Source organism: Pinus tabuliformis, chromosome 6 (assembly GCF_031772625.1).
Source record: "Pinus tabuliformis cultivar Carrire ecotype Pingquan chromosome 6, CPIR1, whole genome shotgun sequence".
Lineage (NCBI taxonomy): Eukaryota > Viridiplantae > Streptophyta > Pinopsida > Pinales > Pinaceae > Pinus > Pinus tabuliformis.
In genome coordinates this window covers 1,915,176,527-1,915,320,705 of record NC_142292.1, presented here as the reverse complement: position 1 = coordinate 1,915,320,705, position 144,179 = coordinate 1,915,176,527, and the positions used below count along the sequence as shown (strand labels likewise).

At 38.7% G+C, this 144,179-nt stretch overlaps 1 protein-coding gene across 1 annotated transcript; it reads right to left on the bottom strand.

Annotated features, from left to right (window-relative positions):
• Positions 1-58,876: 58,876 nt before the first annotated feature.
• On the bottom strand, positions 58,877-120,062 carry LOC149266844 (uncharacterized). The gene is made up of 5 exons (XM_089431093.1): positions 119,836-120,062; positions 72,396-72,629; positions 72,147-72,238; positions 71,938-72,019; positions 58,877-59,392 (listed from the first exon to the last, which is right to left on the bottom strand). The coding sequence occupies exons 1-5, from the start codon at positions 119,869-119,871 to the stop codon at positions 59,339-59,341; spliced, it is 498 nt and encodes a 165-aa protein (XP_089287219.1). The 5' UTR covers positions 119,872-120,062; the 3' UTR covers positions 58,877-59,338.
• Between the last annotated feature and the right edge of the window lie 24,117 nt (positions 120,063-144,179).

Here is a 144,179-nt window from a genome sequence, read left to right as displayed (position 1 = left end):
GTATTGTTACATGTTCTCTATCATTATAATATACAGATAGTTGGGGGTTTTCAGCTGCATGCTTTCCCCATTACATACTGTGTTGATACGTGTGATTGATGTTTCAATGTGCGCATGCGATTGTTTTTAATTCCGCAAAATTGATGATCAATGGTAGAGGAGGTTATGTATTATGCATGCATTCCACAAATAGTGTATAATCAGGATAATCTCTGTGAATAAGTGTTATATTATTCAAATTTCTACACAAAATATAGAAAAGATAGATCAACGCCTTAGAAATAAGCCTCTTCGAGGGGGCAACCTCCTTTACATTACACCAATGAAAAATTCTTAGATTATTCGAATGAAAAAACCTCCTTTCTATATATAGGAGTCTAAGGGGTCACAATATAACCAAATTCGACCTAAAAATAATAATATAAAGGCATAAAAATAACAATAGTGGTATTCTATGGGGCACAATAATAACAATATGGGGACAATAGGGGCATAACAATAACAATAAGGGATACAACAACAATAGTATTGCGGGAATCACTAGTATTATAGGGACCTAACATGCCCCTCTCCTTCAAAAACGTGTTGTCCTCAACGCTTTAGTAGTTTTGGATGCTTCTGTATAAATTTTCATCCTCCCATGTGGAATCTTCAACGGGTGAGTTCTTCCACTTGATGAGATACTCTGAAATTAATCGATTGTGTAGTTGTCGAGTTCTTGTTTCTTTGACATCTCAGGTTCCAATATAATTTTTCCTTCCTCGTCAAGTTCTGACAATATTGTTTGAAGTTGGAAGCTTTTCACCTATAAACTTCTTTAAGCATGAAACATGGAAAACTGGGGGCACTCGGGAAGCTGCAGGAAGCTCCAATTTGTATGCCATAGTACCTATCTTTTGCAACACCTTGTATGGACCATAATACTTTGGTGATAATTTATTATCATTCTTAGCTTGCTTGAGAGACATTTGTTTATATGGTTGTAGCCGTAGGAATACCCAATCACCTACATCAAAACTTCTTTCGATGCGATGTTGATCTACCTGTTGTTTCATTCTATTCTGCGCCAAGGTGAGGTTATCCTTTAAGAGTTGGAGAACTTGTTGTTGATGCTCGATGTGATCTTCCACTGCTTCAACCTTGATGGGTGGTGGATGATATCCATAAAGTGCCATAAATAGGGTCATTTTTGTTGCAGTATGGAAGGAAGTGTGATACCACCATTCAGCCAGAGGCAACCATTTGACCCATTGTGTTTGTTTATCAGATATAAAGCAACGAAGATATCCTTCCAAACATTTGTTTACTATCTCAATTTACCTATCAGATTGAGGATGATAAGATGAGCTATGAGCTAACTGAGTACCAAGACAAGAAAATAATTTTGTCCAAAAATTTCTAGTGAAAATGGGATCTCTGTTGCTTACAATAATCTTTGGGTTTCCATGTATCTTTTGAATTGTTTCCATAAATGCAGTAGAAATTGTACTCGCTTTAAATAGATGAGATAATGCACAAAAGTGTGCATACTTGGTAAGTCTGTCAACTACCACCATGATAACACTCTTTCCTTTGGACTTGGGTAAACCTGTGAGAAAATCCATTAAAGCCTCCTCTCAACGTTGGCTTGAAATGGATAAAGGTTGTAATAGTCCTGGGGTACTAATTGTTTCAACTTTATTTTTTTGGAAAACCAAACATTCTGCCACAAACTTTTGAATATACGATTTAAGGTCATCCCAAAAAAAATCCTTCTTAACCCGGTGATAGGTTTTTAGAAATCCTGAGTGCCCTCCTAAGGGAGAGGTGTGTGATTCCCTAAGAATATTTTGTTTGAGTTATGAATTCTTACATAGGAATAACCGATCCTGAGTGCCCACACTTCCTCGTCATTCTTACATTCATCCCTTGCTCCGTTTATCCAATCTAGTTGGATAATAGAAATGGCGCAAAGAAATGCTTCCACATCCTCATCCTTTCTTGAGAGTGCATATGCCACAAAATTTTGCTTCCCTTTTTTGTAGATGCTTTCAAAGTCATAACCCAACATCTTTGTGACCCATTTTTGCTGCTCTTCTGAAGGTAATCTTTGTTCTAAAAATAATTTAAGACTATCAAGATATGATTTTACGTTGAAGTGTCTTCCCATTAGGTAGGGTCGCCATTTCTTAAGTTCATGTAGTATTTCCAACATTTCCTTCTCATAAATAGATTTGTGTAAATACTTTTCTTTGATTGGACAACTTTCGAAAGCAATGGGTCTTTCTTCTTGCATTAAAACAGCAACAATTCCATTTCTTGAGGCATCACATTCCATAATAAAGGTTTTTGTGAAGTCCTATGTAGCTAAGACTGGTGCTTGGCACATTGCCTCTTTAAGATATTCAAAGGCTTTCGTTGCTTCTAGAGTCCATGAAAATGCATCTTTCTTCAATAATGTTGTTAGAGGTGCTACTATTCTCCCATAATTCTTAACAAACTTGTGATAATACCCTGTCAACCCGAGAAATCCTCGTAGTTGCTTTATGGATGTGCAGATTTTTCATTCCTTAATGGTTTTAATTTTGCTAGGGTCTACCTTAACACCTTCATGAGATCCAATATGACCCAGATATTCCACCTCCTGTACTCCAAAGAAACATTTGGAGATTTTTGCATATAATTGCTTCTCCTCCAAAACTTTGAGCACCATGTCAACATGTTGGACATGATCCTTCTAAGACTTGTTGTAGATTAGTATATCATCAAAAAATACTAACACAATTTTTCTAAGGAAGGGTTTGAAAATGGAATTCATCATACCTTGAAATGTAGAAGGTGCATTAGTAAGGCCAAAAGGCATGACCAAAAATTCATAATGACCCTCATGAGTTCTAAATTCTATTTTTGGATTGTCTTCAGTCTTCATTCTGATTTGATGATATCCTGAATGAAGATCCAACTTGGTGAATTAAATTGATCCATGCAATTCATCCAATAATTCATCAATGACAGGAATGGGAAATTTATCTTTGATAGTGAGCTTGTTGAGCTCCCTATGATCTGGACACATGCGCCATGATCCATCCTTCTTGTGAATAAATACTATTGGAGTAGAGAAAGAACTTTGACCAGGTTGAATTATACCAGCCTCTAGCATTTCTGCAACCATACGTTCAATTTTACTCTTTTGGACATAAGGATGTCTATAAGGCCTTATGTTTGGAGGAACACTTCTTGGAATCAAATTAATAGCATGATCATGATCATGAATATGTGGGAGGCCTTTAGGAGTCTCAAATACCTTGGAATGATTGTCCAAGACTTTTTGGAGATCTGGAGAAATGGATGATTTCGATGTGGGAACCTCTAATGAACATAATTGTGCAATTATGCCTCGTTTTTCTTTCTTTAGAAGCTTTGTCATTCTGTTAGAGTTGATTATCTTTACCGATTTCCCTATGATACTCCTTAATTCAACTTCCATTCCTTCTGAAGAGAATTTCATGAAAATTTCTTGAAAATTAAAATCTATTGTACCCATGGATTGTAGCCATTGGACTCCTAGTACAACATCAGCACCACCCATTGGAATGGAAAGTATTGGCTATTCAATACATATTCTCCCATGGATAGCTTGATATTATGGCACTTTCCTGAGAAATTTATGGTTCCTCCACTTATAACCATCACTTGACACTCTGGTGCTGGATATAGGAAGCAATTCAATTCCTTGGTTATCTGACAATGAATAAAATTATGGGTACTTCCCGAATCAATCAACACTATTACCTTTTTCTTCTTGATATGTCCTTCTATCTTGATAGTTTAAGGAGTGGTAATTCCAGCCAATGCATTACAAGATATGGTCGGATTCATTTCTTCTTTTTCTAGGGTTTGTTCCTGGTGTATATCCTCTTCTTTTGATTTTTCTTGTTCCTTTTCTTCCTCCTCTTCACAATATATGTAAAATAATTTATTCTCGACACACTTATGACCTTTAGTGTATTTTCTATCACAGCTATAACAAAGCCCTTTCTCTCTTTTTTCTTCCAATTTTTGTGGTGTCAACCTTGTCAGTTGTGGATGGCTAGGGGCAGCAACACTTCCATCTTTATGATTGTGAGTGGTAGGCTTCCTTGTTGCCATAATTTTTCTTTCCATTTTTCTTGCCAACCTGAATGCCTTCTCCAATGAAACTGGTTCCCAAAGGCGAACCTCATGTTGGATTTTATCTTTTAAATTCCCTGTGAACACATCAATCCTATGCTCCTCTGGAATATGTTTTACCCTTATATTCAATTTTTGGAAGTCCTCAATGTGCTCCATCATTGAACCCTTTTGTTTGAGATTTATAAATTGGCTAAAAAAAGTGTTGTTTTTTGTATCCTCATAATGTGCTATCATTTCATCTGTAAAAATAGCCCAAGTGACAATTCGTTTACGAGAGAAAATCCATGGATACCATGCAAACTGATTTGGTTCCAAATATAAAGTTGCAATGCGTACCTTTTGTGTGTTTTGCACATTATGGAGATCGAAAAATTGCTCCATCTGTAGTATCCATGTTCCAAGATCCTTTCCATCAAACTTCCCCATATCGATCTTTGGAACATGGTGGTTCTTCAATCCAACATTAGAGGCTATGAAATCATGATTAACATTTATTTTGTTCTCAACATGAGTTTCCTTTACTACCCTTTCGCCAATAGTAAGCATTTCTTGCAGAAACTTTGTCAAATATGTCTTCAAATCTTCCATGACTTTCTTTAAATCATCCATACTAGCTTCCACACCATCCATCTTAGCTTCCACGTCATCCATCTTAGCTTCCACATCATTCATCTTAGCTTCTACACCTTTCTTTAAACCATCCATCTTAGCTTCTGTTACTTTTTGTGCGAGTGAAATTTGTTGCACTTGGTCTTGTAATTTTGATATATCATGTTGCATTTCTTCCTCTTCTTCATGAGCCATGCTAGGGATTTCAGGTTTCTTACTAGGTGTTTCCATTTTCTTTCTTGGGGGCATCAATTACCGATAATAATGCTTCACTATGCCCTTTGAATTCCTTCAAACTAATTTTTCAAACCAAGCTTATGCAAAGATTTAAAAATAACTACACACCTTTTTTCACTTTGTAGGAGCTCGATATTGAATCTGATGCATCTCTATAATTTTGGTTCTCCAAGCTCTAAAATTTCTTCCTGAAGTAACCCTATGAGTATTATTTCTAACCCCAGAAGTCTGATCAAGATTGGATTCTCCAATGAAGAGTTATGCCAAATCTCCCACGATGACCTAAGTATAGACTGGTTCAGTAGAGCAAACTTGTACGATGTGCTGCGGGTCACTGTTTCAACCTTAGGTTCTAAAAATGATAACCAAACAAACTACAGTCCATTCTATTTCTGTAACTTCTCACGAAAATTCAATCTGATGCTCAGAGCGAAATTTATGACGATTTTTCCAAGGTCACCTGTTTGGAATGTAATTCAGGGGTCTTCAAAAACCCTAAATTCCTCAGACTATATCTCCTAAAATATAGCGATACAAGATCTGAAATCCAAGCCCTAGGTTCAACGCAATTTCATCTCAAATGGGTTTTTTTTTAGCTTTTGAAACTTCGCAGAAAAAAATTATAGCGAAAATTCCACGATGACCTGTTTGGAGTAGCGAAACCCTAGAATCCAAAGCTCAGATACCAAATGTTATGAAACCGGCTCACAAAAGATAGAAAAGATAGATAAACGCCTTAAAATAAGACTCTCTGAGGGGAAACCTCCTTTACATTACACAAATGAATAATTCTTAGATGATTCAAATGACAAAACCTCCTTTCTATATATAGGAGTCTAAGGGGTCACAATATAACCAAAGCTGACATAACAATAATAATATAAAGGCACAAAAATAACAATAGTGGGATTCTATGGGGCACAATAATAACAATATGGGGATAATAGGGGCATAACAATAACAATAAGGGATACAACGACAATAGTAATTGGGGAATCACTAGTATTATAGGGACCTAACACAACCACTTAATGGGAGGATTGACAAACTTCCTGTCAACAGCCAAGATCTCAGGCATTATTTTCAGTAGGTCGGGTTGCACCCATGCCATGTACATAGTCTACTTGTCACTTGTTTTTTTCATCCCGTTTTCTTTGCTTATTATCTTTGTTTTACTTTTTTTTTTTGCTTACTATTTTTTTTCATGTTCATTTTGTTTGTTTGATATATTACTATTTTTGTTTTTGGAAATAAGTGTTGCCAACTACTACATCCTGGCTTCTGAATAGAGTATGTGGATGAGATCTGAAGAAACTTATGACACTACAGCACTTGGCCAGTCTTGTATATGTCTTCTCTTTTCTTGGTTGTAACCTTCGGTCGATGAAGTCTTGACGAGAAATACAAACCGTCTGCAAGGGAATTTTTGGTCCAACCATGAACCTGTGCCCACATTGGGAAGCCCCATGCCTGTACTCAGCCTTCTTCTCTATATGTTCAAGCTCATCCAACTAGTAGAAATGGAGAAGGGGAAAATCTAAATGAGCAAACCTATGTCAGAGGTCTTACATGCTTCTCTAAAGAAACAACCTCCTCTACTCTCAATAAGTCAGGATCCCTCTTCTGCCCCAAAAAATAAATAAGTTCCTATGCACAGTCTGTTAGCGCTTGAAATTTCACCGAGGCTGAGATAGACAAATCTCAAGGCTACATCAAACCATTACACCTCGTAGCTAGCCCTACGAGGAAGGAGAAGGCTCTCTCCGGTCAGACTCAAGGTATTTTCTCAATGGGGTGAGTAGACCAATTAGGATCAAAGATATTAGGCTAGTAAACTGATGAGGAGGGTTGATTTAAAGTTTTTTGGGGTTTTTGGTGGCAATTGGAGGGAGTGCAATTCAGGGTGTGGGGATTGAGCTCAGTTTTTGCAGGTGGGTCTTTGGGGCAAGGAAGGAGTTTGTGCTGATGCCTTAAGATGAGATGGATGATCAAGGAAGAAAGAGAGGGAGCTAAAGAGGGCAAACAATGACTTTGAATCCTCTTTAGACAGTGGAAAACATAAATATTAAACAAAATTGAAAGCTGAGCATGGCATGCATGAATTCAAACTTTATCACTTCTTTTGTTTAATTAGCAGCAATAGAATAAGAGATGGAACACATAAACACACTTACAATGACAAGTAGGAAACACACCATCAACACAATAATCCACAAGAATCCACAATGATGTCTGCAAAACCCTGGCCTTCCTTTTCCTCAAATTGCAGAGATACAAGTAAAATATACAATAGAGCTTCTCCCTCAAGAGTCCAACCATAAAAATGAGCAAGAGAAGGCATAATATAGATCATCTAACTCCTTTCCCCACCTCTAGGGGTCGAGCTCAGCTTCCTAGGAGCAGTTTGAACTAATTCTAAACTGAGCACTAGATAATAGGCAGTCAAAACAACTTGCCTCTAAAACTTAGGTAACCCATCCATGCATTTAATATTCACTATTTACATCAAGGAAACTTCTAGAAGTGTTAAAGGAGAGTAAATGTATCCATGTGCCATGAAAATTACCCAACAATCCATCATTTACATACATCAAAAGTCAACCAAAGTAAAAACAGTGTTTTGCAGGCCGAAATAGTCAAAATGGTGAAATTTCCCTGAGTGGTCGCGCCCCTCCCTTGAAGTGGTCGCGCACATTGGCAGCTGTGTTTGTGGGCCTTCCTGGTGTCCAAATCAGGTGCAAGATAGCTTGTTGGAAATTTCTATGAGTCTACTTTCCAACCCCACTGGAATTTCTGAATTTGGAGTTGATTTGACCCCTCAAAAGTCATTTCTCCCAAGGCAGCTTTCTGCAACTCAAAAAAGGGGCAGAAAGTCAAAATTTGCATGTATTTTGAGCTTTTGGAAGTCCAAATCTCCATAAAATTTGAAGTCCATCCATAGGCAAGTGTATTTTTGCATGAAAATTCCAAAAATGTAGAGTTTTCCCCGTTCTGAGCTGTCCCCGCGAGTGGTCGCGCGCGGGGTGAGACCACTCCAACGGCCAAAACCTGTAAAATTCTCAAAAATGCCCAAAATGCCTCAAAACTCTCAAAATTTCTTGGGTTTGCTGCTAGGAGGAGGCTAATGAGTATCATGGTGAGTGAGAGAGGCCTTAGCCAAAATACGGAGCGGGTTGGTCTTCTTCCTCCTCTTACGGGCCTCGGACAACCTCCTTTGGAACATCTTCACTTTCGCCTTGCAAACATGACATGTATCGGAAACAATTCACTGCCAAAGGGCAGGCCTGTAATTCTGCTAAAGATGTGGGCTGTTCTCTCTTATGATGACCACCTTTTCCACCCCTACGAGGCCTCTGCTGTGCCTCAACCTCCGTAGAAGAAGACCGGTCATCACCTTGCTCATTAGTTTCAGTGGTTGACATGGTGTTATTGAGCAAGGTGGAGAAAATAGACAAAGTTGACTGCTGCCCTGCCTGCAAAATGCTGAGAAGTATGTTGTTTTCAAGGGGAAAAAATCATGAGGGAAATGTTAGGGGAGGGACTTTTTTCATAAGGAATGGGAAAATATATAAAAACAGGGAAATTTTAAGGAATAATTCACAAAATGTCAAACATGTTATCTCATCTCTCATCATCGGGAAATCATTTGCAAAGAAATATCTTTATTAGGGAAGACATGTAATAAGGTCACCAAGGGAAAGGACAATACATTTTTCAACAGGGGGTAAGGGGTAGCATGTAATACAGGAGATGGGGCAGCATTGATTACTAGCATCAACAGATAGCTCTTGGATTTTGTCCTTTGACTGTACATTATTAGGCATACTCTGTTTTTCCAAGGGATTGATGTACTTTTGATGCTAAGGGGAAATAAGGAATTAATTTACATTTGTCATAAGGGGAGGAGGGCTTTACTTAACAAATTCAGAAGAGAAAGGAGATGCATTGCATCAAGGGTATTAGGGGGATAGAAGGGAAAAGGATGCCTAGGGTTTGGTTTTGGAGACACAGCAACATTCTTTTGCAAACAGTATTTCAGAGCTGCATGTCCTTTAATAAATATGTACAGCTGTATTTGCTTTATTTTTGCTTTGAATAACACAGCCTTCTTTTCACTGTATTTGTGAGGACTATGCACAGCAATAAGTTTCTTTTGTTCTTGCAATGGCTTGGCTACACATAGTAATCTTTTCCTCTGTTTTTTGTCTTTTTTGTTTTATTATTTTTACCATTGCAATTGCTCTTTCCTTTTACACATCACTATTTTGATTCTTGCTGTGTTTATATATATATATATATATATATATTTATAATATTGTTGTGGGGAAGGAATTAGGGTTTAAGGGATGCATATGAGAGGGATTAGGGTTTTAGGTATAGGGAATGGGGAATTGATATTCATTGCAAATGTGATGAGATAGAGACACATTATGACAATTGTAAATCTAATAGGAGTAATGGAGGGAATAAAGAGGAATTAAAAACCTTGAAAGCAAACACCAACCTTAGCAAAATTGCCTACATGAACAAACAATCACTAAACCTATTTCTCTTCATATTTTTGATGGTAAAAATGCATGAACACAAGCTCATCATCCATGTTTCAAACATTCAATACATTAGAGAGGCCTACCTCGAGCAATTAGCAAACCAAAACGCGATTTGAGTGGATTTAGGAAGGTTCTGTGAGTGGGAGCCCGAGTGGTCGCGCGCAGGCTCCGAGTGGTCGCGCACACCCCGAGTGGTCGCGCGCGTTAGAAATTTGAACTGTGGAGGAGGCGTCGAGTGGTTGCGCACCGCCCAGGTGGTCGCGCACACTGCCCGAGTGGTCGCGCACCAGAAATCTCCTTAATTTTTCTGCAATTCGCCCTCTTTCTCTCTTTCCGCCCTCTTGCTCTTCTTTGCTAGCTCATAGAGGCATAATGAAGATGTTTAGAGGGAAATTTACCTCTTGTAGGTTCAATTTGAAAAAATTAATTTACAAAACCCACTCTCTAATGTTCTATTTTGACATTCACTTTTAACACTGCTTTTTGAGTTGCTTTGTCCTGAATTTAGCTTTGGAGGCGCTTTAACTTCATTCTTTTTGCAGGTTGACCATCTGATGGACTCTGGCGAGGAGACCAGGGTTATTGCCGGCATTTTGAAGACTTTTGAAATTTTCCTTATTTTTTACAAATATTACATGACCTTGGGTTTAAAAACAGGGTTTTTAAATCCAAGGTATAAATGAGTTGTACCTGATGAAAAATATCAATGGAACATATGTACATACCTCCTTCTGGCTTGCTGGGCACTCATGGACCTTTGACTCATGACCTTGCAGTGATTTTGACCAAAACCCTAGACCTAAGACTTGGGACTTCAAGACAAAACAAAACAAATATGACACAAGCTTAATACCTGACATGACCTGATCCAGCAAAGCCAAGAAGGGGACAAGGACCAGCTCCTCCATCAGTTTTATGGCATGCCTAACGGGATGCAAAACTGACACTGATGAGACACCTACCTATGCATATGCAAAGAGCTTTTGATCACCGATGGAGGGCTCAAGACCGACACTAACACAGTCCTCTTGAAAAAATACAAAGGAAAAAGAAGAGAAGGGCTTCCTCTGTAGAGAGGTAAAGCATGCAACTCCACCGAGAGTCTGACCAGGCTCACTGGCAGTGGAGCAATGCATGTGTTCCTGCGTGACTCCATCGGGGTACTGTCCAGGCTTGCTAGCAGTGGAGCAACACCAAAGATGAAAACTTCTACTCTGAAAATCTTCAACTCGCGAGCTAAACTACCCTTCCTGAATTTGAAACATTGAGATCAAGTTGAACTTTTGATTGTGTTTGACTGAGTTGTCAAAGGGTGAACCATGTATGTCCATGGGGTAAGTGGGGAAGCCAAAGTAACCCGCACAACGATTCAATACTCCCCGAAAGACCAAGGCCCTATGCTAGCATGAACCAAAACAGAGAAGTTGGAGTTCTACCAGTGTGTCACCAAGTGTTGTAGCGGCTACAACCACCCTCCAAAATTTTGGCTTGCACCCAATTTCGGAGCCTCCCTTGAGAGTTTCACTTGATGACTGCACACACTCGGGTTCACTCCGTGAGCTCGTGTGAGTCCTTGCATCTGCCTTGCTTGTTCATTTCATTCAAGTTTCTGCATGTTGGTGTCTAATTCATGCTTGTGACCATGTTCTGGCTATGCTCGAAGTCTTTGCTTCGTGTGTGCTTGTTGTGTTCATTATGAAGCCATTTGTCACACTCACACACTGGGTCACATTCATTGTCACACAAGCGTCGTCATGGTCGATCAAAGATCAGTCATGAGTGTCGCGCTTGTCACTTGCACCGCCGGTCAGTCATGTTGAGCATGTGTGTTTGGATGGTTTGAGTCGTCTCGTCTTTAAGTCATGAGAGTGTGTGTTTGCATGATCACCTATGCATCTTTTGACCATTCACACACTTGGTCAGTTTTTTTTGAAGTTCTGATGACCAGATTCCCCTCTGACAGTCAGACCATCATCTCGTCATTGGCTCGATCGACTATCACCCAGAGCAGCGCAAAATCACTAAGCAAGTCTTTCCAAGTTGAGATGATCGCAAGCAATTCAATCAGATCTCATGTTGGCCACCCGGACAGTCGAACCTAGAAGTCACCCCAGGACTGAATCCCCTCAAAAATTGTGCACGGGCCACTGACCTTACTTGCTCCAGTGACTGAGGAAATTGTGCAGACAAGTCGAACAGACACCAAGTGCCTGTCCCTGTCTCCCTCAGAAAATTGCGCAGTTTTCCCATTCAGTCATCCTGACAGTCGACTGGCTACTCATCAAAGAAATTGCATAGTTTTCATGAGTAGACCTTTTGTTTCCCACCAGTCCACTCAGCTCAAAAATTGTGCAAAGATGATCAGTAGGCTAGCCTCCTAGCCTTAGTGCAGTTTCCCTCACCAGCATCTCCTAGTAGCAGACTGTCAATTCCCCGCAGGAATTGCGCAGTTTTTGCTGCCAATGACCCAAAATCCAACTGCCAATTCCCTCTAGGAATTGCGCAGTTTTGGCTGCCAGTGACCAAGCAGCCAACTGCCAATTCCCTCTGGGAATTGTGCAGTTTTGTCTATCAGGCTCCCAGTCAGTTCCTTCCAAAAACTGTGTAATCTCTACCTGCTGACCCTCCTTATAGCCCAACCTGTTCCCCAGAAAATTGCACAAATTTGGCCTTCCAGCCCCTGCTGCCTGCTCGTTTCGGAAACTACACAAATCCTGCCTACCTTGCCTTCTTGCAACCCGTACTGTCCCTCCAAAATTTGCGCAATTTTGCCTTCTAGCCAAGCCAGACCTTGCAGATAGTCACTGTAGATTTGGTTTGCCCATCTCCATCACTCAATGACACTTGCGCAGTTTTCATCAGCAGTGCCTGAAGCCCTCATCCTGCTTCAAAACCTTGCTACCTCTCCCGGTCACCTACATCCAAAATGATCATGTGTCATGGTAGACTAGGAGGTTTTAGATTTTATGTCGTCTCGTCATGAGTGACTGCAGGTACAGGTACACTAACAAACATGGTGTGACAACAAAATGGGTGAATGAAGGGAGCACATGCAGAAGGACAGGTTCACCAACAGACGAATGAACGATGCATGCGAAGAGAGGTTCTTGCGAATGGATGATCATGCAACAATGTGTTCACGGAAAAATGGACGAGAAAACATGCAAGATGTGCTCACCAATGGACGAATGGACAAACATGCACCTTCACAAACAGATGAGCCTATAAAGCCTCCCAACATTCCAGCAAGGAACAACATGGAAAAGCTTCATCAAGCGAACCAAAGACCATCAAAAACTCCACACACTTTGCCATGCGAAGGTGAAGCTGTGATACACCATGAAGACATCCATCACCCAGCAGCATTGTAGCTCGACATGCACTCCAACAGCAACACGAATGTACCAGCATTGTCATGTCGAGTCATGTCATGAGTCATGTCGCCCACATCTCTATTATGGGCTATGTTGTCAACCAATGTAATGTAACGTGGAAGTCCAAGAGACCCACTTGTTGTACAAAGAGTCATGTAAAGTCGAAAAGTCATGGAATTCAAACAGTCATGAGGGTAGTCGAACAGCCACAAGGGTCAATTTCACCCTTGGCTATAAATACCCCCTCATTTGTACATGCAAAGGACTTTTCAACTCAACTCCTCCTACATAGCCAAGAGAGTCTATAATATTTTCTTTGATAAGTAAGTAGTGGCTCCAATGCCCCGCACTCGGGGTTAGTGATGTATGGTGTAACGATGTGTCTTGGAACTTTTGCTTAATTCAAAAGCCTGCTAATAGGCTAGTACGTTTTCACACATGTATTGTACTTATTGTAAGACTAATCTTGAACACTTTTAATGCATGTTGCTTTAACATGTGTTGAACACTTGAACTATTTCACTTGTTGTAATACATAATCTGTTAATGGAAATGTGTTGTATATGTTGTTAGCGTTGTCTCGCACATGGTAGCTATCTCCCTAGACACCAGACAGACCTTTCACATAAAACTTGTTGTAACAACCATTGAACTCGTTCAGACTCATCCATTGAGTGTTGTACGTGTTAGCTTACCTTGTGTGTTGTGATTGTCGCATCCGTGTGGACTACTCCTCTAGAAGTTGTGCACGTCCTGTTGTGTTGTGTGTTCCTATCTAAGTTGGGACTTCATCCCAACGAAATTGGGACTCATTCTCACCCTCTCCCCTTACAGTGAAAGAACCATTGACATGAGTACACTAGCACTCACCAGGCACATTAATCTCACTTCTCGAAGGCAAATCATACCACTCTCTTGTGCTAAAAAGCAATAGTTGAGGCAAATCCTTAAGACAATGGAAACTGGGCCATCATACCGGATGGGACTCCCACACCAAAAGGTGTGAGGTATAGTTGGGACTTGATACGGATGTGATCCCCTTTATGTTGGCGGGTCTAGCACCGTCAACGCACTCTTAAATGGCTTCTTGTTGCCCTCTTGGGGAACATTCTTCCCTCTTGCTTCTAAATGAGTTGCTTGTACACAAACTTCATCTAGTTTTGTAGGGCTAAACATGAGAATTGTGTGTCTCAAATAACTCTGTAAACCTCCAATGTATTTTAGTAGAGTGTCTTGAGAGGATAAATATATACCCAAAATCAAATCTCTTTTCCTAAATTCTTGAGTATAGCTTTACACACTTTGACCCTTAGCTTGCCTAAAGTTTTTCCAATCCATTATAGTTTTTTTCATGTATGCCAACGGATAAAACTGTCTTCTTATTGCAACAACAAAATCATTCCAAGAGGATAAAACCTTAACACTTTTCTTCATGTCCTCTTGAGTTTTAGCCTCCCACCAAATGAGTGCTGCACTTTCCAACCTAAGAGAAGCAAGCTAAATTTTGGTTGCATCATCCTTGATTCTTTGCATCCTACAATACACTTCAATCTAACATACCCAATTATTTAATTTCTTAACATTTACCTCTCCATTGTACATAGGAAATTCAAACTTTATGTCAAGCTTTAACAAATGAGTTTTACCATGTCCCTTTAGAGAATGTGGAGGTGTTTGTGAAGGGGTAGAAGTAGAAGAAGATGATGATGAGGATGGAGGTGAAGGTGGTGGCTTGTCACCATCCCCTCCATCCCTTTTGGAGGCTTGTATCCATTTCCTCTATTTCCTTTTGGAGGTTTTGAGCTCTCTCCTTGCAACCTTGAGTTCCTCTCCTCGTAAAAAACTTTCACCATTTTAGACATTTCATATAAAGCTTTTCAGAAAGTTCTCTCATCTTCATACATCCCTTCATGACCTTCTTCATGTGCCATGACTGGTGAAGCTTGAGATATGTGTGTTCTCCTTGAAACAATTTGAGACCTTGGCTCCAAAAGCTCTCATTCTCCTCTTTTGAGCTTCAACCTTGTAAGCATCATAAAACACTTGAAACAAAATCAAACCTTCAAAATAACCTTGAGCTCTAATACCAAACTGATATGTTTTACAAACTTGAAGGTGATAGGAAAAATTGAAAGTAAAATTTCTTGTCTTTTAGGCAATGGATCACTTTGCAAAAGCACAAAAAATAATGGTTTTAAAACTCAATTAACAGCATAAAAACATAGACAAATATACCATATACAGTAACACAAGACAGCAAAATGATAAAGGAGTTCACCCCTCTTGGGCTACATCTCCTGGTCCAACTTCCATTGTTGGGCCTCTTTCAAGAAGTGCTAAAATTTGTGTTTACATTGATTTATAGTGATCAAAATGTAAAAATAATGTCTCCAATGGCTCCAAAACAGTCAAAATCCCTAATTTGTGCTCTTGTTGGACTCAATTTGGCTAAAAATTGAAGAAGTTATGCTCTAGAGAAATTTTGTTGCTAATTGCTCTACAAACTAGACTCCTCTGCTAACTATTCTACGAATTTTTCCATTCCAGGGACCGTTGAGTGCCATTTTCGCCCAGCACTAATGATATTCCCATCGGTTCGGGTGCAATTTGTGGGTTCCTTTAAATGCCCAATGATGCCTTTTGGCATAAAATCTGGGCCACACGGGGCCATGCACTCAGGGGCTGGGGCTAACCGCCCACTCCCGTTGTTATACCTTTCAACATTACCATCAACTTATTTCTTCATTTTGTAGACCCAATTACATCCAACTACCTTTATATCTTTAGGAAGTTCCCCAAGTCATAATTTTTATTTTTCTCCATGGAATTTATTTATTCTTTCATTGCCACCTTCCATTTGGAATTATTAATATCATCTATTTCTTCCCAATAGTAAGAAGGTTCCTCTTTGTTAATAACTAATGCAACTGTTGAAGTAAAATTGTACATTTTAGGAGGATTTATCTCATGTGCAGAGCTTCTTGGTGTTGATAGTGTTATTTCCACGTTTTCCTTAATATCTTATGCATCTATTACTTTTTTATCATCAAAAGCTTCTTCTTGCTTCCTTGTGCATGTAAATTGTTAGGTCTTCGAACTAAATTTGTTCATTTATGTGACATGTTCCTATTTCAAATCAGCTTCTACATTGTTTGATTTAATTATAGAATATTCATCGAATATTGCATCTTTGCTAATGATAATTTTGTGGCTAGTAGGATCTCACAATCTATATCCATTAGCTACATAATCATAACTAACAAATATATATTTCTTCGATCTGGGGTCTAACTTAGAAATTTGATTATTATGAGGAATTGCTTAAGCTTCACAAGAAAAAAATATTAAATTTGAATAATCGCAATCATGACATAACCATACCTCTTTAAGGATTTTACAATTTATTGCAATTGATGGTGATCAATTTATAAGATAACAAGCAATAGTGACTACTTCTTCCCACGCCTCTTGTTTCAAATTGGCATTGTTGAGCATGCTTCTTGCTCTTTCTAGAAGAGTCTCTCATGTGAGTCTAACACTATTTTTCTAGGGATTATATACAATTCTTTTGTGTCTTACGATCTCAGCTTCTTTGCAATATTTTTTGAATTATAAAGAAATGAACTTACCTCCATTATCTGTTCATAAACATTTGATTTTTCTTCCAATTTTGTTTTCTACCATAACTCTAAATTGTTTAAATGTATTAAACACATTAGCTTTTATTTTCAAAACATAAAGCCACACTTTTCTAGAGAAATTATATATAAATGCTAAAAAATATGATACTCCTCCAAAAGAAACTATAGGGGATGGCCCTGAAACAAAAAAATGGACATAATTAAGAACTCCTTCAATAACATTAGTACCTACATTAAACTTTTGTCTGCATGGTTTTCCAAATAGACAGTGTTTGTAGAAATTCAAATTCAAATATTTTAAATATGTGAATACTTTGGGCTTTATCAATATTTGTAGTCCTCTCTCGCTCATATAATCCAATCATTGATTTCATAAATGAGTGGATTCAATAGCCTCCTCAAATACTAATGATACTTCATTCGTTTGAGTACTTCCATCTAGCATGTAAAGGGTTTATGTCTTGGTAGCCTTCATAACCACTAAAGTGCCCTTAGACACCTTTAATGCTCCACCTTGACATGTAATCTTATGGCCTCCAGAATCCAAAGCTTCCAAAGAAATTAGATTATTATTTAATTTAAGCACATGTCTCACATTTGTTAATCTCCTTATAATACCATCAAACATTTTAATTTTGAAACTTCCAACCCCAACACTCTTACAAGAAATGTTATTTCCCATAAGAATAATTTCACCATCAACGGCTTCATATGACGAAAACCAATTTTTGTGTGGATACATATGATAAGAAACATCATAATCTAACAACCATTCTTCATAGTATAGAGGAATATCACTAATATACAATACTTCATTAATCATAATTGAACCTGATTCAATTGTATTTGCCTCATTTTTGGAGTCTTCCTTGTATCCCTACCTCTTCCAACAATTCTTCTTGAGATGTCTTGTCTTATTAAAGTACTAACATTTGAGTTTTCTCTTCTTGCCTTTCAGCTTTGATTTGGATGTGCCTCTCAACTTTTCTCCTTTTTCTTTGGACTGAATAGCCACCATTCCTTTTGGTGTGAAGGTTTCAATACTTAATTTCCTCCTCAATGTTGAAGGAAATGTAACTAGGTTCGGTCTTCATAAATATACTTTTTATATTTGTATTTATTCAAGAAAAGAAATATTATTTTTATAATATATGTCAAATAGTTTCTTTCTCATTGAAATAGGTCTAGCACATGTTAAAGTGTTATAGGTAAGTCAAATACTCAAAAAAAATGTTGAAGACTTTAAGGGCATGTTACTATAGGTATACTTATGTATTAAAGTCAAATAATTCACCTCCAAGCAAAGTCAAGTCTCCTCCAAAGCAAAGACACCTCCAATCATCCATCTGAAGCAAAGATAGCAATTCGGCCTATAAACAGTGTTCAAGTCGGCCTTCTAGTCAGCCTAAAAGGAGGGACAGTCCTCTATATATAGAGGTTTTCCAATCCACTATAACGTCAATCTATCATCGCTGAAATCTGCAAATAAAAGAGGCAAGTAAAGGGTAATGAAGGATGAAGAAGAGGTCTCCACGTGCAGTGAAGAAGAAGGATAAATAACTGAGCCTAAGAGGATTTTTCTAGGGCTAGTTACATCCACATGTGCAAGGAAAGGAAGGTTGTGTATGCAGTTATGAAAGCAACAACAAACAGTCAACTATCTCTCATTGTTTGGGGTTAAATCTAGGCCTACAAGGCCTCCTATTCAAGCATAGAAGAAGGATACTCAAACAAAGTAGATAAGGGTATACAATAGCAAGTAAACCTCCCACATGTGCAATAATATAGGGTTGTTGTACAGTCACTTCATTCTACACCTACAAGGATCTCATCTAAAGGAAGGTGTCCACATAAGTGAAGGATATATCTAAGTATAAAAGAGAAGCATATCATCTAGAGCAAGTGCAACAAGGTTTACCAACAGTTCCAAGAAGAACAAAGTGCCAAAAGGAGGAGGACGAAGTGTCGGGGAACGAAGTGTTGGAAGAAGGAAGTGTTGGGGAACAAAGTGCATAAAGGAGAAAGGACTTTGACATGTGCTTGGAGGAGATTCTAGTCAAGGGTCTAGGTTTTTCATTGATCAATAAGAAGTGTGAAATATGGCAACAAGAATATTCCAATTTAATTTGTCCTTGAATTAAATTGTGAATTAAAATTGAATTTAGTCTTAACAGCTACTTGGAAATAATTAATTTATTTATTTTAAATTAATTAGTTGGAGAAATTCAAGTTAGAAGTCTTTCTGAAGTCATGCAAGAGTTATCCCTAAAATTAATGAGATAAGATTGAGTTATATTTGAGTTGTAATTAGTTAACTCAGTTTACTGAGTTAAGTCCGGTTAAATTAGTTCCAAACTATTTGAGGAACTAATAGTGAGTTAACAGTCAGTTGATGCATTAATGCACTCAACCAGTGCTACTCCAGTTAACTGAATATTCTCATGCATGTCTATTCTAAAAAAGGCCAAGTTGAGATAAATGTTCAAGGATAGTGTACTATCAGTTGCATGTGTTTTCTCATGGAGAAAACTCATGCATACAGTCAAGGATTCATCCTTGAGGATTGCACAGTTTTGAAGGCTTGATCATCCACTTGGTAATAGGCTAATCATCCACAAGGAACAGCGCAAGGAAATAGGAGCTTGGAGGGCAGAGAGGAAGGCTGGAGAGAAGCCAAGATTGTCGGTGAGCATCTGTGAGGATTGTACTGAGAGCTTGCTAGCTGTGAGAGCTAAGGCTTTGTATAATTCCTATGTATTTCTATCATGTATGATAATACAATAGTGTGGGGTTTTTATCTGAGGATTTCCCCAAAAGTATTTTCATGTGTATTGTGCCATTGACTCTTCTTCTTCTTGTTATATTGTTCAGCTCGATCTTTAAGCTTCCACAAATTGATAGTAGAAGTAGGTTATAGTATTCTGCTTTGATTCACAATGCATTATTGGGTTAACCTATCACAGATTTTCTACATGGTATTAGAGGTGTGAACAATATACTGAGAAGAGAATTCTAAGTTTGAAGTTTGGGGTTGCAGGCGCAAATCGAATTCATATCATACTTTAAGGTTGGAAAATTGTGTTCTATGGCTTGAGACTCGAGTATGCCTTGGAAGGTAGCTCGAATTACATAGCATGGAAAGATAGAATGGAGGCTGTATTAGAAGACAATGGCTTGAAGGAATTCATTGATCAAGAAATCTCAAAGCCAACTTCAGCGAATGCACAAGATTTGTCTAAGTGGAAGAAGTGTGTGGTGAAGAAGAGACGGATCATCCTTGAGGGAGTTCGAGACCATATTGTCTCGAGTCTCCATGGGAAGGATACTCCATTTTCAATGTGGAAGACATTGAAGGACCTCTACCAGAACAGTAGTGACCAGAGGAAATTGGCGCTCAAGGATAAGCTTCGAAGAATCAAGATGGAGAAGGGCAATATTATTTCAACATATCTGAACAAGATCACCACCTGCAGAGATGAGATTGGCAGTGTGGGAATAACTACTGCCAATGATGATATGGTGAGCCTCGCTCTCCTTGGCCTTCCAAAGAGTTGGAATAGCTACCAGGACTCTGTGAATGGAAGGGAGAAACTGTCGGATTTGGAACAACTCTGGTCAGATCTTATGCAGGAGGAGATCAAGAGGAGCACACTAGATGGTTCTTCATCCAAGAATGACGATGAAGAAAATTTGGCCTTAGCAAGTAAGGCAAGGAAAGGGGGAAGGCTTCCCATTTCAAATCAAATTTTTCTCATGGAGGGAAGAAGGGTGACATGTCTAAAGTAAGATGCTTTAATTGTCACAAGATGGGACATTATGTGACTAATTGCCCATCAAAGAAGTCCAAGAAGGGATCCTCATATGGATCGGAAGGTGAGGCATTAGCCTCTCAATTCGAAATGGACTTTACCCTCATCACATGCATGGTGTCATCGATGATGGGTTGTGTCTGGTATCTTGACAGTAGAGCCTCATTCCACATGATCGTTGATAAAAATTTATTCAGTGCCTTGAAGGAGAAATACTTCAAGATGCACATAGAGATGGGTGACAATAGAAGGTATATGTTGTGTGTGGAGCATGATTGTTCAGAGGTATTTTGTTTCAGCCGGATGTATGCCCTAGGAAGTTTGTACACCCCTCCACGGGGGGGGTGTGGAGGGGACTTGTCCCCCCCATGGGGGTCCGGGGGGCAATCCCCTCTGACTGGGGGGTCTGGGGGCCAGCAGTCCCCTGGCGGGGGTTTGGGGGCAGCGCCCCCGAAGCCAAAAATATATGTAAAATTGCCTTGTAAAAGTATAGTAATTTCTAGTCAATCTAGGTCGTTCATTAGGTGGATGATCTGACGATAGAAGTTATGTTTAGTTTAGGGTTTTTTGCCCTAGAAGGCAACCCCTCTCTTTGTATCAGGGCATTTTATTTGAGGTTGTGATATAGATATGATTCTCTAAGCGAGAAACAGAGAGGTGAGACTGTGAGAGAAAACAGAGGATATTACAGCGGATTAGCTGTAGGTTGTGTCTCTTCATTTTGCTGGGTAATAGAAAGGAAGGATTGGTTGTTCAGGGTGGACGTAGCCCAAACTGGGTGAACCACGTATATCTGTGTCTCTCTTGTTTTATGCCTTTTCTGTGTTTATATTTCTATAATATTTTATGTGTTCCATTGCTCCGTAATATATAATTTTCTAACAATTGGTATCAGAGCTGAAGGTCTATTTGGTTGATAAACTCGCAGGAAAGAAGGGTTCCTCGTTCAAGTGGGAGCAATGGCGGAAGATGGTAAGTTTAGGGTCGAGAAATTTAACGGCCAAAACTTCTCGCTATGGAAGATGCATATGGAAGATTATCTATATCAGAAAGATCTGTACCTACCATTGAGCGGAAAAACAAAGAAGCCGACGACTATGACAGATGAAGAATGGAACCTTCTCGATAGAAAGGCACTCAGAACAATACGGTTGTGCCTCGCTGCGTCAGTCACCTTCAACATTTCAAAGGAAACAACGACAGAGGGTTTGATTCAGGCGTTGTCGAAACTATATGAAAAACCCTCGGCCTCAAACAAGGTATTTCTTATGAAACGGTTATTTAATATGAAGATGTCGGAAGGTGGATCTGTTGCAGATCATTTAAATGATTTTAATACAGTTACAAGTCAGTTAAGTTCTGTAGGGGTAAACTTTGAAGATGAAGTTAGAGCTCTATTATTCTTGTGCTCATTTCCAGAAAGTTGGAATGGTTTAGTAATGGCCATTAGTAACTATGTCTCTGGATCTAGTACTTTAAAGTTTGATGATGTTGTCGGTGCTATCCTTAGCGAGGAAATGCGACGGAAAAGCTCTAGTGAGACATTAGGTAATGCTTTGAGTGCAGAGTCTAGGGGAAGAAAAATGGAAAGAGGAAAGAGCTCAGGATATCGCAGTAAATCAAGAAAAAGGTAGATACAAGTCCAGATCGGGGATAGAGTGCTAGAAATGTGGAAAGAAAGGACACCTAAAGGAAGACTGTAGATCTCGAAAGGGAAAAGAAGGAGATGAACAGCAAGAAAACAATCATGAAGCAAATGTGACAAGTGAGGTGTTACAAGATGCTTTGATTCTTTCTTTCAAAAATATTACTGATTCCTGGGTGGTAGATTCAGGGGCCTCATTCCATGCCACACCTGATAAGAAATACTTTCATGACTATATTCAAGGAGATTTTGGACAAGTCCGTTTGGGTGATGATAAACCTTGTAAAATTGTTGGAATGGGTAAGGTTCTTGTAAAACAGCATAATGGAAACCAATGGCTACTAAAGGAGGTAAGGCATGTTCCATATCTAAAGAAAAATCTGATTTCAAGAGGGTAGTTAGGCAGTGAAGGTTGTGTGACAACTTTCACAGATAAAGCTTGGAAGGTCACCAAAGGAGCCCTGGTAATAGCAAAAGGCGAAAAGGTTGGTACATTGTATTTATGGAATGGTATTTCTAACTTTGTTAATGCTTTAACTTCCAAATGAGCGGATGCAGCATTATGGCATCATAGGCTCGGACACATGAGTGAAAATGGGATGAAAATTCTTCACTCAAGGAATTTGTTGCCGGGTTTGAAGAATGTTGATTTGGACTTCTGTGAAAATTGCATTTATGGAAAATAGAAGAGAGTCAGATTTCTCAGAGTTGGGAAAGAAAAGAAGAGCAAAAAATTAGAGCTTCTGCATACAGATGTATGGGGACCTGCTCAGGTATCATCTCTCAATGGCTCTCGTTATTATGTTACCTTTATTGATGATGCAACTAGAAAAACTTGGATTTATTGTATTAAGAATAAATCTGATGTATTTGATACTTTCAAGAAATGGAAAGCTTTGGTTGAGATTGAGACAGGAAATAAATTGAAGTGTCTTAGATCAGACAATGGAGGTGAATATTGCAGCAAAGAGTTTGATAGGTACTGTTCAGAGCATGGAATTCGCAGAGAGAAGACAGTTCCAAGAACACCACAAGAAAATGGTGTGTCAGAAAGGATGAACAGAACAATCATGGAGCGTGCAAGGTGCATGAGATTGCATGCAGGATTGCCTTTACAGTTTTGGGTAGATGCTATAGATACTATTTTTTATCTAATAAACAGAGGGCCTTCAAGTTCCTTGGATGGTGGTATTCCGAAGGAAGCATGGACAAGTAAAAAAGTAAACTACTCATTTTTAAAGCCTTTTGGTTGTGAGGCATTTGTCCATATTGATAAAGAAAATAGAACAAAGCTTGAGGCAAAGTCAAAGAAATGTACCTTTATTGGATATGGTGTTAATGATTTTGGTTATCGCTTATATGATTACGAAAATCACAAAATCATTAGGAGCAGAGATGTAATTCAATGAAAAGGTATTGTATAAGAATCAATTGCAGGAAAAGAAGCAAGAAAAAGAAAACAAGGAATATGCAGTTCTTGACAAAATCACTGAAAAAGTAAAGGTGCCTAAAAATAATAATAATCAACAACCACAACAACATCAACCACCACAACAGCAACAGGCACCCCAAACACCTGAAAGTGGTGTTAGAAGATCTACCAGGATAAGTAGACCCCCTGAACGATACTCTCCTTCATTATATTATTTATTGTTGACTGATTCTGGTGAACCCGAATGTTATGAAGAAGCAATGCAGGTTGAAAGTAGGAAGAAGTGGGAGGCAGCCATGGAAGAAGAGATGGACTCCTTAATGCATAACCAGACTTGGGACTTAGTCAGGTTGCCTTCAGGAAAAACTACATTGAATAATAAATGGGTTTGCAGGCTGAAGGAAGAAGATGGAGGAAAGCAGAGGTACAAAGCTAGACTTGTGGTGAAGGGGTTTGCACAGAAGAAAGGTATTGATTTTGATGAAATTTTTTCTCATGTTGTTAAAATGACTTCAATCAGAACTATTTTAAGTCTAGTAGCAGCTGAAGATTTTCATCTTGAGCAGTTAGATGTAAAGACAGCCTTTCTCCATGGGGGTTTGGAGGAAGAGATATATATGCAGCAGCCATAAGGATATGAGGTGAAAGGGAAGGAAAAACTAGTGTGTAGGTTGAAGAAGAGCTTGTATGGCTTAAAACAGGCTCCAAGGCAATGGTATCTAAAATTTGACAAGTTTATGTCTGAACAAGGTTATACTAGATGTCACTCTGATCATTGTTTTTATCTAAAAAAGAAAAATGATGGCAGCTATATTATATTGTTATTATATGTAGATGACATGCTTGTTGCAGGGTCTAACATGCAGGAAATAAATGTGCTCAAAAGAAAATTGGCAAATTCATTTGCAATGAAGGATTTGGGAGCTGCAAAACAAATCCTTGGTATGAGAATCACTAGAGACAGGAAAAATCACAAATTAACTTTGTCTCAGAATGAGTACATACAAAAGGTGTTGAAAAGATTTAATATGCACAATGCAAAACCAGTTACTACACCTTTTGCTAGCCATTTCAAACTTAGTAAGGAAATGTGCCCAAAGACCCGAGAAGACATGGATTATATGTCTAAAGTTCCATATGCATCAGTAGTTGGAAGCTTAATGTATGCAATGGTTTGCACAAGCCCTGATATTGCACATGCAATGGGAGTTGTAAGCAGGTACATGAACAATCCAGGAAAGGAACATTGGATGGCAGTGAAATGGATTCTCAAATATTTGAAAGGTACCACAAATCTAGCATTATTATTTGGTGGCTAAAACATTTCTCTATAGGGATATGTTGATGCAGATATGGCAGGTGACAGAGATAACAGGAGGAGCACTACAGGATATGTATTTACTGTTGGTGGAACAACTGTCAGTTGGGTTTCAAAAATCCAAAGTGTTGTTGCGCTTTCGACAACAGAAGCAAAATATGTTGTTGCTATAGAGGCTAGTAAAGAAATGATTTGGTTACAAAGGTTTATGGGTGAATTAGGTAAGGAGCATGATATGGGCATGTTATACAGTGATAGCCAAAGTGCGATTCATCTTGCAAGGAACTCAGCATTTCATTCCAGGACTAAACACATACAGCTCAAGCACCATTTCATACGATCAGTGTTGGAAGATGGAGAGTTGAAGCTGGAAAAGATACACACTAGCCAGAATCCTACAGACATGCTAACAAAAGTTGTAACCAGGGAGAAACTGAGAACATGCTCAGTTTCAATTGGTCTTCAAAGATGACGATGAAGATGAGAAACAGCCAGGTCCAAAGAGGAGTCATTGTCTAGCAAATGAAACAGCGGTGGAGTTGTTACAATCATTCTCCAAGTGGGATATTGTTGTGTGTGGAGCATGATTGTTCAGAGGTCTTTTGTTTCAGCCAGATGTATACCCCAGGAAGTTTGTACACCCCTCCACGCAGGGGGTGCGGGGGGGACTTGTCGCCCCCCGCGGGGGTCCGGGGGCCAGCGGTCCCCTGGCAAGGGTTCGGGGGCAACGCCCCCGAAGCCAAAAATAGATGTAAAATTGCCTTGTAAAAGTATAGTAATTTCTAGTCAATATGGGCCGTTCATTAGGCGGATGATCTGACGGTAGAACTTATGTTTAGTTTAGGTTTTTTTGCCCTAGAAGGCAACCCCTCTCTTTGTATGAGGGCATTGTATTTGAGGTTGTGATATAGATGTGTATTCTCTGAGCGAGAAACAGAGAGGTGAGACTATGAGAGAAAACAGAGGATATTACACCAGATTAGTTGTAGGTTGTGTCTCTTCATTTTGCTGGATAATAGAAAGGAAGGACTGGCTGTTCGAGGTGGACGTAGCCCAAACTGGGTGAACCACGTATATCTGTGTCTCTCTTGTTTTATGCGTTTTTTGTGTTTATATTTCTGTAATATTTTATGTGTTCCATTGCTCTGTAATATATAATTTTCTAACAGTATAGTGTTTAAGGAGTGGGCACGGTTGCTTTTTCAGAGGGAGCATGGAGCTCCTCTCACTTTGACAAATGTGATGTTTGTGCCTGGACTGAAGAATAACTTGGTATTGGTTGCGATGTTGGAGAAAAAAGGCTATGATGTTGTCTTCAATAAAGGAAAGGCATTCCTAAGATTCATAACCACGGGTCAGACCAAGAGGATAGGGATTCGGGTGAAGAATCTCTATAAATTAGAGGTAGATGATTGTGCAGCATTGAGTACGAAAGCAAAATTGGTGCAAAGACAAGACATTGGCGAGTTGTGGCACAGGTGGTTGGGCCATTTGCATCATGGGGTTTTGAATATAATGTAGCAGATATCTATAGGACTTCCCAAAGGTAAACTTGAGCAAGTTGACACATGCAAAAGTTGTACCTTGGGAAAGTACACCAAGTCTTCCTTTCATGATCGAGACAGTCGAGTAGAGGATATCTTAGAGCGAGTTCATACTGATTTCTGTGGACAATTCTCAATGGCATCCACAGTGAAGCAAAGGTATTATGTGATTTTCATTGATGACTATTCTCGTAAATGTTGGATTTATTTCATGCACAAGAAGGACCAAACCTTCACAAAGTTTTGTGAGTTCAAAGCTTTGGTCGAGAAAGAGTCAGGGAAGAAGATCAAGGCCTTAAGAAGCAACAACGGTGGAGAATATGTCTCTCAAGATATTAAGTACTTCTATGCAGCAGAAGGAATTAAACGAGAGTTGAAGGCACCTCATAGCCCAGAGAAGAATGGGGAGGTCGAGAGGAAGAACAGAACTATTGTAGGGGCAGCACGGGCAATGATACATGACCAAGCCTACCACGTCACTTGTGGGCTGAGGCATGCAATGTAGCAATCTATTTGTAGAATAGAAGCCCACATCGCATACTTGGGATGAAGACACCAGAGGAAGCTTTCTCCAGTAAGAGACCATATGTGGGTTACTCCAGGATGTTTTCCTCATCGGTATATTTCCATGTGACAAAGAATGCATGGAAGAAGATTGAGCTGATAACAGAGTTGGGGATATTTTTGGGGTACACTGATACACCTCACAACTATCGGGTGTACTTTCCTACCAGTCGGAGGACAGTGGTTCACAGAGATCTCAAGTTTGATGAGCAAAAGGCCATGCGATTTTCCCTTGAGAGGGTGCTCCAACTACAGGCTATGAGGAACTGTTGTTTCCTAAGGAGGAGGAGCCTGAGACTGATGCGGAGAAGCTGCATGCAGAGGTTCTAGGAGTGGAGACATCCACTTAAGCAGAGTCTTCCAGAGATGGAAGGAAGCGCACAAGAGAAGCTGACAAATTGTTGCAAGATGCGAGAGAGAATGTGGGAGCAGCATCTTCTCAGTGGAGACAGAGGAGGTCACCTGAGAGGTACACTGGATACATGGCACTTGTTGGGGAATGTGTTGAGACCGAGCCATCTTCCTTTGAGGAAGCAATGCAGCAGCCGATTTGGGTTGATGCTATGGTGGAGGAGTATGATTCCATAGTTCGTAACAGTGTTTGGGACGTGGTTCTGAGACTGAAGAACAAGTCAGTTGTGAGTTCCCATTGGCTTTACAAGGTAAAGCAAGATGTTGATGGTAGTTTGGAGAAGCATAAGGCAAGATTTGTTGCCTATGGCTTTCCACAGGTCAAGGGGATTGACAATGATGAGACTTTTTCTCCTGTCAGAAGGTACTCATCTATCAGATCTATGTTGACACTATCAGCACAGATGGGTTAGAAGATCCATCAGATGGATGTGAAGACTGCATTCCTCAATGGCCAGATTGGAAAAGAGGTGTACATAGAGTAGCTGGAAGGTTTTGAGACCTTCGATCGTGATTCGCATGTATGCCGACTCAAGAGAACGTTGTACGGACCGAAACAAGCACCTCGTGCTTGGTACACTAGGATAGACAAAGAGTGAAGCGGATGCGAACCTATACCACATCGTGGTGAAAGGTAAGTTGTTGATCATCATACTTTATGTTGATGATCTCATATTGACTGGTGATGATCAGTTGATCATGTCTTACAAGGAGGACCTTGCAAGAGAATTCGAGATGAAAGACATGGGTCTCATGCATTACTTCCTTGGCATGGAAGTGTGGCAGAAGGATGGGGAGTTGTTTGTGTCTCAGGGCAAGTATGCCAACGAGATACTCAGGAGATTCCACATGGAGAATTGCAAGACCATGCAGACTCCTCTAGCAGGTAACTGGAGGAAGGAGGTTGCTACTTCAAGAGAAGTGGTAGAGGCTACTGTGTATAGGCAGCTTGTGGGTTCACTGATGTACTTAATGAACACATGACCAGATTTGTGCTATGCGGTGAACCAGCTGGGTCAAGCAATGGTTCAACCTACCAAGGTGTTTTGGAAGGCAGTAAATCATGTATTGAGATACCTCAGAGGCACATGTCAATATGGATTATGTTACAGACGGACAGAGGGCGTGAAGCTATAGGGCTTCACTGATGTAGATTGGGCAGGGAGTCCATCAGATCGAAAGAGCACATCGTGAGGGATTTTCAACCTTGGGTCAGCGGCAGTTCCTTGGTACAACACGAAACAGAGGTCGATTTCACTCAGCTCAGCAGAGGCAAAATACATGGTTGCAAGTCAGGCATCATGTGAGGCCATTTGGATGTGGAAAATCCTAGTTGGTTTGTTTGATCAAAGGATGGATCCAACTGTGATCTATTGTGATAACCATAGTTGTATCAAACTCTCTGAGAATCCAGTATTTCATGATAGGTCCAAGCACATCGACATTCGGTATCATCATCTCAGAGACTGTGTAGCGAGGAGGATCATGTTGCTGCAGTATATTTTGACGAAGGAGAAAGATGCTGACATTTTTACAAAGGCATTGTCAAAGTGTAAATTCGAGTTCCAGAGAGACATGATCGGGGTGGCAGATAATCCCTTTCTTGTTGAGAGGGAGTGTTGAAATATGGCAACAAGAATATTCCAATTTAATTTGTCCTTGAATTAAATTGTGAATTAAAATTGAATTTAGTCTTAACAGCTACTTGGAAATAATTAATTTATTTATTTTAAATTAATTAGTTGGAGAAATTCAAGTTAGAAGTCTTTCTGAAGTCATGCAAGAGTTATCCCTAAAATTAAGGAGATAAGATTGAATTATATTTGAGTTGTAATCAGTTAACTTAGTTTACTGAGTTAAGTCCAGTTAAATTAGTTCCAAACTATTTTAGGAACTAATAGTGAGTTAACAGCCAGTTGATGCATTAATGCACTCAACTAGTGCTACTCCAGTTAACTGAAGATTCCCTCATCAGAAACTCATGCATGTCTATTCTGAGAAATACCAAGTTGAGATAAATGTTCAAGGACAATGTACTATTAGTTGCATGTGTTTTCTCATGGAGAAAACTCATGCATGCAGTCAAATATTCATCCTTGAGGATTGCGCAGTTTCAAAGGCTTAATCATCCACTTGGTAATAGGCTAATCATCCACAAGGAACAGCGCAAGGAAATAGGAGCTTGGAGGGCAGAGAGGAAGGTTGGAGAGAAGCCAAGATTGCTTGTGAGCATCTGTGAGGATTGCACTGAGAGTTGGCTAGCTGTGAGAGCTAATGATTTGTATAATTCCTATGTATTTCCACCATGTATGATAATATAATAGTGTGGGGTTTTTATCTGAGGATTTCCCCAACAGTATTTTCATGTGTATTGTGCCTTTGATTCTTCTTCTTCTGGTTATATTGTTCAGCTCGATCTTTAAGCTTTCATAAATTGATAGTAGAAGTAGGTTATAGTATTCTTCTTTGATTTATATTGCATTATCAAGTTAACCTATCGCAGATTTTCTACAAGAAGCTTCAATAAAAGAAACTTACTAAAGGGTTTTCCTGTCAAGAGAATAGAGGTTTTGGCCCTGGTGAAAGCCAACATCTTGTGTTCTTGTTCTTATTTTTTAGCTAGCAATTTGATGAAGTACACACACATGCATTAATAAGAAGAAGAATAATATTAAGCTAACAAGAAAAGTAAAAATACTCCACAAATTGTTATCAAGTCAAGAAGAATCAAACTACAAAGAATTTCCCTTGATTCTTCAACATGGTATCAGAGCTAAGGTGACACATCAAGGAAAGGGAATCTCAATAACACTCACCAAGGAAGGACATCTACAAAATTTGAAGCATCAATCCAAGAAGCCTCAATCACATCAAATGACAAGAAGGTATACCATATATCGTTCATCAAGGAAGACTAAAAATCAAGAAGAAGAGCCTTACACAAATGCACCTACAAGAAGAGAATATCCAAGCAGGACCTACATCAAGCTACAAGTCATCAAGAAACTCTCATTATCAAGTCAAGTCCACTTGGAGAAAGAAACTTGAAGAACATCAAGATCTAAGGAAGGCAAGCCATCAATTCTTTAACGAGAAAGCAAGTCCACTACATCTCAAAATATATCAAGTAATTATATGTCCCCTTCTGGATATACATCAATGTATTTTTGCAAGGAAAGCAACAAATTGGTAGGTACCAATAACTTTCTTGCATGGAAGAAGAGAACTAATTTACTTCTCAAGGAGAATGAACTCCTAGAACACATCAAAGGGAATATCACTATTTCTGCTAAGGAACAAACTCAAGCCTTAGGCAATATCCCAAAGGATTCTAATATAATCCATCAAAGACTCTCAGTCCTTATGTCTCCAAGTTGGAGACATCCAAAGAAATCTATGACAAACTAGTAGAGGTATTCTCAGTAACCTTGTATTGAATTTGTTGAACGGTTAGGATGTTATTTAGTAAGATATTAACTTCACACTATATGTGACTTGAGTAAATCATAGAACTAATTCCCCTCTGTTATATCACAGTATCAGTTTCATCCCTTCCTCAAATAGAGCAACATACTATAAGGACTAGTGCCTTGAAACATATAATAGAAGTACAAGTCGTTCTTTGAGGATCAATGGATCGTTCCCAAAAATGTCAAATTTTAGGATTAGTATTTGTAGGTTGTTCTTGAGAATCAATTGCTCATTCTCAAAGTTGTCACATCTTTGTTGTGGTAAATAAGTGCTCTTAGTTTACATAGCTTGTAAAGAACATTAACATGAACAAAGAAATAATGACAAGTTTCAGAATAACACACAATATACGAAACTTACATGGTAAAACCATGACAATTTATTAAGGAAACCTTCACAAAACAAGGTAGGGTATTTTATTAGTCAGGAGGATTTTTACAATCAAGCTTACATCCCTTCAAATCTTGGGCTCAAGTGATAAAATGAAGTAGGCACCCTTACACACATTATGAAAACCAACACCACTAGAGTAATCATAAAATTCACTTAGGTAAATTTAGGGTTTTACATTTTCTTTTAACCAATTGTTGTCACACTCTCACAAACTCTATCCTGCCAACAATTTAGCTAACACCTTGCCCAAACACATTCATCACCTCCTCTGTAAACCAAGAGAAGCCAAACACCACCATAATTTCTCTGGCAACACTCTTTCATAAACATGTCTACATAGTTTTCATAAGTGTGAACCATTTAAGATTTACTCCACCTCCATCAATGACCAATATTAAAAAATGGTCCTTAATATCAATATGCTTAGTCTTGCTATGATATGTTGGACATTTATCCAAATGAATAGCACATTGACTATCACATAACGTAGCTACATTGTTGCACTCTTTCAAGCTCACCAGAAGACCCTTCAATCAAATTCTCTGCAAGCATGTGAAACTGATTGGTTTTACAAACTTGAAGGTGATAGAAAATTTGCAAGTAAAATTTTTTGTATTTTAGGAAATGGATCACTTTCAAAAGTACATTAAATAATGGTTTTAAAACTAAGTTAACATCATAAAAACAGATACAAATGTACCATATATAGTAACACAAGACAGCAAAATGGTAAAGGAGTTCACCCCTCCTGAGCTACATCTTCTGGTCCAGCTTCCAATGTTGGGCCTCTTTCATTAAGTGCTCAAATTTGTATTTACATGGATTTACAGTGCTCAAAATGTAAAAATAATGTCTCCAATGGCTCTAGAATAGTCAAAAACCCCAATTTGGGCTCTTGTTGGGCTCAATTTGGCAAAAAACGGAAGAAGTTATGCTCTAGAGAAGTTTTGCTACTAACTACTCTATAAATTGGACTTCTCTGCTAACTATTCTATGAATTTCACCATTCCAAGGACCGTTGTGCGCCATTTTTTCTCAGCGCAAGCTAGATTTCCATTGGTTTGAGTGCAATTTATTGGTTTGTTTAAATGTGCAATGAAGCTTTTGGTATAAAATCTAGGCCACATGGGGTCATGTGCCTAGGGGATGGGGCTAACCACCCACACTTGTCGACATAGCCCCCAGCCGTTCGGGCCATGGTTCTACTACGTCATGAAATCCAGGGTTAGCCCCCAAATCTCTACACCCGTCCACTAAGCTCCACTCTAATCTGCCTTCAGTCATATCTTACATGGTAAGACCTTAGGTTGGGGCTAAGCCTTGAGCCCTTGGCCACTCCTCCCGCGGTCTCATGGGTTGTGTAGTGACCAGGAGCCAGGGGCTTAGCCCCGACCCCTTCCCTTAACACTTAACCGCTGAAGGTTTAAATATAAGTTCGCTGCAATGACTATTAAGAAACACCCCGAAGTATAGTGGTAAGGCGTTGTGCTACCATGCTAGAGGTCCTGCATTCGATCCTCCCCAGTGGTCGTTCACCCTTAACAAAATTTTTCATATTACTAGGGTGCCATGTGGCAACCCATGACTGGGTCACGCGGCACCCATCCATTGGCCCACTCAACAATTCCAATCAACTAATAAAAATCCATAAATCCCTTAGTGAATCGATGAAGCCACTTGGCAGCCTGTCATTGGCCCAAGGTACAATCATCTTGTCCAATCGGCCTACCTACTCAGCATGTTCAGTCATCATACGGACTACCCAGTCAGCAGTCCTGCACCCAACCTGCAAAAATTTTACCTATTTTGGAAAACGATCAGAACACGATATCAGGAGCATACGATATTAGCTTTGATCAATTCATGTTGTGTTGGATTCAGGTCAGCGAGATCTATGTTTTGGAACCGGTTTCAAGCACTTTTAAACACTTTATTGATCCCTTGGATCACTTCTCCCCACTGGGAGATTTTGGACCTCCAAAATACTATTTTCAGTGAACAAAAAGATGAGAGTATAGTTCCCTCACCCTTCCAATCTCAATCCATTGGCTTTACTTAGATTTTACCTTTGAGCCCCACACGAAGGTACTCCATGCTCCCTCTTCTTAAAGTTCTTGTTTTCTGTCAAGCATAGTATCTTGTTGCAATTCTTCAAGAAATTCAGGAGAAAAATATTATATTGAAGGAATTTGAACACTCTCTCCTTCACTTTCAATCAAATGCGGCTCATATAATCTCAAATTCTCAACATTAACAGCTGCATACATTTTCATATATGGAGGCAAATCCAACCAAAAGGCATTATTACCAATCTTTTCTAAAATCTTAAAAGGTCCATACCTGATTGGTTTCAGTTTTTTACCTTCTCCTTGAAGCCTCTCCTTACTAATGTAAAGCCAAACTTCATCTCCAACCTAAAAATTGTGGTCTACACAATTCTTATCATGCCTTGTCTTGTACTTGGCTTGACTCTTTTCCAACTGTTCTTCAACAATCTGATGCACCAAATGAACTTGTTCAATGAATCACTTGGCCTTATCAATGTCACTACGTCCATCAATAGCAACATATTTCCCAAAGATAAAATCTAAAGGAGATTTGGTAAGTATCTAAAGCATCCATCAAATGGAGATGTTTGAGTCGATTAATGTTTGGCTCGGTTGTAAGCATGTTGAATCTAGTGTAAGTGTTCATCACAAAGCTTAGGATGTTTACTGCAATAACCACGAAGAAGATGTAGTATCGTTATGTTCACCACTTTTGTCTGGCCATCAGTTTGTGGATGGAATGTTGTGCTCTTCTTCAACTTGGTGTTCATGAATCCACATACGCTTGACCAAAATTTCCCAACAAATCGAGAATTTCGATCAAAAATAATAAATGTGGGCAACCAAAAATGCACCCATACATTTTTAAAGAACATTTGTATAGTTTGTGCAGTTGTAACCTGCTTCTTACAAGGCATAAAAATACACATTTTGTTGAAATGATCCACCACAACATAAAGATAATCATGATTTTTCCTAGACATAGGTAGCCCTCCTACAAATTCCATAGAAACACTTTCCCAAGGACGGGAAGGAACTGGAAGTGGATTATACAATCCTAACTTTCTATTGCTAGGCTTACTAGTAGCACACAAATAACATCCTCTTACATATCGTGACACACTTTCATTCATACGAGGCCAATAACAATACCTTTGTAATTGTGCCACCATCTTGCCTACACCAAAATGGCCAGCAATAAGAGAAGTATGTGCTTCCCTTATGATGTTGACTCTTTCACCCTATGGAATGCATAGCTTGCCAAGATGATACAAAAATTTATCATGAACATGGTAATCTAATTCCTCTACTTGGTTTCCTTGACACAGAGTTTCATATAGATATTTAAAATATACATGTAAAGTATATTGTTCAACATAGATCTCATGCATGATAGTATTATGCTTAAGAATAAATGATGCATTAACAATTGATCTAGATAGCATATCAACAACTTTGTTATATATACCTTTCTTATACCTTATCACCAAGTGGAATTACTGCAAGAAACCCATCCATCTTAAATGTCTCAATTGTAGCTTGGTTCGTGATTGCAGGTGTTGCAATGGTTGATGATCAATGTGAATTATAGTTTCCTTTCCCATCAAATAGTGTTTCCATTTTTTCACACTTTGCACCAAAGCATACAATTCTTTGTCATATGTAGGATAGTTAACTATTGCACCATTAAAAGTTTCAGAATGGTAACAAATAGGCTTACCATGTTGCATCAAGACCGCTCCCATAGCATAGTCACTTGCATCGATTTGTATCTCAAATGGTTGTCTTAAATCAGGAAGTGCAAGAATTGGTGTTGTATTGATTCTCTCTTTCAATGCATTGAAGGCTTTATGTTGCTTGCCTCCCCACTAAAAAACTTGTTTCACACTTTTCAAGGCATGTAATGGAGCTGCAATTGATGAGAAGTTAGAAATGAACTTTCTCCAATATTGGGCTGCTCCCAAAAAGCTCCTAACCTCTGTTACATTATTGGGTTTAGGCCAATCCACAATGACTTTGAACTTTGAGGGATCTATCTTCAATTCACCCCCTCCAACAATATGACTCATATATACTAACGAGGTTTTTCCAAATTCATATTTATACATTTTTAAAAATAACTTTTCTTTCTTTAAGACATCTAAGACTTGCCTAACATGTTTGACATGCTCTTCACGAGTCTTGTTGAAAATCAGTATGTCATCTAAGTAGACTATCACAAAGTCATCAAGAAAAGGTCTTAATACATCATTCATAACTCTCATGAATGTTGTAGGAGCATTACAAATCCCAAATGGCATAACCAACCATTCAAACAAACCTTTCTTTGTTTTGAAGGTTGTCTTTCGTATGTCTCCTTCAGCAATACTAATATGATGATAGCCACTTCTCAAGTCAAACTTAGTGAAAAAACAGCATATTTCAACTGATCAAGTAAACCATCAATTTGAGGAAGAGGGTAACAATTCTTTACCGTGATCTTGTTCAAGGCTCTGAAATCCACACACATGCGCCATGTATCATCTTTCTTTGGTACTAAAATAATTAGAGACCCTCATGCTCATGTGCTTGGTCTGATGACCCCTTTATCAAGCAACACTTGGATTTGTTTCTTGATTTCTTCATTCTCCATGACTGACATCCTAGACATGCCAATGTTTGGAAGAGGAAAATCTTTTTGTAATTGGATCTCATGTTGGATTCCTCTTTTAGGAGGCAATCCTTCAGGTTCTTGAAACATCTTATCATAGGTGTTAACAACCTCAATCAAATCACATTTGAATCTTTCATCACATCCATGGAAGGCTTCATTTTCAACATTCTCTTTGGGTTTGATCATCAAGAATACGAAATTCTTACTAGCATTAACAAGCCTCTTCATTTGTCCAGCATTCACGAGAGATAAATTCAACTTCTTGCTATGTTCTCTAACAATGTACTCAATCGCAATTTTAAACAAATTATATTTGTTCTCATGGTCATGAAATATGGCTCTCCTATCATATAGATATGGACTTCCCAAAACAATACCAAAAATGTCAAGTGGAATTACACCAAGATCTACCTCATCTATAAAGTTCGTAGTGATGGAAAATTTTAGTTTACATCTTTTTGTCACGTGCAATTTTCCATTGTCACATATCCATCCTAAAGGATAAGGTTTAGGATGAGGAATCGTTTCCAAGTTCAACTTCTTAACAATGTATTATGAAATAAGGTTTGCTTTTGATCCACTATCAAACAAAGTATCTATCTTGGTATGTTTTGAAATGACTCTAATGTGGAAAAGCTCTATTCTTTCTTTTTTGTGTTGAGTTTCATTGAGGTTATTAGAATAACTAGTACTTGCAATAGAGTCCTTACGTTTAAATCCCATGGTTGAAATCTTTGTTTCATGCCCGGAATTGGATCTAAATCATGTTGTGTAGTTGCAGCAGTCTTTTGTTTCTCTTTGTTGTTAAACGTTTTTGTTCTCATCTCAGGATGAAATTTCCAACAGTGGTATTCATCATGGCCTTCATTGAACAGTGTTTACATGTGAGTTTTCTCCTTCCTACTTGATTGAAGCATTCTTCTTCCCTTTGCCTTTGAATTTTCCCTTTCCTTTGTCTCCACTCCTAAATGGCTTCTTGATTCCCTCTTGGGGAACATTCTTCCCTCTTTCTTCTAAATGAGTTGTTTGTACACAAACTTCATCTAGTTTTGTAGGGTTAAACATGAGAATTGTGTGTCTCAAATAACTATGTAAACCTCCAATGTATTTTAGTAGAGTGTCTTGAGAGGATAAATCTATACCCAAAATCAAATCTATTTTCCTAAATTCTTGAGTATAGCTTTGCACACTTTGACCCTTAGCTTGCCTAAAGTTTTGCCAATCCATTATAGATTTTTGCATATATGCTAATGGATAAAATTGTCTTCTTATTGCAACAACAAAATCATTCCAAGAGGATAAAACCTTACCACTTTTATTCATGTCCTCTTGATTTTTGGCCTCCCACCAAATGAGTGTTGCACTTTCCAACTTAAGAGAAGCAAGCTGAATTTTGGTTGCATAATACTTGATTCTTTGTATCCTGAAATACACTTCAATCTGGAAAACCCAATTATCTAATTTCTCATCATTTACCTTTCCATTGTGCATAGTCAATTTAAACTTTATGTCAAGCTTTAACAAATGAGTTTTACCAGTTACCTTTGGAGAATGTGGAGGTGTTTGTGAAGGGGTAGAAGTAGAAGAAGATGAGGATGAGGATGGAGGTGAAGGTGGTGGATTGTCACCGTCCCCTCCATTCCCTTTTGGAGGCTTGTCTCCATTTCCTCCATTTCCTTTTTGAGGTTTTGAGCTCTCTCCTTGCAATATTGAGTTCCTCTCCTCATAAAAAAATTTCACCGTTTCAGACATTTCAAATAAAGATTTTCTGAAAGTTCTCTCATCTTTAGACATCCCTTCATGACCTTCTTCATGTGCCATGACTGGTGAAGCTTGAGAAATGTGTGTTCTCCTTGAAACAATTTGAGACCTTGGCTCCACAAGCGCTCATTCTCCTCTTTTGAGCTTCAACCTTGTAAGCATCATAAAACACTTGAAACAAAATCAAACCTTAAAATAAACCTTGAGCTCTAATACCAAACTGATATGTTTTACAAACTTGAAGGTGATAGGAAAATTTGAAAGTAAAATTTCTTGTCTTTTAGGCAATGGGTCACTTTGAAAAAGCACATAAAATAACGGTTTTAAAATTCAATTAACAGCATAAAAACATAAACAAATATACCATATACAGTAACACAAGACAGCAAAATGATAAAGGAGTTCACCCCTCTTGGGCTACATCTCATGGTCCAACTTCCAATGTTGGGTCTCTTTCAGTAAGTGCTAAAATTTCTGTTTACATTGATTTATAGTGCTCAGAATGTAAAAATAATGTCTCCAATGGCTCCAGAATAGTCAAAAACCCTAAGGTGGGCTCTTGTTGGACTCAATTTGGCTGAAAACTAAAGTTATGCTCTAGAGAAATTTTGTTGCTAATTGCTCTACAAACTAGACTCCTCTGCTAACTGTTCTACGAATTTTTCCATTCTAGGGACCATTGAGTGCAATTTTCGCCAGGCACTAGTGAGATTCCCATCGGTTCGATTGCAATTTTTTGGTTCCTTTAAATTCCCAATGACACCTTTTGGCAGAAAATCTGGGCCACATGGGGCCATGCACTTGTGGGCTAGGGCTAACCGCCCACCCCCGTTGTTATACCTTTCAACATTACCATCAACTTCTTTCTTCATTTTGTAGACCCAATTACATCCAACAACGTTTATATCTTTAGGAAGTTCCACCAAGTATAAGTTTTATTTTTCTCCATGGCATCTATTTATTCTTTCATTGCCACCTTCCATTTGGCGTTATTGATATCATCTATTTCTTCCCAATAACAAGAAGGTTCCTCATCGCTAATATTCATTAATAACCAATGCAACAGTTGAAGTAAAATTGTTCCTTTTAGGAGGATTTCTCTCATGTGTAGATATTCTTGGTGTTGATATTGGTATTCCCATATTTTCCTTAATATCTTATGCATCTATTACTTATTTATCATCAAAATATTCTTCTTGCTTTCCTGTGTTTGTAGATTGTTAGGTCGTCGAACTAAATATGTTGATTTATGTTACATGTTCCTATTTCAAATCAACTTCTACATTGTTTGATTTAATTAGAGAAGATTCACCAAATATCGCATCTTTGCTAATGATGATTTTGTGGCTAGAAGGATCTCACAATCGATATCCATTAGCTACATCTTCATAACTAACAAAGATATGTTTCTTCGATCTGGGATCTAACTTAGAACATTGATTATTATGAGGAAGTGCTTAAGCTTCACAAGAAAAAAGTATTAAATTTTAATAATCACAAGGATGACCTAACCATACCTCTTTAAGTATTTTGCAATTTATTGCAATTGATGGTGATCAGTTTGTAAGATAACAAGCAGTGGTGACTACTTTATTCTTGCGACTCTTGTTGCAAATTGGCATTGTTGTCGTTGAGCATGCTTCTTTCTCTTTCTAGAAGAGTCCTTCTCATGTGAGTCTGTTACGCTATTTTTCTAGGGAGTATATACAATTATTTTGTGTCTTACGATCTTAGCTTTTTTGCAATATTTTTTGAATTATAAAGAAATGAACTCACCTCCATTATATGTTCATAAACATTTGATTTTTCTTCCAATTTTCTTTTCTACCGTAACTCTAAATTGTTTAAATGTATTAAACACATTAGATTTTATTTTCAGAACATAAAGCCACACTTTTCTAGAGAAATTATATATAAATGTTAAAAAATATGATGCTCCTCCAAAAGGAACTATATGGGATGGCCTTGAAACATCATAATGGACATAATCAAGAATTCCTTCACTAACATGACTACCTACATTAGACTTTTGTCTACATTGTTTTCCAAATAGACAATGTTTGTATAAATTCAATTTCATATATTTTAAATTTGCGAATACTTTGGGATTTATCAATATTTGTAGTCCTCTCTCACTCATATGACCCAATCATGGATGTCATAAACAAGTGGATTCAATAGCCTCCTCAAATACTAATGATGGTTCATTGGTTTGAGTACTTCCATCCAGCATGTAAAGGTTTTATGTTTTGGTAGCCTTCATAACCACTAAAGTGCCCTTATACACCTTCAATGTTCCACCTTGACATGTAATCTTATGGCCTCCAAAATGCAAAGCTTCCAAAGAAATTAAATTCTTCGTTAATTTAAGCACATGTCTCACATCTGTTAATGTCCTTATAATACCATCAAACATTTGAATTTTGAAACTTCCAACCCCAAAATCTTACAAGAAATTTTATTCACCATAAGAACAATTTCACCATCAACAGCTTCATATGAAGAAAACCAATTTTTGTGTGGATACATATGATAAGAAACATCATTATCTAACAACCATTATTCATATTATAGAGGAATATCACTAATATACAATATTTCATTAATCATACTTGAACCCGATTCAACCGTATTTGCCTCCTTTTTGGAGTCTTCCTTGGATTCCTACCTCTTCCAACAATTCTTCTTGAGATGTCTTGTCTTGTTGAATTACTAACATTTTAGTTTTCTCTTCTTTCCTTTCAGCTTTGATTTGGATGTGCCTCTCAACTTTTCTCCTCTTTATTTGCATTGAATAGCCACTATTCCTTTTGGTGTGAAGGTTTAAATATTTAATTTCCTCCTCTCCTCCTCAGATAACAATGCTCCAACAACAAAATCAAATTCAAGAGTCTTAGTTGTATTAAAGCTAATGAACTTATGAAATGATCCCATGATTCAGGCAGTGAACAAAACAGTATAAATGTCTTATCTACACCATCAAGTTTAGCATCCATCATAAGGGGAATTTTGAGAGAAAGAATAGGCCTCACAAAAAAAAAATGTACTAATAAAATTAACTTCAAGAGAATGAATAGGATTCAAGATGATAATGTCATCCCTAGGGAAAATATTTTGGAGGGAAAAGAAGAATACTACTTTTTTTTAATTGTATTTTCGGTTTATCTCCTTATAATTTTACTAAAATTTCAAGTGCAGACACTCGGATGTGGAATTAAATTCCACATCCAATTCCTGTTTTGCATACTTCTAAGTAGACCCACATCAAAAAATTGAAAATATTGAATACCTTTTTTCATATATTTTCAATTTTTTTCGATGTGGGTCTACTCAAAAGTATGCATAGTGGGTACTCGTTGGATATGAAATTTATTTTTACATCCAATGGGTGTGTACACTTTCATTTGAGTAAGCCAATGAGGAGATAAGCTGAAAATACAATTAAAAAGAAAAGTAGTTTCTTTTTTTCCTTAAAAAATGCATATATTATTTTATTATTTTATTATTTCCTTAGGAGACCCATTTTAGACTTCAAAATTCCCCTAATGAATACTCGACTGGAAAATAGGAGTATTAAACACATTCAAATGATTTGCAATTTTCGTACTTTCTTTCGTTTTATGACCGTATAGCTTCCTATAAAAGCAGATCTAATCTGTCAAGAACTTTATCATATAAAGGTATTCCATCTTTCTCCATAAGTTTATTGTTGTCATTTCACTAATAATGTTAAATATAATATCATCTATAGGACATAACCAAATAGTGTTAATGGCTCTGGCATACAAATCTTCCCATTCTTTATCGTTCATCATTGTAGTTTTTTTTCTTGTTGCCTAACGCCTTATGCAATCCTAGTTATACTAACAAATCTCACATTTTAAGTTTCCATAATTCAAAATTACATTTATCATTAAATTTTTCAACCTCAAATTTGGTATTTGTTATATTTGCCATTATTCTCTACACATAGACTCTCCCTCTAAATCCATAAAAGAAAAAGAAAAGCGAAAAAAGAGGTGTCAATTCAAAAGACGCATCTAATAAACTCCATTTCTCAAACCCTGTTTCAAACTTGGCTTATTGAATGTTCAAATTTTATTGTCTCCACCCAAAAAAATTAATAAATGTCGCGTGAATATGAATATGAAGGCAAAGAAAACAAGAGGAAATACATTCCAAAAGAAATCAAATCTAGAGTTGAGGATGTTAATGGTTGCATAAGGATGGAGGAAGGAAAAGATGTAAGTGCTAATAGAACACAAGAAAGAGAACACAATGAAAGAAAATATAGGAAAACAAATTTATTATCATAGGAATAAGAGAAGTCTATGTGAAGAAGGAGAGCACTCTTATTTTGACAAGGGACTTTATGAAAGAGAAATTGCATTGGAAAGGGGAAATTTTCCAGGTAAGGAGGGTGGGAAAGATATGTGAAGAGAGACCTCAACCCATAAAAGTCATCATGGCAAGCATGTAAGACAAACACCATCTCTTAAGCAAAATGAAACTCTTGAAAGGCTCACACTTCTTCCTAGATGAAGATTTAACCAGCAAACAACAAGAGGAGAGAAGGTAAGAAGTGGAGAAAATTAGATCAGCAAGAAACGAAGGGGGAAGAGCATGTTTGTACAATGGTAAAGAGGTTATTGTGGTGTTTGGACCTCATGGAAAAACAGGGCAGCAAGCTTGCAGTAAAGAAAAAATAGTTAATTCTATAATAGGGAGGAAAACAACAAGATCAACATGGATGAGAAAGGGAGAAGACTCAAATTTGAGCCTTGTGTACCAAACAACGTGGCAATCAAATCCTACCCAGGTCTACATAAGTCTCATTTGTTGGAACTGTAGAGGTTACCCTTGGAAGAGGGGACCTGGGTTAGGGCATATTGCAGAAGGTAGAGACACAATTTGTCTCACAAAAACTCATTAACATGATGGTTGCAAAACTCCTATGTTTGATGGTTATTTGAAGTTAGCAGTGTAAAACAAAGCAACATAAAATCATGGCAAAGGGTATGGGGGAATACTAGTTTTAGTGTGAGAAAAATAAGGTTGTCACATTCAATTAGTGAAAGAAGTTACAAATAAACAGTATTTATGGTTCAAAATAACAGAGAATGAGAATCACATAAGAATTGTAGCATGTTATTTTTCCCCTCAAGTCTCAAAAACTTACAAAAATAAGGGGCTAGACAGCAACTTAGGATCTGTATGCAGCTTTAAAGCAAGATATTGTTGCGTATTATTAGCAAGGAGAATTATTTTAGTGGGAAATTTCAATGCTAGAATAGAAAATCAACAAGCTAGTATTCTTTGTTGCAAAGAGGATCACAATCCTATTTGGTTCACTAAAGAAGAGAATGCCTAGTGATTAAGATGTTCATAAGATGACAAATTTAGTAACCATTTTGGAGAGGATTTGCTTATGTTGTGTGGTTCTTTCAACTTAATTATTTGCAATGGTCTAGATGGATGGAAAAGGTTTGGGAACTTTACTTGCAATACATACAATGAGGCAAGTGTCATTGGCTATGTGATTTGTTCACAAAGCTAAATAGAAAGGATAGACGAATTTAAGATTGGAGAGCATATTTGGGACTTAAAATCATACCATAACCTAATTTATATAAAGTTATCTTAACTAGCAAAAAGGAAACATAGGAGGAAAACCCAATGTTCTCGATAATCACTCTCAAGGGACAAAATTCTTTTAACACGAGAAAATGGTAATATCTTCAACACAATGGTAGAGAGATCAATTCAGAAGGAGAAAATTTGTTCCCAAAACCTCAACAATCATGAGTTAACAAATATAATTCAATATGCACTTGAGAAGTGCAAAAGAGAAAAAATTAGGAAACTTGAATCAAATTGTTTTCCTATAAATAGTTGGTTTGATGAGGAATCCAAAATGGCAAGGAGAACCTTGAAAAAGGAAAGCAAGGAGAAGATGAATGTAAAGTTATATAGGTGGATTTTAAAAAGGAAAAAATATGAGTTCGTGCAAACAAGGAGAGAATATTTAATGTATCTAGTCAAGAATAACCAAAGATTTTTTGGCAAGAACTTCAACCAAGGAAGAAGAAAACTAAAAATAATATTACAATCAATCAATGGTTTGACTATGCAAGACACTTCTATGAGAAATAATCAAAGGTTGAGCCTCCCCCTAGGATCAACACAACTACGAATGTTTTCACATTACAGGAGGTGGAGATTGGAATTAAGAAGTTGAGAACATGAAAGGAAAAGGAATTGGTTGAACTTCAAGCAGAATATCTGAAGTGGGGAATGAAAACTCTTGCATTGCACATCATGGAAATATTCAAACATCATTCAGCAAGGATTCCCAAGAGACTAGACAACTAGCCTAGCAATACTCCTTTTTTAAACTAGAGACATTAATAATCCTTCCAACTATAAAACCATTATTATCAATCCTTTGTTTGCAAATATTTTTCGCAGCATGGTAGAAAATAGAATCAGTAAGTGGACAGAAGTAAAAGAAAAGATGGAAAAAGGGCAAGTGGGTTTTAGGTTGAAGCATTCTACAGTGGATCATGGTATCACGCTGAGACACATTATTGAAATGGTTTGGGGGGGACAAAGAAGAAGTATTTTGTTTCTTTGTTTACTTCAAAAAGGCGTTTGACATGGTCCCTAAAGATAAGTTGTGGCATATAATGGAATAACTTGAAATTCCTTTGCATTATAGATTCGTTGTCCATAGGTTCTATGAAGAGGTGAAATTCAAAATTAGAACTTCAACAGACGTTTTAGAAAGATTTAAAACTGACGTTGGAGTCAAAAAAGGTTGCCCTTTATCCCCTAATATTTTTGGTTTATGTTGATAAACTATAAGAGTGGTTAAATCTACAAGGTGGAGATGTTGTTCAATTGGGGTAGTTTGTGATAAAGATTATTTTATATGATGATGACCTTGTATTGATTACAAAATCATCCCATGGATTGCAGATGCGCCTATATTCCCTTGAGCATATTTGTAGAGCAGTGGGGATGTAATTCAATACCAAAATAATGATTTTCTCTAATAAAAGGAAGCAGATCCAGCATATATTATTCTTTGAAGGGAACATTCTTGAAGAAGTAAATGAGTACAAGTACCTCAGGATTGATTTCAACCACAATCTTAATTGGGAGGACGGTAGAAAGAAGAGAATTTTAGGAGGGTGGAAAGCATTATATTCTCTTCAAAACATATGTAGAGAGGCAGAGCTATAGGATTGGAAAATGATTAAAGTGTTGTTTTGACTCCTAGTTTGTCCAGTGATGATGTATGGGTGTGAATTGTGGGCTAGCAACACCCTCGTCTCAAAATGGAAACAAATTGAGAAAATCCAAAAACACTTGATCATGAGAAAATTCAAAATAAAAGGTCGGTTCCTTATGAGATAATATTGATTGAAATAGGAGTAGCTCCCATCGAAGCAATTGCTATAGTGTGTCTCATAATATATCTAAAAAGAATTGAGCAAATGGTAGTAGGTAAATGGCCTAAAGTTATCTTCAATGAAGGCATTAGTAAAAGAAAGAAAACATGGATGAGACAAAACAACAAATGGATGCCAAAATGGAATATCTACCTCAATGTCCTTCCCACACATAACAAGTGGTTAAAGAATTCTTTTATGGAGAATTTTTGTAAGCATATATAAGGAAAAGATTTGGGTTGAATGAAGAAGTACTAGGTTGAGGAATTCAATCTCACTTGTGATTTCCAACAAAAAGAGTACATTGGAGCTAACATTTTGTGGAGAGAAAAGATTCATATTGCTCAATTAAGAACTAACTCACATCAACTTTGGTGTGAAACAAGACAGTGGAAAAGACCTAAAGAAGCTTTGGAAGGAAAGGTGTGTACTTTTTTCACTTTTGGGGCAGTGGAATCAGAGAAAACATTTCAACATTTCATTTTGGCATGTGATGCTTTCAAATACATTAGGGACGGTTATGGAAATATGTTAGCATCCGTCTCTTGGCATTGTCTTTTCAGCGAGGGGACTATTAGAAGGATGGGCCAACTCATCATCAATTTGAATAAGAAAAGAATTGAATTGCAAAAGGTGATAGGCAAGGAGATTGGTGGTCTTGTAAACTATTTTTAGTCTCGTGGATGTTAAAATATCATTCATTCATTCATATAAACAATGAACCTGCTATACTTCTCCATGGCAACATCTAGGGTTTATTTTCATGTGGCTCCTCAACTAAACCTAGCTTCCACCATAGTGTGTCAACCTCCACCTCTAGCAGACCGCTTTAACTTTGATGGATTTAACCATAGACTAAGTTACTCCACCTCTAGACTACGACTTATCTACCGCTCTCCTCTATTATCATAGGTTTGTGGGCTCCTATGTCACCATGAGTTGACTCGTCTCCTCTGCATGACTACAATGCAATCACGCTTATCTACATGGATCAAGCCTCCTTACATGGTTTGGTTATGTTCTATGTGGACAAGTACGCACGTGCAAATTTTTGTCTCGCTCTTCTATGGCAATGTGTATTCAAAACCTCTATGACATCCACTGCACAAATTCATCCCAAACACCATGAGATACATTTTTCATTGGTTTGCAAGCTCAATGGCCACCATATCCTCTGTATCCATGGATGGACCACAGTCTCCACTTCAATAATTGCCTTGACCTTCATAACAAAAAACAAGTTGTGTTTCATCTATTCCCTCAACCAACTTTAGCTTCAAGCCTTCATTACAAACTCAAGAATTTTTTTACAAGTTGTGTGACTCCTTCCAGCTTTCTCCATGAACATAATTCAAACAACAAATTTAACTTGACCTAAATTTGTGGCTCTTAGACCACTTGTTGGTTTTCAAAATCTGTAAAGACCATTAACATGAGCAAAGAAACAATGATAAGATTCAAAATAACACACAACACATGAAATTTATGTGGTAAAACGTTGATAACTTAACAAGGAAACCTTCATAATTCAAGGTAAGACATGTTACTAATCAAGGGAATTATTTTTACAATCAAGCTTACATCCCCTTCAACTTTCCAATGTTAAAATGAAGGAGGCACTCCAATGCCATTAGATTAACCATAAAATTTAGTTAGATAAATTTATATTTTTACATTCTTACAAAGTGATAAAAAGATTTTTAAAAAGGATTTACATGAGAATGGTTTTCATCGAGGTTAAAGAAATACCATTGAGCAAAATAAATCCCTTCAGTGTCATCACTCAACATTTAGTGCAAGCAAGGTGTAGTTTAGTTGGCAATAGGGTGCACTATTAAAGCATTGCTTGCAAAGTTGTTGATTCAAATTTGGGTACTCTTTGTGGGCCCATCTATATACATCGTACACCTCAAGGTTATAGTGATAGCACCTAGAATCAACTTGTCACACAAGTACCAGCTTGGATGTCTGCATCAAAAGAAAAACATTCAACCCACACCAATGAAATCAACCCCTTAATTCAAGGACAAGGGATGTTGATCTGGATTGGATCATTATATTGTTTTTCATCGATCTTGATGCTTTCATAGTGGAAAAAAAATGGAACAATTAGCTAATGGGAACTTTTTTACCGGTGGGGCCGAGTTTGGAAAAATAGGGTCTAAAACTTTGAGGGAGTGTTTTGAGGCATCAAACGACTTTTTTTGGGTGTAAACTTTTCCACATTATTGTGGCACCTTTCCATGATATTTTGCACACAAATACCTTTCTAATGACACATGAATCGCATCAATCAGATTCTTTATGTGAAAGTTATGCCACTTAGGAGTTGACCTTCATGTTTTCACCACCATATTTAAAGAGGATGCCACATCAGCCCCCATTGTTCATGTAAAAGGGGCTAGCCACGTGATTATGATGTATAAGACTCCAGAAGATTCTATATTATAACTTTGTTTCAGAGTTGAGGTAGTCAAACCTAACTACTAGGATGTTATCGGGTTGTGTTATAACCAGGCCACTAGGAGGAAAAGGGATTACATTATTCGAGTGCATTTGTCCCATAACTGGGCAAAAATAGCCAAGAGTGATAGGGTGTAGAGCACACACAGAGGATTTGTGCACTATAGCACCCCACATGCTAGAAGACACACTTCTTTGTACTTGCAGTCATATTTCCATTCAGAGAAATAGAGTGGAGTGGCCTCACCTTCCAGCTGGGTTTTTCTCCCAAAATGGTTTCCCATAGCATATCTTATGTCAAATGTGTGTGAGGTTTTATTTTTTCGTTCTCTATTTTCTGCATAATCTTTATTGGCATGCATGCACTATTAAAAGTAAATCTACAGATCCATAAATCTAATAAAATTGTAATAGTGTATAATTTCATATTCTAAATATAAATTTATCAGATTTGTTGTAATAAACTGTGTAGTGGAATATCCGCGAAGGTTTACGAATCATATTGGTATCAAAGCAGGTTTCTTTGGGTGTATTATGGATATTAGCATGGGATCTATATCGGCAAGGCCAAAAGTCTTAAACCCCTAATCATGGTCGATGAATCTGTGAATAACCCTCGTGATCCTGCAAACGAGAGGTTTTTGCAGTTGGAACAACAAGTCGTTGATATAGGCCATAATGTAAATCTCCTCATGGAAGCCCTAAACAATAAGCATGGCATATTTGGAGAAGATGGGGGTTCAAATGAAGGTGATAAATCAGAAGGGGAATCAGGAGATCAAGAAGAAATGGAGAACCAGCCTAAGGAAGAACACGGAAAAGATCAATCCATTTTGAGTGCCATGAATCAATCACAGCCCCTGTTTAAAATGAAAGCAAAGGTCAATATCAAGTCGTACCAAGGCGAGATTGACTCTCTCAAGCTTAATCGTTGTTTGGAGCAACTGGAAGTGTATTTCAGTGACCATCAAATTGAGGAAGAATAGAAGATCTCATTTGCACAGCTGATATGAGAGGGCCATGCCCTAACTTTGTGGGAGAGCCACACGAAGACCCTGAGGTTGGAGGGAAATCCTTTAGTGACTAAGTGGGAGGACTTCAAAACCCTCATTAAGTAACATTTTTACCCTATTGTACATAGAGGGCCAACGGATCTGGTGGAACTACTTCAGGAAAAAGTCAAGGAAAAGTGTGCAGGAGTATACCACAGAGTTTAGAAAGATGGCTATAATGTTGAGTATCTCCCCAAAGAACCCAGATATACTACTCAAGTATTTGGGGGGTCTACACTGCTATATGTTGGAGCAAGGGATGTTTTTCAAGCCCAAATCAGTGGACAAGGCTTGTGTACAGGGACAGTGCCTGGAGAACATAGGCCTGAAGAGAGGGCAATGAAGTGGATCGGAGCATAAGAAGTAACGGAACACTTCTAAGGAAGGGGCGGGGGGGGGGAATAAAAATATGACATCCACCGCACACCAGTGCAAGGATCCCAGCAACCACTGCAACATTAATGGCCATACAGAGGAGATGTGTTGGAAGTTGCATCTAGAGCTAAACCTGAAGAACAAGAAGAAAGACAATAAGAAGAAGAATCGCATGGCCACAAATTCGAGCAACCAAGTTGAAAGTAACTCAGACGTGGATGACAAGATCATATGTACGTTAGTGTAGAAGGAGATGAATTTGAGTAGCCTTCAACAACAAGAGGAGAAAGAAATGACCAAACTCTTCCATATAAAGATACAGGTCAAGAAGACAAATATTGATGCTCTATTTGGCTCAGATCACAAGCAAATCTCATTGCAGCAGAGCTGATCAAGAATTTGGGGCTAGCAGTTCATGATCATCCAAACGCATACCCACGGGGATGGGTAAATAAGGATGCATAGCTTAAGGTAACAAAACAATGAAAAATTAGATTTGTTATCAATGTTGATTTTAATGGTGGAGTAGAACTAGATGTGGTTCCCCTTGATGTATGTCGATTCATGTTTGGGAGTCCCTACATGAACATGCGAAATGAAATATTCATGCAGAGAGCCAACCAGTATCATCTTGTCAAGGATGGAAAATTGTTCATCGTTAATGTGCACGAAGGCAATTCAAGGATTTCGTCGGTAAGTGTCAACCAAGCCAATAAATTAATCAGTTCCAGCAAGAAGTATGTTTTATTGTTTTTAAGAGAAAATCAGTTTGTAGAAGAGTCAATAAGAGGTAAGGCATCCTTGGAGCGGTGTACTAAGAAATAGAAACAACAACTAGATGAGTTACTACAAGCATACATGGATGTGTTCCAAAAGCCTAAAAGGTTACCACCTAAGAGGGAAGTGGAGCACAAGATCCATCTATTTCCAGAATCTCCATTTCCAAACATTGGATTGCACAAGTAGTATGTTATCAATGCAAGTGAGGTGAAGAAACAATTGTAGCAGCTACTGGAACTGGGTGACATTCGCCCGAGTACATCACCATGTGGGTCACCCATCATCATTGTGCCAAAGAAGGATAGGACTTGGCGGATCTGTAGGTTACAGGGCGTTGAACAAAATCATGCACAAGAATAGAGACCCCTTGCCCAGGATAGATGATATGTTGGATCAGTGACAACAAGAAAAATGTTTCACCAAGCTAGACATAAAGTTTAGATATCACCAGGTTCAAATCAAAGAAAAAGATACTGGGAAGACTGCCTTCAAAACCAAACAAGGTTTGTATGAGTTGTTAGTCATGCCATTTAGCCTATGCAATGCACCAGCTACGTTTATGAGATTGATGAATGATGTACTATGTCATTTTATAGATTCATTTATTATTGTCTATTTGGATAATATACTGATATACAGTGCTACCCAGTAGGAGCACATCTCACATTTGATGCAAGTGTTAGAGACATTAAAAAATCACCAGTTGCTAGCAAATCTCAAGAAGCGTGTGTTTGCATAGGTGGAGGAGAGTTGAAGATAGGTCTTTCCAAGATGAAGGCCATCATGAAATGGTCGGTGCCTACTAATGTTTCTAGGGTCTAGAGTTTCATTAGGGCAACACAATAACTGAGGAATTCATAGCCTCATTTTTAGCGGTAGCAGCATCACTCTACGCCATAACAGCAAGTGGAAAGACTCTCCAGTGGGGAAAGGGTCAACAAAGGGATTTTGAGGAGACAAAGAATAAAATCAGTCAAGCACCAATTCTAGCATTACCAAACTTGCAGTACCCCTTTGAAGTGGAGAAAGATGTAGTGGGTATGTTATGGGAACAGTGTTTCATGGGGTGGTTCTTAACTACCCTACCTACAACAAGGAGATTTATGCCCTAGTGAAAGATGCGAAGAAGTGGAAGCATTGTCTGATGGGAAAAGAGACAGTAATCCACACATATCACCAGCCACTACAGTACTTATAAGCCCAGAGTAAGCTACAGTAGACAAAGCCTTACAAGTGGATGGGGTTTCTACAGTTGTTTTATTTGGTGACCAAGTGCAAGAAGGGAAGCACAAACAAGTTGACCGACATGTTTTCAAGGCCACCCACATCAAAGACCAGAGCTTTGAGGACTCTTATGCATAAGGAGGCATTCACTCTTGATGCATACAAAGAGGCATATTTAGAGGATGAGGACTTCAAGGGGGTGTTTCAACAGTTACAAAGTCAGATTCATATGCATGATGGCATATGCACGATGGTAACAGCATCATTGACTACTATCTCCAGGATGGGTTACTCTACAAGTTGGATAAGATATGTGTTCCAAAAGGTGATCTGTCATAGCTGATTAAAGAGGCTCGCACCTCCAAGGTTGCAAGGCATTTTGGTGTAGGGAAGATTGTGGCCAACTTGCAAAGGTATGCGTATTGGCCCAAGATGCAAGAGCAGGTAGCTAGGTTCATAATAGGATGCATGCTTTGTTGTACCAGCAAACCTAGTAACAGGAAACGAGTTCCATATCATCCCTTACCTATACCTACTCGTCCTTGGAAAAGAATTTTCATGGACTTTGTGGGAGGATTACCAACCAAGAAGTAAGTGACTATTTATTCATGGTAGTTGAAAGGTTCATCAAGATGTGTGTTTTGATGCCCTGTAAAATACCATCACTAGGAAAGAAGCAACGAACTTGTTCTTTGGACAAGTCTGGGTGCACTTTGGGATACCAAGGAGTATCATTTCAGACAACGATACAAGATTTATCAATGCATTCTGGACTACATTGTGGGAGAATATGGATACAAAGTTGAAGAGATCTACAGCATTCCATCCACAAACAAATGGATAGACAGTAGTCAATGGGACTTTTGTGCAGCATTTGTGGGGATACAGCCAGAAGCATTTGAAGTCCTAGGATGAAAATCCGATATATATACAACATTCTTACAATAGAGAAGTCCACACTTCTACAAGATAATCCCCATTTGAAACATGTTGTGGATATTTGTCACCTTCACCTTTGTACATTACATATGGGTATCAAGGAGGAGTGAGGGAAGATCTTACAGGAGACACTTTGAGGGGTGAAAAGTTTGTAGAAAATATCAGGCAGATCCATATACAAGAACAAGAGACATTTTAGAAGTCAAGAAAAATATAAGGCTAAGCATGATCAGCATAGGACAAAGAAATCATTCAAGGTGTGAGATAAAGTATGGCTATAGTTAAACAAGGAGAGACTACAGGGGCCTCGTAAGAAAATCAAGGCTCTAAGGTATGGTCCTTTCGAGATACTGGAAAATATGGGTTATAATGCCTATCGACTCAATTGACCGCCATATATGTGCATTTACTCAATTGTAAATGTAGATAATTTGAAACTCTATGAGCCTTCCATGCTAGATTAAGAAGAGGAACATGACCTACCTTCTATGGAGGATTTAGCACTAGATGCTTAAGCAGAGTTGACAGAAGATACAGTTTTGCAGAAGAGGTCAAGATATACACGATAAGGGGGGCAGCGTGACCTTTGGAAAAATGGGTTGACAACTTCCAGGCAAAGCTAAATGGTATACCAAAGAGAAGGTTGAGGAAATTTTCATCACCTCATTCAGCAAAAGATTTTGGGGAACAAAAGCCTCCCAAAATGGGGAGGTGTGATCCTGATTGGATCATTATATTGTTTTTCATCCATCTTGATGCTTTTAGAGTGGAAAAATGGAGGAATTAGCTCACAGGACCGTTTTACCAGTGGGATCTAGTTTGGCAAAACAAGGTCTAAAACCTTCCAGGAGCATTTTGAGCCATCAAATGATGTTTTTTAGGGTTAAAACTTTGTTTCCTTAATGTGTCACCTTTTCATACTATTCTACACACGGAGATATTTCCAACAATGCAAGAATCGCATCAATCGGAGTTTGTATGTGAAATTTATGTTACTCAGAAGTTGATCTTCGTGTTTTCATCACCATAATTCGAGAGGATGCCACGTCAGCCACCATTATTCATGGAAAAGAGACTAGCTACGTGATTATGATGTAGAAGACTCTAGAAGAGTCTATATTGTAACTCGAGTTAAGAGTTGAGGTAGTCAAACCCAACCACTAGTAGACTATCGAGTTGTGTTACATTAGGGGGGAATTTTGAGGCCTAAAATGGGCCTCCTAAAAAAAATGTACAAACAAAATAAACTTCCTAAGAACCAATAGGATTCAAAATGATGATGTCAATCATGGGGGATGATTCACCATTTTTGAAGTAAAAAAATAAAAATATTAAAAAATAATAAAACTAGTTTTTCAACACGTATTTTCAACTTATCTCCCTAAGGTTTTACTCAAATTTCGAGCGGGAGTACTTGTTGGATGCAAAATTTAATCCCTCATCCAAGGAATACCCATGTTGCATATTTTCCATGGACCATGCTACACAAAAAATGTGAAATACATGAAAAAATGTGATTGCAATCACGTTTTTCATGCATTTCTCATTTTTCGTGTAGTAGGGTCCATCGAAAGTATGCAACATGGCTACTCCTTGGATGAGGAATCAACTTTTGCATCCAACGAGTGTTTACGCTCAAAATTTGAGTAAACCAATAAGGAGATAAATTAAAAATACAAGTTGAAAAAATAGTTTTATTTTTTCCCTCTAGAATTTGATGATGCAATCTAATGTTATTTTATTATTTCCACTATGATTTTATAATTTCCTTAGGAGGCCCATTTTAGACCTCAAAATTCCCCTAATGTAACTGGACTACTAGGAAGAAAAGGGGATCCATTCTTTCGAGTGCATTTGCTCCATAGCTGAGCAAAAATAGGGATAGGACGTAGAGCACACACAGAGAATTTGTGCTCTATAACATCCCACTGACCACAGGTCATAATTTTTTATACTCGCAGCCATATTTCCATTCAGATAAAGAGAGCAGAGGGACCTCACCTTCCAACGAGGTTTTTCTCCCAAAAAGGTTTCCCTGAGCATATCTTGTGTGAAATGTGTATGAGCTTTTATTTCATTATTCTTTATTTTCTGCATATTTTCATTCGCATGCATGCACTATTAATTATAAATCTATAGATCCAAAAATCTAATAAAACTGTAAATAATGTAAGAAATTTAGATTTTAAATATAATATTATCATATTTGTTGTGATGAACTATCCAATAGAATATCCATGGAAATTAACGAATCAAATGCAAGCACATTGATGTCATTCTTTCACTTGAAAAACAAAAGTCTTCAAAAGAAATCCAAGGTTATCTTTTCCTAATTTTGAAAGGGAGTTCCCATTTAGATTCATGGCTTGGTGTTTCACAATTTTGTTCTATTGCAAACTCAAATGATAAAGGGAATCCTCGTTATTAATTTGTATACTGATTTTTATTGATGTTGATTGCATCATTGCAGATTTACCATTGATCACACAGTAGAGGTTCTAGGTTCAGTGAATGCAAAGGGCATCCTCTTTCCCCATAGAAACCCATGTTATCTGAAAATTTGGTGACCTATGAGAAGCCGCACCCAAAAGTCTATTGGTTGAATTGTAGAAATCAAATAAGTATAGGGCATTTAAGTAGGGAAAATATTTTGTATTTGTAACAAAATTTATACGTTTTAATGACATTTCTGCAGTGTTGGTTGGAAAACTCAACTTTAGTTTGTATTAACAAAGTATATTAGACACAAAAAAGTGGAACGAAGAGGGTTAAATGAAGGTATTTGGGCATGATAATTATGTAAAGAATGTAAGTAAAGAGAGCGGGTCATCTTTACGACATCCCATCTTTTTGAATACTATTTCAGGAATAAATGCTCAGATCTAGAGTTTTAATCTTCTTGTTACTTTTCAACCTTGAAATCATAATTAGTTTGTAAATGATCCACTTATTTGTTCTCTGCATCCTCATGATTGTATATTGAGTATATAAATAAAGAACAACTGAATGGTTATTTGTAATGATTCCATTACTGATGTATATGTTTTTTGTTTTTTTTGTTTTTTTTTTTTTTTTTTTTTGGAGAGATGAATTGTTACTTCTTCATGCTGAATGTTTCTTGTTAGTCTTATTAGGGACACATTGCAATAACTTTTAGATGTTAAAAAGTTAAATGCATAAAATGTACAATATTATTGTAAATTGTTTTTCATCATTGAGAAGTTACCTTTCTTTACCAAGAAGTTTAAACTTAAAACATAAAAAGAAAAATATTTTAGGCCATGTGCATTTGCATAGCAAGTTATTATCACTTTGATTGGAGCATTGTACAAAATGATTGCTCACTGTGGAGATGCACACTTACTATGGATTAACACCCAAGGAATTTGGGGTGTGAATACTGGTTTGAAATCTGAAGGAAATATTTATAATCTTAGTGAAATAACTGTTACAAGAAGTTTCTACAATAAATTTTGAAGAATGTGTATATCGTGAGATGATATAAGAATACCCAGCAAAAAAATAAAAAAGGTTGGCACGGACTTCATCTGAAGCTAGAACATCAAACTTCACACTAACACTCACATCAAACTTCACACTAACACTTAACAGTAAAACTGCTATGACAAGGACATACATATCACAGCAACATGCAAAACTGCTATGACAAGGACATACATATCACAGCAACATGCAATAGAAAGTTGAAAACCTTTCTATCATGAATGCACAGTTTATTCATTCTCAATGCCTCCTTTAAAGAAATCGAAAAAATTGTATATCTAATCAGTGACATTTAAATTAATGTTTTAGTTTGACATTGCAAAAGAGACCTTGTGTTGGAGAAGGTGCTATTTTAAATATTTTTTGTTAAGATAGAACCATTATGTGCTCTACCATAGGTAAAGTTTTTTAATGTTTTGTATTAGTTTGATTTTGTCAAACATAACATTCAAATCTCATTATTATATAGCAAATGCTTTGAATGGCCGGTATCGAAATTAATTGATGATTTTCAAGACCTTTTAGTTTAATCATCCATATGTTGGGTATTCAAACCTTATGTCTGAAGTCTTTGGAAATGTGGCAATGCACATATATCGTTTTCTTGAAAGTTTTAAACATAGTGTTATATGTCTGAAGTCTTTGGAAACGTGGCAATGCACATATATCGTTTTCTTGAAAGTTTTAAACATAGTGGTAGCTTATTTCAATGTGTAATAAAGCAGTGATTATTGTTTCCAACGTAAGTTCTTGTCCAATTATAAATAACCTAAAATGATCAGTTCACGTGATTGTCTCATCTTTTATCATTTTCTTTTCTCTTAATCATACCAGCTTTTCCTGAGTATCATTTTCCTTTCTCTTAATCATACCAACTTTTCCTGAGAATTATTCAACTGTAAATGTGATTGTGATGGTGTTTCATAGAACCACTGCCCTTTCCTTGGAAACAATAAACATAGACGTAAAACTACTAATTCACGTGATTTTTTCATTTATTTACCATGCTCATGTCTCTTAATCATGCCAACTCAAATGAATATATCTGAGAATTGTTCAAATGTGATTGTGTTTCATGCCCTTTGTTTGGAAATAATCATAGAAGAAAATATTTTAAAACTTTAGAAATGTGACCGAATAGCATTAACGGATGACAAATTCCTTGTTAGGGTTGAACTTTGGAATTCAATTGCCAATGCACTCGTCAATATTTATGAAATGGACCATGCATAATATTCTATAGTTGTATAAATTTTATCCAAATTGCTTGCGAGCAGTCTGCTGGTTGGTGAAGAAGTGGCCAATTACATAATAAGGATTTCAACCCACTATTAACTCATTGTTTAGGCTTGAATGTTCAGTAACTGACAGGAACATTCATTAACACTGTTCAAATGTTGCTGGTACAGAAAATATTATTAACATTGTGCAAAGCAACAAGTGCTCAAACAGAAGACCTCCCAACGTCGCAGTCTAAGGATATCTTATTTAATCTAAACTTCAAGAAATTCAACGCGGTAGCATTGAGAATGCTCCAACCACCCATTAGCAAAACAAAGTACTTTAAAATATGAAATATTTTTATCACTCTTCCAACGTTCAATTATGGGAATAGACCCATGTTTGCAACAGCCAACTTAGTTGCAATTTTCTTTAATCTAAGCTCTAAGAAGTTCAATGCAGCAGCATTGAGAATGCTCCAATCACCCATCTGCAAAACAATGTACTTTATAATATAAACTATTTTAATCACTCTTCGAACAATCAACCTACGTTACAACTTTCAGTTATGGTAACATATCCATATTTGAAACAGCGACCTTAGTTGCAAATAAGTTGCTTTAGGATTTTGTATGGCCCTAATAAGAGGGTAACCAAAGAGATACTATGCATACTATATTGAATAACCCACTTGCAGATATCAATGATGGATCTACTAATAATAGGTCTTAGCTTTTCAATTTAACAAGTTCTTTTAAATCTTTACAGACACTCATTGCCAAACATTTATTGAGAAGATATTGAAGCCAAAACAGAGTTCCAAATATCTACAAATCTACCTATCTTGCAAGCAGTGTTATCAGAATGAGATCACTTTCGAACTGGTCAACCCCAAAAACCTCAACTGAAACCAAAACCAGAGATATTAATCGAACTATAAATAATAAATAAATACCAAAAAAAAAACAGAGAAAACTGGACAAAAAGCCAGTCAACCAAAAATTACATAAAATATTCACATTTTGTTTAAAAACAAAACAAAACAAAACATATAAATTCATGTGCATCCATATGAATCCAAACCATTCTACACAAACATGCAAAGTTTCTCATGTATATAGAAGTAAAGTTGCACATAACCATAATACCACCAATTGCAATCCATCTCTGGAAGATTAGTCCTCTAAATAGCCTCTAGAATCCAAAAACAAATCATGCTACAACATATAATATATATCATCGAAATCATTGCCCATAATTGGATCCTCATTTTCAGTTTCTAAGCATTAAAATAAAGATAGAATACACTTAACATGCCTAATCAATGATTTTGTTCAAGTGAAGGGTACATTTTCACTAGCATCATGACAAAGGAGTTCAACAATCAATGCAACCAACATCAAAGTACATAGAAGGCTTCATGTTCTTCATTTAATGCCAGTTCCATACCCTCGTACATGATAGGATCCACCAGTGCAAACATTGCAATCCTACCAATCCTGAAATCCTAAAGACTGTTAAATCTGCAGAATTTTGTAAGGGATCTCAAAATCTACTTTCTCCATATGAAGTCCAATGAGGTTGGAATCACCGAAAAATCCTACAACAATTAATAGTAATGTTAATAATTTTCATAAAAGGCTTATCTTTCATTTTCTATCCTTTTACTGTAAGAATTTAATCTTACCATTAATTATTAGGGTTAGGTTTTGTGGGACCCTAAGGTTAAGTATTTTCCTTTCCCTTTTAAGTATTTTTTTGCTTTTTGAAAAAAAAGATCAGATTGGGTGGTCTCCAGCTGTGTCATAGGGTACTGTGCCAAACCAGCCAGTACTGTACTGTACTGTATTCAAGAAGATACCCAAACTATGAAGCAACAAAAACAAAAGACAATGGAGCAAGTGAGCAACCATAACATATGGCCCTTCCCAAAGAAATTGGCCACCATCCTAACGATTAACGACAATATTGTAATATATTTTGCCTATAGATTTAGTAAAACCACAATCCATGTGAACATGCAGCTATCAATCTATGTAAAAAAAATTGGATATAATTAAAAATATACCGATTGCTTTACCTTTAACATCTTACACTAAATTATTTCTAGAAATTCGTTACTCATCTCTTATACAAGACTGTTATCTGTTCTTAGGGAGGCGTATTATAAATGACAAGCAGAGCAGATAAATATTGAAGGACAACCATGCAAGCACTGAGAAATGGAGCCACCTATAAAGAGCGCAGAACCCTGAGTCAAAATTAAAGGAATCATTTCATTCAGCAGTATGTGTATCACTTGTGATAGAGGATTTGGCATTCAAGCAGTTATCATGCCTGATGACAAACTCATCCTATTATTCAAATATTTCACAAGCAATAACATATTCGTTCAATTGGGATTGTGTCATTCATTGCCACATACCACCAATATGCTTAAATAGACTGCTTGATGCATACAATATGCAATGGAATTTATTGAAACAATTATTGGAAAAAGAGAATTGGCTCATCTCCTATTCTCTGAGATGTTTTAATGTTATCCCAGAGATCAAATGCAGAGAGACCACCTCTCAAATCAGTCTTAACTTGAGAAGAAAAAAAATTCTGGAGCTCCTATATGACCCTCAAATAAAAGCTTCATTTCCGATGCAAAATTGACGTTGAGGCAGAGAAATTTCATTGTCTAAGACTCTAAATGAACTACAGCTGCATTACAGAGGTCCAGGAAAAGTTCCATTTTCCCTCTGCTCATTCCATCTTTCAATCTGCAAACATGTTAAGAGCAGAATGGTCAGCAAATGAATTGAACTAAAACACAAGATGCCAACAATGTAAGTACTCTCCTCTGAAAACATTAACACAAAACTCACCTAACAAGAAACTCTAGTCAGATTCACTCGAAGTGCAAAGAAAAACCATGGCTATATCCTAAATTTTAAGTTTTCAAAGAACAAACAGAACAATGGAATTAAGTGGGCTATAAACAAAGATAAAAACTGGAAAAGGATTCCATATGAATGCCAATGGCTAATAATCACCAAATGATCAAAACTTTGCCCCTAGCAAATTGCCTAAAACACCAGAATATCAGAGACAAGGGCTACGGCAATTAAAAAGGTATCATCTAATTGTTAAATGTTTGAGTAGCTGTAGGGTGAGAATAAGCACACAGAGCGTGCAAACCCGGAATGATGATTAACATGCAAGTATCAAAGATGCTTCCTCACACTGAAGTATCAAGTATCCACCACATATCAGTTAGTTAAAAAGTGTCGAGTATCCACCACATCTCTGTGATCTTACCTGTTGCTTGGAGATCATTTGACCCTTGCTGTGAGAGGGATGCATCAGTGCCAGAAAATATCACAAGGGTGAATTGTCTCATAACCACTTTTGTCATCTCTTTTTTTAACGTTTGGAGTTACTTAGACATGGAGAGTGCACTTCTTAAGTTGTTGCATAGAAAAATGAGTATTGCATATAAATGTCAGTGGGTGTTTGGTACATGTGAATATGGCACATGTGGGATGCACTACTTGAAGAAACATGTTCGACACAAGTTGACATGTAATCACCTACTATTAGCACAAGGCACATAAGTTGGTTAGTTTTAAAGTGGACCTTGTCAAGGTGGAGCGCTACACTTGTGGACCATTAGTTGGACCTACTCTATGGTTTTTCCTTGTAAACCCTCTCACTTATTCTATATAAGATAATGAGGGCACATTACTTATATGCATGAAAGCTAGACTAAGTGTATGCATGAGAACTAAAGAGATTCTTGATGAGATTTCCAGTGTATTCTAGTCAGAGTGCTTCGTCGTATGAGCTTGTAAGCTGTGTAGAGCTGGTAATATGCTAGGGCTTCTTACTTTGCCTAGAATTTTCAACAGAATTTAACACATTCAGACAACAGCAACTATTCCTCATAAAAATTCACAATTTAGTTCAATAACAATAGTGGACAGTAACTACGAAATTCACAATGAAAGGTTGATGATTCAGCAACCATTATTCAACTGTCCAATGCCAGAACAATCAATTAATTCTAATCTGATTCTGAACTGAGCTAGGCTACTGCTTACTGAACTATGCTAAAATGTTTGGGTGGTCGTGAGCATAGTCAGCTTCAGAAACCCTTCCTGCTAGAGTGATTGTCCGCATATGATACTAGACAGGGGTGAGAGCTGAATGATGTTCGAACTCCCAATTTTGGCTAGAACTTCTCCAATCCTTCTCAAGAGTCAAGATTTCTGTGTATGCTTCAATGACTTCAGCCTGCTTTAGGAGAAACACTGTGCTAAAACAAAACCTGCTGCTACCCTAATTAGCCTCAGAAAGCCAGATTGCAGATACTTGCTGCAGCCAGCTTCGATCCTGCGGCCCGGCCCTGGGGCTTGACCCTGAAGCCCTATCCTGTAACTGCGACCCTGTGGCTCGGCCCTGCTGCTTGGTCCTGTGGTCAGACAATTCGCTACACTCCAGACCTTGACACCTGCTCCAGACGGACCTGACTTTCAGCGCTGAGTTCTTGATAGCTTCTCTGCTAAACCCCAGCTGCTTCAAGAGAAAATCCTTTGCCATAACGAAATAGAAGAGGAAATAAATTATAAAACTAATTAGGGTGGAATCTTTCATTACCGAAATTAGAAGAAAGAGACTAGGTAGGGTGGGATCACCTCCACCAAAACTAGTCAAGAAGAAAAGGGGTCTTAGACCCTCAAAGCCTCAGGCTAAAAGAAGAACAGAGACAAATGATCCAATTCAATGATGCACAAATGAATTCATCCCTCTTGTATTTATAGATTTCCTCGAGGGGATTCTCTCCTTACTTAATTGAGTGAAATTGAGTGACCAAACCCCACCTTTTGGCTTTTCTACCCCAGCTGCCCCAAACTTGCCCAAACATTGTGTATTTTGGGGTTTTCCCCTTTATCGAGGACTACAGCCTACAGGGATTGATAGGCTGCTTCGTCCCTTGGCCTTCGGCCAACTAATCCCTTGGAAACATTACAGTCCCCCCTTCCCAACATTGCTTGTCCTCAAGCAATGGCATGTCTGGGTGCTGCATCAATTACGTACTGTCTGCACTTGGTGGTATCAACCTTTCAGAAATTTGATTCTGCTAGTTTGTCTCTTCCCCAGTGGAGTTTCCACAATTTGGAAAACCCATGAGCAGCAAAACTGATCCTAGAATAATTGATTTTGGTATTTTGGCTGTAGCAGGACCCTTTTCATACACCTTTAGGCTTAAGAATCTTCCAATAGATGCAAAAAGTTGCAAAATACTCTTGTAATGGAGACTGATGAACACTTCAGTAGGTGTCAGACTACCTGATTCAATGCCTCTTCACATTTTGTAATTGCAAATGACAAAATAGGATTCCTAGAAGAAGGAAGAAGAAAATGTCCATTCCTGATTTTGATTCCAAGAGCCATATAACACTGACTATATACCTGAACATACAATACTTCCTCGCCAAGTTCCCCAACATCAGCTTTAGTACTTTCTTGCAAACAGTCTAATATCTTATTCAATGCCATATAGGAATAGTTCTCGTGATGCTTCAAAATAATATCATCCTCAGCTTGGAAAAACTGACTGCCACTCCTGAGCACTCTCTGAACATCCAAAGACGAGTATGTATGTTGCAAGAGATAGCCCTCAGCAATAAATGCTCTGCATCTATACAACTTTGGTCAAGCACAAGCTCATCTTCATTCTCAGTCTTGGGGTCTATCACAAAGGTATTATGAGAACAGATTATATGATGATCTTGTCCTGGTTCAATTTTGAGAAAAGATATGCAACCTGAATCAGCCCCTCCAATCCCTTAAATAGGACCCAGCCAGTACATGATTTTTATAGCAGGAGTTTTCATCCCACTGGTATCAGTTTCTCCATCAGGAGGGACCTGAGTATGACCAATATTTGCTCCTTCTCATCTCCTCCTTTGAAAGCATCAAGGTTTACTATATTTGCAGAATATAAACAATGAGGCCACTTCCTAGTAAATGAAGGGGCTTGCATCCCCGTGGGGACACTAAAGATCATCACAGAATTAGGATCCCAAGTGGAGGACCAGTCCTCCATACCATGACAGCTTGCTAAGTTTCTGCCTCATGCCCTTATCAGTGGAAAGTTCGAGTGTAGGCAAAGATGAACTAGAAAGATCATCAGTTGGGTTTGAGTATTGTTACAGGGAAGAACCATAAGGTTCTCTGCTCCACTTCTGATAGGATAAGCTCCCTTCCCATTGTTCAAACCGCATTCTATAGTCGCCAAGTGTAAATGCCCTTAAAGAGCTGATGGGGCATAACGACAGTAACGACAGAGGGAGGATATGAGATGTCATACATCATCCTGCTACTTTCAGGGAGAAAGACATAGCCCTCCATGACACCTTTTAACTTTCTTTCCCGCTTTCATTAGGTCCTGTCAAACCAGGACAATGACATCATGCCCATGCTGCGAACCAGAACCCTCTCATGTGAGGACAATAATGTTGTTATTCCATTCCTTGGAGAGTGATCCTTGGCTGCTATTGTGATATTCTTAAGTATCAAGGTGGCAGGCAGCAGTGACTCTATGTCAGTCTAACTCGTGGAGTCTAATTTCCATCTTCCTGTTAATCCTTCTTCTTTATGGGAAAATTAATCAAATGGGTATGAATCTTCTTGCTACTAATTCATCGTGGTGGGTTAATTAATCCAATGCGTATGCAGCTTCCTGTTACTATTTCCTCTTGGTGGGTTAATTAATCCAATAGGTATGCCTATAAATGGTTCTTGTTTTTCATGAATACCAGAAGATCAATAAATGAGGAGGCCAGAAAGCAGCTTCCGTTTGCAATATTGTTTTCTGTATCATATCGTGTCAGAACAAGCCAGTAACAAGAAAGGAAAAACATGATGGCACCTACTTGGTATATCCATGCCCCTGTGGATACTTGGAAGCAGTACAAACCAGTCCTAAAGACCAAGGTATTTATAAACACAAGGTTTGTGCTTCATGGCAGGTTGTAATAAGTTGAAAGAATGGTGCAGGCTAAGCCCACTCCCAAATAAGTCACTTCTAATCTCACAGCTTTTAACTCCCACGTGCAGGAATACTTAGAAACAGTTAATTCAATTCTTCACTCTTTTAGAACTAGAGACAAGGATCTCTAGAATCGTATATATAGGAAAATTGTTGGGGTGAATGGATTCATTGGCAGATAGAGTGGAGACTCACTTCAATAGGCTTGAGTACATCATTGAGGCACAGATTGGGGCCCCTGGGCATCAGAAACAAGCAACAACACCCACACTCAAAGTCCCAGTTACTTGGCTTATGAAACATGCAACAACTTTCATTGTAGCAACCTCGGCTACTCTCCTCAAGGAAGGAGCAACAGCTCCCACTCTCCCAGTCCCAGCTATTCTTCAATGCCAGTTTACTCTTATTCCTATCAAAGTATTAGCAACTCTGACCAGATTACAGGAGCACCACCAAAGCAGAACTGCCACTCCAGTGAGTAATGATGTGGCCTCAGTTACTTGGAGCCCCTTTTGATGATTATGCCTATACTCTTCTCCTTCAGCTTGTTAGTAGTTTTAGGTGTTTTTTGAGGTGGTGTCAAATATGGCATTTGGTAAATATGGTCATGGAAATTTGGAGCACAGCCCAATTGTAGGCAAAAGTAAGAGAAATGTTCCATAATTATTGACACCACATGCCAAAATTTTGTAAACTTTGTTATTGTCTGTATTTTGCAAAAATAGTCAAATTTTCTGACAGATGTCAGCCTTCACATATCGCCAGTCTATTATATATTTATAAATATTAATACAAGAATATTTTTTTTCTAGAAAGGAAAGATAATTCCAGACAACTTCTTTAAGAAGAAGTTTGATGCTCAGGGACCTAATTGAAAATATTGAAAATGTTCATATGAGAAGCATGTCATGGATTACAGAACTACGGGCCTTTATTTTCAGATTTGGCCAAATCATCCCTTTACAAATTGACTTAACAATGAATGGACCATTTCAAATAATGAAAAAATATGGCTTAGGAGGTGTCAAGGTATATGGTAGAGCACTTGGATATTTGGTAATCATTAACAGTTTAGCAATTAAGAATAGAGTCCATCACTCCAATCATACAAATGATTAATATCTTATTGTCATAAAACTGAAATGGTTTGTCACACTGTTGATAATATCGGCGATATTCGAAAATATCGCAATATTTTCAGCAAAACGATATATCGCCGAGAAAATATCGCGATATTTTATGTTTTATATTTTCAAAATATCGGCAAATATCAGCAAAATATCGCGATATTTTGAAAATATCGGCAAAATATCAGCTATGTTTCAAAATTTGAAAAAAAATATTTTTTATGCTTGCCGATATTTGCCGATATTTTGCCAATATTTTCGCCGATATTGCCGATAATATGTTTTCTGGACCCTTGCTGATATTTTGCCGATACCGATATTTTCAACACTGGTTTGTCATATTAACCATACAAAAGATTAATACATCGTTGTTAGAACGATGTGGGCATGGAGTTTTGGTTGAATACACCATTCCCTTTATCATATTCCCCTTCATTAGAAAAGGGTCTTTCCAATTGGAAGGCCCAAAATACAAGAAAAGGCATTTGGACCATCATCAAATTGACAAGTAATTCTTTTTATGAAGGTGATGCCCTGCAACCTTTAATGGGGCAACTAATCAGATTCATTTGGAGAAATGACAACTTTTAGATCAGAGTTGGTTGTAGAGATCTTGACCAAGGTTCAAATTTTCTAGAAAGATGAATTCTATTTAAATCAGAGCAAAAAATGGCATGCTCTCTGTTGAAATATGTAACTAGTTTTGGTCTTCATAATGACATGTGTAGCCATGCGTTAATGAAAAGGGAAAAATAAATTTATTATTATTGTTCTTGAGGCATGGGTTTCATGCTCAAGGAAAATTTATTTTTAGGTCAAGCTCCCATTGTGAGCTTCTAGGGCTTGTCATTTAGTCTACAAGTCATTGTCATGTATGAAAGACCCTTCTTGGACATGTTACATATTGTTAAAAGAATTTATTTCAGTCGAAGTTGAGTCAAAGGACCCTCACAAGCATCAAGTCGGCCTAAAGACAGTGACAAGTCGGCCCACAAACAGTGACATGAAGCCTATAAATAAAAAGCTCGACCTCATTTGTTGACACACAATCAAGTTCATTCTGAAGCTCAAGAAGTCCAAGAAAATCCAGTGAAAGGAAGGAAAAGAAGGATTGTTTTTGGGTCATTTATCTCACACGTGCAAGACAGTTAGAGTTTCTTTCTGTAGCTGCAAAGATCAAAGATTACAGTCACTTCAGGAGGCCGAAAAATCAAGTGTCTAAAGATCAGTTTGCCAAGCCGAGTTGTCAAGGAAGGAAGAACAGCCCCAGCGAAGAAGAGAAGCCTTGCAATTCTGCCCTAATGAGTCCACACGTGTGGAATCTCAGAAATTACAGGCAGGCCTGAGATAAGAGGCCGAAGTTTGAAGAGAAGCCGAAATCAGTAGTGTTGCAGTCAATTTGACCAGCATTGACTTGGAAGAAGAAAGGCTCATCAAGGGAAAAAAATTGACTTGGTCTTGGAGGGTTCTTGGTCAAGGGTCTAGGTCTTGGAATTCGTCAATTGAAGGTCTATAAGAAGAGAAGAATTCTTGTGGATTTCCTCTCAGTTGGAGAGGTTTTGGCCCTGACTGATCGGCTTTATCTTGTGTCCTTTGTCTTATTTTTCTTTATGGTTTGGTAGCTGTTTGATGAAGAAAACACTAAAAATAATCAAGAGAAAGAAGAAGCTAATCAAGTTCAGTAAAAATATACCACAAGCAGTTATCAAAGCAAGAGAAATCATCCTATGTTGCTGCCCCTAGGTTTCTCAACACTCTCCTTGCCTGTATAGGAAAGAGGTGACCCCTGAAATCAAGGTTTGGCTTGATGACATATAATCTTGATGAATTCTTTATTATGCAGTAATGAAATATAAGATGCATTTTCCTAAACAAAACAAAACAAAAAGAAACAATTCCAGAGAAAACTCCATTAAGATCTAGAAAGTGGAAATACATATAGTTAAGGTAGCCCATTCAATTCATTTCAATGCAAAAAGCAATCTAGAATGTGAAGACTTTGGTTCAGTGTTGTGAAAATCGCGATAAAATGAAATAATCGCGATTTTTTCGCTGTCCCGATAAAATCGCGATAACTATACGAAATAATCGCCGGAAATTTTTTTTGCCGATTTTTATTGAATTTATCGCGATAAAAAAGGAAATAATCGCCGAGGGTCGCGGCAGCGGGATTTTATAACGATTTTTGGGTTTTTTAATCAGCTCATTTGGACAGTCGCACGAGGAGGGCAAAGGAGAGCTAGGAGACCAAGCTGGAGAGGGTTTTTAGCCAAATCTAAGTGCTTAGAGGAGAAAACCAAGAGGAGACCACTGATTTCTCCATAGAAACGGTATGTGGATTATTATTTTTTTTGTTTTCATTGTCTAAAAACATTGTTTTTTTATGTTTTTCATTGTTTTTGGTTGGGTAACTTGGTATGGGCACCATTTTTCTTTTGTTTTCATTGTTTTTAAAGATTTTTTTGTATTTTTTCATTGTTTTTGGTTGGGTAACTTGGTATGACTATGGGAACCAATTTTTTTTTTGTTTTCATTGTTTTTAAACATTGTTTATGTTTTTTTCATTGTTTTTGTCATTTGGTTGGGTAACTTGGGTTTGGAATGGTTGGGTAATTTGTGTTTGAAACTTTGAACTTTGGAATGGTTGTTTTAGGTTGGGTAACTTGAATTTTCATTTTACAATGTAAAAAATAAAAAATAAAATACTAAATTGTAATTTGTAAATTTGTAACTTGTAATTTTGTAAACGCTAAATTGTAATCTTTATTTTCCCATAGGTTCACAACTGCATCAAAACACCATTCAAGACTTCAAGTTTGCAACTTCAAAGTTCAAAAACAAACATGCCAAGGAAATTGGATCCTTTCTGGGAATATGGTGTACCTGATTCTCCGAATGATAGACTAAACTTGAGTTGCAAGTTGTGTGGCCACCCTATGTCCGGGGGGGTGTACAGGTTGAAGTTTCACCTTGCAAAAATCCATGGAAAAGATGTGGGGCCTTGTAAAAATAAAACTCCTGAACTTATCCAAAGAGCCCTGAGAGCATTGGAAACTTTAGAGCAGACTAGAGAGGCCAAAGAAGAACTCAAAAGGCAACTTAAAAGGTCAGCTGAAGGAAGTGGGCCAAGTGGCACTGGTTCTACTGCAGCATCGCCATCAACCAATCCGATAGCTGCATCATCATTTTTTGTTCCTTGAACCACACCTGGTTCACAGCCATCCATCGGTTCAATGCTAAAAAGAACTGAGAAAGAACAAGCTGACAAGTTGCTGGCAAAATTTCTCCTCTGGAGTGATATTCGTTTCAGCATTGTAAGGAATAATCCATTTTTCCAACCTGCTGTTGATGCTATTGCCAGTGTTGGCCCAGGGTACAAAATCCCTTCTTATCATGATTTCAGAGGCCGGATTCTTCAAAATGAAAAGCGTGACTGCACCCAAAGATTGGAGGATTTTAGGGCATCATGGGCACAAACAAGATGCACTGTTATGTCAGATCGTTGGACTGACCAAAAGGGGAGAACCCTTATAAACTTCTTGGTTAGTTGTCCCAAGGGGACTATGTTTATCAAATCTGTTGATGCATCTACACAAATCAAAGATGCAAAAACTTTATGTGATTTGCTAGATTTGTTTATTTTGGAGGTGGGTGAACAAAATGTTGTCCAAGTCATAACGGACAATGCTACAAATTATGTTGTTGTTGGCAGGATGCTTATGGACAGGCGTCCTACTTTATTTTGGACACCTTGTGCTGCACACTGTATTGATTTGATGTTGGAGGACATAGGGAAAATTCCCTTTGTCAAAGATATTGTTGATTCATCCAAAAGCATTACAAAATTTATATATAACCATACCTCTGTGCTTAGCTTGATGAGAAGATTCACCAACAACAAAGAGTTGGTACGCCCCGCCATTACACGGTTTGCCACCAGTTTCATATCTCTTCAATCCCTCTTGAATTCTATGTGGAATGTGAAGAGAATGTTTTTTTCAAAGGAGTGGCGTGCTTTGCCAATGAGCCACAAACCAGAGGGAGAGGTCGTATGCAGACTGGTTTCATACCAGGAAGACTTTTGGGCAGGAGTGTAGGAGGTGTGCGCCGTTACTGAACCTTTGGTAAAGGTTCTTCGGTTGGTTGATGGTGAGAAGCCCGCAATGGGCTATTTGTATGAAGCCATGGACAGGGCCAAAGAAGCCATTCGGACCTACTATGATGATAAGGGAGATGATGGGTTTTAGAAACAACTCCTCCTATGAGAAGTGATTGATGAGCGATGGAACAACACACTCCATCGTCCCATTCATGTTGCTAGGCTTTTCCTGAACACTGCATTTTCTTATGCATGTGGGTTTGATTTTGATGCTGAGATCATGGATGGATTCTTATTCTGTGTCCAGAAGATGGTGGGATCTCCAGAACAACGTATAGAGATCTCTAAACAAATTGAGACATATAGGATGGCAGGTGGCACATTTGGCTTTGAGATGGTTGTCAACGATAAGATGATTAAAATGCCAGGTATTTTTTAGTTTGTAACTTTGTTTCAAATTTCATTGTCTCTTCAAATTCCATTTTTTTCTTATGTTTATTTAAAATTTTATTTGTAATTTTGTTGTAGATGCATGGTGGAAAATGTATGGTGGCAGAGTACCCCTTCTTCAAAAGCTTGCCATTTGCATCCTCAACCAAACATGTAGCTCCTCAGGATGTGAGCGCAACTGGAGTGTATTTGAAAAAATACACAACAAGAAGCACAACAGGTTAACACTTAAACATTTAAAATATTGCAAATTTCCAAATAAATTTTTGAATTCATTAAACAATATTTTTTTTGTAATTATTAATTATTATTTCATGATCTTTGTACAGGTTGGAGTCCCAGCGACTTAATGACATGGTCTACGTCTACTACAATCTTCGATTGTGGGTGAGGCAACTTGAGAGGACACCTGATGTGGATGCCACATCATTGGATGGGATTGACACCACTACTGCATGGAGAGTTGAGGCCGAGAGGCCTCTCATGGAGTCTGCTGATGATTGGTTAGTGCAGGATGTAGTGGAGGGGGAGGAGGAGCAGGAGCAGGAGGAGGAGGAACAGGAGGAGGTGACACAACCTGCCCGGGCTACCATTGCCACCAGTAGAGGACGTGGTCTACCTCCTATACCTCCTACTTCTAGTTCTTCAGCTTCTAGAGCACATCAGACTCCACTGCCATCTCCACCAGCACGGGCACCAGCATCTACATCTAGAGGGAAAGGGAAAGCTGTGGCATTTTCTCGCAAGAGGGGCACAGGAAATCAATAGGATTAGACTTTCATTTTATTGTATATGACATTATGACATGATGAGATACATTATCATATTTTTTGTTGATATTTCGAGGCTGAGTTGGGACTCAGGAGTCAGGACTTACCATTCAGGACATGATTCATGTTATGTGTGATTTTAGCGCTAGAAATGATATTACACATCTTATATATTAGTTTTTTTATCATATTTATGTGTCAATGTATTTATTTTATGTTGTAGATGGTTTAGATATTAAAAAAATTGAAAAAAAAATGAATATTTTTGTACCAAACAATTATTTCCCGATTATTTCCGATAATTTCCCGATAATTCCAATTTTTTCCTCGCGCCAACATTATCCCGATAACGATTAATGCAACATTGCTTTGGTTGGCTATGTTCAACCTTCAATATACACTAAATGCTGGATTCAATCCATTTTATATTATGTCATTTTGGAGACCTCTTGTATACCTAGTCAGTTGGTGTCTAGATCAACTAACTCCCCCCATTCCAAAAAACTCTCTTGATGCCCTCGCTCAACTCCTACCAAATAAGAAAGAGTTGAAGAATAGGATCATCAGAAAATACATCATCATGCAATTTATTCAAGTTACATGGGTTGATCCTCTGAGTGGGCTAAGACTCAATATGGCCTTCCACACAGTACGCTTTCTAAAGCTGAGAGATGACCTTATTGTTTGGCATCCCTACACACTTCAGCACCGCATGCATGCTCTCTAGATCCCCCCTTGGGCAGTTTTAGGCTGGTTCTCATTGTTCTCAGGTCAAAGCTAACCACCACATCATCTGAGGGGGGCAAAGTCTGCAAGTTTAGCATCTTCATGAAGACAAAGAAGCACTTCGTCTTCTGGTGCCCCATCTATTACAAGATTAAAGGACAGTTTTATTGCCTTTTCACTGTTCAGGGAATCCCGGAACTCTATATCTAGGTTCTTATAATTCCCAGACCAGAGATGCTTGGCCTTGTACATGAGGGAGGTCCTTGGATTCAGATATTGCTGTCTGTGAGCCATGTCCAGATCCAGTCCAGCCAATTACAGATTTCTTGCCAGTGCTTCCAGTGAATAGAGGCACAGACAACAGCACTACATCAAACATCAGATCAAAACCCCAGGATGCCACCAGCATTCGACCACTTAAAACCCTTGTGACCGTGTGGCCTTAGCCCCTGGGACAGATCACACCACGCCAATAGGCAAGAGATATCTCATGAGTCATAACTAATCTCCCAGCTCTACCAGATCAATTAACCATTTATTTGTCAGGAGTTTCTTCCCTTTGACCATGAATATTAGGAGAGAGTATATTAGGGGATTTTGATCTCTCCCCCAAGCAAGACATCCCCATTTGCATCTAGATCATCATAGCTTTGTTTCACTTCCCCATGATGTTAGAACATAGGTTTTGGATTCTTTTCAGGATAGGATAGATTCACTTATATCGTGCTGCTTTAGCGCTTCCACTTTGTATTCTCATGGATGAACTTGGCATTCCCATTGATTTAAGGTCATTTGTCAGACAATAGTTAATATTATCTTATCTGAAACCTGTCAGAGTTAGAACAAACATCATTTAGCAAATAGCAGGAGTTATCCACATAATATAGGAGAAAGAAATGTGTAGTTGTATATATGAGAAATAATTTAATTACGACTCTGAATTTTTCCAAAGATTCCATGTGCCATGAACTTTAGACCAACTGATCTCAATGTATGTTTGAAAATAATAATATTAATTTTCCAATTCAAAAAACAGCTGTTAGAATACCCAAGCCAAGATAAAGCCCTACGACAAAAGAACTGAAGATCATTGGCTTACCCATTCACCAGGACAAAGTGAACGATAATGCCTGGCAAACTTCTCACATTCAGTTGCTCCTTCACCTTTTGCAGCTATGCATCTGCATCCAATATATTTATTAAAGTTTAACCAGGCTTACACAGATAAAGGAATACCTATATAGTATATACTAAGGCTCAAAAGAAAAATACTAAGAAAACAAAACAAAGAAAATTCATTCACCATACTTGTGATACTCAATATAGCGAGTAAAGCAGTGCCTAGTTTGATTAGTTGTGGGAAAACGGAAGTCTGCCGGTGCAGTCTTTAAGTCCTCAATCTGATCTCAACAATTCAAATAGTTAGTTCAATAGTCGGGAGGAAAATTTCTCTTCAGCCAGGTTATTATTCAATCTCCAAAACTGCAGACTACATGAAAAAATACTTAAGAAATTTCTGGCCCCTTTCAAGTGAAGGTCAGAAGTCATTGAACATGCCTTGACTTTTGGCTCCTCTGCAGTTTCCTCTTCTCCAGTTTCTTCTTCTCCAGCTGTTTCTTCCTCTGCGGGAACTTCTGCCTCTGTAGTAGCTTCTACCTTGGCAGTAGTTTCATCCACTTCAGGCACTTCTTTTGTTTCTTCCTCAATAGCACTTACTTCACCAGTAAGCTCTTCTGTCGTCTGTTCAATTTCACCTGCTACTTCTTCCTTCTGTTGTGGCTCCTCTTTCTCCTATCAACCATATAATTATTGACAATTAGCATAAATGCAATGCAAGTGGACTGCCTCAGGATTGAAAATCCTATTAATACAAAGAACTAACAAGATTCAATTTGAGATCGTTCATGAATTTGCCAAAACATAGTTGATTGACATGGATTGCCAATAATGGTCCATGTCAATATGCCCAAATGAAACTTAAGGAGAAAGTGTGAGGATCTATAACAATGGGCATGAAACCACCCAAAGAAATGCACAAATAACTGTTTCCCAATCAAAAGATGTGATTCTAGAGGAAAACAGAACTCCCAGTAAGGACCAGATGAAGCAGGCCACTCAAATCTTTAGGAATTAAAGAAAACTCAATGTCAAGACCGAAAGTTGCATCAGAGATAACATAAATGGGTTGTATAAGAAATTTAAGCCTGACTAACAAAGCTACTAGAAATAATATGTTCAGTTTTTAAGGTTCCACAATTATCAGCGCTATTTCTATCCATTCTTGTTTCTCAAACAGAAGATATGATTCTCAAAGAAAACAGAACTCACGGAAAGGACCAGAAGAGGCAGACCACTCAAAGTCTCAGAAATAAAAGAAAAACATAATGCCAAGACCAAAAGTTGCATCATAGATAAATATAAATGGGTCATTTAAAAATTAAAAATTTTAAACCCGATTAACTAAGATCCAAGATATAATATGTTCAGTTTTTAAGATTCCACAATTACCAGTGTTATTTCTATCCAAGTTGAGGGTTATACATTTGCATTTTACTTCATATGATTGAGCCACCAGCTGAATCACTTGTGTGTAATTATTCTATTATCTTTTCTTAGGTAATGCATTCGTAGTTTCCAAAAACACATTTGATTAATGGATAACAGCTGATAACATAAATATACCATGTTTAAGAAATCCAATTTGGGACACATATAATACAAGAACCTCAACTTACCTAATTTTGACTTTCTTCTTTGTACCAACCCAAAGCAAATGTGCTAAGCTATTTTCAAGGATTATAGTATGTTCAAAATAAAATCTAAACAAGACAATTCAATTTTGCAGAGCATTAGGCTTGGTAAATTGATCAATGAATAAGAATAGTGCCAATTGGGTCTAGCTTGAATAGTTGACAGAAGAAGTTGCTATCCTTCCTACCTGGGTTGAAATCCCACTTCTGACATATTTATTTTTCGTGAGCTGATTGTTGATCAAGCTCGTTGCAAGCTAATTGTTGTTGGGCCTGGCAAGTTACCAGCAATCTCATTCTCGCTCACAAGCTGGAGGTGGGAGCGTGCCCACAAGGGGAAGAAACTGGCAATAAGAATAAATGGCATGTTTTAATTTTATCAGGGACAACTGTATCTATCCATGTTACAAATAATGACCATTTCACTATTAAACACAGATGTTAGTTAAGGTATTAATAAATGCTAATTATGCAGGATGGGAAGCTTACGAAGGACCTGGAACTAGAAACTCTGATCAAATATGTCTGGGGCATAGAGTCAGGACTCAGGACATAAAACTATAAAAGCATTAGTGGTTTACAACGGTCTGCAATAGTATTAACTATGGGCAATAAGACAAATTAATATCTCTGCTGAGTCAAAATTGATTGTTGAGATGATAAAAGAATCACTTTGCACCATCCAATGTCACCATAATTGAAGTAATTACCAGTGGGAAACACATCCGGGGGATGTGTGGAAGCACCCCTCAAGTTCGAGGGAACATCATAAATGGCATCGGGGTCTCCAACAGACCCTGCCCAAAATATTAAAATTAAATTATATGAAAACTGAAACATAAATCATTGAAATCTTATAGATAAGAATGTGACAATAATGTACATCATTACATGTAACATAATAGTCAAAAATGATACATGTAATGATGTAACATAACGTGATAATCACAATTCACAAATTCAGAAGATATAGATAAAGTATTAAGTAAATTGATCTAAGGGCATGGCAAACAAAAAATGAGCATCACTACTCAAGGCAAGGCCCGACTAGTCTCTGCATCCAGCTACTGCACTAAATGCCCATCTAAAGATAAAAAGGACTAAAAAATTAAAAAATTAAATATAAAAGAAGAGGGAAGAAAACGGTGCCAAACTAGCAAAAAATGAATAAAAAAGGCTCCCTCTCAAAGGTTTTTGACAAATAAATGAAAACTCATGTAAAAAAACTATCTGGATTAGAGACAAACCTAGTACATCACTTCACGACATCAAGGGTTATTTCATAAGTTTTCTGTAGGCCCCTTCCAAAAATTACCTCACCGTTACCTATTCATAACCAAGAAACTTAGGAAAATAGCTTATGTCCTACTCTAAAGACACATGTAAAGGAAATAAGGTTGTACCACTAGGGTTCACTTACGCAAGTCGGTAAGATTAGCTTATGTTATCTTTTGCTAAACCAGATTATCTATGTTTTAGTGCCTTGCATATTTTTTGGAGTTTGATTTGTCATGATAGGTAGGGGATTGAGGCACTACACATTGAAGAACCACACATCATACCTCATGATCATTTTACACTACCTTGGGATCCATGACAGCCTGGGACCACATCATCAAGGTGTCCACATAAGCTTACGACACTACCTTGAGTATTTACTACATTGTATTATTCAATCTAGCACATGTGCGGGGCATCCCCCTTTTCGCATTTAACACTTGAGGGCTCTTATTGATGTATTATTGAGGTAGTGTGTCAGATACATGTATGAACATAACTAGACTCTACTTGCTATTTGTCACATGTTTCTAAAGGCTTCTAGATGGATTATCAAGACTTGTTTGACCAAGTCAACACTATTTAATCTAAACCCTTCTAGAAGGGACACACCTCCTTTTCCCATATGTGTGCATAGCTCTGATGTATTTATGAGGATCTTGGTGGTTTGAACCTCTTTGACCCTCATATTATGTCACAAGGTTCGTCGGACCTAAACCATGAGGTTCAAAATTCGGCAAACCTTAAAAAATATGTTGAAAATTCGTTCAAGTTCGTTCAAGTTCAATTTAAGTATTCTCTTCCTGCGACTAAAGCTCACACTCTACGTCAGTGGTTGGAGTTCGCATGTGACTTGAAAAGAGCCCTTAACAGCAACAATAATGTCGATGTGCAGTTGGTGATCGATTTGTGGTTCAGTTGGAAGATACACCAGAGTGATTAGTCATTCGACTTACTAGAGCGGGGTTTGTTAAGTAAAGTTGAATCAGTGATCAGTGTGCAGCGAGGGGCAGTGAGTGCTGGACAGAGAGGTAGAGATAGTGCCGAGAGACCAGCGCAGAGGCAGAGAGGCAGACACAGAAGCCAGAGTAGGCCACGCAGAGGCTAGCTGGGACAGCACAGAGGCCAGAGGGCCTGCATCATCCACGCAGAGGGCAGCGGGAGTGACGCAAAAGGTTGTAGAGGTTGCGCATTGCCTCAGAGGGCTGACGTAGAGGGTTTTGAGGCTGGCACAGAGGCCAGGAGGGCTGACGCAATGCTTTAGTTATGCTAGAGAGGGTTTTGTGGAGCAGATTTTCTGAATATCTGCTTCTGAATAGAGAGGTCTTACTGTTGGTTATTTTTCTCTATCAGGTGGTGAGCTAGTGTGGCACCCAGTTGTACTCAAGGATAGACTACATAATAAAATAAACCCTCAGAATTGCGGCACTGATTTTCCCGCATTGGGTTTTTCCGGGGATGAGTTCTCCAAAAATAACGATGTCACTTGTGTGTTTGTTATTTCTTTCAGTTGTTGATATGTAGATGGTTGAGACTGTATTGTGTTTATTTTGATGTTTATATGATTAAATAACTTGTTCATAATTAACAAGTAGGGGAAATAAACCAGAGGAATACAGATAAAATTTCTAACGGATAGACTTAGAAATTTCAACATGATATTAGAGCGTGGTTGCAGATCACAAGAGAGTTGAAGGCATCATCGAAAGCAGAGCAGCGGAGCATTTGCAGCAGAAACAACTATACCGAGTGACAGAAGTTGTTCCTTGCAGAAAGCGACAGAAGAAGGGTTGACACAGAGGGACTACGTCATCAATCCGGGCCAGAGAGAGGCTAGCACAGAGGCCGAGGGAGGGCAGAAAAAGGCTCACGCAGAGACCAAGAGGGTTGACACAGTTGGCTGAGGGAGCATTTTAGCCAGTGTCGGGATTGCACAAAGCCTAGAGGCTCAATCCTTCAGTTGTTGGGGCATAGGAAGTTGTGGGCAATTTGCGGGAGTGAAGTTGTTGGGGTACTGTGGGCAGAACAGTACATAACAGGGCAAAACCAGGGTAGAGGAAGTCGCTACCAAGGCGGATTTCTAGCCAAGGAATCCAAATCAATGTTGCAGGTGCACAGAAGATCGGAGAGGTGCGACTTGACGATTGGCAGGAGGATTTCCAGAAGGGAAATCAAAACTCGGAGTCGAAAAGATAACTTCCAGGCAGGAAGTAGAGAGACTCAGTAAGAGTCGAAGAAAGAACTTCCAGAGGAAAGTAGAGAGACTCGGAGAAGTCAAAAGGAAGAGCAGAGAGATGGCCATGAATGGGCTGAGGAATCAGGACAGGCTAGACGAGGCCTCCAACTTTGTGTTCTGGAAGGCCAGGATCCTGTCCATTCTAGATAGACATCGCATCAAGGCCTTTGCCTTGAGAACAATGGCTATCCCAGTTGACCCGGTTGATAATGAGAAGTACGAGGAGGCAATGGCCAAGGCTAAATGCATCATCCTTGATGGGGTCAAGGATCATGTGGTCCAACATATTGCCGAGAAGGATACGGCAAAGGAAATGTGAGACACTCTGAAGATGTTGTACCAGCATACTTTCGTGCAGAGGAAGATGTTACTTGAGAATCAGTTGCGGTCATAGCAGAAGCAGAAAGGGGGCGCAGCTAGATCACTTCCTCAGTTGGTTGAAGGAGATCCGAGACCAACTGACTTCCATAGGGGCCACACCGAATCATGAGATGTTGGTGAGGACCGCTCTAAACGCAGTCTCCAAGGAGTGGGAGTCATTTGTCCAGAGCATTCTGGGCAGGGCGGATCTTCCAGATTGGGAAGAACTGTGGGCTACTATTCGCCAAGAAGAGATCAGACGGCCAAGCAAGATGGGAAGTAGCAGCAAAGGAGTCTGAATTAAGAAGGAAGAGGAAGAGGATGCATCTCTGGCATCTGCAAGGAAGTAGGAGAAGAGGAAGAAAAAGGACCTCTCCAAGTTCAAGTGCTTCAACTGTGGGGCACTGGGTCATTATGTGAACCAGTGTCCGAAGAAGAAGTCTAAGGGACAGGCATCTGACTCCAAGGCAATGCCAGCGAAGGCAGAAAAGGAGGTAGAGGAGGATGACGATTGTGTCATGAGTGCTCATGTACCTCTAGAGAAGAGGTGGGGAGACATCAAGCTGTAGTCAGGAGGACTACAGGGGATGAGGGGCAAGATCCTTGAGGTATCCAAACTCTTGGATCAGATCCTTGCTACAAGAGCCCCGAAGAGAGTAGCGGGATTGGCGGATGTCAGTAGAGACGGATGCGAATGAAGCAGCGGAGAGTGCTACAGTGCAAGAGTCCCCAAGCAGGGCAAGTTTGGTAGGTTGCAGCAGTGCGAGAGGCACGAAGATTGTTGTAACAGTGTGAGATGGCACAGAGAGGTTTGCAGCGGTGCGAGATGCAGGGAGTTGTTGCAACAACACAGAGGTCAGTAGAGGGAGCACTTGATAGCGGCAGAGAGAGCTTCAACATTGGGAGTGTTTCTAGCCTGACAGGGATGTCAGAAGTTGGGTAGATCAGTTACTTACTTCTCAGTAACCGAGTTGTAGTGCAGTAGCCGTATGCAGTAGCATGATGCAGCATGATGAGAGGGGGATGCAGTGCAGTGCAATGTTGGGAGAAAGGACCAATAGCAACATAGATGCAGAGGGAGATGTCATACAGATGCAGCAGTGGCAGTGTCAGAGTTATGGGCAGTAGTACCAAGATGCAACAGTGCAGAAGATGTTGGGCAGGGAGGCTGAGCATCAGCGCAGGTACCGGTGTCATATAATCAGAGTGATGCTCAGTGTGGAGTATTACTAAAGCACAGTCCTCGTTAAGAGGGAGTGTTGATTTGTGGTAGCATCGGATGTGCTCTAACCATGCAAATTGGTGGAGAGGCTAAAGCACATGAAATCTCCAAGACCCGGAAATAGTTTGAGCAGATCCTAACCAGTTTGGGAGATATTAGAATAATTAATATTTTTAATGGAGTTCCTAAGTCTAAACTTAGGAAAAACAAAATATTAAAGGGTGTTAATATAAAACAAGGGTTAGAAGGTTCCAAAAGTCATGGATCAAGCCAAATCTAATCTTAGCCATTGATTAGAGATGTAATCTCAATGTTTGAAGGACCAACAGGAAAAGTATAAGAGGAGGCTTGAGGGTCAGTTGGAAGATACACCAAAGTGATCAGTGATTCGACTTACTAAGGCGGGGTTTGCTAAGTAAAGTCGAATCAGTGGTCAGTTTGTAGTGAGGGGAAGTGAATGCTAGACAGAGAGGCAGAGAGTGCCGAGAGACCAGTGCAGAGGCAGAGAGGCAGACGCAAAAGCTAGACTAGGCCACGCAGAGGCTAGCTGGGACAGCGCAAAGGCCAGAGGGCCTGCGTCATCCACGCAGAGGGCAGCAGAAGTGACGCAGAAGGCCGTAGAGGTTGCGCAGTGCCTCAAAGGGCTGACGTAGAGGGTTTTGAGGTTGGCGCAGAGGCCAAGAGGGCTGACGCAGTGCTTCAGTTGTGCTAGAGAGGGTTTCGTGGAGCAGATTTTCTGAATAGCTGCTTCCGAATAGAGAAGTATTACTGTCGGCTAAGTTGCAAGAAACGTAGGGCAGGGGGCCGTTTCCATACAGAAACGAGTACGAAACGCTAAAACGCGTGTGGTACGGCCGTGAAACGTGTTTCATGCCGTACTGCCAAGTTTCACGAAACTGAAACATGGCTGGTACGGCCAGAAACACGTTTCATGGCCGTATGATCCACGTTTCAGCTTTTTACTTGTGTTTTTTTGTTTAATTTGTTTTCTAATTTATTTTTACGGTATCCTAGTGACTTCTAGTTGCTTCTAGATGCCTATCTAAAGTTATAAAAGTGAACTTTTGCCCTAGTGTTGATATGCAGTTCATCAGGAAGTTTGAGGCATATGCAGTTCATGGTAATGTTAAATTCTTAAAGTAAAAGTGATATTCTCCTTTATTTTTCATTTTCATCCTTTTACTTAAAATTTTAACATTACCATGAAATGACTCAGGATGTTTGAGAGTGGTTTCGCTCTCACTGGATTTCACATGGAGAAAGTAGAATTTTAGATCTCACTCAAAATCCAGCAGACTTATCTGTTTTTCAGGATTTTTGATTTCAAGATTGGGGGGATTGCAATGTTTCCATTGGATTTTATCATGTACTAGGGTATGGAACTTGTATGTAATCAAGAGAACCAAGCCCTCTATGCAGGGGAGACTCCCAATAATCAAGAGCATGTAGGGTACTAGGGTATGAAACTTGTATTTAATCAAGAGCACTAAGGTCGTTCGACTATGTAGGAGGAGACTCCCAATCAATCACGAGACAAGAAATTAGAAATTTCTCGTGGCTGATTTTGGATATTTCTATTTTCATTATGTGATCATTCATGAGTAAATGTGATGTAAATTTAGAGACTTATAGTTTATGCATTGACAATTGACAATTTTATCATAATGTAATAACTTAAGAATGTATCATATATGCTTTATGATTGCACATATTTCTTAAATGTCCTATATATATATATATATATATATATATATATATATATATATATATATATATATATATATTCGCGTTTCCCCGTTTCCAAAATTTAGGGAGGTCGCATTTCGTATCGCTTCCCGTTTTGGAAACTCGTACCCCTTTCCCTGTTTCGTGCAACCTTGACTGTCGGTTATTTTTCTCTGTCGAGTGAGCTAGTTTGGCACCCAGTTGTACTCAAGGATAGAATGCATAATAAAATAAACCCTCATAATTGTTGCCCCTGTTTTCCCGCATTAGGTTTTTCCAAGGACGAGTTGTCCAAAAATAACGGGTCACTTATGTGTTTGCTATTTCTTTCAACTATTGATCTGTAGATGGTTGAGACTGTATTGTGTTTATTTTGATGTTTATATGGTTAAATAACTTCTTCATAATTAACAAGTAGGAGAAATAAACCAAAGGAATATAGATTAAATTTCTAACGAATAGACTTAGAAATTTCAACAGAAAGAAACCCTTGCATGTCCCAATCTCGATGGGAAATGAATTGCTTCAATAAGGGGTAATACAACTGTTATAAATCATACAAAGCAAGCTTAAACCCTTTGAGCTACAAGCAGTAATATAAAGAAAAAGTAAAAGGCACACAAAATGGGAGGAAAAACAAAAATCGAGTTGGTAACTCGTGCATCCACGATTGCTCCCTCCCCACACTTATACACTTAGGATGAGGGTCCCCATCATGTTGGTCCCTTTGACCATGGCACTTGGCCGTGAAGTCTTCTCCCCTTCATTCCATCATTATTATTCACTAACACCTATCAATTGATGGGTGGACTAAGGAAATGTTACTTCCCCTTAGAGGCTGGAAACACCTCATAGGGTTGTCATTTAGCCACTCCTACTTATGGAGGAAACACCATTGTGAGCTCGGGACCCCAAATTTGGAAGGGAGGCCTTGTTTGTAGTGTCGATAGCGCTTTAATTTCAAGCGTGGTTCACTTAAATGCAAAAATTATTATTGTACCTTATAATTGGTTGCTTGCACTATACTTTATGTTCTGATTGTCAGTTGGTTCCATAGCCATGACCTGGGCACCTCACCCATAGGTACCCAGGCCCCCAGAGAAGCATACTGGCACCTGCAGGTGAAGTGTTTAAAGCCATGGGATTCCAAGCAACAATTATGCATCATACACACCCTTGGGCACCTCCAACACCCATAGTGTTTTGGAACTTTCCCCTACATCTAATAACTTTTTGGGATGACGCACCTGGACCCAATAGGCCCCCAACCGGTTTAGCACTTTAAAGAGGAGCCAATTGTTCCAAGGCCTATAGGAGGATGGTCTCGCCCCTTGAGACATGGGAGGGCTAGCACCACCTTAGAAGCCCTCAACATTAGAGCAGAGATTGACCCTATGGCCATTTGGAGGCCCATAGACCACATTCTAACCCCCAAGGTGAAATTTTGGGGCCCCTCGAGAGGTTTAACAAAAATGTGAAGGGCAACCTTCACGTGAAGGCCAACCTTCATGTGATTTTAGAAGGCTTCTACACCTTGCTTGGCACCAAGAACCCTTAATGCATGCCTCATAGGGCCCTACACATGGATGACGTCAACATTGTGACTCACATTTGTGGGCATTTCACTTGGTATTATGTTTTGGCTAGTGTTGTAATTTTACTTGAAATGTAGGGTCTTTTAGGCTAATTAGAGATTGATCCTCCCCATGTAAATAGAGGTAAGGAATCTTTTCATTCTCATCATCATCACTTGGAGATTTCATCTTCTCTTTAGAGAATTACGACCTTTTCTAGTGGGAGAAATGTGACCTATGGAATGAATTTTGTATTGAAGTTATTTCTGTCTTTGGAAAAGTTATCTTATCAATGATGGACTATTCCATGCATGTTGTCTTGTAAGTGAGCCATGTATTCGATAAATTTTTGCTTTATGTCTAATGTATGGAATATATTGGTAATCTAGGGTTTTCTATTTGTAATATATTGGTAATCTAGGGTTTTCTATTGTGCCCTAATATAGAAGCTAGATATCATTATTACATGCATTACTCATTATATAACATGTGAATGGTATTCCCCTTAGGAACTCATGTTGTAGCTCTCCCAAGTGCCTTTGATCCCTCATAAAGATAATAGTTAGGATTTTGATGTTAGGGCATCAAAATATCCTTCCTCCTTTACAAAGATTAGCTACCCTTGAACATCCATAGACTCCATCCACCCTAGGGCTAAGCATTGGCCATCCTTTGTTGGTGATCAAACAAACTTTTATCCATAAATTTTCTCCTTTTTTCTCTTGCCTATTTCGGCCCTCTTAAGGCCAAGCGGCCAACTAGGGCTTGGCGCAAATTGCTTGGGAAGAAGAATTTTGGAATTTGGAGAATCTAAATACCAAGAGTGGAGCGGTTGATGCAAAATCATTCCCCTTTGGTAGGCATTCACTTCAATTTTGTACATAATATTTCTTGCCCTAGGGTAAGCCCTAATTTGGTTATTGCTTCAACTTGGAGGCTTTTTTAGGGTTTCATGTCCCAAATCCCTGTTAAAACACATTGTAGGAAACCCTTTCTCTTCACCTGACCTTAGGCCATTCCAACTCTCAACCTAATAAACAAACCCTAGGGCCTAGGTCTTGTGTGCATAAAAGTGAGCTCTCTAGGGAAAGTGAATCACTCTTACCCTTTGATTAGAGCATTGTGTTGAAGAATGTAGCTATGGTCGGCCTTCATAATCCTTGATGTATTTATAATACTATGTAAAAACACGAAAGAAATTATATTTTTAATTAGAAGAGAGAAAATTAAAAGAAAGGAAAGCAACAAATCCACCTAAAATTAAAATCCTTGAAAATAGCTCATACTCATGTAAATAACATATTTACCATCAGTTACTGCCCACCATAATTTAAGCAAGTATTTGCATAAAAGATGGGATAGGAACAAGAAGTCAATAAATATACTTACAAGGAGTTACTGCCCACCATTATTTATGAGTTCTTCAACACTTTAACAAATATAAGGAAAAATGAAGATGTGTGGACTTACTAGAATTTAATTTACAAAGAGGTGTGATCTAATTTACAAAGAGACATGTCTTTTGGGTATCTTGAGTATAAAATACACTTGAAACTTTTCATTTTATACATTCACTTATCACTCGCTAATCTCTTTCACACACACATTATGATCTCTACTTTCCTTTCATGTTTATCGATTGAATTCCTTAAGTGTGATTGCTTGATGAAGATAAAAGTATTGGACACCTAATCCTCTATGGGTTGGTGTGGAAGTTAAACAGTCAAAGGGAGTCCAACAGACCACTTGGAATATGAAGCCAAGGGTCACTAGACTTGTATAAATATGTATCATTGTGAATAATAATGCATTCAAGGCTTATCCTTCATATCTTTCGTCTTCGCCATGGTTGTGTTTAACATGGTATCAAAGCACAGGTCCCAAATTAGCTATTTTGTGTTGTAACTCCTACCATTGTCCTTCATTTTTTCCCTACCATTATTCTATGTCCCTTCGCTAGAATTTGGAATGTTGGATTACTGCTCTGCGTTTTTTTTAAATTGTGGCTCCTTGCGTTGTTGTTGAACACTGTGAACCTCATTGACTGAGCTAGAAATACTGTGTAATGGTTGCATAAGGACGACTGTGTAATTCTATGTGCTCTACGAAGACAATGTGTTCAATTGCAATGATACATATGGTATGGGTTGGTCGTGTTTATATGGTATGTTGTATAACTCCATATGTGCGTTAAAATTTTTGAGGTCGTGTTTTCAATAGTGTTGATAGTTCGATTTCCTGCATTCGGTGAGTACGTGTATGTTTCTGAAGACTGTTGAAATGCCATGGTTATGCATTCAATCCTACGTTGGGATTTTTCTATGAGCATCGATTTTATTATGTTCGTTAGTTGATAAGTGTTGTATGCGTTGAGCTCTTGTTTAACAAAAAAGAAGAGGTCGTATGGTATAACAATGGTGGATTCATATGAGTTATAAAAAGGAAAACTTTATATGCATTGGAATTGAATTATATTACCATAAAAGTGTATGGCATATAATATATATGAATGATATATATGGTATGAAGTAAAGCGAGTACGTTGATTAAGCTTTGTTTTTGAAGACCATATGTTGTATGGTATGAAATCAAGCATGTGATATGGTATATTTTGAAGGTATATATGGTTTGATATATGTGTTGAGTCATACATGATTTAATATGTGTTGATTCATACCAAAATATGAGAACCTTCATGCTCCTTATATGGCGTTGATTAAAATATATATATGCTCTTTCATATGTGCTTGAAAGGTTATATGTTGGAGAGTGCGTTGAATGTTATATGAAGTGTGTATGGTTGGTATGTAATGGCATATGAAGTGTATATATGTGTTGAGGGATAATTTGGTATCATATTATATATTTATATAACAAGTTGTCATTGCTTATATATTGGAACAATTGGTGTTGGTCAAAAGCTTGACATGAAACCAAACACAACATTATTGAAATTGAGGTCCAGCATTGTTTTTGAAGACAATTGCAACTTGTATAATCCAATTGTAGTGACATTGTATTGTGAGTGTTGTTTCTTCCTCATTGGTTCATAGTTGTGATCAGTGTTTGAAGTGTAAGTTTGAGTTGTTGAGAAAAATGGCTAAAATTGATGATGCATTAGAGTTGTTGAATAACCTCATTCATTCCATTGTTCATGATATGGTAAAAAATAGCAAGAACACTCTCTCTAGTATTTGAACCTATTTGCAAGATGCACAAGACAAAATTGAATTCTTGCAGCTTGAGTCACAACTACAACAAGATGAGCTACAACAGCATAGTCATCATTCTAAACTTGTTTTTGTTCAGAACAATCCTATGTTTGAATTTGAGACAAACTCCCATAAGCAACAAGAAATTGAACTTGAGGTTGATTCAGATCAAGTGTCCATTTTAGGAGCAGATTTGCATGCAAATGCAAGAGTTTAGGTTCCACTTCCCAAGCCCACCATCAAACTTTGGGAAGAGCTTCTCCATAACAAGCACGGAACTGGTCTTGGATATGGCAATGATCTGTCTTTTCATATTCCAGATTACTCAAATCCCATCCAGTTCCATAGTGTTGGATTTCTTTATGGCAGTTCATCTTCAGTTGTTCCAGATTTTGCTCCTTTTCCACAGCAACAACAACAAATTGTTAAATGCCAACATTGTGACCGAGTTGACCATATGAAAGATCATTGTTTTGATCTTCATCCATGTGAGCACTGTCATAAAACCACTCATTCTTCAAACATATGCTTCAAAAACAAGCCTCTTGCAAGAACAAAAATTCATCTTGGATGGATCGCTTCTTGGCAATGGGCTTCAACAACCAAGAAGATATTTCAGTCATATGTCAAAACTTGTTCTAGAGTATTGAACAATCTTGCAGTTGATTTTTCTCCATCTTCTCACCTTGTATCTGATAGAGGGGGAAATGATGGTCATATACAAGCTTCAAAGCCACATCAAGCGAGCCTGAGCCACAACTTGCCATACTAGATTCAGAGTTGTAGCTAGAGACAGAGATGCCCCTGAGCATGCCTTTGGTTGGTGGTCAGCCTTAAACCATCTATGTGGGGTTGAGACCTCCCTTTTCAGGTTGAGCTTCTCCCTCTTCAAAGAATTGGGGACACTTCCTCTAGCAGAAGACTTCAACTTCTTGCCAGTTTTGGAAGAGTTCCAGAATTGCATTAAGCATTCCAGAGTTGGTGGTCATCCTTAAACCACCGCAGGTTGTAGACCTCCCTTTTCTAGGTTGAAGGTCTCCCTCTCCAAATCATTAGGGACACTTCCTCTAGCAGAAGATTTCAACTTCTTGCTAGATTTGGAAGAGTTCTGAGAACTGCACTAAGCGTTCCAGTGTTGGTGGTCATCCTTAAACCACCCCCTTATACCAACATTTTAGAGAGCACATTCAGCCTAGTGCTGCCATGCATTTTTGCACATTTTTTATTACAACTCTCTTCTTGGACTCATACATACCCCTTCGGATTAAGGGGGGGAATGTTGGACACCTAATCCTCTAAGGGTTGGTGTGGAAGTTGAACAGTCAAAGGGATTCCAAGAGACTGAAACCAAGGGTCACTAGACTTGTATAAATATGTATCATTGTGAATAATAATGCATTCAAGGCTTATCCTTCATATCTTTTGTCTTCACCATGGTTGTGTTTAACAAAAAGAAATATAATATATATTCACAAGTAATTACCATAGTTCAGAAATAGTGTTTGTATCCATTGCACTCTATTTTTCAACAAGGTATCAGAGCTTTAGTAAAGCAAGGAAGTTAAAGATCACAATTTGGTGACTCCCCTTCTCTCTCAAGAAGGAACAAGAAGGAAGTCTCTCTTCATCTACTTACTCTTGAAAGGAAGACTCTTCTCCTCATTTACCTATGTCTAAATCTTGTGAACAAATGACTCCTTCTTGCAAGGAAAGTAACAAACTTGAAGGAGCATCCAATTTCAAGGCATGGAAAAAGAGGATTGATTTGGTTTTAGAGGAACATGATGTCCTTCAATATGTCAAAGGTCAAGAACCTCAACCAGATGAAAAGGTGTTGCAGGCAAAGTGAAGTTTAGGAAGGGTGAGGTCAAGGCTCAAAGAATTCTATTTGAATCTCTCAAGGACCATTTAATTCCTATTGTATCAGAATTGACCACATCAAAGGAAGTGTATGATAAGTTGGTCAATCTATATACAATTAATAACACGGGTCAAAAGATATCATTAAGGAATCAACTTCGTGATGTGAGGATGGATAAGGGTGAATTTGTGGCCTCCTTCTTTATGAAGATAGCACAAATAAGGGACCAACTTCAAGGCATGGGTGAATTGGTTGTTGAATCAGAATTGGTAACCACAACAATCAATGGGCTACCTGATCTATGGGATGGATTTGCTGGTGGAATTTGTGCTAGAAAGGATACTCCATCCTTGGATGAACTATGGACAACTTGTACACAAGAAGAATCAAGACTCAAAGCTAAAGGAAAGATTCAGGAACTTGACTCACATGCTTTTATTGCACAATCAAGAAGGTTTAATGGGAAAAAACAGTTTGGAAGAAGACATCCTCCTCAAGACTTGTCAAAAGTTCAATGCTATGGATGCCACAAATATGAACATTATAGAAGTGATTGCGCTGAAAATTCAAATGACAAAAAGAGGAAAGGTTGGGCCCCTCTTCAAGATTAGAAGCTCTATTTTTTCTTGATAAAATCATTTGCAAACCCTGCACTATGATAGGTCAAGGACACAAATGACTAAATACATTGAAGGTTTTATTGCAAAGAAAGTATTGATGCCAGGAAAGACATCTTCCATCTATTGTTTAAGAATGATGAATGATGAAGTTATTCTTTGTACATTAAATGAAGGACAAGCTCTTATGAACAAAATTCTACTGCTACAATGATTTAGAGAAAGCATATCATCATTAGACTCTCTTGATTGATTGTTGACAATGTTGGATATGTGAAAGGCATGTCAATTCTAGGATTCTGACATTTGATTATGAAATTGAAAATCTAGGGTTTATAAACCCTAGCAAGCAGCAAATCTTCAAATTGGTCCCTTTTCGTTGAAGATAGAAATCTTAGCTCATGCACGAAAGACATGACATCATGATGACATTGTGGATGAAATTGATGCAAGAAGGCCAAGATAAAGAGGGAGCTAACATTCTTCTCAAAAATTGTTCTTTCATGGCCTCCTAGTAAGGATCGCAGGGACGTATTGAAGGTTGCCAATGTCTCTGACAACAGAGGGAGAAGAAGTGGAAGAACAAAGCAAAGCTTGTGACAAAAAAACTTGCCCTAGAATCAAGATTTGAAGATATGAGTTTAAGGGAGAGCATACCAATAAGCAAATTTGAAATATGCCTATCTGTGACTAGAGATGAGAGAATAGAAGATTCTTCGAGTAAGAGGGAGATCATGTTTTTGCTCCAATTGTCAAGACTTTGAAGAAGTCTCATAATTTAAGAAGGTCCTTAAGGACTCATGTGGAGCAACTATGATATGTTGTACCAAAGAAGGGACAAATTTACAAAAAAAAAAAAAAAAAAAACTTATATTAGCTTTGGAGGGAGCTCGAAATGATCACAACAGAACTTGTCTTGGATTAAGAGGGAGTTGTCCACTGAATGTGATCTTGAATTGATGAAGCCTAATGAAATCTTCTTTGCAAAAGTTTGATGATGATAGGAAGCTAATTGGTTCTTTAATGAACTTGGTCTGAATATTTGCTTTATAGTGAATACATTAAATCAAATGAAGCCAAAGTATGATCATTAGATACTCTTATAGTACCACTAATTATTGTTTGAAGTATGTGGTAGGCAATGAGCTTAGGTTATTGGGATACTCTGACTTTGATTGGGTTGAAAGTGTTGTCGATGGAAAAGAGTACATCTAGCGGATGTTTTTGATTGGGCTCTTCAATGGTTTTGGATGAGCATAAAGCATCATCCATGGCACTTAGTTTTGCTGAAGCTAAATATATGGCAACCTGTGCAGTTTGTTGTTTGGCTTTGGAAACTGCTTGCCAAAATGTTTGAGCAAGTGCTGGAATCAACCATGATATTTTGTGACAGTCAAAGTTGCATGGCAGGTCGAAGCACATTGGTATTAAGTACCACTACATTCGAGAGCAAGTGCTGGAATCGATCATGATATTTTGTGACAATCAAAGTTGCATGGCAGGTCGAAGCATGTTGGTATTAAGTACCACTACATTCGTGACATGGTGCAAAAGGGAGCAGGAAAGCTTCAGTACATCTCCACTAATGAGCAGACAGTTGATGTCCTAACTATGCCTCTTTCCAAAGGGAGATTTGTGTTTTTCAGAGATAAGCTAGGACTTGTGGAGCATGCCTCTTTGGCTGAGAGGGAGCAGTGATTTTTCCTGCATCATGATATTCTTCCTATGTCACTTGACCAGAATTAGGGATATCATCCCTTTGTCAAGTTGACCAAAATTAGGAAGAATGGCTTGAGACATGATATTCACTTGACCAAAATTAGGGATATCATCCATGTGTCAAGTTGACCAAAATTAGGAAGAATGGTTTGAGAGATGATATTCTTCTTGTGTCACTTGACCAGAATTAGGGATATCATCCCTATGTCAAGTTGACCAGAATTAGGAAGAATGGTTTGAGAGATGATGTTCTTCGTGTGTCACTTGACCAAAATTAGGGATATTATCCCTGTGTCAAGTTGACTACAATTAAGAAGAACGGTTTGCGAAATTAGACATCTTTATTCTTCCTGTGTCACTTGACCAAAATTAGGGATATTATCCCTGTGCCAAATTGACCAGAATTAGGAAGAATGGTTTCATGGAAAGAAATTCTTCTTGTGTCCTGTGTTGTGACCAGAATTAGGGATGTTATCCTTGTGTCAAGCACATTGACCAAAATTAGGAAGAATGGTCTGGTGGATAGACATTTTCCTGTGTCATGTATTGTGACCAAAATTAGGGAATTTGTCCTTTTGTCAAGAACTATGACCAAAATTAGGAGAATGCTTTGATAGATTAGATAGCATCATGGACTAACATTCTCCCTGTGTCTGTACTATGTCCCGAATTAGGGAGATTATCCCTATGTCAAGTACAATGACCAGAATTAGGAAGAATGGTTCGGTGAACTAACATTCTCTCTGTCTCAGTATTGTGACCAAAATCAGAGATTTATCCTTGTGTCAAGTACTTTGACAAGATTAGAGAAAATGGTCCGAAAGAGGCTATTCAATTGGAGCCTCCCAACATCTTGCTTGGATCTTTGTCTAGAGAGAACGTGTTTTGGCATCCAGGCCTGGGTTGAGGTCGTTTGGATTTTCACCTGGACTATGTCCACTAGTCATGTGACTATGACCGACCAGATCATGGTGACTAGTTGATATTAATGTTGTACCATAGGTACTAGGTGGATGCCATGATTATTATAGGTCAAGAGGGTTGACCTAGATGATTGTGATGTTGGTAATGTTGATATTGATTTGATAATGATGCTAATCTAGTCTTTCCTTAGAAAACTTTTCAATTAGTTGACATCTTGTTAGACATTATGAATACCTCCCTAGCTAAGAGGGAGTGTTGAAGAATGTAGCTATGGTCGGTCTTCATAATCCTTGATGTATTTACAAAAGAAAATTATATTTTTAATTAGAAGAAAGAAACTTAAAAGCAAGGAAATCAACAAATCCAACTAAAATTAAAATCCTTGAAAATAGCTCATACTCGCCCAAATAGCATATTTATTATCACTTACTACCCACCATAATTTAAGCAAGTATTTGCATAAAAGACGAGATAGGAACAAGATGTAAATAAATATACTTACCAAGAGTTATTGCCCATCATTATTGATGTGTTCTTTAACACTTTAACAAATATGAGTAAAAATGTAAATGTGCAGAATTACTAGAATTTAATTTACAAAGCGACGTGATCTAAATTACAAAGAAACATGTCTCTTGGGTATCTTGAGTATAAAATACACTTGAAACTTTTCATTTTATACATTCTCTTATCACTCGCTAATCTCTTTCACACACATTGTGACCTCTACTTTCCTTTCATTGTTATTGGTTGAATTTCTGAAGTGTCATTGCTTGATGAAGATAAAAGAAATATAATATATATTCACAAACAATTACCATAGTTCAGAAATAGTGCCTGTATCCATTGCACTCTATTTTTCAACACCTTGTACTTAAGTTGTGTCTTCCCCTTAGAAGCCTCTTGGTCACCATTGTACCTTCATACCTAGAATATCCATTATAGGTGACCATATATCGGAACTCCTCCCATTGTTGAAAGTCCATAAAGAACAGGGAGTTTTGGGTTGTGGTGACAATGGGCCACTAACCATTGTTGTCTATTGGTCTAGTAATAGCCTTGTAGGGTGCCCCTCTCCAAGGGGTATGCTATATTTTGCAGCAACAGTGTTGATATTCAAGCCTCATGGTTTATGATGGTCTTTTGTTCAATCATGAATTATCTCTAAATGGTATTTATTGTATGGTTGCAATAAACTTAAATAGCACGTTGAAAGATCAGTTCCAACAGAATTGGTAATCCCTTTCATGAATTTGGACCGATTTCAAAGACTAATGTGAAATTCGATATTGATCATTAAGATGCACTAATTCACACAACATGCTTGTGAATCTACTCAAACTTAAACAACACTCTTTTATTTATGGTTTATGGCATGTTTACTCACAAATGGATGCTCATGTAATTGAATAGACCTAAATAAGGGATAACCCTATCATTGTTGTTGCAACTTTGCTTACATTGTTATGGGTTTAAGTCTAGCACATTGTTTCAAGTTATAATAAGTTGAAACTTGATCCACACTTATGTTATCATAACACTTGAAATAATTTAAGATCAAACATGTCACAAACATTTCTCATCGATCAATTTACGTATAAATGGCATTTGGGAATTATTATGGCTATGGATGATTGAACGAATTTTTGAATACTTGTATCTTCCTTGGCATTCGCCATTTATCTTTAGAATGTTTTAAGGTTTATGGATGAGTATTCTTTACAAATGCATTTGCACATTATGTTATGGTCTCATGGTACATCATGATTGGATGGAATAAACAATTGCTCACATGCTTAATAAATTTTCAATAGAATTAACCAATAAAAATTGAAGACTAGCAAAGGGAATGCCCCCTTGGTTTGGAATTTTCCGAACCTAAAGAGTGGAGTGAGCCACTAAGTGACAATTGTGGCCACTTGATAATTTCCTTAGGCATCCCTTTGAGAGATAACCCAACTGTAAGGAAGCAAGAAGAATCATTGTGCAGGTACATCCTCACATATTTTGCTCTAGTTGTTTGGTGCACACATTGACTCTTTTGATGCATGATATAGTTAATGATATTTGATAATGTATCAATACCTCGTACAATGAGGGAAGTCCATCATCAAATTCAACACCAAACACAATGATGTCTACTACATTTACTGCATTCACTCTAACTTGTAATGACTTAAGCACACAAGGACTATATTTTTTAGTTATTACCTCACTTCTGACAACGTCTTGAAGGTCAGACAAGCACTAGCTAATATGGTGGTGAGTGATTCATGGGAGTAGTTCAAGCTAAATAGTACATCAAATAGAGGTGGTGCCCTAGGAATATATGATACCATTCTTCATGCTCACTTTTCGTCACAAGTTAAGCATGTTTTGCTATTCACCAAGCTAATTGATAACATGATTCAATTTGCATAGGCATATCAACTAATGATTGGGGAGGCGTATGAGGAGACAAACACTGTGCTATGCTAGATTAAAGACATTGTTGAGCGTAAAGAAGTGAACTTGTGCTAGAGATGTGAAATTGGAGCTAGATATTTCATTCCATGTGTTAGCATATGTGCTTACACCAAAACATTATTCTCCATCATCATTGGAAGCAACAATACATGATGGTGAGGTGAAGGGAAGACAACAGATGGATCCATAGGTACAAAATGGTTACATGCAAATATTAGACAATGTTGTCCCCGATGAGGAGTGTGATATCATAGAACAACAATTGAGCAACTAAATTGGTAGTCTTGGATTATATGGTAGATGACTTCTCTCCATCAGGGAACATGTATGATGGTCCTACCCCACAACAAACAACATTTTCTGAAATAGGTTTATCCTCAAGTTGTAACTTGTGACCACTTCTTCTGTGGAGGGAAGCACCTACAGTATCACTCACAATGTTGAGAGAAACAAATTGAATGCAAATCAAGCAAAGAGTGTTGATTTTTGTAGCATTGGATGTGCTCTAGCCTCGAGATTTTGCAGAGAGGCTAAGACACATGCATTCTCCAAGACCCAAAAATCATTTGGGAAAATTCCACCTAGAGATGGTTTAATTAGAATAATTAATCATTTTTAATGTATTCCTAAGTCTAAACATAGGAAATGTGATTAATTAAAGTGTATTAATTAAATCTGGTGTGAATCTTCAGATAAAGATGAGGATCAACTCCCAGTTAATCTTAGCCCTTGATTATGTTTTAATCTTGGTCGTTGGTGCTCTAACGAGAGATTATAAGAAGGAGCTTGATGGGCACTTGGAGAACACACCGACATATTGAGACTTAGGGATCGAATTTTCAAGAGTAGCAGCGCTAAGTTGTCGGAGAGAGATCGAGTGATCTTCTTGCAGTGAGGGGCATGGATAGTAGACCGGAGGGGATTTTCCAATCCTGGTAAGTGCAAGGCAAAGAAGACATCGAGAGGTCCAAAGAGGCAGCGCAATGCTTCAAAGGGAGTCCGCAATTTTGCTAGGGAGCAGTCGAGATCCAATGCCAAAAGTCGGGGTGCGAGTCCGGAAGGCCAGGGAGTCAAGTTTCCAGTGGGCAAAAGATCAGAAGGAGAGGGTGACGCAGTCCCTTGAGCTATGACGCAATGAGCCCATGCAGAGACTGCACAGAGATAGCGTAGGGCAGCTCATCCGGAGCCCGAATCAATGTCAAATCTCTAGTGACAATGTGAGATATTTTCTCACTACCTCTTTGCCAGTTTATTCTCTATATCGGATAGCCAGTTTGGGCATCCAATGATTTGTACTCAAAAAACTACTACTTAATAATTAAAACTCTCAGTTGTTGCACTGGTTTTCCCACATGGGGTTTTTCCGGGGATGTTTGTTCAAAAACAACGGTGTAATTGTGTGTGTGTTTATTTCTCTCTTGTGCAATATTTTGTTTCCACGGTATTTTATGTTGTGAAGGCTGCAGTTGATTTTATTTCGATGTTTATGTGTAACACTGTAAATAACTTGATTCAGAAATTAACAAGTAGGAGAAATTTAATCAGTGGTAGTAGTAGGGATTTGGGTCACCAAATTTTCACATGGGATCAGAGCACAGATCGTAAGCCAGAGAACTCACTGCAGAAGAGGAGATGGAGGTTCAAAATTCTGCATAGGCAGCAATTTGAAACCCCAAGGGTAGCGTATTTTGTTTCCACGATATTTTATGTTGCGAAGGCTGCAGTAGATTTTATTTCGATGTTTATTGTGTAAAGCTGTAAATAGCTTGATTCAGAAATTAACAAGTAGGAGAAATTTAATCAGTTGTTGCAACCAAATTTTCACATGGGATCAGAGCACAGATCGCAAGCCAGAGAGCTCAAAGCAGAAGAGGAAAGAGGTTTGAATTTCTACGTAGGCAGCAATTCAAAACCCCAGTGGTAGCGTATTTCCTTGGCCAGAAGGCTCAATTTTTTGTGGAAATTTTACTTCTCTAAGTGAGTCGATAGAGAATAACATTTTCCAAATTAAAGAGTACTAGAGGCAGAGGGAGTAGCAGCAGTTTCCTTGCAGAGTAGATCTTCAGCTAGGACGCAAATTTTGCAACAGTTTGCTAATGCAAATAGTGTCAAGAGGAAGGAAGAGCACACACTAAGGGAATTCTTTCCTCGGGAGACTTCTAGCCAAAAATTCAAATTTTCCTAGCAGAGCAGCAGTAATTGTGTGCGAAGTTTCTCACTCTAGAAGGGAGTGCAAATAGCTAGGCAGTAGTTGCGCAGAGGAGAAGAGGAGTTCGACATTTTCAGAGAGATGGCATTAGCTGCGTTGAGAGATCAAGATCGGTTAGATGGAGCCTCTGACTATGTGATTTGGAAGGCTAGAATTTCCTGCCTTCTAGATGAACACAACCTCAAGACTTATATCAATAGTGTGGTAGTTGTACCCGCAGATGCATATCTGCTTAAGAAATACAAGAAAGAGATGGTGAAAGCTAAGAGGTTGATTCTCGATGGGGTTCGAGATCACGTGGTATCTCACATAGCTGGCAAAGATACTGCCCAGCAGATGTGGGAAGCACTAGCTATGTTGTACGAAGGGTCTTTCGAGCAGTGGAAGATGTATCTTCAGGAGAAGCTGAGATGCACAAGGATGCAAAAAGGGGAGCGTATAGACCCCTTCCTTACTAGGCTTCAGGATGTCCTGGATCAACTATCTTCAGTAGGGTGATCAATTATCTTCAGTACGGTCAGCGCCCCAACCTACAGAGTTTGTACGATTAGCTCTGAACAGCATTTCCGAAGAATGGCAAGTTTTCGTCCAGAGTATCTTGGGCAGAGAAAAACTGCTAGATTGGGAACATATGTGGGTTGATCTGCAGCAGGAGGAGATGAGGTGAGATCTGGTGAAGAGCACCAGCAGTGGTGGTAACAGCTGTAGTGGGACGAAGCAAGTAAAGGAGGAGGAAGATGTGGCCCTCGCATCTAAGGGGCAACAGGAGCAACGCAAAAGGAAGAAGGACATTTACAAGATCAAATGCTTCAGGTGTGGTGAGCTTGGCCACTACAGCACTCAATGTCCTCTCAGAAAGAAGGACAAGGAGGAGAAGCAGGATCAGCAGGCTGCATCTGCAAAGATTGACAGGTTGTCCTCCAGATTGGAGGAATAGTTTGTCATGATCACCTAGATACCTCCAGGAACGAGGTGGGATGATTTGGAGTTGTAGCCCCATAGAGCTACAGGATGGGCAAGACTCTTGAGGAGGTCCACCTCATGAATCAATACCTTGTTATGGGAGCCCAAGAGATGCAGCAGCAGGATGGATCAGTGATTGTTGGTGCAGTCGAATGCCAGAGTGACAGATGCATTAGCTAGTAGCAATCAGAGATTGAGCAGCGCAGAGCAGAGTTGGCAAAGTGCAAAGTCAGCAGCAACGCAGAGGCTTCAGTGACAGCGCAGAGTCAGCAACAGCGCAGAGGCTTCAGTGACTGCGTAGAGTCTAACAGCAGTCAGGACTCAAGTCACAGATGCATCATGCTAACCACATTTGGTTCAAAATTTGGATGCCTTTCCATTACAGTTGCCGCAGTTGCAGCAGCAACAGTTAGAGAAGGTTGCAGTGCAAATGCACTGTTGACAGCAGTTTAGCAGAGTCATTAGCAGCACGATGCAGCACGAGAGTTGCGCAGTAGTTGATGGGCAACAGAGACAGACATCAGCAGCGCAGTAGGAGATGGTGTAAAGACAAAGTGATGCTTCAATGGGTTGCAACATTAGAGCACATTCCTCGCTAAGGAGTGTTGATTTTTGTAGCATCGAATGTGCTCTAGCCTCGAGATTTTGCAGAGAGGATAAGACACATGCATTCTCCAAGACCTAGAAATCGTTTGGGAAAATTCCATCTAGAGATGGTTTAATTAAAATAATTAATCATTTTTAATGTATTCCGAAGTCTAAACTTAGCAAATGTGATTAATTAAAGGGTATTAATTAAATCTAGTGTGAATCTTCTAGATAAAGACAAGGATCAACTCCCAGCTAATCTTAGCCCTTGATTATGTTTTAATCTTGGTCATTGGTGCTCCAACGAGAATATAAGAGGGAGCTTGATGGGCACTTCGAGCACACACACCGAGATATTGAGATCTAGAGATCGAATTCTCAAGAGTAGCAACGCTAAGTTGTCGGAGAGAGATCGAGTGATCTTCTTGTAGTGAGGGGGGCAGGGATAATAGACCAGAGGGTATTTTCCAGTCCCGGTGAGTGCAAGGCAAAGAAGGCATCGAGAGGTCCAGAGAGGCAGCGCGGTGCTTCAGAGGGAGTCTGCAATTTTGTTGGGGAGCTGTCAAGATCCAGTTCCAGAAGCCAGGGTGTGAATCTAGAAGGCCAAAGAGTCGAGTTTCCAGTGGGCAAAAGATCAGAAGGAGAGGGTGACGCAGTCCCTTGAGATGTGACGCAGTGAGCAAACATAGAGATTGCGCAGAGATAGCATAGGGCAGCTCATCCAAAGCTCGGATCAGTGTCGGATCTCTAGTGACAGTGTGAGATATTTTCTCACTACATCTTTGCCAGTTTTTTCTCTATATCGGATATTTGGGCATCCAATGATTTGTCCTCAGAAAACAACTACTTAATAATTAAAACCCTCAATTGTTGCACCGGTTTCCCACATTGGATTTTTCCAGGGACGTTTGTCCAAAAACAATGATGTAATTGTGTGTGTGTTTATTTCTCTCTTGTGCAGTATATGTTGTGAAGGCTGCAGTAGATATTATTTCAATGTTTACTGTGTAACACTGTAAATAACTTGATTCAGAAATTAACAAGTACGAAAAATTTAATAAGTTGTTGCAGTAGGGACTCAGGTCACCGAATTTTCACAAAGAGATTTGTTCATGGGCATCACAACTTGTGGTTGTTGTCTTGTTAATGTAAGAAGACAAAGATGGATAAATCAAATAAGACTTGGGGCAATTATATAAAGGAAGACAATTTGTAGGATGGAGCATTGTTCGATAATAATGATTGTGTTGAAATCCCATCGCCATCTATTGCCATGGTCACCCTAATTGAGACAGTAACAACAAGAGGCTTAGGACCAGCTTCATCTTCATAGTTACCTCTACAAATAAAACCCCATGGTGCTAAATGCAATGTTCCATCAAGACTCTGGGATGGGGGAACACGAGTGCGAGGAGACACACTAGGAGGATATGTGGGAGTACCCTCAAATTTTAGGGATATGTTGGGAGGACGAGGAGACGTCATGGTATATTTCTGTTTCCCTTTTGACATATTTATATATTTCAAATTCATATTCAATAATGAAAGCATAAATACATTTACCCATACATAATTGAATTAATAATGAAATACACTGATCCATACTCATCATTCTTACTGATACATACATCATTCATCCATAGACCACGAGATTCAATAATAAAATACATTGATCCATATTCATCATTCATTATTCACCATTCTAGAACTACATTGATTTAAAAATTAAATTCATCATTCTAGAATCTAATTAGTACTACGTAAAATAGGCTATAGTAGATACTGAAATCCGCAGACTTGAATAGTAAATTGATATAATTAAAACTCAAAAATTCTAAAGAGTGATGAGTCAAAGAGTTCAAACTAAGGTACATAGAGGGCTTGGTGCTCTTAATTAAATACTAATTCCATACCCTCGTACATAACAAAATCGAATGGAAACATTGCAATACCCTTAATCCTCAAATTCTGAAGAAAAAAATTGTTAAGTCTCCTGGATTTTGTGTGAGATCTATAATTCTACTTTGCCCATATGAAATTCAACGAGATCAGAACCACTCTCAAACATCTTGAGTCATTTCATGGTAATGTTAAAAATTCAAGTAAAAGGATGAAAATGAAAGATAAAGGAGAATGTCACTTTTACTTCGTTAATTATATAACATTTGTAAGGGCCTAGGGTTGAATATTAAACTTCCCCACTCATAGATCATTATTTTCAAGAAAAATTAAGGGGGAGAGCCCACAAGCACCACTTTTGGGGAAACTCGTCCCCCACACTGGGGAAACGTTTCCCCTTGCGTCCCCCCCAAGGGCGATGTCGAGAAATGTTTCCCCAGGCATCCCCATGTCCCAGGTGCGAGGAAAGAGTGAGGTACGTGCACCCCACCCTAGGGCACACATCTGTTGAAATTTGGTACCGGAGGACAGGTGGTTCCCTTAGGCTTTGATCTTTGGCCTAGGGAAAAGTGTCCAAAAGAATTTAATTTTTCTCCTAAAGTGACTTTATAATTTTATAAAGTTAAATCTAATTTAAAAGTGACTTTAAGTGATAAAGTTATTAAGTCTAATTTTAAAGTGACTTTTATAAAGTCAATGAAAATTTAGAAAAGAAAAGTGACTTTGGAAATAAATGACTAAGTGGGTCTTTATTAAAGTGGGGTGAATTAAAAAATAGAAAGTGAGATTTAAATGAGCATTTAATCTCAACCATTGATCTAAATCTATTTCAGCCATTGGATTTAGAGATCACCCAAAAGTCACTTGGATCACCCAAAAGTCACTTGGAGTAATATTAAAGGAGGAAAAGGTCATTCATTCTTTCATGAGCAGATTGGGAGAAAGAGAGCAAGAGAGATTTCTGAGCAGGAAGGAGAAGGAGACAGCAGCTTGGCACACATTCCAAGGCAGCAGTTGAGCAGAGTTGTACAGCTGATTCAGCACATAGTGAAAGGCAGATTTTTGCACAAAAATCGAGGAGCAGTTTGCTGATTTTTCTGCACACAAAACGGAGGTCGTACAGCATTTATTGCTGTCCTGTTTGCTGTAATTTCCAGATTGCTGTGAGGCACGGGAAAGGAGATAAGTTGTAAATTTGCTTGCTGAATAATTCTCACTGTAAAAAGACAATTTTCAGAAATAAAGAAGAGCTCTCAAACTGGTTTTCCCCAAGAGTTGTAGGGGGTTTTTCCAGGGTCAAGTTGACCAAAAATATCAGTGTTTTAATGTGTTTTAATGGCTGTTTTTAATTGCTGATTTTTAATTCTGCAATTTCCAGCATTCTGAAAAATTTCCAGAATTTGTGTTTTCAGCAATATTTATTTTTTTCAGTCTGTTAAATGTATGGTTATGGGAATGGGCATTTAACTACATGGGAGAAATAAGGAGAAACTGAAAACCGGGGTGGGAAAACAGAAATTTTTACATGGTATCAGAACTTGAGTGCTGAAGGGCAGTTTGGGACAGCAAAAGGAAAAATTACAGTTGCTGATTTTTCACTCAGAAAATTCCAGCAAGCTGATTTTTTCATAAACAGCAGTTTTATCTTTACTACAGCAGTGCTATTTTTCAGTTTTAGGACAGCAGGATGTCATTGGGATTAAGGGTGGAGGATAGGCTGGATGGGCATATAAATTACAGCGTTTGGAAGGAGAGAATGCAGAGTATCTTTGAGGAGGCAGAAGTCTGGGATATCATGGTGCATACCGCACAGAACCCTGTTGTTGTGCCCACTGATGTTACTCAGTTGGCTGAGTATAAAAAGAAGAACAATAAGGGTAAGAGGCTGATTCTAGACGGAATCAAAGACCATTGCATTCCTCATGTGAGAGGAAAGAGCAATGCCCATGAGATGTGGACAGCATTGTCCAATCTCTACCAAAGTACCAATGAGAACCGGAAGATGGTCCTGAAGGAGAAGCTGAAGAACATTAAGATGGGTAATGATAGTGCAGCTGGATATCTCACAAAGATTACCAATGTGAGAGATGAGTTGGCAGCGATTGGAGAGGCCATTCCATCCACTGAGTTGGTGCGTATTGCAGTGAATGGCCTCCCCCGTTCATGGTTGAACTTTGCTGATGGGGTTTGTGCACGTGAGACCCTTCCCACATAGGAGAGGTTTTGGGATGATTGCATTCAGACAGAGATCAGGAAAGGACAGCTTGGGGCAGCCAAGCCAGTTGAGCAGGATGAGGATGTAGCACTGGTGGCAGGAGGCAAGAAAGGCAAAGGGAAGAAGCAGGCTTCCACAAGCAGTGGTGGGGGCAAAGGCAAAGGTAAAGGTAAACCGGGGAACACACAGAAGGACTATTCCAAGGTGAAGTGTTGGAATTGTCAAAAGATGGGACACTATGCAGTTGTGTGTCCGGAGAAGAAGAAGAAGAAGGGAAAGAACCAGGACGTGGCAGCTTCAGCTGAGATTGAGGACTTTGCAGGTCGTTTTGACCGGGAGTTTGCGTTCACTACATGTGAGTCCTCTAGTGCAGGATCACCTGCCACACAGGTTCAGAGGGAGCATGCTTTTCCCTCGATTAGCGGAGCATCTACAGGTATTTGGTATGTGGACAGTGGGGCTTCACGTCACATGACAGGAGTCCGTGAGTACTTCTCAGAGCTTTCAGAGAGTGGCACTGATATTGAGGTAGTACTCGGTGATGACAGAGTTGTTAGAGCAGTCGGGGTGGGGACAGTGACATTTCAGAGGGAGTCCAAACCTCCCTTGAAGGTGTCAGAGGTTCTTTATGTGCCAGGGATGAGGAAGAACCTCATATCCGTCTCAGCTTTGGAGGACAGAGGATATGACGTACTGTTCAGGGGAGGACAGGTGTTGATGTATCCCAGGGACACTCCAGCTGATTCAGCTAGAGCGATAGGTGTACGCCATGCAAAGGTGTACAAGTTTGCATTTCAGCCCCTTTTGGCATTGAGCAGTAGTACCGACAGCAGAGCTAGCAGTTCTGAGCTGTGTGAGATTTGGCACCGCAGGATGGGACATATGTATCATGGAGCCTTGAGGACATTGCGGGAGATCACTACAGGTGTGCCAGATTTCAGTACTGATCACTTTGATACTTGCAGAGGTTGTGCGATGGGCAAATTTGCCAAATCCCCTTTTTCCCAGCAGTGACAGCAGAGCGACGGGGATACTTGATTTGATTCATTCCGATGTGAGCGGTCGGATGTCTCATGTTTCCTTGAGTGGGTATGAGTACTATGTTTTATTCATTGATGATCACTCCAGGAGGACCTGGATTTATTTCTTGAAGACCAAGAGTGAGGTCTTCAAGCGGTTTCAGGAGTTCAGAGCTCTTGTGGAGACACAGACAGGCCGAAAGATCAAGTCCTTGAGGTCGGACAATGGAGGAGAGTACACCCTTGGAGAGTTTGTTGACTATTGTGCGGAGGCAGGCATTAGGAGGGAGTTCACTGTTCCTTACAACCCCCAGCAGAACGGGGTTGTGGAGAGGAAGAACAGATCCATCATAGAGGCTGCCAAAGCTATGTTACATGATCAGGGGTTGCCATTGTTCTTGTGGGCAAAGGCCTGCAACACAGCTGTTTACTTGCAGAACAGGAGTCCGCATCGTGCCTTGGGGCACATGACTCCGGAGGAGGCTTTCTCTGGGAAGAAGCCTGATCTTGGTCATCTTCATATCTTTGGATGCATTACATACTCCTATATACCCAAGGAGAAGAGGACCAAACTAGAGCCCACCGCAGAGAAGGGTATCTTTGTGGGCTACAGTGAGACCTCAAAGGCCTTTCGGATTTACATTCCTGCACAGAGGAGAGTTGTTGTCAGACGAGATGTGAAGTTCGAGGAGGACAGGGCCTTTAGGAGGTCACGGGAGTTAGAGTATCTGGATCAGCCAGACCCTCAACAGCAGTTGAGTCAGTCGCAGGGATCCAGTGGGCAGGGATCAGGAGGATCCGGAGGTACATCTATGAGGATGTCAGGTCCGTCAAGGAGAAGAGGACCAAACTAGAGCCCACCGCAGAGAAGGGTATCTTTGTGGGCTACAGTGAGACCTCAAAGGCCTTTCGGATTTACATTCCTGCACAGAGGAGAGTTGTTGTCAGACGGGATGTGAAGTTCGAGGAGGACAGGGCCTTTAGGAGGTCACGGGAGTTAGAGTATCTGGATCAGCCAGACCCTCAACAGCAGTTGAGTCAGTCGCAGGGATCCAGTGGGCAGGGATCAGGAGGATCCGGAGGTACATCTATGAGGATGTCAGGTCCGTCAGTGAGCAGTGGCTCATCGAGCCAGAGGGGTGGTGCTCCGGGCAGCATGCAGAGCAGTTCACTAGGGAGTCCACTGATGGACAGTTCACACGGTACCTCAGCTTCTACAGGTTCAGGTGCAGGCAGGAGGACAGTAGACAGACAGTCAAGAGTTCAGGCTACTGATGATGATGAGAAGGAGGAGTTTCATTCTCCGGTGGAAGAAGTGCGCTCAGGGAAGAGGAAGCCCAAGTGGCTTCAGGACACCTTGAGAGATGCCACATCTGTTGCTGAGCCGAAGAGGCCGGTCAGAGAGAGTAGACCACCTGAGAGGTTTTGTAGTTATATGGCGATGGTTACCAGCATCCTTGACTCTGAGCCTTCTAGCTATGAGGAGGCAGCTAGCCAGCAGGTCTGGAGAGAGGCCATGCAGGAGGAGTATTCTTCTATCATGAAGAATGATGTTTGGGAGGTGGTGCCGAGGCCTGAGGGCAAATCCGTGGTTACTTCCAGATGGCTTTACAAGGTAAAGCATGCTGCAGATGGCAGCATTGAGAAATTCAAAGCGAGGTTTGTGGCTAGAGGGTTCTCCCAGGTAGAGGGAGTTGATTATGAGGAGACCTTCGCTCCCGTGGCTCGATATACTTCGATCCGCTCCATTATATCGATAGCAGCAGAGATGGGTTGGAAGATCCACCAGATGGATGTGAAGACCGCATTTCTCAATGGCTTCATACAGGAGGAGGTGTACATTGAGCAGCCACAGGGCTTTGAGGTGCATGGGAAGGAGTCCCATGTGTGCAGATTGAAGAAGGCCCTTTATGGCCTGAAGCAAGCTCCCAGAGCTTGGTACTCCAGGATAGATGCATACTTGCAGGGGATGGGTTTCACAAAGAGTGAGGCAGATCCGAACCTTTACTTTATTGTGATTGGTGAGGAGCCTCTCATTCTGGTGCTGTATGTGGATGACTTGATCATTACAGGTGCAAAGAGACTCATAGAGCACTGCAAGAGAGATCTTGCGGCGGAGTTTGAGATGAAGGACATCGACTTGATGCATTACTTTTTGGGTTTGGAGGTGTGGCAGGAGGAGGGGCATTTCTTCCTGGGGCAGGGGAAGTATATTGTGGACATCCTTAGCAGATTCCACATGGAGGATTGTAGACCCATGTCGACACCGATGATCACCAACTGGAAGAAGCTTCATGCTTCGGATTCCGAGTTGGTGGATCCCACATTGTACAGGCAGCTGATTGGTTCCTTGATGTATTTGGTCAACACTAGACCAGATATCTGTTTTGCAGTCAACACGATGAGTTAGTTTATGTGTGAGCCTAGGAAGGTTCACTGGGTGGCTGCAAAACACATTTTGCGGTACTTGCAGGGGACAGTGGATTATGGTCTGGACTACAGGCAGGGAGATGGAGTGAGATTGGCAGGATACACTGATTCTGATTGGGCAGGTTGTGCTTCTGATAGGAAGAGCACTTCAGGGTGTTGTTTTGGGTTGGGTTCAGCAGTAGTGTCATGGTTCAGCCGGAAGCAGCAGTCAGTAGCACTGAGTTCAGCGGAAGCAGAGTATATGGCAGCCAGTCTAGCTAGTTGTGAGGCCATCTGGCTTCGCAAGATGTTGTTTGGCTTATTTGGTCAGCCGTTGAGACCTTCAGTGATTTACTGTGATAATCAGAGTTGCATTAAACTCACGGAGAATCCAGTATTTCATGACAGGTCAAAGCATATCGGGATCAGATATCATTTCATCAGAGACTATGTTCAGAAGGGAGCTGTGAAGCTTGAGTATATTTCCACTGATGAGCAGGTTGCAGATATCCTTACCAAAGCCTTACCACGAGGCAAGCATGTCTACTTCAGAGACAAGATGGGTGTGGTGAGGAACACCTTCCTCGGTAAGAGGGAGTGTTGAAATTTGGTACCGGAGGACAGGTGGTTCCCTTAGGCTTTGATCTTTGGCCTAGGGAAAAGTGTCCAAAAGAATTTAATTTTTCTCCTAAAGTGACTTTATAATTTTATAAAGTTAAATCTAATTTAAAAGTGACTTTAAGTGATAAAGTTATTAAGTCTAATTTTAAAGTGACTTTTATAAAGTCAATGAAAAATTAGAAAGGAAAAGTGACTTTGGAAATAAATGACTAAGTGGGGTGAATTAAAAAATAGAAAGTGAGATTTAAATGAGCATTTAATCTCAACCATTGATCTAAATCTATTTCAGCCATTGGATTTAGAGATCACCCAAAAGTCACTTGGATCACCCAAAAGTCACTTGGAGTTATATTAAAGGAGGAAAAGGAGGAAAAGGTCATTCATTCTTTCATGAGCAGATTGGGAGAAGGAGAGCAAGAGAGCAAGAGAGATTTCTGAGCAGGAAGGAGAAGGAGACAGCAGCTTGGCACACATTCCAAGGCAGCAGTTGAGCAGAGTTGTACAGCTGATTCAACACATAGTGAAAGGCAGATTTTTGCACAAAAATCGAGGAGCAGTTTGCTGATTTTTCTGCACACAAAACGGAGGTCGTACAGCATTTATTGCTGTCCTGTTTGCTGTAATTTCCAGATTGCTGTGAGGCACGGGAAAGGAGATAAGTTGTAAATTTGTTTGCTGAATAATTCTCACTGTAAAAAGACAATTTTCAGAAATAAAGAAGAGCTCTCAAACTGGTTTTCCCCAAGAGTTGTAGGGGGTTTTTCCAGGGTCAAGTTGACCAAAAATATCAGTGTTTTAATGTGTTTTAATGGCTGTTTTTAATTGCTGATTTTTAATTCTGCAATTTCCAGCATTCTGAAAAATTTCCAGAATTTGTGTTTTCAGCAATATTTATTTTTTTCAGTCTGTTAAATGTATGGTTATGGAAATGGGCATTTAACTACATGGGAGAAATAAGGAGAAACTGAAAACCGGGGTGGGAAAACAGAAATTTTTACAACATCCCCGTGTAACACTGGCTAAATGTGGTTATGGCTATGCCAAGAGGAAGGGAAAGTAGATCATAGATTGGAATAATTGTATATTTCTTCACTGTTTTACTTGTCATATTAGAGTTCAAGTTTCCAAATTTTAGTAATTGTTTCGATTTTCTAATATGCAATATCTATTTGGGAAATTAGGCATATGACCTATTTTGTAAGCATAACTCTTTGGTCATGATGACCAACCTCATTTCATAAATTCATAGTCTACTCTACTTCCTATTCTTGGATTTTGGTTAAAATCTTTGTAAATTTGTGATTGCAAGATGGTTGATGTTATATGTGCACTACTAAATGGTTGATGCACTAATGACTCATCTACTTGATGGCATTTATAACTTAATAAATAATGTAGACAAATAAATATGTAAGTTTTCATTTTTTTAGAAATTCAATTGACATTCTACATGCTTTTTCAATTTATATGCATTATAATATATAAAAATATATCCTATATGTAAAAAAATCCCACAATATTTTAAGAAAGTAGTAATGAATAAAAAAAATTCAATATTCTTGAGGGAGTCTTGTTGATTTTTTGTAGCTCGAGCAAGCACTTCTGCACGAGCCTTGTGTCTAAGCATGTACAAGTCGCCCACATTCTCTTTGAATACTTGCTCTAGTGTGCACAAGTTGCTAATGTAATGTGTTGGCTTACTGAGCTAACATAAACTTAGGAAAAGTAAAGTAAATTTTACTTTAGAGATTTTGTTTTAATCTTAGCCATTGATCTTAAGTGAGGCAAGATCTAATCTCAGTTGTCAATGACTTTAGATTAGGGTATGGATTAGAGTTTTAGCTCAATGTAAAGGCTCAAGAGAGGAGATAGACACACAACAACAACACAAGATTCAGAGCGACATCTTAATTAGTGTGTGTTGGGTCCAAGGGAGTGCAGAGAGGCTAGAAATCTAGATTAGTAGGAGAGATCGAGCACCAATCTAGGGAAAATCTACTAGATCGGATCTAAGTTATTGTATTTGTATTTTCTCAGGTGGGTCATTCTCCCATGATGGAAGCTCACGTAAGTTTGGATTTGTCGTTATCACTTTGATATTTGAGTTAGGATTAGGGTATTAGCTCAATGTAAAGTTATAAAAACAAGGCTGAAGAGGAGAGATAGACACACAACAGCAGCACAAGACTGAGAGTGGCATCTCAGTTAGTAATGTGTTGGGTCTGAGGGAGTGCAGAGAGGCTGGAAATCTAGATCTGCAAGAGTGATTGGGCACCAATCTAAGGCAAATATGTTGGATCAAATCTAGGATATTGTATTATGTATTTTCTCAGGTGGGCCATTATCCTGGGACGGAAGCCCACGTAAGTTTGGACTTGTTAATGAAAACTTGTTGGCCAGAAATGTGTTTGTATCATTGTGATTGAAATAGTTATATTTGCTTTCCTTGAATATTTTGTTCGAAACCTTGTTGTGTGTTTGTTTAATAAGTTTTTATGTTATTTATTATATGTTAGGTGTTGGGATTCTGAAAACTAACATGGTATCAAAGTTGAAACTCTGAAGAAAATTGATCTCGGAATCACAAGTGCCAAATTCGTATTAAATCATTGAGGCCAGGTTCAGCCATGATCATATGAAAGAATAAAAAAATTGGTATCGCAGTAAATCGGCCAAACGACCAAATAGAATTTTTTTTAAAGGCTGATATTTTTAAATGGCACGTTTAAAAAATAAAAAAAGAGGTTGCAAGTGCCTACCGACAAGACTATCAACGACCCAGTCACTGAAGAAGGTCAATCGCAAAGGTAGCTAACAATGCAAGCAAACCAGGCACCCAGCCGTTGGAGAAGTGGCACCTAGTTGCCAAGGAATCGAGTCAAGTGTGGTTGCAAGCACGCATAACATTTTTGGTCAGGCAGCAGCAATGACAGTCCAAAACACCCACGCTGACAAATATCTTTGAGCGCGAGACGCCATGCCATAGCGGCTGACAGGACCAGAGGGCATAAACCAAAACAGAGTTCAAGCAACCAATTGCCACATGAACTAGGTGTAGGGAACTACCTTGCCAGTCAACTTGCACATAGAGAAAGGCACAAGACAATAGTCGAGATTGACAAAGTCAACAATCGAGGGCATGCTACAACATAACCAGCTCAAGCCAATAGCAAGCAGAGACCAGGTGCGAATCGCCAGCCACTAAGAAAAGAAAGTGAGTCGACAGTGGGTGCAGCAATCCAAGTGCAAAGAGAGCATATCCATGATAGCAAAGGACAGAGGTCAAACTAACAACAACAATAGGTAGGGTTGCTCGAGTTGCACGAAGAAGAAGTTGCCACAGCAACCTGTCACAGCTGCTAACAAATCAAAGGGCATAGAGGCTGATAGCTCAGGCCGCGGGGTTTGAGTGGAGGCAGACAAGGAAAGACAGCAAACGAGTCAACAACACACAGCAGACGGTATACTTGGGTGTTACAGCCAACAGAGAAACTATCAAGAGTTTGATAGTCGCAGTCATCGAGAAAGTGACAGTGGTGTTGGCAGGAGCACATGGATAGGAGAAAAAGGGCCTTACGGTCAGGTTCGTGCTACAAAAACTATTAGGAGTCAGCCACAACAAGGGCTAAGTCATCAACAAACGCAAAGTGAAGGGCGGCACAAGGTTGTGGGGTTTGAGCAGCTATAGACAGCATGAGGAGAAACGCAGTTTTCTTCTTCATCAAGTGAAGTTGTTTTTTGCAAGGTTTGATCAGTTGGACAAAGATGGCTACCAATCTTAGGTTTGAAGATCGCTTGGATGGATTGTCTAACTACAGCATCTAGAAGGAGAGGATTGTGTTAGCGTTAGAGGAGAATGAAATATGGAAGTTTGTATCACAAACTCAGATTCGTCCTACCGATTCAACACTTTTGGTTGTCCATAATAAGGACGTGAAAGTCAAGAGGATTATCTTGGATGGAGTGAAGGATCACATTATTCCTCATATATCTAGGAAAAAAACCACCAGAGAAATGTGGGAGGCGTTGACCAAGTTATACCAACTAGAACCAAAAAATGGTGCTGAGAGAGAAACTCAAGGACACAAAGATGTCTAAGAATAAGACAATTTCTCAAGTACGAGATGAGCTTGTTGCAGTAGGGGAGAAATTGTCAAACTCATAACTGGTAAGGACAGTTGTGACTGGGTTCACAGAGCGGTGGGGTACCTTCGTTAAGGGAGTCATGGCACAGGAGAATTTCCCAACTTGGAATAGGTCGTGGGATGACTTCACACGAGAGAAGACTTGTGAGGAGGCTCTCCATGGCAACCAGGTAAAAGGTGAAAGGGATGAGGAGAACGTTGCTCTTTCAAGTCATGTCAAAAAGGCCAAGGGGGCTGCTAAACTAAACAAAGGAGAGGGAGGATCCTGTCATGATGGGAAGAAGGACATGAGCAAAGTCAAGTGCTTTGACTATCACAAGTCGGGACATTACAGAGATTGAAAAGTTTGCAGCAAAATTTGCCTTCTCATTAGTAATTGCTTGTCTTTCTAGCACTAATGTTAGAAGTACCCCGTTTGTGGCCAGTGATGCATGGTTCATGGATAGTGGAGTGTCTCGCCATATGATGGGAATGAAAAAAGTGTTCCTTCAGTGTTACTTAGATGGATTTTGACATGCATTTGAAAGTTGGTATGACTATCATACATGCAGTGAAAGCGGTTAGAGCAGTGTTATTCCAGCTAGAATCAGGAGGATCTCTAAAGGTGGCAAAGTTGTTATATGTCCCAGAGCTGAAGACAAACTTGCTCTCAGTCTTAGCTCTGGAGGACAAAGGGTATAACGTTCATTTCTAGAAAGGACAAGTATCCATACATTCAGAGGGAGTTATCTAGGACACAACAGTTGAGCTTAGTGTCAGAAAGGGTAAGATGTATAGGTTGCAAGGCCAGCCTGTAAGCAGATCCACAGGGATCCTAGATCGAGGATCGATGCTACTGACAAAAATTGAGTTAAGACTAGGGAACCCAGTTTTCTAATCTGGAAAATGCATAAGAGGCCTCTTTTAGATCTGTCAAAACCCACTGGTATGAGCTAAAATTGATAGATGCTCAAGAGCAGCCTCCTAGGAGCATGGTTGGGAGAAACATGTCTTCATATCAAATTCCAAAGCAGATAGCAGGGAAGTCTTGCAGTTCAAAGGGAGTAGCTACAGAAGCATCTGATGTTGTAGGATTGGAGACAAATCCAAGTGGAGGAGGTTCTTCCAGAAGTACCTCCCTCTCTAAGAATGATTGTTGATTTTTTTGTAGCTTTGTAAGTACTTTTGCATAGGCCTTGTGTCTAGGCATGCAAAAGTCACCCACATTCTCCTTAGAACACTTACTCTAGTGTAAGCAAGTTGCTAATGTAACTTATCCTAAGTCTAACTTAGGAAAAATCACAAATTAATATGTTGGCTTATTAAGCTAATAGAAACCTAGGAAAAGTAAAGTAATTTACTTTAGTAAGTCTTAATCTTAACCATTGATCTCAAGTGAGGCAAGATCTAATCTCGATCATCAATCACTTTGAGATTAGGGTTAAGATTAGGGTTTAAACTCAATGTAAAGTTATAAAAGCAAGGTTGGGGAGAGGAGATAGTGTTAATTTTAGATAACAATGGTATGTTCTATGCTTTAGAGCAATTTAATTCAATTTTTCTTATTAGCCCAATATCAATTTCCAGATTAGCAATCACATAAACATTGATAGTAAATGCAGATACAACATATTTAATAAGCAGACGACAAGCCAAGACAAGAGGACACAATATTTGGCGGATGTCAGGGAAAAACCCCAATGTGGGGAAAACCCTTTGATCAAATCTTCTTATTATTTTTCAAAAGTTCAGCAGAGAGAGAGTACAATCATACAAAATTTACTTGTCCAACCACTGTCAAAACAATCCAGTCAAACAGCAGTCAACATGATGCCCTAACCAGAAAGACAACACTGGTCAAACCAGTAGAAAAAGTCCTCCAAATGAGCTCGGTCAAACCCAATTAACTCGACCTCCAAAGAAAAACAAAAGCAGCCCAAAACAGTCCTGAAATATTTGGTCAAAGCAAGTCAAACTGCTGCAATTTCCTCGATTTCTGTGTCAGGAGATGCGGCCTCAAGAGATCGGATTTTTTGCCTAAAAATGCAATCAAAGGAGAAGGTTTGACCCTCAGTCAATGCTAGTCAACGTCCCTGTAATTTGCCCAAAACAGATCTGAAATTTTTGGCCTATAATTTCAGTCAACGCATGAAGAAGAAGATGCTCATGTTTGTTGTACAAACCAATGAGAAGAAGAGAGAGAAAGATGTGTTTCTGGTTTCCAAATAAGGAAGAGGCCTCTTCTATTTATACACAACGTTTCCAAATAAGGAAGAGGCCTCTTCTATTTATACACAACGTTAAGGGTGAAGAGACACATTTGTTGGGCTTCATGAGCCTACATTAGACTTTTGGCTGACCTTGACAATTTGTCCATAGAAGAAACAAATTCATAATTCCATTTATACTTGTCAAAGTGAGATGATCTTTAAATCAATCTTGCACCTCTCAGAAAGAGGAATCCAACAAAAATATCATCTCCATCATATGAGTTGTCCAAGGTGGAGTTTGGCCCTAGTTGCCAAATTTAACTCCCTCTCAACTAGGGCAAAATCCACCTACCAAACCATCTGTCAATCTGTACCATCTCTTACATCCATGCTCTGCTCTGCTCTACTGAACCATGAAGAAATAATGAAGAATAAATGATCGAGTGTATCATACCACTCTCCACTAACCCGAAGTCAGTCTCTATTGATCCCAGATCAATATCAAACATCCTAGCATAGGAAGTACGGTAGTACACGATGCGTCCATTGGTAGTACTATGGTCCTTATCCTCATTTCCCAACTCATTTTCCAGATGAAAGGTACTTCCCATGAGTCCCAGACTGCATGGGTAGGATGTATCGGTAAGAGAAGGTGAACCACTCATCCTGCTCATATGCCATAGGAGAAGGTGAACCACTCATCCTATGCATATATCAACCATCATGGGGTATCACAGGGGAAGGTGAACCACTCACCCTGTACACAGCGCACCACTAGGGGAAGGTGAACCACTCACCCTATGGTTGCTCAAAGCTCCAAGAAGTACCCCAAGCCCCCCGGAGCTCAATATCCAACTCAAACAAGACCCTCATAAGAGGGTCTTTCAACGACTCCAAGTCGTTCACGGAAGGTTAAAATTTTGACCTTCCCCAGGGGCTTTGTAAGAATATCTACGACCTGATCATCAGTCCCAATGTGATAGAGCCTTATTGCTCCCTGTTGTGCCATATCCCGTATAAAGTGGTACCTAATATCAATATGCTTGGAGCTGTCATGAAACACGGGATTCTCGTAAAGACGAATCCCACTTTGGTTGTCGCAGTAGATCACGATGGTATCCAGCACATGCCCAAACAGCTCACTAAAGAGCTTCCTCAACCAAACAACTTCACAGGAGGCCATACTAGCAGCAATATATTCAGCCTCGGCGATGCTCAAAGCAACCGATTTCTGCTTCCTGCTCATCCAAGATATTGAAGCAGAACCTAGTGAGAAGCAACATCTCGATGTGCTCTTACAATCCACCACACTGTCAGCCCAGTCAGCATCAGAATAACCATGGAGCCTCAAATTCCCGACAGTGTATCTTAGTCCATAGGTGATTGTGCCCCGGAGATATCTCAAGAGATTCTTGGCAGCAATCCAATGTATGTGATGAGGCTCAACCATAAATTGACTCAATGTATTCACTACAAAGCATATGTCCGGATGGGAGTTCACCAAGAACATCAAGGCCCCCACGAGTTGATGATACTCAGAAGGATTTCTCAAATTGGGCCCAACGGCACTTTCGCATAACTTCTTGGAGTTAAGTTCCATCGGAGTGGTCACGGACTTACAATCCACCATCCCAAATCTTTCAAGTAGCTTCACAATGTATTTTCCTTGAGAAAGGAAAATCTCACCTGGCTTTTGCCAAACCTCCAAGCCTAGGAAGTAGTGCATCAATCCTAGGTCCTCCATCTCGAATTCGGAAATATGCACCTGTCAGAAAGAGATCGTCCACATAAAGTACCAAGATTAGAGGTCTATCATTTTCAACCTTGAAGTAAAGGTTCGGATCAGCTTCACTTCTTGTAAAACCCAGCTTCATCAGATAGTTGTTGATCCTCTCATACCAAGCCCGAGGAGCCTGCTTCAACCCATAGAGGGCTTTCTTCAACCTGCATACATGTGTCTTCCGATCTTGAACTTCGAACCCCTCGAGTTATTCAACATAGACTTCCTCCTTAAGTGAGCCATGCAAGAAGGCGGTCTTGACATCCATTTGATGTAAATTCCATCCTTGAGAGGCAGCAAGGGCACTGATTGAACGGATGGTGGTATATCGGGCAACAAGTGTGAATATCTCATCATAGTCCACACCTTCCTTTTAAGAGAAGCCTCGAGCAACAAACCTGGCCTTGAACTTTTCAACACTTCCATCAACTCCATGCTTGATCTTTTAGAGCCATTTCGAGGTGACACAAATATTTGGCAGATGCCGGGGAAAAACCCCAATATGGGGAAAACCCTTTGATCAAATCTTCTTATTATTCTTCAAAAGTTCAGCAGAGAGAGTGAGTACATCATACAAAATTTACTTGCCCAATCACTGTCAAAACTTTCCAGTCAAACAGCAATTAATATGATGCCCTGACCAGAAAGTCAACGTTGGTCAAACCAGCAAAACAAGTCCTCCAAATGAGCTCGATCAAACCCAGTGAACTCAGCCTCCAAAGACAAATAGAAGCAACCCAAAACAGTCCTGAAATATTTGGTCAACGCAGGTCAAACTGCTGCAATTTCCTCGATTTCTATGCCAAGAGATGCGACCTCAAGAGATCGGATTTTCTGCTTGAAAAACGCAATCAAAGGAGAAGGTTTGACCCTCAGTCAACGCTAGTCAACGTCCCTATAATTTGCCCAAAACAAATCTGAAATTTTCAACCTGTAATTTCAGTTAACCCAAGTCAATGCATGAAGAAAAGATGCTCCTGTTTGTTTTACGCACCAATGAGAAGAAGAGAGAGAAAGATGTGTTTATGGTTTCCAAATGAGGAAGAGACATGTTTGTTGGGCTTTATGAGCCTACATTAGACTTTTGGCTGACCTTGACAATTTGTCCATAGAATAAATAAATTCATAATTCCATTTCTACTTATCAGAATGAGATGATCTTTAGATCAATCTTACACCTCTCAGAAAGAGGAATCCAATAAAAATATCATCTCGATCATATGAGTTGTCCAAGGTGGAGTTTGGCCCTAGTTGCCAAATTTAACAGATAGACACAACAACAACACAAGATTGAGAGTGGCATCTCAATTAATGGTGTGTTAGGCCCGAGGGAGTGATCTAGATCTACAAGAGAGATCAAGCATTGATCTAAGGAAAATCTGATAGATCAGATCCAGATTATTGTATTCTATATTTTTTCGGGTGATCCATTATCCTAAGACGGGAGCACACACAAGTTTGGATTTGTTAATAAAAACTTGTTGGGCAAAAATTTGTTTATGTCATTGTGGTTGAGATCATTATATTTGCTTTTGTTGAATATTTTGTTAGGAACCTAGTTGTGTGTTTATTCAGTGAGTTTTTCTGCTTGGAATTAAATGATAGGTGTTGGGTTGTGAAAACTAACAAATCCATTATCTTTGATTTTCACTATAGAAGCCTATTTTACTTCTCCCCTTGCTTCAACTATGTACTATGTGTTACACTTCAAATTGTATAATGTTCCACACTATGATTATCATCATATTGTTGGAGATCTGCAACTAGTACCTTGGAGCAGTGAACCAAATATTTCTTCATGGAGCCTTTTCTCTTCATGGCATCAAAATATTTGATGGTGGTCTTCAGTTGGGGGAATCTCTTTTCTGCTTGGATTGATGATTATGCTTGCTAGTCTGGTGGTCTTCTCACATGTGCTTTCCTTGTTTATCACCCCTTGTTTGCATATTCCATGGTCATGGAGCATGTTATCTTGCTAGGGTGTGGCTTTGGTGCACATATTTATCTCTAATGTGCTACATCTTGTACATAGATGATGGTGTTAGGAGGTACATGTTTCATGATGTTGTTGGGGTTTCCTAGTGTCTATATGTCGTGATGATGCATTATTGGTGTCATTAGGAAGGTGTTCTACACGATTCTCTTATTGGATGTGAAGTGGGGCATACATAATGATTGGATGGTTTAACATTTATATCATCCCCTTCTATTATGATGTTGATATGGTTGGATGATGTGTGTTGTGCTAATGCACTTTCCCCCAGTGGCATTTCCCTAGGTGATATGACTACATATTATAACATTTAGCTAAACATCACCTACATGGAAATGTGTTTGATGATGTTCGTAACATTAAGGATGTATTTTTTCTAAGTTTGAATTATATGGGGGGTATTACATACAAATTTGATGATCAAGCCTTTTTCTAAGGTTTGATGAGGTATTTGGCAGTGCACCCTAGGTTCAAACCCATGTGGAGCTTCTATTTTGTCATTTTGTTGGTAATATGATGATCTTTACTAGGAGATATAACTTATTTGCATGGTACAACACATGTTGGAACACACCCCTCCTCCTTATTGGCACACACGTTCACATTGATTTAATCAGTTGGTGACCATTGGGAGATTGGAATATGGTTTTATTAGAGCAATAACCATTGTAAACACATGTTGAGGTCGATTTAACCATTCATTGATTAAATTAATCCATATTATCTAGATTGAGGTTGATAGCTTGAGTGTCCTACTTCACTTGGCGGTCGTTTACAACTTGGAGGGGTTTAGTTGGAGGAGTTTTAAGGTTTCTAGGGGCACTCCCCTCTTAGGCATAGCTTCGAAGGCTCACATGGTTATTTTATCATCATTGGAGAGGTTGGCAAACTTCACTGAGCATAGTTTCTTTCAAACATGGTTTGGAGAAATCAATTGATAGCATTAGAAAACAATACATGGTTTCGGCATGAACAATGATGAGATTAAACCACCTCTCGCACTTCTTCCTAGAGCACACTTTGCATGGAGCTATTTTATTATTAGTTGGGTGGTTAAGGTAGTTACATGGCACAATGTTTTAGGGTGCGCCTCGCCTAGATGCTCTCTCATCATTATTGCATAAATATTTTTAGCTACATTAGTAATATTTTGACCTCTATTGGAAAGCGCCCTCACCTCTTTGACTTGCCACATATATTATTTTATTGGAGGTGGTTATTGTTATTGATAGGTGTGAAGCATGTTTGGAGGGCCACACGTGGCACATTGCATCCTCTTGCTTGGTCTTCTTTCTATTCTTGGAGCATTATCTTAGAGGGCGCACTTGTGGATATATTCTACTTGCTATTTTGGGAGTTTACCACTTCATTTCGTGTGTATTGCTCCATCTAGTTGGCACCTTATACATTCATCCATAAAGTTGATTGCCTTATGATTCAAAATGTGGATTGGTTGCATGCATCTTGTGGACCACTTGTTATTTCTGGACGGTTATTGTGGTGCATTCTCCAAGGAGGATTATTTTATTGTTTGATCTTGCATGCATCTTGGAGAGCGCACTTATTGATCTTTCTTGAGGTTATTTTATTGTATTTTTGCATATGGGTGTCTTGAAGAGCACATTCTACATGGTCATATTGCATGTTGACTTGGTTATCATGCCTATTTTTACTTGTAGTCCCTCTCTTTAATACTTTTGATGTAGTTTCCTTCCTAATTTTAGATAAGGGCAGGTTCTCTTAGAGAGGCTAGTGTCCACAGACCTTGACATGGTCAACCATGGATTGAAGAGGAATCTAACTATTCCATTTTTATATTATTTATTTGACTTGTCATAGAGTTAGCAAATAACATTTTTTATTAGAAGAGAGAATTGACTCCCACTATAAAGAGGAGTTTTCTCTCCATTGTAATGGTCGTCAGGAATTTAGGGATTGAGGAGCTCTCCCCTTAGACTTCATTTGTACACCACATGCTTGGAGCCTTAAGGAAAATTAGAGGTATATTCTCATTTTATGTAAGGCTTACATTGTGTAGTTATTCTTTGACATGTTGATTTCTATTGTAGGAAACCCTTGTATTATTGATGTGATTACCTTGTAATAAACCATGCTTCATTTGGATAGAGTAATGTGAGGATGCCATCCCTCTTGCATATATTGTTGTCGTGTTAGCTTTGCATCTAATAAACCTAATTGTTGTTAGAGTAAGTGGACATCACCTTCTTACCAACATTTTGAATAGCACACCTAGCTTTCCAAGGACAACTTTCTGCAATATAAATCAACAAGCTAGGGCTGATTTGTGCATGCATAGTAGCCTCTATTTCCCCACATCCTCATGCACTCACCTTCTTTGATCTATGTTTATTTGACTCCATTGCCCAAGGTTTGATTAGGCACTTGATCTTAGGGGCTTCCTTCATCATTCCTTCTCACACCATTCATTCTTGAAATATACTACATCCATTTGTTTCGTTAAGTCGTAGTCATTATAAATCACCTTGTACCTCCACTCTATAGCCTTATCAGTCCTATCCTTGGGGAAGGCCCCCTTTAGTTGGAGAAGATCCAACCAAAAGTGAGAGGAAGAGCTACTTTGGTGACAATGGGTAGCCTTTCTGAGTTTCACAAAACTAGACGCTTGATACTTGGGACTTTACATCATGTGGGGGTGCTAGATTTTGTTGTAGCAATATGGGCATATCATGTCTCTTTCGATTAGAATTACTCTCAAAGCCACAACAAGACCAAATAAAAACTACATAAAGTCATTTCCATTGGGCCCACAACTAATGACATTATTAAGTCACATACTTGATCAACTATTTCCAAAATTGTTGCACCAAGTAGTGGCACTTTCAACTACAGAGGCAGGATACATGGTAACCACTCATACAAGCAAGGAAGGTGCACTCCACAAACAGGTTGGAAGAGATGTGTCACATAAATATGGGAAACCATAATAAACTGAAATGGGAAAAAAACTTCCCACATCTAATGTCGAAGAAGAAAGCCAACCATAACGTAAAAAGGATTAAATAAAATAATCTAGCAGAGGTCAATCTTAACCATGGATGTTTTAAGCGGTGAGAAGTTTAGAGCTTGTCTTTTTTATTCCTCTCATTGCCTGAAAGATCCAGGGTTAAGATGGATCTATGCTAGTTAAAAAGGCATTCTGGTTATTGTATCATATACTAGAGTCTAGACCCCTTCCCAGCTTATTCCAAAGCCTGTTCGCTTTTCAGATTTTACACAGTTCAAACTCAGCCCAAAGGATGCTACATATTGCAGAAATATGATCTGTGGCCAAAAATTATTGGTATGAACCTTGTTATGTACTTAAGCTTCGGAGACAACAATAAACATAATTGAGAATTAAAGCAAACAAAGACGAGACAAAAAACAACACCAAAAATAAAGTAAAATGGCAAAGCACCAAATCCAAAACAAAGTTTTCAAATTTCCCTCGCTATTATTGATATAGAATCTCTCAAACCTAGGCCAAGTTCCAAATTATACGGAACAAAAACACAAACCTTAATCAACCTTAAAATCATCCAGAATAATATTTTAAACCTAAGCAAGCTAAAAGCAGTCTACAATTGATAGACATTAATATAATTATATTATCTTATCTTATCTATAATGTAGTGATAATAAGGTTAAGTAGTTTACTTAAGCAGCTCTTCCCAAAACCTACATGTATTAGCTTTGCTTTTTTCTTGATCACTATCTTGGCAAAGGATGAGGTGTTCTTGTTTTAGACTAAACGGACATCATTCTGAGCAAAAGCATGGACGATTTATTCATGCAATGGACAGCTATCATGAACTAGTCTCTGAAGACTGTGGAACAAAGGAAGATCACTATACTGCATTGACTGTACCAGGCCTGGTGGCTGTATATCAGTACTCTTTTTATATATAGGACGAATATGTTTTTTTCTCTTTTCAATGAAACAAAAAAAAAAACATTCAACTAACTTATTCTCATGCCTAAACCCTTGTCAAGCAGGAACGTTCTCAAAGTGTTCAAGAATTAGTGCCTAGCTAAAAGCTCAAGCGGGGAAAACAAGAAATCCCAAATTGGCAATGGACTTTGTTCACACTTCTGGGCCTGGAACCTTGCCACGCATGTCCTGGACTTCATTAAGATTCAATTCATTTTAACATTCCAAAAGGAATTTGCAAAGGCTTTCCTCTGTTAAAATAAGAAAGAACAGAAAACTGACGACTTAAATATCGGTGGAGCTTTTGGACCTGAAATTTCGATAACAATAGTGGTTTTATAGTTTCTGTGGACCAGCTCTCGAAATAGGGCAATCCTGACTGCAACCTAATTCTTTGCTAGAGAGAATGGGACAACAAAAATCATTTTGACCCAAACAGGCATGGAATGTGATGCCCATTGTCGCTTGTCATCCTGGATTTTCTTCATGGGTAAGATCTCAGTCATTCTCTTCAAGAACGGTGCGGACCTGAGAACGTGGGTGCCTAATAAGCATGGACTTATGTTTATGTTTAAGCCCTTGGCTTCGTCAGTTGAAAATCAAAACCAAAACCTTCAAAGCGATCTGTTGTAAATTCATCATCCAGCAATCGAGCAAAGCGCCCACCTTATAAGCCCCCCCAAGAAAAACAGAAACAATTTACTGACCTGTAAATCTGCAATTTCAGAGAAAGATAAAGGCCATTTTGATTGCATTGTTCAATGCATAACCTGAAAAATAGAAATAATCATGGCAGGGGACTACCCAATCCCCGATCTGAGCTGAAAGGGCCAATCTACCATTAAACTACATCTACGACTCCAATGTAAACCTACCAAAACCATCCAAACGAGGACTCATATAGAATTTTGTATAATCGAAATGAGTTATGAGGGTTGGAGATAAAACACCGTTAAGAGCTATTGGGTTTCCATTGCATTGTGGGGAATGGCTGAATAATCTAACAGAACTTTGAAAAAACACGTTTTTAGTCCAAACCCAATACATAGAAAGACATGGATATTCACTCACCTGGCTAGTGGGCTCTTGTGCCTCGACCTCCGCCATGATCGGTGCTTTGATTCTCTTCTCGCACGCAGCCGGATGAATGCAAAAATAACGGGAGGGAGAGGTACAAAAACTGCCCTATAAGTAGTCAATAACAGTTTTGCGAAGAGCGATTAAGGGGTTGTTTCAAATCCGGCTCCGATCTATCTATCTGCCCTTCTTTTCTTCCACTAAAATTATTTGGCAGATATTCATGTTGTACATTTTTATGCATTTAACATGGTCGTTGCAACACTTTCCACGGTTGAACATTATACAAGTTTATTGGCTTTACGCAATCGGTATCTCCCACGTGTAAAGCCATCATATAGAATCCAAAACATTGGGATACTTGGTCATGGAGTAGGAGTAGAAAAATCTGAAACTGTCATTGATTCAACATGTGGATAATTAGGTTGAATGAGTACGCTTAATTAATTATTTAATTTTAATTTCACAGTCAATTCAAACATTAAATCGGTCAATTTAAACATTAAATCTGTGTATTGTATGAGATCTCTTAGTTTGTGGGATAAGAGAATTATTTTTGTATTATTCACATCAAACATCAAATCGGTGTATTGTATGAGATCCTCTTATGGGATAAGAGATCCACTTTCATCTAGACATGTGATTACTAAAGTTTATGAAAGTATACATATTTTACCTATATCTAGATTTGAACTTGTGACTTATTAGGAGGAAATACATGCTATTACTAAGAGGTGTAGATGAGTTGGTCTATGGAGGATTTAGTTTTCATCAGGTCTTATGTTCAAATTTCAAGGAGAGAGGTTCAGAGTGGGACTTAATTGTGGGGGTTACGTTGTTCGAAGGGGTGTCTAGGTTTGACCAAGTCTCACAGTCTTGATAACAACATCTAGTTGTTGCATAGATTGTGCTTTTTTTTTACATTAGGTTGGCATCAGTTGAGGCACAACATAGGTTGGAAAAATTTATAAAAAAAAGTAAGAAGTTATCTCAAGAGGGTTCAATGTTTATAAGTAATGAAACGTAAGAAGTTATCTCAATAGGGTTCATTGTGTTATAAGTAACGAAGTATTATTTATGGATTTAGTACTTCTTTGAGTTGTGATTTAAAAAAATTATTATTATTATTATTAATGTTTTGTATATATTGATTTCTATGTGGAATAGCAAATACACGTATTTTTCTCTTAAAAGAATAAAGAGTTCATTTTATATAATTGCTCAAATGTAAGTTTTCAATGATTTTAAATAAATATCTTATTTATGTTTACAACGTCTTAGTGAAAACTAATTCTAGGAGGATTTGACTAAGTTTCATTTTTTATAGATGGTTTGTTTACGTAAAGGGATTGCTTTAATTGTTTTGTGCAACTAAGGTCGAGTGTAACATTTTAACTACTTGACAACATAAATTACTTGCATTTATGACATCTTAATTAAAAGGCTTTTTCTATATATTTTAAATTATTTGCATTTCATAGTACATAAAAGTGTAAGTTTGTTACATAGTGATAATCGAAAGCATCTTAGATATGGAGGGGATTATAGCAACCTACCCATGGGGATTAGGGTTAGCATCAAACAATGTGGCAAAGGCTTATCCTCTTCTGAGAGGACTACTTTTGGCCAAGAAACTCAAGATTGAATCATTAATTATTGTGAGAGATTCTATGATAGTCATCAAGGCAATGCTTGGGAAATCATCATTGGTGGATAGCAAGTTGGCCATAGTGATAGCCTAAGCAACCAAAGAGGCAAAATTAGCGGACAAAAACTTTTTCTTCCATGTAAAATGAGAGGTAAACCACTAGGCTAAGAAAGACATTGAAATTCCTATGGGAAAGCTAGAAAAAAATTGGGTTTCGAGTATTGTGCAACACCCCCTAATGGTTTTAAATTATTTAGTTATCCCCATGGTAATCATCCACATGGCCTCATGTCAAGTGTATCAAGCAAATCATATCCATTGTCTTGGGATAATGGCATCAAGGACAACCACCACCATATACCACACACAAACCTTAACTCTAATCATGGTTATTGAATGTGCCAACATGGAATTGCATAGGCATAATGGGATATTATAGCATGGAAGAAATGAAGTTAGCAATAGGATTAGTCAACACTCCTCACATTAGGATATTAAGTGATTAATTTTCCAAGTATTGGGCAGTCTATCTAGGATTCAGGGTATTTGAATTTCTTTTTGAGGAAGGTAGCCTTTATATCCCTGTGCTAGTTCCATGGATTGTCTTAGAATCTTATACAACTCTTCACCTCAGTCATAACCATGGTTGTGTCTTCTCTAAGCCCATCTCTATGTCGCACATTTAGAGTTAACTCTATTTTGGGGAATGTTTTAGAAGAAATCAGTTAGCCCCACCTTAGTTAGACCTCAATATCAGGCTTATGTCTCTTGAGCCTTTTGTTGTGTAGATTTTCCAATGTGGTTCTTTGTCCAATTAGAGATTTTTCTAAGCACCAGGAAGAAAACTCTGTTTAGTTTTAGTTGTAGTCTATTCGACCTAGTCGAAGGAAACAATTATGGTTCAATCTCAACATATTTAGTTTCATTTTGGTTGGCAATGTTTAGTGTTGTGGGTGCAATTATGGAGCACGAGGAAATCTTAGAACTCGAGAGGGCTCTAAAAAGGCATGAAGAGTGCATCTAGTCCAGTATCACCTCTCTATTTTTCAATTACCACCAAGGTAAGTGAAAATGAACACCTTTGTGTCACTAAAAATACATCATTAATTAAATCACTAGTCAAACATAAGTAAATAATGGACATCCTAGAAGTTGAGTGCAATATGTTGAGAAACCTTGCACTTAATACGTTGAAAAACCTTTCTACATAATCAAATAATAAGTGCTCTACAAATTTTATTTGTGTTGAAGTTTAGCAAGAAGAATTGATTCACCTGTAACACCCTCCTCCCACACTTACCCAAGTTCGTCAGTCCACCGGGGTAAATATGTGACGAAGAGTTACTATGATATGATTCAACCTCTTAGATCACCTCAAGGAAGTGGAATCGAAAAAAACCAAACCTTACTGACCCTCAGGTGCTACAGGACCCCCAAGAGCTAAGCCACCCTTCCAAGTGTCCAAACCGTGAGTTAAATTAGCTTTTCACTAATCTGGGCTCTCAGACGTTGGCACAACACTACCTGAGTTTGACGGTAACCCTATAGTCGCATGCATAAGCCTACAAGGGAGCGACTCCTATATTTTTCTCCCAATTTTGTGCCTGTGACAGCGAGATCTGAGCCACTTTTTTAGGGCTAGTCCCCATAACACTACCTATAACTTGATATAAATTTCCATAATGATAAATGACACAAGGAGAAAGCATCTAACACAAAACTTAATCAAGGACTTGACCTAACCAGGCCTAACCATGACAGACATTTCGTCAAATACATCATGAACATGTAATCTACAGGTCATAATTACATAATTGAACATAGGGGTCTCATACTCATCTGAGAATCGTCAAGAAGGTCTGATGCCTTCTCTCAATAGCTGCATTATCATCTATTAGGTCATTCATTAATTAACCATTCACTTACTAATAAAAACATGTTGAGAGCCATAACTAAATTCTATCATAAACCATGCTTATAACCAACATATAACCAGAATAATATCAATGATAAAACAACCATCAAAGTCACATAATAACAATTATGAATACTCATGAAATAAAAGAGGGAAAAGAGCTCTTATTAACATATGAAAAATCCAACCAAGTCAGGGACTTCCACATACCACCTGACCATAGATTGGGTTGAACCAAATCTTTCTTTCAGCCAATCACCCCCATGCCATATTCCAAGCATGAATGTGGGACTCACAACAAAACCAACCAGGGCTTCCTCAAGCTTTACCACATATCCCGCCATTACCGGTCAAGGGATTTCTAGGCCTAAAACCCTCATCTATACAACCAAGATTTATCATGTATCCTGCCATTACCAGTTAAGGTATTCCTAGGCCCAAACAAAGAAACATACACTACCAAGCTTTACCACAATCCCGCCATTACTGTAAAGGGATCATTAGGCCTAAACAAGCATGGATTCCTCTGTATTTCTTCACCAATACCTTGAGGATTTTTCCTATCTCCACCCTTAGGAATTACCATGTATCTCGTCATTACTGGTCAAGGGATTCCTAGGTCCTTGGAAATTTTCCTGAGACCACCTCACCCGGCTCCAAAACCATCCGGTAATCCAGCTCAACCAAATGAAAGAACTGTAACCCAACTCCTCCCACATTTACCCACTTGTACTGAATTACCCGGGGGTAACCATGAGCGGTCACTATGATAAGACTCAACCTCCTATATGACCTTAAGGAAATGGAGTACACTACTTAAGACCTTGTTGACTTCCCTCAGGTGTTACAGGACCTCCAGGAGTAACCTAACCCCTCTAGGTGTCCAACCCCTAAGATAACTCTCTTTTTCACTGACCTATAGCCTCAGTCACTATCTTGACAATGCATTCGAGCAACTGTAGCCCTCTAATCGCACTAATAAACCTGCCTCCATGTGACTGTGGACTTTTCCAATTAGTTCTATGTTAGCGAACTCGAGTTCTGAGCAACTTTTTCAGGGCTAGGACTCAGTGCTCTGCCCAGAACTCAGTGAAACTTTCAAAAATGATAAGTGACATAGAAACAAAGCTTATAAACCAAAACTTGAATAGGGACATGACCTGACTCCTCCCAACTAGGACTGACATTCCGTCAAACATATTGTAAACATGAAACCTATAAGTCATGAATGCTTATCTGAACATAGGGACCTGAAACTTATCTGAGGTTTAACAAGAAGGACCAATGCCTTCTCACAATAGTTGTCATAACACCAATTAGCTCATGCATTCATTAACCAATCATTCATTAATGGAAATGTGTTAAGAGCCATTCTTAGATCTGTCAATTAACCATGCTCATAACCATCATAACCATATAAATATCAATGAGAGAACAACCATTAAAGCCACATGATAACAAGTACATTTACTCATCAAAAGCAAGAGGAACTTAGCTCTTATTAACCATATGCAAAAACCAACCAAGTCAGGGAGTTCCACATACCACCCGACCATAGATTAGGTTGAACCAAATCTTTCTTTCAGCCAATCACCCTCGTGAAATATTCCAAGCATGAATATGCGATCTCATGGGATAAACCAATCCATAAATAACCAAGGGAATCCAAAGGTTAAACCACCTCCACCCTCACCATACCGTGATCTCACCTAAACTAGTCCCAAGATCACCAAACAAAACAGAGCTTGGATGTCTCAGAATTCCTTCACCATCGCTTGAGGAATTGTCCTGTCTCCACCCACCTATTGAGGGATTCCCGAAGAAAACCATCTCCACTCCCAACCCTTGGGATTTTCCTGAGGCCACCACACCCAGATGCAAAACCTTCAAGCAGTCCAAAGCTCAACCGAGAAAGAATCCCATCACACCATGGCTATCCATAAATGGAAAGGTAAGGCTAAAACCACTGTCAAAACCCGGTAAAATCCATGTATCCAACAACAAAGAAACCAAAGTACACACATGCATATGCCATGCAAGTCAAAACTAGCTAGGAAATCATACATGCAATTTGTTACCTTCAAGTATTCACGTTGAAGCTGCTTGATCCAACCTTTCCTTGCTTGATCCTTGCTTCATTTGCCTTCATTATCCTTTTTTGTCCTTCCTTTGCTTTCCTTGTCCTTCCTTCACTTGCTTGCTTTTCCTTCTCCTCTTGGTGCTCTTCTCCTCTCTGAGACTAACTCCAAAACTGAGCTGACAAAAGGCTAAAAAAAAATAATTGTGAATTAATCCTCATAAGCCTGTTTATTAATTAGGCCTCTATTTTCTTCATTTTCCTTAGTTTTCCTTCAATTTCCTCCTCGCATGCAACTTGTGACCTTTCACCTCCCTTTTCTCCTAATTTCCATTATTTTCATAAATAAATGTCAATCAACACCTCTTTTCCATTGCCTTTGCCAATTTCCGCTTAGCCATAAACACAACAAGTGATGCCCACTAGGATGTTTTTCCCAACAGTCAGCTTGGAATAAGGGTCCCTTGACCTTGGTCTTATTTTGCCTTTAATAATTTTTATCATATGGACTTTTAACCCGAGGCTATTACAAGAACCCCATCACACCATGGCTATCATGAAATGGCAAGGCAATGCTTAATCAACGGTCACACCTGTCAAAACCCATGCCAACGACAACAAGAGAAGCAAACACATAGATGCATATACCATGCATGCCAAAACTAGCAAGGAAATCATACATGCAACTCGATATCTGCAAATAATCTTGTTGTAGTCGCTTGATCCGACTCTTCCTTGCTTTATCTTTGCTTCCCTTTGCTTTTTTGTCCTTCCTTTGCCTTTCTTTCTCCAATACTAGAGTGCTCCAAGAATGCTCTAAGTGTGCAAAAGTATGAGAGAGATAGAATGAAGAAATAGCTTCATTACTAAACTGACAAAAGGTTGCGAACTGATCCTTAGAAGCCTTTTTATCATTGAGGCCTTTATTTTCTTCAATTTCCATTATTTTTCCTTCAAATTCCTCCTGACATGCAACTTGTGACCTTTCACCTTCCTTTTCTCATATTTTCCATTATTTTGATAAATAAAATGCTAATTAATGCCTCTTGCCTTTGTCAATTTCCCTTAGCCATAATAAACCAAATGAACACCCATTAGGACGTTTTGCCCAATATTCAACTTGGAATACATGTCCCATGGCCTTGGTCTTATTTTGCATTTATTAACTTTATTACATGAACTTTTAACCCGAGGTTGTTACATCATGAATTCAAGGAGCCGATAGATATCGAGAAGTAGCACTCCCTCGCTCAGACATTGGTTAGGATGATGTAACTAGCCTCCATGTTTTTATTAAGTGAATGCTTTGAAAATCATCAAGAGTATATGATTTTTTGTGAAGCATGGCATTTGTAGGAAAATACAAAATTTGTTTGCGAAAAGTATAAACTTTGAAAATTTTGAAGTCGTCTTATGTACATTGTTATGGCAATAGCAACAACCCTTTAATATAAATAAATATCTTATATTTTGGTTTTAAAAAAATGAAAATAGTAATAATAATAATTTTGAAACCATCATGTAAAAAATGAAACACTTTAAGTCATGTTATTAGGACTCTTTGCTCGATATGTGACGGAATGCATTGACTTAGTTAGGGTATATTTGCATGGGGTGTTTTGATCTAGGTTATACAAGGAATGAAATGAAATGTGGGAAAGTAAACAGAACACACACACACATAAAATATAACAAAGATTACAATAATATGGTGAAAACTCCACTTCTATTAATAAATGAAATAACATAATATTGTGGAACACAATCCGATTGTAGAAATTACCAGAGATAAAATAAAATAAAAAAATTACCAAGAGAATTAACAATTAAATTAACCATCAACAATAATAAAACATATAATGCAAACATAGCAACACAATATTTACCCTAGGAAAATCCCAACTCTGGGGAAAAACCTAGCTCAATGGAATTCCATTAGTCCTTGTGATGAGGCTCATCATTGGGTAAAATATATGGACCTTAATACACCTCCAAGCTTACTAAAATCAACTCTTCTCATAATTATGTACATGTTTTAATTATATTTTGCTTAATGAGATGAGTAAAAGTAAGATGTCATGTCTAGTGGTCTAATGTGCATTGATTGTAGGTTTTGGGAGCAAAATGTGGCTAATTAGGGTGCAAGAACTCGAATGAGACAAGAAGGAGAGATTATAGGAGATAGGATCTCCCTCATTAACTCCTCACTCACTCGAAGATCCCTCAATCAAATCACACCAGCTCGGAGTTGCAGGCAGCCAAGTCATGAGGATCATTGGCAACCAAGCCAGTGATAGTTAAGAACCAGTTAATCTCAAGATTGGGAGCCAAGCCTCCCTAGATTTAAGGAAGTTGTTGGCAACTTCAGTTGTATAAATAAAGAGGCCTAGAGCCTCATTAGGATTCGGATTTTTTATGCAAGATAGCTAAGCAGTTTTTGAGTTGAAGGATTGTGACCAAACATTGTTATGTATTTTTTGATATGTTAATGAAAATGAGCAACATTCCCTTGATCCAGCACTGAGTTGACTCAGAGGGCTGAAGCTCTTGGGTTAGGGCCCAACCCTAGCAGCAGAGGTTCCTCTTACTGTACTTGTATGCTTAGGTTATCTCATAGTTAGTTGTTAAATTGATTTTGGTGTTGTTACATTGCAAGTATTGGTAGATTTGATTAGTTTGCTTCCATTTGTGCATAGCTTTAACAGTAGCATTATAGAGATAAGAAAATATTCAAAAAAGGTTGATAACAGGTGGATCTTACCTCATTCCTCCCTTCAGGGACCATGGCTTGAGGAACAACTCCCATTCAGCCCAAAAAGACAAAATTCTGGTTTCTTATGAAATTTAGGGTTTTCTTGCTAATTAGGTCATCATCTTTCAGTTTTAGAAGATAGGTTGCAGTTGTCATTTCTGATATCTTAAGTTTTTCATTAGATTTCATGTTGCTTTCATAATAGGTTTCAAGCATTCCCATGCATGAACTTGGCAAATAAATGATGCAAATTTTGTTTTCTTATATTTTTGTAAACCCTTCTTGTTTTGAAATGATTTATGGATAAATGGCAACAATGATGTGTATATTGTAGGAGTTTCTATGTTGCAGGAAGGCCTCATCTCATCAGCCTTAGCCTAACCATATCCACCCATGATCGCCAAAAGCCACTAAGTTCTCAATTCGAGTTATCATTTTACAAGGACAACTTGCCATGCTTATTGAGCAAATCCAACCATCATAAAGCTTTGGTTTGAGTTCTGAGTGAGTGCCTACCACTCCCTTGCCTTATTTCTTCCATTACTCACCTTCCCTAAGCTCCATACCACCTTCCAACCCACTCCCTATGCTTTTAGCCTATTCTTGTAGGAAAACAGGGGATCCTGTAGGTGAACTAGGACATCCTGTAGGAAAACCTGTAGTGGCATGTTTTGAGCCCGAATTGTGAAAAAAACATCACCAAAGCTAGGAGTAGACCCCTGCTTGCCTCCCAAGCCATTTGAACCATTTCACTCACCTCCCTCCACACCTATCTCACCTGCCATGCAACCAAGAAGGATTAGCATTTATATTTTTACAAAAAGATAAAAAGAAAAAGGTTGTTATATTTATTCATGCACACAACAGTTAAGTGCTTGTTTAGATCATATTTCATGCTTAGGTTAGTTAAGATTTCACATGTGTTAAATTAGAATTCTTTTGAAAAGCAAGGTATATTAACAAATAGCTAGATGAGTTATGTGTTTTGTAGGCATCTATTTTAGTCTTTCATTACTACAGTAAGTAGCATTTCAATTCTCTCAATTAGGGTAAAATTCTCCTCTCTCAATTGATAATCAAACTTCTTCTAAATCAATAGAAGGTTGGTTTGAGAAGCCCTAGTGGTCTATCGCCCCAACTCAACAGTGACAAAGAGTGGACCCATTACATCTATTTGTGTATACATCACTGTCACCTCCAAGTTTGTACGAACCCTAGGTTGATGAAGTAAAGTTGGTAGCCCTAGGAGTTGCAACATCCTTGTTGCAATACTGGTACTTATCACCTTGGACAAAACCTTGGCCAAGCCAGCCAAGTGAGCCTTCACCACTCACCTCCTTGGCACCATTACAACAAAGTCTTCCCAACCTTGTAAAGGCTCCATTACATGCAATCTATGGGAAAAAATGGCTTAACAAGTACCTGTTGAGAAATCTAGGTCATCAAAGTTAAGTGATTTTTCTTCTATTAGTAACTGCTTGTGAATGCTTTTTACTTCTTAGATTAGGATCTTCTTTTACTTATGTTATTATAGTGTTATTGATCTGAAAATGGAATGTACTTGTTTAAGGGTGCAAGGTATCCATTTCCAATAATTTCAACTGTGAGCTAGACACTCCAAATGACCTCTAAAAATGTATAAACTTATTATTTCTTATACAGAGATAGACTGTAGGGGCATTCACCGGACATGTCACCTCTAAAAAGAGGATGAGTTCCAGAGGCTACCTGGCCCTCTACAGGCTCTGCCTAAAGAAATAACCAAGTAAACACTTAGAAGTCTTTGACATACACATACTTGAAGTTTAAGGTCTTGCGGAATGAGACAAGTAACTTTCTGTAGCTGAACAGGTGATTATGTGTGTATGCAAGTTACGAATATTTGTTGTTTAATACTTTATATCAGTTTTGTTTAGCATATCATCTTCAGCAAATAAAGAAATCAAAATGATAAAGCAGTTCACCCCCTCCTGGGCTACATCTGCTGGACCAAGCCTCTCCAACTAGGCTTGTCCTCTTGTATTAAAATTGCTACAAAGGCTAATACAAGAATATGGGTGTCTCAAAGGACAGATCTGACTGTAAATACAGAATCAGAATATAGGAATTAGCCAAACATGCTCTTTCCCAAACACTAAACAATGAATTTTGTACCTTATACAGTACTTTCCCCAATTGGCCCTAGTGGCCCTTTAAACTTGTATGGAGAATTTCGAGGTGAAGATGACCTCAATTGGTTCTGAAACCTCTGCCATTAGACTCAAGAGGTCGAAAATAGCAGACATAGGCTTTTGAATCACAAAAAACGGATGAACAACGCCCCCAAACAGCTCAATCACTGAAATGGCCCTGTTGGCCTTGAAAGCTTCCCTGAAGCTAAACAGTGAGAAGAATGCCTCAGAAGGAAAAACGAGCTGTAGAAATGGATTCAAAAGGCTGGAAAACTTCAGGAATGACCTTCGTTCCACATTCACTGGCTGCACAATTCCCAATGCAGCTCCCAAACTGATTTGGCCCTAGTGGCTCCTGGAACTTGCATGAAGCAAAAACACCTACAAATGACCTCAAATGGCTGTGAAACCTGTGCCAATGGCTTCAGAAGGTCGAAGAGACCCAAAATAAAAAAAAAATTCGTCCAAAACCGACTTTCCTAGCCAAAGTTATGGCCATTTAATGTTTCTCCAGTCTGTCCCTAGAAAAACACCAGCTAACTGTAGTGGAGGTCCAGATAAGTCCGCCAATTATGACGGGTCCGCCAAATTTGGCGGTCTGCCAAGAATCCCGCCAACTTAACTGCAGTTATATTAAATGTGCATGTGACCGTTTACCTCGGATTGCGTGCCCGGCGGTTAGTGTGCTGGCTGTTGAGGACAAGCTCCCGGTTCTGCACGCTATGGTCATATGGGTGGGGGCTGGCCCCCTTCATTTCCCGCCCATCAGCAGTTTAACATTTAAATAAAGTTCGTTCCAAAACACATTCAAATTCCACCGTTTGGCCCAATGGTAATTCGCTTGGGTGATAGACGTGAGGTCTTGGGATCAATCCTCACTACCTCCAAGCAAAATTTTAATATGCGTCCAAACTGATTTGCTGACGTCATCCAGGGGCCACGTGGCGCCCTCCGGACCTGCCACGTGGTGGTCTCTGATTCGCTGGTCAAAAAGAATATTTTCAAGGAATATTCCGTGGAATATTTTTTTTTTAATTTTTTTTTTTTAATTCCAAAAACTAAAGGTTATTGGGCAAATTTTGTTTTTGGCATAACTTTCTCATACGGCGACCGTTTTTCGAACCGTTTGCGGCGCCGGAATCAGAAAGACGAGCTCTATCCGGTCGTTATGGTTCCAATCAGTTCTGGGCACTTTCATTTTTGACCATTTTACGACACTTGGTACTGAGCTCCTGATCACACCTCCCAAATGAGAAGGCTTTTGGTCCCCAAAAGCTCACTGAATCTTTGAACTGAACTGTACAGCACTTGAGGAATAGAAATATCCTCTCCCATTCAGCCAAAAGAGCATATTGATGCCAAAATGTCCTTCCTTATCAACTGTCATCATGGCGACTTTTTGCTGCATAAGCCACGTACTTGTCGAATCCCGACCAAGCTTGTTCGCCAGACAAACTGAAAGTTTGGAGAAACCAGCAATGAAACTTGCTGATATATGAGCTGAAATCTTTCTCTAAACATGTGGGTTTGCCACTGTCACGATGCCCATCCATGGCACCTCCGCTCCAGAAGAAGAACTGCCTCCCAAATGAGAAGGCTCTTACAGAGATGAAACAATTCATCATCTCTCCCCTTTACAATCTTGGAGATCAAATTAACTTTTTCCAAGTCAAGATTACATTACATGCATGGTTAAAAACAAAGTAATCAACCCTTCAAGTTAATCACACATACATGTTTAAAAAACAAGGAAATCATCATGATCCCTGTGCACATGCATATCATTCTAATGCATGCAGTTTATCCTTCAACTTTCTCTTAAGTACAATCATAAGTACAAGATCCTCGATCACATGTACATGTACTTTCAAAGCTGAAATGAATATATCCTTTGCTGCAATAGAGTGAGTCTCATACTCAACTTTTCCATCCTGCAACTTGCATTCCCTTAACCAAAAAATGCATTCAATCAAAAGACATGCAACTTTAATTGGATAAGAATTCTAACCACTTCTTACCAATCCATTTCAAAGGCGCTTCCTTTAACTGCACATCGATATCAACATGTGTATCATCCTGACACATATCAATTATGGAAACTTCCTTCCCATTCTTGCCATACTCTTTCTCCAATTTCTTCAATTTTCGTGGAAGCATTGTTGGATTCAAAGTCCAACACCTTTCAACAGTATGTCCATGCTTATGGCAGTAAGTGCAACACATGTTCATCTTCTTGACAGCATGATTTGCATTGTTCATTGGAACTTTGGCTTCTTGCCTCCTTTCCTTCAAAAGTTTCCTGTAGGTTGCCATTCTTTTCCAACATCTAGAAACACTATGGTTAAACAACCCACAAAAAGAACATGCAATTCTTTTCCAATGCTTGTGTGGAAATTTTCCATGCTTTACATGATCAAAGGAACTATGATTGAAATCAGATTTATACCTTTCCCTTTCACCTTCATTACCTTCATGAGGAGATGAATCAAATGAAGAAGAAGCTCCTTTTGGAACACCATCCATCCCTTCAATGGTTTTAGAGCTTTCACCACTTTCTTGTTCAAGTGCATGCTTATGCACACCTTCTTCCTGCAACGCATGTTTCAAACTATTGCATTCCTCAAGAATACAACCTTTACAACCTTGAGATAAAGAACCTGAAATGAAACTCCTTCTAGGAACTGTTTCAATTGCCTTCATGGCTGCTTTGGAACTTTCTCCATAAGATTGTCCATAGCCAAGACCCAAATTCTTAGGCCTTACCTCAACCATTATTGGCTCAACTATACCCTGTGCATGTTTGCCCAATCCTTTTCCTTCATATCCCATTTTGGACATCAACTTGGACCCTATGCCTCTGGTATGTTTCTCAAAAGAACCAACATAAACATTCTTATAAGAATTTGAAGACAAACTAGAATTGTTTACCTCTTCTTCAAGCTGATACTTGGCTAAGGCTTCTTTGTCAACAAGGAGTTGTGTCTCCAACTCATGCATCCTTTCCATCTTCATGTTTGCAATATGAAGTTGGCCTTCCATTTCCTGCAATTGATTAGAAAGCAACTGCTTCTCTTCCCTCATGGAATTCAACTGCTCTTGAATTATAGAGCTCTTTCTTTCATCCTCATACATTTCTCTCACCATATTCATCATGATGAAAAATTCTTGCTTCAAGCCTTCATCAAAGAATCTTGTGAAGGAGGACGATTTTGAGAACTCACTTATGGAAATTGTCATTGTAAAAATGAACAAAAGAGCTTCAGCAACTCAAACAACAAGTAGTTTGCAGAATAATGAAGCAGTCAATCTTCAACACTGCTTAAGACACCTTTCAAGCTACACAATCAAGCTAGTGATGTCAGTCAAGCAAACCTAGTGCTCTGATACCATCTGATCTGAAAATGGAATGTACTTGTTTAAGGGTGCAAGGTATCCATTTCCAATAATTTCAACTGTGAGCTAGACACTCCAAATGACCTCTAAAAATGTATAAACTTATTATTTCTTATACAGAGATAGACTGTAGGGGCATTCACCGGACATGTCACCTCTAAAAAGAGGATGAGTTCCAGAGGCTACCTGGCCCTCTACAGGCTCTGCCTAAAGAAATAACCAAGTAAACACTTAGAAGTCTTTGACATACACATACTTGAAGTTTAAGGTCTTGCGGAATGAGACAAGTAACTTTCTGTAGCTGAACAGGTGATTATGTGTGTATGCAAGTTATGAATATTTGCTGTTTAATACTTTATATCAGTTTTGTTTAGCATATCATCTTCAGCAAATAAAGAAATCAAAATGATAAAGCAGTTCACCCCCTCCTGGGCTACATCTGCTGGACCAAGCCTCTCCAACTAGGCTTGTCCTCTTGTATTAAAATTGCTACAAAGGCTAATACAAGAATATGGGTGTCTCAAAGGATAGATCTGACTGTAAATACAAAATCAGAATATAGGAATTAGCCAAACATTCTCTTTCCCAAACACTAAACAGTGAATTTTGTACCTTATACAGTACTTTCCCCAATTGGCCCTGGTGGCCCTTTAAACTTGTATGGAGAATTTCGAGGTGAAGATGACCTCAATTGGTTCTGAAACCTCTGCCATTAGACTCAAGAGGTCGAAAATAGCAGACATAGGCTTTTGAATCACAAAAAACGGATGAACATCGCCCCCAAACAGCTCAATCACTGAAATGGCCCTGTTGGCCCTGAAAGCTTCCCTGAAGCTAAACAGTGAGAAGAATGCTTCAGAAGGCAAAACGAGCTGTAGAAATGGATTCAGAAGGCTGGAAAACTTCATGAATGACCTTCGTTCCACATTCACTGGCTGCACAATTCCCAATGCAGCTCCCAAACTGATTTGGCCCTAGTGGCCCCTGGAACTTCCACGAAGCAAAAACACCTACAAATGACCTCAAATGGCTGTGAAACCTATTCCAATGGCTTCAGAAGGTCGAAGAGACCCAAAATCAAAAAAAAATTCGTCCAAAACCGACTTTCCTAGCCAAAGTTATGGCCATTTAATGTTTCTCCAGTCTGTCCCTAGAAAAACTCCAACTAACTGTAGTGGAGGTCCAGATAAGTCCGCCAAATTTGGCGGTATGCCAAGAATCCCGCCAACTTAACTGCAGTTATATTAAATGTGCATGTGACCGTTTACCTCGGATTGCGTGCCCGGCGGTTAGTGTGCTCGCTGTTGAGGACAAGCTCCCGGTTCTGCACGCTATGGTCATATGGGTGGGGGCTGGCCCCCTTCATTTCCCGCCCATCAGCAGTTTAACATTTAAATAAAGTTCGTTCCAAAACACATTCAAATTCCACTGTTTGGCCCAACGGTAATTCGCTTGGGTTATAGACGTGAGGTCTTGGTATCAATCCTCACCGCCTCTAAGCAAAATTTAAACATGCGTCCAAACTGATTTGCTGACGTCATCCAGGGCCTGCCACGTGGCGGTTTCTGATTCGCTGGTCAAAAGGAATATTCCTCAGAATATTCCAAGGAATATTCCCCAAAATATTCCAAGGAATATTCCCCAGAATATTCCAAGGAATATTCCGTGGAATACTTTTTTTAAATTTTTTTTTAAAATTCCAAAAACTAAGAGTTATTGGGCAAATTTTGTTTTTGGCATAACTTTCTCATACGGCGACCGTTTTTCAAACCGTTTGCGGCGCCGGAATCAGGAAGATGAGCTCTATCCGGTCGTTCAGGTTCCAATCAGTTATAGGCACTTTCATTTTTGACCATTTTACGACACTTGGTACTGAGCTCTTGGTCAGTTATTCTTCATCAAACAACTACCAATGCATAAACAATAAAGAGACAAGAGACACATAATATAGGCTATCATCCAGGGCCAAAACCTCTCCCACTTGAGAGGAAAACCCTAAAAACTTCTTCTTCTTATAGAGATTCCAATTAATGAATACCAAGACCAAGACCCTTGACCTATTTATCACTCCAAGACCAAGACACAAGTTCCCATTGATTAGATCCTTAGACAACAATAGTCAATCTTTTGCTCCTTCCTTTTTCTCGGGTCCTCTTCCACTTTGACCTCCTTCTACATCAAACCTTCAGCCCCCTTGAATTAGGTTTACAATCTTAATTTAGAAACCCCAACTCATGCACAAGACCTTATCTTATGCCTTAATTTTCTTTGCTTTGGATATGGTCTTATTCTAGCTTGAATCAACTTCCTTCTTGACTTCACCTTCTTCCAACTCGACTACCCAAGAGGATTGTTATTCTTCTCGGCTTCTTCTGTTGCAACTGATCTCTTCCTACCTCACACTTGTAGAGGAAATTAACCCAAAAACAAACCTGAAAAGAGCTCGGATTATACTATTCCCTCCTTCGCTTGATAAAAGGCTTCCTTAGTGAGCTTCACACCTCTTATTGCAAACTTGATGATGACCAAAAAATCTCCGCCTGAAATGATGTTGAGTTCCCTATTTATAGTTGGTTCCTCATCAAAATAAGCTGACTTGTTGGAGGGTGAGTTGACGTGTCATTCGGAGGAGATCATTTATTCTATTTTGAGGTTGACATGAAGGAGAGGTCTTGTGCTTGTCTTGGAGGGCTTTCTTATTGACTCATACAAAATGTAACATACCCAAGAAGGGTCCTTAATACATGACATTGACTCAATTTGACTTTTATAGCTAGATGACAAATCCAAGGGTCCATAATGGGAGTCATTACTAAAAATAAAATTCCTTGCTCATGAAACCCATGAGACAAGCATTACAATAATCATTTTATCTTTCTTCTTTTCATCAATTACATAAAATCACAATTACACATGTCATTATGAAGACCAAACCTAGTTATACTTTTCGACACTCCCTCTTAACTAGGGAGGTATTCATAGTTGTACTTAACCATTCTCAATCTGAAAAATTTCTCTATAAGAAGAGTCGGATGAGTAACCCATATGTATAGCATCATATCAAATGGAATTGTCATAGCAAGGCCTTGACTAACAACTCTATCTCTCCACAAGATCTGAGGTCAATGTTGGCGAGACTAATGATATATAGACACCCTCATCACTATCTCTCTTAGAACATACCCCACCTGGGTTCTCAGGGTGTGTTCCATTAGTAATATTCTTATCTTAGATTCCCAATCCTCAAATGATATTGGTTCTCTACGACTACTCTTATCTTAGATGCCCTAACTCATCCTCGAAGAGCATCAAATGCCATATGTTTACCCAATCCTCCATTCTATCTTCCCAAGTGAAGACAAGAATGATGTGTCTATCTCTCCCTCTTAATTAGGGAGGACATATCTATTCCAATAAAGGAATGTACTCATTCCTACGCAAATGAATGTATCTAAGCTCCTTCTTGGCTTAGGAATTTTGCTTCCAAGTTTCTACCAAGTAAGAAACTTGTTCCAGGCTCCCTCTTAATTAGGGACCTACAACAACTCCTCAAATGGAGATGATGGGACAACCAATTGCTTGAAGAACTCCTCCTCACGGTGTCATGAACTTTTCGTTATTCAGGAGTCTTCATGTTTTGGGACTTCTTTGTAGGGCACAAACCATCCATCGCTTTCATCCATGAGTCATTCATGTCATCATCGGAAAGTGATCAATCTGTTCATATATAGCCTTCCTTCATGCCATGTTTCCATAAGGATCTTTCATCCCACTACATGGGCATTGATAGTGGAATATATCCATAGATCTTCCCTCAGCAGCCCTGCATAAGCCCATCTAGATATTTATTAAAAAATAAAAAATGAACATTTAAATCAAAATTACCTTTGTGATGGTCTTTCATCATGACATCTTCTAGTTTGCATCAACATCCTGCATACATATCGACACATCTCCCAAAGATATATATATTGTCAAGGGTCTCTTTCTTTTTCCAGACTCCATTAGAATCTTCATATCTTTCATGGAGATATCCTAGTCAAATATTCTTGGTCTTTGGATGTTGATTGCCTTTTTCCATGGTTGCATATCCCATGATCTCTTCCTTCCTTTCTTCACACATTTCATTCCCAGGAACTTCCAATCAGAGTTCCTCCAATTAATGTCAACCACCTCATACTTCATATGAGGACATATTATGTTGATTTCATCTAGTGAATGTGTGACCCATGCATTCCTGCATCCCTTCGAGGGAGGAGATCCTTCCTTTTGATTATGCTCTCAAGATAGAGCATTGATCCATGTTACCTGCAACCATTGACATGACTCTACAATATCAAATGTAAGCATACATACCTCATTTTCTTTTGTGTCATCCACACTTTCTGTAGTAACTCCCTAGATTCAAAAAGCTTCAATCCCTTGCTCTGCTTCTTTTATTTCATCACACCATCATCAATGAATTCCACAAGTTTGGAATTCTTGATGAAACACTTGCTTTCTCTATTGATTGGTGAACCTTTCGATGAAGATTCCAGAGAATATTGAGGATCCAGAGTATTCCTATCTAGCAGATGTTTCCTTTTGACTAATGTATGTTGACTTTTGACCTAGATGACCTTTTTCTTTTCCATAAGTGCCACTTATGTTTCCAATGAGGTTTCCAAGAGCTATATCCTTCATTGTTGACTGCCATAGATTCCAACCACTTTTCATGTTTCTCTATGATGATGTTCCGAGATCTTGTTTTTAATGCTTCTATGACACATTGATGCATCCATTATTTTTCTTAGTGAATCATGATAGCCGTAAATTACAACAAAAGACTTGGGAACTTGAAAAGAACTTATGTGAGGAAGACTATCTCAGTCATAATAGAGATCTCTTACTTCCTCTTTCTTGGACTTCTTATTTTTAGCTTCATCCACTTCTTCGGTGATATGGGCTTCTTCTCTTCCTCTTTTGTTATTGTCCTTCTTGATCTTCAGACAATCCCTTTTGCAGTGCCCATATTCTTGACTCCCATAGCATTGAATCTTAGTCATGTTCTTCTTATTTTTCCGAGAACCAGACTTCCCAAATTTTCCCTTTCTTCTTGTCATGGTAACATAAGCTTGATTTTTCTCACCTGCTACCACATCAAATTTAGCCTTTATTCTAAATTCTTCAATCTTGCATAGTGACCATAGATCATGGAATGGAGTAACTTATTGATCCAGGTGGAATTCCTGAACATCTCCTCGCTCAGCACGACATATCGATATGTCGTCAAGATCGAGCAAAAGTAAAAACTGAAAGAAGCAATGGTGGGGGTCCAAGTGGAATTGGCGGGTGGCCACCAATATCCACCTGGATCACTTATTTATTCCCATAAATACTTGAATTAAAGTTACCCCACTCCTTCAGTAGCGCATTTAATGGAATCGTCATTTCTCTATCAGACATGACTTCTCCCATATATTTTAGTTGATCCCTGATTTCAAATATCCTCGTAAAGTATGAGGTTGTGTCATCTTCCCTTAACATCTTTAGCTTGTAGATTTCTTTCCTTAATGAGATGACTTCTCCAACAATTCTTATGAAATACAACTCTACCAGTTTGTTATAGATTTATTTTGAAGTTTTGAGTTTCGATACATATGGGATGAGGGGATCCTTGATGGATTCTATGAGAATCCTTTGAGCCCTAACTTCCCCTCTCATATATTTTGAAAGAGCTTAAGCATCTTCCTTTCCGGGTTTAGTGATTGATCCTTTGACATGTTCCATAACCTCATTTTCAATGAGATTCAGATCTGTCCTTTTCTTCCATGCAAGATAGTTTGAAGCCCCAACCAATTTATTGTTTTCCTTGCAAAAGGACATTTTGACATATTCAGATGTGGACATAAATATGCTTACTTGATAGGATGATCCTTCTCCTTGTTTCTTATTTGATGTTGATGATGATACAGAGGATAGAAAACATCCCATTGATAAATGTAGTTTTCTTCAAGAATGATCCTTGATCCCACAGAGAGTGAGATCTCTTTGGATCCTTTGATGGTGATGAGGATCAATGGTGACTTCTTGGTGATGTCTTCAATGTTAAGGCCCTTGCTTCAACGAGAGAGAGATTGCCTTAGAATATTGATGACAACACCTTTTGATCTAGCTTCCTTTGGATGAATAGTCTTCAAAACACTTCAACTTCAAAATGATTAAGAGTGAATCTTAGGAATGCTTCTTTGATTGAGCTATGTTTTTTACTTTCTTCAACATGATAATTTGATCTTGATATTGAAGTGCTTCTCTTGGATGAATGGACTTCAAGTTATCTTGATTCATATTTCTCTTCAACTTGAGTAGATGTAGGGTCTTTGAGGTCTCTTGAGATGACTTGAGGATTCCAAGACTTCTTGTTGGTGTATATTTTCTTTGATCTAGGGTTATGATGATTTCTTTGTAGATCTTAACTTAAATATGATCTTTGTTAGGTGCCTTCGAGATTTTAATAACTAGTGTCCCTTAATAAGATGCCCTTCCTTGACTTTGTTACCTTAGCTCTGATACCATGTTGAGAAATATATGGCATCAAAGTTAAGTGATTTCTCTTCTATTAGTAAGTGCTTGTGAATGATTTTTACTTCTCAGATTAGGATCTTTTTTTACTTATGTTATTATAGTGCTATTCTTCATCAGACAGTTACCAATGCATAAACCATAAAGAGATAAGAGACACATAATACAGGCTATTAGTTAGGGCCAAAACCTCTCCCACTTGAGAGGAAAACCCGAATAACTTCTTCTTCTTATAGAGATTCCAATTAGCGAATACCAAGACCAAGACCCTTGACCTATTTGCCACTCCAAGACCAAGACACAAGTTCCCTTGATTAGATCCTTAGACAATGATATTCAATCGTTTTCTCCTTCCTTTTTCTCAGCTCCTCTTCCACTTTGACCTCCTTTTTCTTCAAACCTTCAACCCCCTTGAATTAGGTCTACAATCCTAATTCAGAAACCCTATATAACGCACAAAACCTTATATTATGCCTTAATTTTCTTTGCTTTGAATAGGGTCTTCTTTTAGCTTGACTCAAATTCCTTCTTGACTTGACCTCCTTCTAACTCTGCTACCCAAGAGGACTGCTATTCTTCTCGGCTTCTTCTATTGCAACTGATCTCTTGCTACCTAACACATGTAGAGGAAATTAACCCAAAAACAGACCTGAAAAGATATTAGACTATATTGTTATGAAACCAGCTCAAGAAAAGATAGAAAAGATAGATCAACGCCTTAGAATTCAGCCTCTTCGAGGGGGAAACCTCCTTTACATTACATAAATGAACAGTTCTTGGATGATACAAATGACAAAACCTCCTTTCTATATATAGGAGTCTAAGGTGTCACAATATAATCCAGCCGACCTAACAATAATAATGTAAAGCCACAAAAATAACAATAGAGGGATTCTATTGGGCACAGAAATAACAATATGGGGGTAATAGGGGCACAACAATATAAATAAGGGGTATAACTACAATAGTAATGGGGTAATCACTAGTATTATAGGGACCCAACATGCCCCTCTCCTTCAAAAAACTGTTGTCCTCAACGCTTGAGTAGTTCTGGATACTTCTACATAAAATTCTCATCCTCCCATGTGGAATCTTCAGCGAATAAGTTCTTCCACTTGATAAGATACTCTGAAATTGATCGATTTCGTAGCTGTCGAGTTCTTGTTTCAGTGACTGCTTCCGATTCCAATATAATTTTTCCTTCCTCATCAAGTTCTGGAAATATTGTTTGAATTGGGAGCTTTTCACCTATAACCTTCTTTAAACATGAAACATGGAACACTGGGTGCAATCGAGAAGCTGCAGGAAGCTCCAATTTGTATGCCATAGTACCAATCTTTTGCAACACCTTGTACGGACCATAATACTTTGGTGATAATTTATTATCCTTCTTAGCTTGCTTTAGGGACATTTGCTTATATGGTTGTAGCCGTAGGAATACCCAATCACCTACATCAAAACTTCTTTCACTGCGATGTTGATCTGCCTGTTGTTTCATTCTATTTTGTGCCAACACGAGGTTATCCTTTAAGAGTTGGAGGACTTGTTGTTGATGTTCGATGTGATGTTCCACTACCTGAACCTTAGAATTTTCTCTTAAATATGATGTGATGGATGGTGGTTGATACCCATAAAGTGCCATAAATGGGGTCATTTGTGTTGTTGTATGGAAGGAAGTGTTATACCACCATTCAGCCAGAGGCAACCATTTGACCCATTGTGTCTGTTTATCAGATACAAAGCAACGAAGATATCCTTCCAAACATTTGTTTACTATCTCAGTTTGCCCATCAGATCGAGGATGATAAGATGAGCTATGAGCTAACTGAGTACCAAGACAAGAAAATAATTCTGTCCAAAAATTTCCAGTGAAAATGGGATCTCTGTCACTTACAATAATCTTTGGGTTTCCATGTAGCTTTTGAACTGTTTCCATAAATGCAGTAGAAACTGTACTGGCTTTAAATGGATGTGATAATGCACAAAAGTGTGCATACTTGGTAAGTCTGTCAACTACCACCATGATGACACTCTTTCCCTCAGACTTGGGTAAACCTGTGATAAAATCCATTGAAACCTCCTCCCAACGTTGGCTTGGAATGGATAAAGGTTTTAATAGACCCGGTGTCTTAATTGTTTCAACTTTATTTTGCTGGCAAACCAAACATTCCGCCACAAACTTTTGAATATCTGATTTAAGGCCATCCCAAAAAAATTCCTTCTTAACCCTGTGGTAAGTTTTTAAAAATCCTGAGTGCCCTCCTAAGGGAGAAGTGTGCAATTCCATAAGAATCTTTTGTTTTAGCTGGGAATTCTTACAGAGGTATAAGCGATCTTTGTACCATAACGAATCATTTTGCCAGCTAAATGTATCAGAAGTACTGGAATCTTGTTGTAGCTTTCGAATAAGTGCCCACACTTCTTCGTCATTCTTCCATTCCTCCCTTGCTTCGTTTATCCAATCTGGTTGGATAATAGAAATGGCACACAACAATGCTTCCACATCCTCATCCTTTCTTGAGAGTGCATCTGCCACCACATTTTTCTTCCCTTTTTTGTAGATGATTTCAAAGTCATAACCCAACATCTTTGTGACCCACTTTTGTTGCTCTTCACAGGATAATCTTTGTTCTAAAAAGTATTTAAGGCTATCATGATTCGTTTTTGCCTTGAAGTGTCTTCCCATTAGGTAGGGTCGCCATTTCTTAAGTGCATGGAGTATTGCCAACATTTCCTTCTCATAAATAGCTTTGCTTAAAAACTTTCCCTTGATTGGACGACTTTCAAAAGCAATGGGTCTTTCATCTTGCATTAGAACAACACCAATTCCATTTCCTGAAGCATCACATTCCACAATAAAGGTTTTTGTGAAGTCTGGTGTAGCTAAGACCGGTGCTTGGCACATTGCCTCTTTAAGATGTTCAAAGGCCTTTGTTGCTTCCGGAGTCCATGAAAATGAATCTTTCTTCAATAATGTTGTTAGAGGTGCTGCTATTCTCCCATAATTCTTAACAAACTTGCGATAATACCCTGTCAACCCAAGAAATCCTCGCAAATGCTTTATGGATGTGGGGATTTTCCATTCCTTAATGGATTTAATTTTGCTAGGGTCTACCTTAACTCCTTCATGAGATACAATATGACCCAAATATTCCACCTCCTGGACTCCAAAGAAACATTTGGATCTTTTTGCATATAATTGTTTCTCCTCCAATAGTTGTAGCACCCTGTCAACATGTTCAACATGATCCTTCCAAGACTTGTTGTAGATTAGTATATCATCAAAAAATACTAACACAAATTTTCTAAGGAATGGTTTGAAAATTGAATTCATCAAACCTTGAAATGTTGAAGGTGCATTGGTAAGGCCAAAAGGCATGAACAAAAATTCATAATGACCCTCATGAGTTCTAAATGCCATTTTTGGAATGCCTTCAATCTTCATTCTGATTTGATGATATCCCGAACGAAGATCCAACTTGGTGAAGTAAATTGATCCATGCAATTCATCCAGTAATTCATTAATAACAGGAATGGGGAACTTATCTTTAATAGTGAGCTTGTTGAACTCCCTATAATCTGGACACATGCGCCATGATACATCCTTCTTGTGCACCAATACTACTGGAGCTGAGAAAGAACTTTGACTCGGTTGAATTATACCAGCCTCTAGCATTTCTACAACCATACGTTCAATTTCACTTTTTTGGACATAGGGATATCTGTACGGCCTGATGTTTGGAGGAACACTTCCTGGAATCAGATGAATAGCATGATCATGATCACGCATAGGTGGGAGACCCTTGGGAGTCTCAAATACC

What these genes read in the sequence shown, in the direction of transcription:
- LOC149266844 (XM_089431093.1), bottom strand. Translation starts at nt 119,871, where the DNA reads ATGGCGGAGGTCGAGGCACAAGAGCCCACTAGCCAG. An exon ending in CACAAGAGCCCACTAGCCAG is followed by an intron (nt 72,630 to 119,835) that starts GTGAGTGAATAT and finishes TATGGTTGATAG; the next exon opens with GAGAAAGAGGAGCCACAACA. An exon ending in CGCTATATTGAGTATCACAA is followed by an intron (nt 72,020 to 72,146) that starts GTATGGTGAATG and finishes TATTGGATGCAG; the next exon opens with ATGCATAGCTGCAAAAGGTG.